General features: G+C 41.6%; 1 protein-coding gene across 1 annotated transcript; it reads left to right on the top strand.

Moving 5' to 3' along the window:
* Positions 1 to 12042: 12042 nt before the first annotated feature.
* On the top strand, positions 12043 to 121786 carry LOC120575643 (polypeptide N-acetylgalactosaminyltransferase 10-like). The gene is made up of 14 exons (XM_039826458.1): positions 12043 to 12291; positions 56871 to 56973; positions 60654 to 60792; positions 68082 to 68248; positions 94313 to 94498; positions 99507 to 99690; positions 103671 to 103788; positions 109927 to 110034; positions 115522 to 115743; positions 117667 to 117783; positions 119319 to 119468; positions 120325 to 120555; positions 121128 to 121277; positions 121388 to 121786. The coding sequence occupies exons 1-12, from the start codon at positions 12133 to 12135 to the stop codon at positions 120490 to 120492; spliced, it is 1821 nt and encodes a 606-aa protein (XP_039682392.1). The 5' UTR covers positions 12043 to 12132; the 3' UTR covers positions 120493 to 120555; positions 121128 to 121277; positions 121388 to 121786.
* The last annotated feature ends 8242 nt before the right edge of the window (positions 121787 to 130028 follow it).

The following is a 130028-nucleotide window of genomic DNA, read 5'->3' as shown; positions in this document are numbered from 1 at the left end:
AAGTGGTCAGATAGCAAGACTTCAAACGTGTGTTGAGGATATAAAATCCTGGATGACCCACAACTTCCTGATGTTAAACTCAGACAAAACGGAAGTTATTGTGATAGGACCAACGCACTGCCGAACTTCGTTTTCGAAAGATATAGCTACTCTGGATGGTATTGCCCTGGCCTCCAGCACTGCGGTCAGAAATTTGGGAGTTATTTTTGATCAGGATATATCGTTCAACGCCCAATTAAAACAAACCTCAACAATAGCCTTTTTCCATCTTCGTAACATTGCCAAAATCAGAATGATGCTGAAAAACTAGTCCATGCATTCGTTACTTCTAGACTAGATTACTGCAATTCCTTATTATCAGGTTGCCCAAATAAGTCCCTTAAGGCTCTCCAGCTGATCCAGAATGCTGCAGCACGTGTTCTGACGAGAACTAAGAGAAGAGATCATATTTCTCCTGTATTAGCTTCTCTGCACTGGCTTCCTGTGAAGTCTAGGATCGAATTTAAAATCCTCCTCCTGACTTACAAAGCTCTAAATGGTCAAGCACCATCATACCTAGAAGAGCTCTTAGTACCTTATTGTCCCACTAGGGCACTGCGCTCCCGGAATGCGGGGCTACTCGTGGTTCCTAGAGTCTCTGGAAGTAGACTGGGGGCCAGGGCCTTCAGCTATCAGGCTCCGCTTCTGTGGAACCAGCTTCCAGTCTGGGTTCGAGGGGCAGACACCGTCGCCACATTCAAGAGTAAACTGAAAACTCTCCTCTTTGATAAAGCTTATAGTTAGGGAGTGAGGAGTTGCAGCGTCCACCTAACCCGGCCCACCTGCTTCTCCTCGTAGTTAGTTATGCTATTACAATTCTAGACTGCAGGGGATGCTGTTTCCTATGACACACTGAGCTGCTCTCTCTTCTCTACTTGTTACTTCTGTATGCATCCTGTCCCAGAATTGCTTGTTACTAATCTAGCTCTGGGGAGTTTACTCCCCAGAGCTAGATTAGGTTTTGGAAATTACAGAGTGTGGTCAAGACCTACTCTATCTGTAAAGTGTCTCGAGATAACTTTTGTTATGATTTGATACTATAAATAAAATTGAATTGAAAATTGAATTGAATTATTGTCTGTATTTTGTGGTGTCTTTGTAAAGCTGCGGAATGGATAGAGTCCAAAACAAATTATCTTATCTTAGCTTATCTTATCTTATTTGTTGTGCCCCTCTTTATAAGAAAGCGTCATCTGGAAGAACAGATGTGACCATGAAACTTGAAAAACCTTTAAAAAAAAGCAGGCAGACACTCATGCCCGCACACACACACACACACACACACACACACACACACACACACAACACACACACACACACACACACACAATTATTATATGATCAACTAACAAATATTAGATTATTCATTATCTGGACAATGATCACGACCTGTGTTGCTATAATGAAATCAAAATAAAGAAGAAAAAAATGCCATAAAAGATCTTTGTTTTCCAGGAAGGACAAAAACCCACCAGAACTCTGTCAAACATGGCCTACTCACCTAAAATATATCTTAGCCTTTAAAACATGAATGCCATATTTCACATGAAATAGGCAGTTTTTAAGTATCAAAACATCAAATAGGTTTTATTAGTGTTATCCAAAGAGACATGATTTTTGGACATGCACCAGTGCACCAGTGACCGAAAAAGCAAAATATCCACTTTTTTAAGAGAGAATTACTAAACTCTCCAGATGTTTTGTGGTCCTCCATAATCTTCTTTGTGATGTAATATCCTGTTACATGACTATGCAAATGCATCGTGGATAATGTATGCATTTGAATGTCTGTTACCCAGGAAGGACATTGGGGGAATCCAAAAGTGTGGACAAAAGTATTTCTTAGGTAAAATAGTAAATAAGCTCAGTATTGGTATTATATTTGTAGGTATAATTGCAAACATCCACACAATTATGCCCAAGTAGAATTTAATTTATTAATTGTTTTGACATTTTGTCACATTTCTATACTTAGATTTTAAGTTGGGACATTACGCAGAATGGACAGTTTGTTTTCTTTGGAGCTCAGTGGCTCTTTAAATGTTAATTTCTTGCAATAAATACTTATACAAGTGAGTAAAGAGGGGAGAGTCAAGCAATATAATGTACGGTTTTAAAATGTACATTTATTTTTAACATTATGAATATGCTTTACAAAGCCCCAACAATTCTAATAATTCCCCCAAGAGCAAGCAGTGCGACAGTGGCGAGGAAAAACTCCCTATTAGGAAGAAACCTTGGACAGACCCAGGCTCTTGGTAGGCGGTGTCTGACGGTGCCGGTTGGGGATGTGATGATCAGTGGAAATAATAGTCACATTAAAGATAATGGAACAGTGACTTCAAATGGTAGTTGTAGTAGTTCATGTTATATCAGTCATATATCAAACAAAATTCCCGGTTACATGACGACTGGTCACATAAGAATTAAGTTTAGCGGTCTTCATAGTTAAATTTAGCCCAGAAAAAAGGTGACTGTGAGCCGGGTACAGAGCACAATGAGGTTACGTCGTTCCAGTGGCCGTTGCAGTTGAGTTTAGCCGACAAAAGGTCATAGTCATGCTGCGACAACAGTTAAGTTTAGGCACCAAAACAAGTAGTTAAGGGTTCAGGGTTAGGGTCACGTGTTTTCTGGGTGAAAGTTCTGTGTTTTCCCCCTGCTCGAAAAGTGCTGTGTTTCAGGACCCGTGTTTCACCCCGACCTCCTCCCTTCGTGGAGCTTGGGTACTGGCCATTTTCCGACGCTCCATTGTTCCGACCTCTCAATAACCCAAAAAATTCCCTTTGGTCCAACAGCCCACTAGTCAGACGTCCTTTTGTTTCGAAAAAATAAACCCTCTGCTCCGACATCCCATTTTTCCGATTATATAGGGCTAGGGTTATGATTAGGGTTAGGGACAATTATTTATAATATTTCTTTAGGACTTTTTTAGAAGTTTCATGTTTGAAACAGCCAACGATGAGGTGTCTTCTCACTGATCAAGTTAGTTTCACAATGGTTATTGCAAGGATATGCCTCATTCCTATTCATTATCATTGCAGACTAATAGAAATATAAATCCATATCCAACCCAAAACTAACTTTACCCTGTTGGACTTACATTTTTATTTCAGTTTTTCAAAGATAGGCTAAACATTTAAATGTGCTAGAGAAAAATAATTTCGCTTGTTATTTTTGATTCAGATTTTAAGTTATGGGAGGTGATCCAGAAAAGCCTATATGGTTGGAACAATGGGATGTCGGAGCAGAGGAATTATTTTTTTACGAAACAAAGGGACGCTGGACTAGTGGGCAGTAGGCAGTAGGACTAAAGGGAATTTTTTGAGTTATTGAGAGGTCGGAACAATGGAGCGTTGGAGAAATGACATGGCACCGTGGACCTTTGCGCTCTTATGCAGCAGCAGTCATTGTGATGCATACAGTAATAAATACGTATAATACATACAAATTACAGTGTCTTACTGCCTAGATGCGTTCTGAACAGTTGAGAATGGGACAGTGTTTGCAGGTTGAGCAGTGAGGCTGGAAAGCAACTGACATCACCTGGAGAAGCAATTTTTAGAGTTACTGGTATTGATCAACACCCTTATCAAATCCCCACAGATAGTATATCTTATAGTCATTTTATGCTACAGGGCAGACAGAATCTTGCTTGATTCTCCACAGGGGGAATTTCAGTTTCTCACAAACAGAAAGGTGAGATAGTCTGGCTAAAGCTGCTGGGGCAGAAATAATTGCCCACATTTATCTGTTTTGTCTCCAGGAAAACAGTGCCAGCAGTAATGCTCAGCTACTCACAGTTTAACTCAATTAAAAACACATTGTCAGGAACAGAAATAGTATGTACATGGTGCAAGGTAAGGGCCATATCATATACCGTTAATTAGGTGTTACAATGCTCTCACACACACACACACACACACACACACACACACACACACACACACACACACACACACACACACACACACACACACACACACACACACACCTATTGTAGAAAACTGTTTGTGGGCTTGTACTAATGATGTAAACAGCATCTAAATCTATTTTTGTGTTTTACATTTTTGCTGCAACTCTGCCAGTAAACACGTCTGAATGTTTGTAGTGATGCAAATACCAAAAGGAGCTTCTTTTTCACTCTCTAAGTACATGCCAGCTTTCACTCACAGACCTTCATTCACACAGAGCAAACAGAATGAAAGAACACTAAGGTGTATATATAGACACACCAGTGATTAGCCCCAATGCAAAACATCTGTGCATCCCTGAATCCCGTGTCAATATCCTTAGGGTAATGCAACCTAATAGGATGTATGGACTACAAAATTGTAAAATAATGGTTACAGCGAGCACGACGAAGACACCAGAACCACACTTCCAAATATGGAGACAATTGCAATACACAGTTAACTAAAGACCAGACAATATGCATTGTATCCTTTTTTGTAATCTTATTTTCTAATAATTCCCTATCCCAATTTACACATCCAGACTCTAGATAATGGAGATGAAACAGGATGCCACTGATTGCGAATTGATCCTTGAAAACATGCTGGTGCCACCCGCCAACACTGTCTTAAGACTCAAATGTCATCCAGCTGTGTGACCAACAAGTCATCCAACAGTATAGGTTGTTTATTCTTAACCTCTGATACCACCCACAGGATCATTTTCCGTCCTCATATCTAAATCAGAGAAGGTAACAGTCGCGGTTTTAAACAGATTGTGTGGGTACCAAAACTAATTAGATAAGAAAAAGATTAAAATCTCAAATCAGATGTTACTTTACTTCCAGTAACGCACATCACACGGACCGTGACATAGCTCTGTTTGTTCTGTAAAGTAAAAAAATAAATAAATCAGCGTCTACTTTTGTTTTCAAACAGGACATAAACTTCAGTCTCTTGGCTGAAAGTTGTGTGCTTGTTTGTCCCATCCACCACCCCAACCTGCTTCCGTACACAGAATTAGGCGCTCTTATACCTTGTCACCGTAACACCTGGGAGTACTACTTAAGGGGCCTGGAGTTTTAACCCAAACCATGATCTTTTTTTCTAATTTTAACTAGTCGTTTAAAGTGCCTAAACTTACCTGTCGTCGCCACATAATCCCTACCTTTTGTCGGCAAAATTTAGCTGTAAAGACCTTTTAACTGTCATGTGATTGGTTGTACCATAGTCTCGCATTGCCATACCTTCATACACAGCGCTGTGGAGGAGGGTCTGGCTAGTCCAAACAGCATTCTGGGATGGGAGAAAAACGTGCTCTGGTTTATTGGCATTTCTTTAAACCAATCACCATCGTCTTGGGCGGTGCTAAGCGCCGGACGGTGCAACGGTGCCTCTGCAAAATAGGCTCGATAAGGAACTTGTTTTGGTAGAACATGTGTACGTTCAAAAGTAGTTTTAGTCGTGAAATAGAAAACTCAGATTGGACAGATAGTCTAGCTAGCTGTCTGGATTTAACCTGCAGAGATCTGAGGAGCAGTTAACCTTCGTCCTCAGAAATCCACCAGAGTTTAAAATTACAACACAAAGAAAGAGGAAAGGTGACGGACATCCGGCCGAAAATCAGGGACATCCAGCTGAATTTCCGGTGGCACCTGAACAATCCCGGAAGTGGAACATTGTCGATATAGACTGCAGCTGTACCATGATCGGACGGCGGTCGCGTCGGCGGTGTCATACAAACCTGTTCATGAAAACGCGTCGCCCAAAATATAATTCGGTTTGGATCGCTCAGTTCATTTTTGACTTTTCACTTGGCATTTGTAAACTTTTTTTCACTCACTTCACAGCTGCCACTGAGCGTTAATGCTGACCTCCTCTTCTTGACCTCAAACTGGCCCGTGACTCACTATTGTTTCAAGTGGCAGACGAGTTGCCTCTTCCCTGTAACCTAACACACAAGACGAACAAATCCTCATTTCTAAACCAGTCAAGCATCTCCCTAATCCCTTCTAACCCTTGTATCTGACAGGCTCGCACATACAGAGTAGAAAGAATGAGTGTGGGGTCGACTGAAGATTAGCATCATTGTTTAACAGAGTGGACTTGAACCCGGGATGTGTTGGGAGTCTCTCACTCTGCTAATCCTGCTCTTTCTGTTCCTGATCTGGACACTCAGAGGAAGAGAGAGAGAGAGAGAGAGAGAAAACAGCTCTTTCCTCTCTTGTTTTCTCCATCTGTACCAGCCTGAGTTGTGACAATTCAATCTGTTCGGCGTCTTCCTCGCATGAATTATGCATGAACCCTGCAACCTCTGAATGTGGCGGGGATTTGCGCTTTACAGCCCCTCCTGCTCGTGTCGCGGGCTCATTGTGGATTTGAAAGAGGTTGGGGAAGAAAAGAAAATTCCAGGTAATTCTGAGAGCATCAAAGCAGAGCAATCGGCAGTATTAATATCCTCTGATGGCAGATTCCTGATTGACTCTTCTGCGTTTGAAAGCCATTAGCGGAGCCCATTCCAAAGCGGCCGCGCCGTGACTCCCCTGATAAGCAATTACTGAAGCATCGTTCTGTCTGAATGAAAAACTCTGCTCACACAGGTCAAATAAACAGACTCGTTAGAGGAACACAATGAAATACTGACATATGAAAAAATAAATATGACAGCACATTTTGTAAGGTACATTATAATTTATGTGTGTGTGTGTGTGTGTGTGTGTGTGTGTGTGTGTGAGTGTGTGTGAGAGTTTGCCCACGAGTGAATGAAAGGCTCTATTTTAAGGCGCCAAAATTATGCTTATTAAGGAAATACATTGCACACTTGTGCATGAGTCATCATAAAGCAGAATGTGGCCTCATTTCAGTACATTTAGAATTATGTGAAGTAATAAATAGTGTTTTTTCTATCCTTTGGAAATATGTCTGTCTATGATGAATAATGAAGTGAACCACTGCTACACACTGTAGTCGGGTAGGTGGCGGTAGTGCACTTGTGTTGCTGGTTTACAAGAGAATTTTTTTTTTTTTTTACAGTTTAACCCCTTTGTCTCGGTGTGCCAGTTTATTTTTGGATGCCCGGTCTTTTGGTTCCTCAATGGTTTTTGGTACCATTTTTGCCTCCTTTTTGTTTGATTAAATCCTTCAGCTCACCACTGCCCTGTTGTGGGTCCACCTTTTCCCTAATCGTAACAATAAATTGCCCAAAAGTAACAAGGATGTTTGGATGTACGTTGTTTGAAAATTGTATCAAATGAATGATTTCTTTCATTGAATGTTGAGTGTTTTATTCAATTTTTTTTGCATTTTAATTTTTTTTTTAAATGGTTTCAAAACAGTATCCTGATTAAACTTTAACATAAACCAGTCTGTGATGCAGTCAGCATCCTCTGATCTTAACTAGTAGTCCCTCAAAATGAGATTGAGAATGAGGTTTATTGACTTTAAATTAAAAAATTGTGACAAAAATGTTTTTAAAAAGCTACAAAAACGTCAGGAAAAAGCAATTTTGACCCGGAAGGACAACAAGTATAAGGTCGACGGGAAACAACACAAGGGTTAAGTCTCTTTTAAAAACTCACTTTTTTAGGCATTCCATTAATGTTACTATTTGTTTGTTTGTCTTATTTTTTCTTAGCAATTTGCCCATTTAAAAATGAATGTAACGCCCCTTTCACTTGTTTTTCAAAAGCGCTTTATAAATAAAGGTGTTATTATTATGCAGGTGTTTAGTTTTTGATTCAGTTATTGGTGCATGTGGGAGAATATATATACTGTACTGGTAGTAGGGCACTGGCCCACTGAGACCATGAGCGGTGTGTTGCTCAAGGGCACTGCAGCTGTGCAGACATGTGCAGGTGTTGAAGTCGATGATGACGTTATTTGGTGAAAAAAACATTTTCTCTGCCGAGCACCCGCTTTGCTTCTTCTGCGCGGCTTTCAGCTGGAATAACATTTAGCAAAAGCTCGGATTCAGAGTCTAGAGTCAAGCACGGCTGGTGTTAATTATGTAAGAAGAGTGGAGCACAGTGACAATGCACTTAATTGCAGTAATTGTATTCACTGTCTCCGTCTGCAAGTGCAGCCTTGAGAGTAATTGCAGAAGAAAAAGGAGGCAGTGGAGGGGGGGGGGGTCGAGAAAGATTTTACAAAAATGATCAGATTCTATTGAGACACAAAAAGGAAAGGAGTGAACACATGTATAACGAGACGGTGGGATGCAGACAGTGACACACACTGGAAAGCAGCACGATAAACAGTAACACAGTGAGAAACATCAACTGATATCCAAGGCAGTTTTTCAATTTATGACGAAATTCAACGTTTCAAGGCAGCGCTGCCTGGAAGGCACTAGGATTAGGCAATGGTTAGGGTTAGGGTTAGGTGCCTTGAAGTCGAAGTTGGGCGCTTAAAACACCATCGAGCCGCATTGTCAGATCAGCGCTGCGGAGGAGGGTCTGGCTAGTCCACACAGCATTCCGGGATGGGAGAAAAACCTGCTCTGGTTTATTGGCATTTCTTTAAACCAATCACAATCGTCATGGGCGGCCCTAAGTGCCTTGGGGAGCAACAGTGCCTCTAAATAGCCTCGGGAAGGAACTTGTTTTGGTGGAACATGTGTACATTTAAAGGTTGTTTTAGTCGTGCAGCAGAAAACTCAGATTGGACAGATAGTCTAGCTAGCTGTCTGGATTTACCCTGCAGAGATCTGAGGAGCAGTTAACCATAGTCCTCACAAATCCACCGGAGTTTAGAACGCCAACACAAAGAACGTGGAAGGTAACGGACATCCAGCCGAGAAGAAGGACATCCGGCAGAATTTCCAGCGGCACCGGAGCAATCCCAGATGTGGAACATCGTGGCTATAGTCTAATTCCTGCATGATACAGGACTGTACGTAAAGGAAGTATACGCTTAGCAGCATCTACACTCCCGGAATCCTAGAAGAAGATGAAGAAGAAGAAGAAGAAGAAGGCAAATCTGAGTCAGCCCTAACTGTAAGCTTTAACAAAGAGGAGAGTTTTAAGCTGACTCTCAAATGTAAAGACGGTGTCTGCCTCCTGAGCTGTTGCATTGCCAATTCATATTCCCAGATTTTTCTTCCTTTTTGTTGCCAAATGATGTTGATCAGCCATATTTTGTATGAGTCTAGAGCCCGAATATTTACTTACCGGCTTTGTTTTCTTAGGCCTACCTTTATCTAACTGGTATATAAAGATGTTAACACAGCGGGACATAAGTGACAGTTTTTCAGGTTAAGCAAACAATAAATTATAAAAACATAGATTGTCAAACACAAGTCAACTTTCAAAATGATGACCTGCATCAAGCTTGATAGAGAGATTCAGAAAACCACAGGAAGTTAGGTGATTCAACCTTCAAAACAAAAGCATCAATTGCGTTATTTGCCAGAGAGGGGGAACAGGAAATATGTCAGCAGCAGGGGCGATTCTAGGATCAGCCCTTTAGGGGGGCTCAGCCCCTAATGAGAATGTGACATTGATACAGTGCCTTGTTAGTGTTAACCCCCCCTGCTAAATCAGTAATTTCATTTTCTGATAATCGCTGAGCTAGCTACTGAACAATGTCAGCTAACATTTTTTTGACACTTTTAACACTATGATGGAACTAAACCTGACACAATATAAGTCACAGTTATAATTTTTAGGGGGGCTTAGATGAAATTTAGATACAATAAGTATAATAAAATCTAAGTTCTGCCTTCAGAGGAGTGCCACAGTTGAGATAGGATTGGAGCTGTGCAGAAACCGAAATAATTGTATCAACCCTTCAAAATTGTAAGATAGAAAGACTTCCCACAGCCTAATTACACACATAATCATGCACAGGAGTGTGTTCACACTGTATAATTTTGGGGTATTGTCTGTCACAGCATCAAGCCACAGTTTTGGGTTCTATCCGACATTTTGGTCATAGCCGTGCTCACAAGCTGCTGGCTGTGTTGTGTGTTCTTTCATTATGTAGTTGTACATCTATGACGTCCAGAAGTCTACATGAATTTAGCTTGTAACTTTACTTCAGATTTACTTTGATTTACAGTGGTTGTGGTGAGTCATATATATCTTTGGTGGTGAGTAATGTATTCTCAAACTAAGGTAGCTATTAGCTGTGCACACTGAGTATTGACATGCATTGATTTGTATCTTTTTTTTTAAAGATTGCTTTAATTGACGTTTCTTGAAAAAATATGGAGGAAAAAAATATAAAAATCAACACACAAAATACAGACGAAACAAACAAGCATATTCGCATACACGCGTGCATTCGCACACACACACACACACACACACACACACACACACACGGGGAGAAGTTACTAGTATGCCCATTTCATCTCAAACCAAAACCTTAAGATGTCCAGTAGTATGCATACAAAAACCAAACAAAGACCTGCATAGACAAAATCCGTGTATAATTACATGCATAACTAAAAGTAGAATCAAATTGGGTCCAGATATTGCAAAAAGGGGCCCCGGGATTCTTCCCATTCACGCTGATGTTTTCAATACTTAGTCTGCAGTTTCTCCAGGTGGGTCACTGAAACAAGTTCATGTAGCCAGTTTATGAAACATGGTGGATTTGATGTTTTCCAATCCTTAACAATTATCAGAATTTTTTTGCCAGAACCACATGCATTTGTTTGTATCTTTGGTCTTATATTTAAGGATTTCTTTTTTTGTTTTACGTTTTATTTGACCGCCTGCTTCTTATAACCCAGATGAACACTGGTGGACTGTGAAAACACCAAGATTATTTGCTTTGCATTCAGGCAACAAAATACAACATTTTATTTAACAAAATGTGGAATTAACTATGATGTGATATTATGAATGCAAAGAAAGGAAAAACTAACTGTTGGACATTTTATATGCACATGTGTATGTCATTTCATAAGCATGTTGTGAATTGTTAATTGTGGAATTGGAAAAGGCAGGCTTTTAAAAAATGTCAAATTTCTCTCCTGGTGTTTTACAATTTACCACAGACGCAGTTTTACAGGGAACATAAAAACTCAAAACGTATTTCTTTAAAGTGGCTTTGAATACATAGTAGCGGTGTGATATTTTCCCTCTCCTGCACCTGTTTTTATGTAACCTTTTCTGATTTTACTGTATTCTATGTTTTATTCTTTTTATGGTATGTTAGGTTGTCCTTGATGTAAAGCACTTTGGATACCTGCAGGTTGCTGTAAAGGGCGGTATAAATCAATGTTCATTGATTGATTGATAATGACTATTTTTTGCCTGTTTAGGTTTTTGAATTGCACACACACTCTTTAACCTCCTCCCCTCTGGCTGGCGCTACAGATCCCTGCGCAAAAAAACAACCAGACATAAGAACAGCTTCTTTCCCACCGCCATCACTCTACTGAACTGCGGATAAGTGGGGTCAGCCCCACTTTGGCCACTCACTCACTTTTCTACACATTAAAAACGTATCATTCCACTATGCATCTTGCACACTACTTTGCACTATTACATTTTGCACTTTACATTCCCACTCCATGTGTACTTCTCTTGATATTATGTCTTATTTGGATATTTGTATTTTTGTATATTCTGTTGATATTTCCCTTTATGTATATTGTTGTCTCTATTGTACATTATGTGTCTATATTCTATCTGTCTACTGAATGTTTACTACCACATGTCTATTTGTTGAATGTATAGAGAGTTAACACTTACCGAAGTCAAATTCATTGTGTATGTAAGTATACTTGGCCAATAAAACTGATTCTGATTCTGATTTAGAAAAGTCAGAGCAATGGTCTATTGTCTATATTGTTACTATTTTGTTCAATGGTCTGGATGGGTGCTGATGAAGAAGAGGTGGGGGGGAGGGGTTGTTCATGTCGCGAGTTGTATGTTTTGTATGTTGTTAAAAATAAAACTCATTAATCACAAAAAAAGAAAAGTCAGAGCAACTTATGAGTGTGAGGGCTTTTATTATGAAAGTCATGACCGGACGTGGCGTCCGTTGGGGGGTATTTCAGCTAGCTTGAAAGCAGTCCCCCCCCTCCCCGCCAGTCAGTCAGAGTGAAAGTTGTCTCCGCTCGGAAAAGCCTGGAAGTCGGGGGTTTCGCTAGTTTCCACCGCCGCTGCTTCACACGCTTTCTCCCGGAGAGATGAGGCGGAAGGAGAAGAGGCTGCTGCAGTTCGCCGGGCTGCTCATAGCGGCTCTTCTTTTCCTCCCCAACGTCGGGCTGTGGTCTTTGTACCGGGACCGAGTGTTCGACAACTCGCCCGACACAGTGGACGGTCCGGGCGGCATCCTCCGGATACAGGTCAGGAAAAGCTTGGTTAATACACACCTCACGGAGTGTTTGCTCTGCTATCTTCACAGAGCTTTTGAGTGTTTTTTTGTTTTGTTTCTTTACTTGTCTCCTCGTTTTCTACTCAATTAAAAAAAAAACTGCTCTGCCAAAGACTATCTGGAACAAATGCGTGCGAATTCAGAAGTGACAGTCATTTAAGATGTATTTATTGTATTAGGACAATGCACGCTAATTGAGATCTCTGTAAATGCGCTATAGTGTTAGCAAGACGGCTAATTTGTCAACGGTAGTCCTAGTTTACCTACAATGCATGTCTTTATGGTGTGAGAAAAACCGGAGCACCCCGGAGGAAAACCCACACAAAAGACAGTGAGAACATGCAAACTCCACTGGTAAAGGCCCCCTGCCCGGACTGGGGGAATCGAACTCTGCTGTGCCAACTTGCTGTGGGGGCAGAAGTGCTAACCACTGAGGCACCGTACCGTGCCGCCTAAAATCAGAACAGAAATCCGTTCGGAAAGATAGAGAATGTCGCCGACTGTATCTGCGTTGACGATGCAGAGTCCGGACCATGGAGAGCGCCTGGGCACCTCTATGGCTGCTCGGGTTCAGCACCATGGAGAGCGCCGAGACTTTAGGTTGAACCGGGGGAAATAAAAGGGGCTCCTTGGTTCTGTAAAACTGCGGTATAAAACTGCTGTGATAAAGCTTGGAAAATGTCCAATTATCCAGTCATAGGCGTAATTTACAGGGGTTACAGCCCCCCAATAATTAAAACTGTCCAGCGCAACCCCCAAAAACCCTATTATAATTTCCTTTACATAAATAAAGACATTTGCACTATAGCTTGATGCAGGAAAGGCAAACAATTGTTGCAGAAAAATTCAGGAAATGAAGTGTTTGTTATGCCGAAAATTTCAATTATGCTCAAAAGTGGAGATCTCAAAACATCCCCCCACTCCCCCCCAATGTTGAACCAAAAGTTACACCCTTTTGTGGACACATTTTGAGGTTTTATTGGTTGTCCTGTGATGTCATTCTGGGCTGAATCTTTTTTTTGAGATTTCCCGGAGCCCCTTAAAGACATTTACAGAGGCAGAGAGGTTAGGCGCTCTCCTCCTGTAAAATCAGTTGTGCTGTTAGTTGTTGGTTGTAAGTTATCTCGGCTCCAAACATGGTGATTTGCTTTCGGAGAATTTTAGCAATGGCATTTTTCGTTTTTTTCCTCCCTTTTGTGATAAGCAACTGTAGAAGGTCTCATTTAGTGATCATGTGTCTAATAGATGTCACTGCCCTTCATCATCACCGTCTGTAGCTGTTGCCATGGGAAACAACTAAGCTTGCCGTTGGTTGTTTGCACTATTTATCAAGAATAATGAGAAGCAGCCACATAATTATCATTCATGGCTCAAGTGTGATGGAACAAGTTTGTTGGGTAACCAATATTTACAAGAGGTAGATCTGTCCCCCTCATCTGAATGTATAAGACAACCACAAAAAGGTAAAAAAATAATAGTTATAGTTTTGAATATGCAGAAAGTGTAACTATACAAGAGAATAATTATACTAAATAATACTTAAAGACATTGCGCCATGAATGAATGCTGGAAAGGCACACATTTTTGCATAATAATTCACCAGAATGCAGGAAATGAAGTGTTTGACGTGTACAATTTTCTGGGGAGGATCCCCCAGTTCCCCCCAGTTACAATGTGCCCCCCCCCCCATGTTAAAATGATACCTACGCCCTTGTGAGAAGGTGTTACCGTTTACTGTTCTCCTCTTTTCTTTTGAGATGGGTTTGTGAAAACAGTCCTCACTGTCAACGTGAAAATCAATAATGCAGGTTTGTTTTACCCTTTCAATTGATTTATATAAAATTTGCAGTGGAGTCCTCAGTCATTTATCCCTGAGAATGTCTTTGCGCTGTGGTGTTATAAATTGTAAAAGGTTTATGTTTAGTTATTTTGTTTTAAACTTACTCTGGGGGTGCTTTTCGATGTGGAACAAATCTCATTTGATATCATCCTGAGAGGACATTTAGCACAGATTGCCTTTATTATCCCTCCTGATTTCAACAACATAAAGACTAATTATAGAATACATCTTCATTTCGGAGTTGTTTGGGAATAGTGTTTTTCATGTGGTGGCTCACTGTCCCCGGTGTCTGAATGGGCGAATAAGAGGCACATTGCAAATTGCTTGGGATGAAAGCTTGTGTCTGAACTGTTTTATAGCATGGATTTGTGACGATTTTGGAACGTGGTGACAAAAGATCTCGTCCTGCCACTAGGGGGCATCAGATCTGACAAATATATTCCGATTACAAGAACGCGTTTTGTCGTTTTTATTCCGAGAACTGTGTCCGAGAAAGTGTCATAATTGGTTTTCAGAGGACCTGTTTAAAAAACAGTCTCGTCACTCAGGTCTCTGTTCTCGTGAACCATTCGTACATATAGCTCCGAAACGTAAAGCACTGTAATTCGTACTGTGTGTATTCCAAGTATTTATTGCTGTCCATAACACATTGGCTGCTGCTGACCGTGCCACTTTTAGTTTTTCATCGTTTTGGTTGTCTTTTTCAACACTTTCGTCACTTTTCCCAATGTTTTTGTCACTTTTTTCAACCTTCTTTTATCATTTTTTTCTCCAATTGCTATAAAACACCCAAATTCAATGAAGGTAGTGAACTGATCCTTTATTTTACTTGTGAAGAGCGTTGTACAGAACCATCCATGTTATTTTCTTTCACAATTTGGTTGAAAGAAACTCCAAAATTTCTGATATAGAAACTTTTTGAAAACGGGTCAAATCTGACCAGAGGACAACACGAGGGTTAACCCAAACCATGATCTATTTTTCTAATCATAACTAGTTGTTTTGGTGCCTAAACTTAACTGTCATCGCAGCATGATGCTCACCTTTCCTCGGTTAAACTCAACTGCTGAAGCAACCGTCCCCTCACTGAGCTCTGTACCCGGCTCACAGTCACCTTTTCTCGGCTAAACGTAACTGCGAAGACCAGTATTTTCATAGGATTTCATATGAATTGTTGCACATAACTTTTTGTACAATATCATGAGAACCAGTTCATGAGAATGCGTCACACAGGGCTGCGTTGCCTCTGGGCAAATTTGACTTCTTTGTGTCATGTATAGTACAATGGCTGCAAAGTAGGCGGGTGAGTGAAACAAGATCATTCATTCATTCATTCATTCAACCTTTTTCAACCCTCATTTTCAATGTCATCGAGTCAGATTACAAACAACACAAATATAGAAAGACATTAAAACATTCTGAATTGGAAAATGATTTGATAAATGAATTAGGATAATAAGGATGCAAAAGAAAGTACAACAATGTAAAGCAGATACTAGGCAAGGCAAGGCAACTTTATTTGTATAGCACATTTCAGCAACAAGGTAATTCAAAGTGCTTTACATGAAACATTAAAAAACAGTTACAAAACAATTAAAAACAATTTCAAAGCATTAAAAGACAAAAGATAAAATGTAAAGAGCAATTAGAAAACAATTTAAAACAATTTAAAATCATTAAAAGACAAGAATAAAATGTACAGTGCAGTATAAGAATTTTAAAGAAAGAGCAGTTAAAAATAGGTTATTTAAAGAAAGGCAACATTAAAAAGATAGGTCTTCAGCCTGGATTTAAAAGAAGTGAGAGTAGCGGTGGACCTGCAGTTTTCTGGGAGTTTGTTCCAGATATGTGGAGCATAAAAACTGAACGCTGCTTCCCCCTGTTTAGTTCTGACTCTGGGGACAACAAGTAGACCTGTCCCAGATGACCTGAGAGGTCTGGGTGGGTCATAGTGTAGTAGCAGATCAGAAATTTATTTTGGCCCTAAACCATTTAGTGATTTATAAACCAGCAAAAGTATTTTGAAATCAAGTCTTTGAGGCACTGGAAGCCAGTGTAGAGACCGCAGTACTGGAGTGATGTGATCCACTTTCTTGGTCTTAGTGAGGACTCGGGCAGCAGCATTCTGAATCAGCTGCAGCTGTCTGATTGATTTTTTAGGGAGACCTGTAAAGACACCGTTACAGTAGTCAAGTGTACTGAAGATAAAAGCATGGACAAGTTTTTCCAAATCCTGCTGAGACATAAGTCATTTAACCCTTGATATATTTTAAGGTGATAATAGGCTGATTTTGTAATTGTCTTAATGTGGCTTTTAAAATTCAGGTCTGAGTCCATGACTACACCAAGATTTCTGGCTTTGTCTGTTGTTTTTAACATTTTCGTTTGAAGCTGAGTGCTGACCTTTAATCGTTCCTCTTTTGCTCCAAAAACAACCACCTCAGTTTTTTCTTCATTTAATTTAAGAAATGTTATGGCACATCCAGTCGTTAATTTGTTCAATGCACATATTCAGTTGTTGTATTGGGCTATAATTCCCTGACGATAAGGTTATGTAAATTTGTGTGTCATCCGCATAACTATGGTAACTTATTTTGTTGTTTTCCATAATCTGAGCCAGTGGAAGCATGTAGATGTTGAACAGAAGAGGCCCCAGAACTGAGCCTTGGGGAACTCCGCACGTCATATTTGTATGCTCAGATGTATAATTACCTATAGACACAAAGTAGTCCTTATTCTTTAAATAGGATTCAAACCACTTTAGTACTGAGCCAGAAAGACCAACCCAGTTTTCCAATCGGTCAAGTAATATGTCGTGGTCGACTGTATCAAATGCAGCACTGAGATCAAGTAATACTAAGACTGAAACTTTGCCACTATCTGTGTTTAAGTGGATGTCATTAAAAACTTTAACGAGAGCCGTCTCAGTGCTGTGGTGTGGTCGAAAACCCGACTGGAAGGCATCAAAACTGTTGTTTAGTGATAAGAAAAGGTTGAGTTGTTGAAAAAACGCTTTTTATATGATTTTGCTTAAAAATGGAAGGTTTGATATCGGCCTATAGTTGCTCATTAGTGACGTGTCTAGATTGTTCATTTTTAGGATTGGCTTGATGACTGCAGTTTTTAGGGCCTGTGGAAAGATACCTGAGAGTAGAGATGTGTTTACAATCTGTAGAAGATCAGAAGCCAAACAATTCGAAACATTTTTGAAAACACCTGTTGGTAGAATATCAAGGCAACAGGAGGAGGTTTTCAGGTGTTGTATAATGTCTTCCAGGTTGTTATGGTTGATCGTATGAAATTGTGTCATATTTGATTTTGTTTTGTGTGAACACTGTGACAACACATATCCTGTACTGGAAGCACTGACTGTTTGTCTAATTTTCTGAATTTTGTCTGTGAAGAAGGAGGCAAAGTTATTGCAAGCCTTGGTAGACAATAGTTCAGATGCTACTGGTACTGGAGGATTTGTTAATCTATCGACAGTAGCAAACAAAGCACGTGAATTATTATGGTTTCTGGCGATAATGTCAGAGAAAAAGGACCGCCTTGCATTCCTTAGTTCCAAATTATAAATGCGAAGTCTCTCTTATAGATGTTATAGTGGACCTGGAGATTAGATTTTCGCCAACTGCGTTCAGCTTTTCGACACTCTCTTTTTTCTGTTCTCACCACTATAAAATTTCTCCATGGAGATTTTTTCTTACCAGAGACAGCTTTGACCTTAGTGGGAGCAATAGCATCAATAACATTTGTAATTTTACAGTTAAAATTATCTACAAGCTCAGTGACTGAGACCCCTGAGAGGGTGGGTGTGGAGGAGAAAAGCTGAATGAATGATTTACTGGTGTTTTCAGTGATATACCGTTTTCTGATTAACTTTGTTTGAAAACTTTTGGGCACCGAGATAGTGCCGTAAAGAAAACACAGGAATGATCAGAGAGAGCAACATCAGTCACCACAACCTTGGAAATGTTTAGACCCTTGGAGATAATCAAGTCCAGTGTGTGCCCCTTATTGTGCGTGGGCTGTGTCACATGCTGAGTCAGTCATAGCTCTCAAAAACACAACACAGTTCTTTGGTCCCTCGGTCCTGGGGTTGTCAACATGAATGTTAAAATCACCAGCAATAATTACACGGTCAAAGTTAATACAGATTGTAGACAGCAGTTCATTAAAATCGTCAAAGAAGTTTGCACAGTATTTAGGTGGCCTGTAGATATTTATAAGTATAGCTTGAGGGGAGGATCTTAGCTGAAGAGCCACATATTCAAAAGAAGCAAAATTTCCATAAGATAATTGCGTACATTGGAATGAGTCATTAAACAAAATGGCGACTCCACCTCCTTTCTTATTCACTCTATTCTCATTCATACAACTGAAGTTAGGGGGGGCTGACTCAATGAGAACAGCAGCACTGTTATTATGGTCCAACCAGGTTTCAGTTAAAAACATGAAATCAAGATTGTGCTTAATAATAAAATCATTGATTTAAAATGATTTTCCTGCCAAAAACCTGACGTTTAGTAGGGCTAGTGTTAGTGTGCTTTCATTTTTTGTGACTGACTGTGGCTGACGAGGAATGGATGCTAAGTTTGCAAAGTTTGCTGTTAAGTGCTTATTCGTTATTCTTTTTCTATTACCTATCACAACATAAATTGTGGAAGAATCTAATATGCAGGGCCCAGGCTTGTCTTGGAAAGAGTCATGAGTGCTACTAGGCATGCAGCCTGGACCCGGCCCATATCAGTTAACGCTTGCTGCATTTTGCATACACGCATTCTTATCAGTTTGGGGAGAAGGAGTTAGCTGCTGCTCTTGAGGGGGCAGAGGTGCCTGGCATTTTACTTTTGGCCGGGGGCGAATGATGGGAGAAGGAAGGGGGGCATACTTAGTTCCAGCATTCACCAGCTGCTTCATCTGGTCAGTGAACTCCAACATGGGGATGGGGGAAAGAGGGGAGAGCGACGCATCCTCAAAGGCGTCCTCAAAGGCGTAGTGGTTGTTAAAGGAGTTTGAGTAGTGTTGGACGGGTGAGAATGGGGGTTGAGATTTCTCATCTCCGCTCTTTGGTCTCCTATGGAATGGGGAGGGCGATGGGTCCTCGTCGGGGTTGATAAGGGGGTTTGAGGAGTGTTGGACAGGTGAAAGGGGGGGTTGAGATTTCTTTTCTCCGCTCTGTGGTCTCCCATGGTCAAATCTTTGCTCAGGTGGGGGCTGTGGTGGATCACTGCCGCACTTTGTTGTGTCGTCCTCTTGTTTTGTTTGTGTTGATTTATCTTGTCTCGTGCCCTTGGCCGAGGGAGTAGATGTGTGGCGCAGAAAGTAAAGTAGGCTAGAGGTTAACAGCTTTACTCCTGGCTTGTTAAGGAAGAGTCCGTCTGCTTTAAAAAGATGTCTGCGGTCCCAGAAAATGTTAAAATTGTCAATGAACTGCAGAGAATGGTCGGTACATGCAGTTGAAAGCCATCTGTTCGGTGCCAGCTGTCTGCTGAATCTCTCAGCTCCTCTTCTGACTGGCGGTATAGGGCCACTGATAAACACCTTTGCATTTATGGAGCTGACTGTGTTCAGCAGATCCATAAACTCACGATTCAGCACTTCAGACTCTTGCTTTACAACATCATTTGACCCTATGTGCAGTATAATGTTCTTAATAGTTGGGTGTGCTGCTACGATATCTGGGATTCTTTGCACTAAGTCAGACACCATGTCTTTGGGATAACAGAGTATTTTGGTGTTTTTACTGCTTTTGATATCTTTTACAGCAGAGTCACCCACAATCAGAGTTTGGCGCCCAGTCGTTAGCTTTCTCTGTAGTTTTTTAATTTTAGAATTGCTCTCAGTCCTAAAGTGGTGTCATTTCCACAAGATCTGTTCACTTCCATGTTTACTTCCAACCGGTAAATTTTGGTTTCCAGAACTGCAATCTTCTGAAGGAGTTTGTAGTAGTCCTCCATGGAGAAGGGAGGCATCTTGCTGCTAATTAGCTTTAGCTACAGTCACTTTGACAGGCTTGAGCTATTTGTAGGCCACGCTCACGCAGAATAATTTTGAAGAATGGCAATAGCCTACTATGCCTATAAAAAATGTATAGTCCAGTGATTTATAAGTATCCAGAGCCGTTGCTCATAGTTTCTCTCAGAGGGAAAGCAAGATTATCAGCAGAAATATGCAAGCAGAGGCAGGAGCAAGCAGCAAAGCGTCTGCACAAAGCAGATACTAGAGGAACTTTGCAGGTTTTAAACCAGATTTCTAGATCGTCCAAGAGGCACGAGTTTAAGAAAGTGCTGTAATTTGTTCCGGGAGTCAGTGGCACTAAAACTAAAAGCAGTTGTTCCAAGTTGAGAGCGAGCTCCTGGGGCATGATGTAAAAGCCAGTCAGCAAAGCAGGTCTGATAATGTCCCTCTGAGTGACAGAGAAGTTCTGTGAGCTAGTATGGTAGTTTTCCAATAAGAGCCGTGATACATCACACTTGATACAATTTGTTTGATGCTTGCCTTTTTTTAGGCACATTTGTATTTTTCAGTGCTAAGTTTAAAACTTTGGTTACACTTTACTTGAAGGTATCTACATAAGAGTGACATGACACTGTCATGAACGTGTCATAAACATTATAAACAAGTCATTAACCTTTATGACATAACGTTTCTTTTAGTAAGTGTCATTCGGTTTTTGTCATGACAAGTTATGGTTAGGGTTAGGGTTCATGTGTCAATGACAGTGTCATGTCACTCTTATGTAGATACTTTCAAGTAAAGTGTTACCAAAACGTCTATATATTGGCGTTGTCATAGGACTTGTATGTTTGACTCCCGCGTGATGTTAATGTGCCATCATTTCAGTGTAACGTTCTGCTCTAGCATGCATTAGGTCAAAAGCAGGGAAACCAGTCTCACATCAGGCAGCGCTAACATTTGTCTGATTTTAGCCTCTAAATTAAACAAGATGTACTACAGCGAGATGCAAAATGACAAAAAAATAGACCCAAAATGCCACAAAAAGATGCAAAATTATTACATTACATGTCATTTAGCTGACGCTATTATCCAAAGTGACATACAATTGCTATATATCAGAGGTCGCACGCCTCAGGAGCAACTAGTGGTTAAGTGTCTTGCTCAGGGACACATTGGTTGATGTATCGCACTGGGAATCGAATCCAGATCTCCCACACCAAAGGCATGTGCTATATCCACTGTTCCATCACCACCAAATGACAAAACAATAATGCAGAAAGACTACAAGGAGACGCAAAATCACCTTAAAGAGACTCAAAATTACTACAAAGAGACGCAAAACGACTAAAATTATATATATATATAAAAATATTTTTTTTTATATACACAAATCAACTCATATTTCTTAGTTAAAATTTTGGGAGTGTTTGCATATATTGTATGTGTATGTATAGATGTATGATTAGAAGTGTATAGGGATGCAGATGTATGTGTATATGCTTATACGTGGATATATTTCCTTACTTTTTTATTTATTTTTTTCGCTATTATTATCAGCACTAGGTGGACTACATAGATATGTACATACATATCCCAAATTTTTTTACAAATATGACAATGGTACTGCTTTGTACGGTAATGGATTGTTAATTAAGTGAAGGAATTACAATAAAAGTAGTTAAATAAAATTTGATGCAAAATGATTACAAGTAGACCCAAAACGACCACAAAGAAAAGTAAAAACGACAAAAAATTGATGCACAAGAAACTCTTTTACACCGCTGTAAAACTGGCTGCAAGCATTCATCTTTCTGTCCTGTTTTTTTTTTTTTTCTCGCAAACTTTTAATACCCAAAAGTGAATGGAACAAAGGACAAATGAGGAAAAGGGAAGGAACAATATGTGTGTTTTGTGTTCTGTGTTTGAGTGCTCCCTGTGGGCTGTTATGGCTCCACTGAAGTAGATAAAAATCAATACCCTTATCCCATTCAGCCTTTTCCCACATACGTCTTGTTAGAGACATTTGTAGCGGATATTTCATTCCCCTTGTTGGTTTCTGTCTGCTTCACTTGTGGACGACACAGTGCTTAAACCAAATATAAACCCAGTGAGCTGCAGTCTCATTCATGCACTCCCCATGTATTAGATAAAATAGAATATTAATGAACAACATTCATACATATAGTTTTTTTTTTAAAGGCTTATTAAACCAGAGAGGAGGCGGCGTCCTCGTTTATTCGGGTGCACTTTTTTCACAACTAGTTTCAGTCTGCTGTTTACCCTGGAGCATTTGAGTTCGAGGAAGTTGGATTTTGTGATTATTTCTCGCTCCTTTGAGAAAAAAGTACCGCTTGGATTCACGGCAGGTGCAATGGATCACAACGGCGACACCCAGTCATGCCGAACAGGTGTCAAAAAGTGTCCAGACATCTAGGACTCTTAATCCACTTTGACCCACAACCCAGATACTCATAGTTGAATCGACTTAATTAGCTTTGTGTCAACTCATTTGGCAATGGCTTAAATGTAACGGACATTCATTAATATAAAATAGTCGCGCACTTACCGAATTCAACACTTTTTAGGCACCGTCCGAATTGCCTCTACAGTATCGAGTATCAAAAAATGCCTCGTCATTCAATACCCAATATCAGTACCCAAGGAGTCAATCTCATCAGCGTCAGTGAGCCAATCAGCATGCTTCTTTATTTTCTTTTTTTATATTTTATTAACTTTTGCCATAGGTGTTTTACAAATAATTACAAAAACCCACAAACCTTACATAACCCAAATGAGTGTAAGAGACATGTAACATACAGTATACAAAGACTATTTGAAATACATAAACAGAGCTTGTGAACACAATAAAACACAATAAAACATATAAAGACAGTATTTGACTAAACGCTACAGGGGACAGTGTACAATGGGGGTGGGGGAGGTGCGTGTGTGAGCATGAATAGGCACGTCTGTGTGTGTCTGTGCGTATGATGAGTGTTTTTGTGATTATAGTATGAAATGTTGTGAGTCGTGGTACTGTGTTAAAGATATGAGAGGGAGTGTATATGAAGCTTTGAGTATGTTGGATTAGGTGAGGCTCACCAGAAGGAAGGGAGAGAGAAAAAAAGGAGGGGTATTTGTCTAATCACTCAGCATGCTTCTTTTTTTTTTATTATTATTTTTTGGGCATTTTAGGCCTTTATTTATATAAGACAGCTGAATATATGAAAGGGGGGGGACAGAGAGAGAGGGGGAATGACATGCAGCAAAGGGCCACAGGTTGGAGTTGAACCAGCGACCCCTTTGTCGAGGAGTAAACCTCCACATATGGGCGCGCGCTCCACCAGGTGTGCTACCCAGGCGCCCACGCAGCATGCTTCTACCAAGATCTAATAATGATTGTGATTGGCTGTCTAACGTCTATCATTTAGGAACCGGTATCGAAGTCACGGTATTGATAATCAGTACCGGTATTGAAAGTTTATGAACGATACCCAGCCCTACGGCGCACTGTAACTTTAAGTGAGATATTACTTTGGATGAACTGGCCCTTTAAGAGTACTTCCACACTGACTTCCACAAGGCAGCAGATTGCTGCTATTATGTTTCTCTGCACTTTAAGAATGGGTGCTGCTTTCCTAATGTGGCTCCTTGCTCCTTCATGCACGTCTCTTCCTTATGTCCTAACTCCTCCTAACAGGGGTAATAGGTATTGAATAAAGTAAAGTATTTACTTGAACGAGGCATCCTCGATCAGTCCAGCCTCATTTTAAGCAGACTGGAGTTAACCGTGAGGTACGACATCTCTACTGACCTATAATGTGCAGGAATAATTAAGTACTGGCTGTCTCTCGAGTATTGATTAGAGATCTAGTCACTGTTCTGGAACAGTCGGCAGCATTCCTTTTACTGTCCCATCAGCTCAGACCAATCACGGAACAGATTCACTTTTAAGGGTTGCTGCCATCTGTTTAGTCTCGCATTGCCAGCTCTATCTCCACGGCGATCTGACTACATCACAGATACATTCTGGGATAGGATATGAGGGAAAGATGGTTCGTGGTTGTTTGCATTTCTTTAAACCAAACCACAACTACCCACCCTAGAAGACATTTACAGGGCTCAATGTTTGCGTCGGGCCAAAAGCATCACACAGGACTCCTCCCACCCAGCCAGACTTATGAACAGTTTTTACCCATGTGCCATAAAAGAACTGAACACTAACAAATAATGGTGCGATAGCAGTCTTTCTGCAAATACAAATGTGAAATATCTGACTTATTTTTTTTATTATTGTATTTACTACATTTATTGTTTTTATTCTGTGTCTTTTGCCTTTATAAGGGTACTTTCATTTTATTTGTGTACCACTGAGGGTGAGTTGAGGAAAGCACAGCTGCTGTCCAATGACAATAAAACGCATTCTCTTCTATTCAATCACAATCGTCTTGGGCGGTCCTAAGCTCCGGACGCAGCGACGGTGGGGAGAAATTTCGTTTTGGTGGAACATTCCCACCGGCAAAAGAAAAACGCCACATACAATAATAAATGAAGTTAACTCTTTACACAATATAGTAACGTGTGAACAGTAGCTGGATACATGTTTAAACCTCATTTGCCATTACTATAGTAATAGCTGTAAACATATTCTTTGTAAATCTTTGCAATGATTTCCTGAAATAACAAAGCAAGCCTGCCTTGTTGCACGAGCCAAATTGTCAATTCAAAACTTGCTAGCTCAAAGTTTTTTGTCGTTCTTCCGAAAGCGAAAAGAATTTGAGAACGGCAACGCGCAGAGAGTGGAAGGTGAGGGGCAAAGCCTGCGGCATGTCAGGCTTTATCCTGGAAATGTACTTCTGTTGATCACGACTACCATCCGGTAACCAATGACTCTCTCCAAGCTCCTCTGAAGCGTCCCCCTCCCCCCCCTCGTTCCTAGTCTCATGTGAGATGCATTCAAGGATTTGGAACATCCTGGATGATAGTGAACCTCAATTGATGTGCGGGGCAGGCTGGAGGACCAAGCAGCGAGGAGGGAGGAAGAATAATTAGCTGAATGAAAAGCACTCATTGTAGAGCATGTTGGACACAAGCGGTCTGTGATTAAGTTGTGGCAAGAAGCGTGAAATGGTTGAATGTTTCAGCCCAAACAAAGCCAAGCAGCGGCACGTTGGGTATTCTGTGTTTTGAAGTTTGAGTTTCCATTTAATGATTAGATTGTAGTTGTTTGGTTTTTCCAAATCTTAGAGGAAAAGACTTGCCTTGTTGTAACTCTCCCTACAGTGTAAAGCAGCAGTGTGGCTAAACCTTTCAGCAGCACGCTGACAGCTCTTTGTGTTAAACCGATTGATTCGTGCATCTTAACCATACTGAGCATTGATCGCTGGCGAGGAAAGGACCGCACAGTGTGACTCCTGCCCAGTGGAGCTGAGTGAGTCTGCTCTCGATGAGGAGATGCTGGGAGGAGGGTTTAGACGAGTCGATGTAAGCCACATCTGTGGTTTAGTAGCCCCATGTCGAAGAGAGTCCAGCTCAGAAGCAACAAGCGGAGACGAGTCACTCATCTGTAGTCTGAATTTTGCTGACAGAGAGCATTCACACAGAGGGGGAGAGGAGACTGCATGGTTGCCACTGCTACCGCCTATCTTGTGACTTAGAGCTTCATTTGTAGCTCTAAAAACATGTCACTGACGAAGCGATACAGATTGTTGTGGCCTTCATCACATCAAGCTGATTCTGCTAATTCATTTTCTGCCACTTGTTGTGCGAACTTCAGTTTCCCTGGTAAAGTCACACGCTTTGTTGACCCAACCATCCACCCAAAACTCTTTTAGACATTTTTCAACAGTACAATGACACTCTACTGTTGTCATGATATAATTGTGTGTATGATTGAGTTAGGGTTGCATTATGTGAAGAAATATAAACTTCCTCTTGTGCGGTAAAAAAAATTGGTAGCACTTCATTTCTGAGACTGTCCCAAAAGACCCCCCCCACCCCGAAAGACGACTTCATAGAGAACCGAAGTCACGGCCTTCTACTTCCGGTCCATGGGACCTATCTTTCGAAAAAATATTAACGGTAGTGAACGGGGAGATGCAAATAATTTTTCGATCCCGTTTGAATTGAGCCATGGATTACAAATATGATGTTCGTCAATTTCAAATATTCATTTTTCAACCGAAGAAAGTCGAAAGTTGTCAATTTACGTCACCTAGCTTGATGCTCAACTTGCTCGCTAGCTAGCTTGCTAGACATGTAACGTTGTGTTTTATCCAGTGAGTGAGTGAGTTTTCAGCAGAGAAGCAAAATAACAAGCGAGATCCTCTGCTCATTTGAGTAACGTTACAACCCCGGTACGATACACACAGACATCGTAGCTTCAGCGAGACGTCATCCATGAGACTTTGAAGTGTGTAGTCTTTCTAATTACGTATTTTCACCGTCTTATACTTCAACAGTTTAACAAAAAATTTAGACTTTCTTGACTTGTGAAATTATCTATTAAACTGATGAACATCATACAGTACAGGCCAAAAGTTTGGACACACCTTCTCATTCAATGCGTTTCCTTTTTATTTTCATGACTATTTACATTGTAGATTCTCACTGAAGGCATCAAAACTATGAATGAACACATATGGAATTATGTACTTAACAAGAAAGTGTGAAATAACTGAAAACATGTCTTATATTTTAGATTCTTCAAAGTAGCCACCCTTTGCTGTTTTTGAGTTTTTTACCTTTACGGAAAAAACGGAACTATGTCACATGCGTAACTGGAAAAGAAGTAACATCACAGATGTGTTTAAAACTGCGACCACTACGTTCACCGGTTTCAATATGAGGACGGGAAATGCTCCTGTGGGTTGTATTTCCTGCCATCACTAGGGGTGCTATTTTATGATACGCTTCTGTGGGTCTATTTAGAGGGTAGGAAGAAACAAAATATGTCGTTGTATGGTTTTGTGGACACTGCTACCTCGCCTTCACACTTGATGGCCACCGTACAGTATTCCTGTGCTGTTGTTCCCCTGCCTTCCTCTCCCTCAGACATGACAACAAGGAGCTTATTTGAACAGCTCAGATGGGTTTGGACTGGAGCCAGTGGAGGCGGTGATCCCAGCAGAACCAACACAGCTGCAAATTACCCCTGAACCCCCCAGCGGGCCAATCCCACCATGCTTATGGCTCCGCATGGTTTTTGTCTGTTCCTTTGTTGGCAAGTCAAAATCCTTTGCAAGGTCGCTTAAAATGCTTTAATGCCTCTCCCTTCTTAAGGGTCCCAACATTTCTACCCCTATAGTCTCTGGCAACACAGATATTTTCAGTTTCATGTGCCAATGTTTTAAAATGTGCATCTATGAAACATCAGAATGCATCCCAGTACAATAGATGAGAATGACATTTTGTGTGTCCCACTTAAAGTATTGTAAAATGCCTTCTAAAAAACTCCACAGTAATGTGTATTTACACTGATAACATCTCCGTTTTTGTGCATAATCCACAGATATCACTCTCAGCAGTTTTAAATAGAAAGTAGTCACAATGAAAACTCATTGTAGCAGCAAGCACTGGATATGGTTGCAAGCGTTGGCTACTCATGCAAATATTCAAAGTTCATTTCCTCTTGCCCATTCCTAATATACAAAAAACGCCTGTAGCATTGAGTTTGATCAGCCAGTTCAGCCTTAATATATGTACCTAAAAACAGAATTTTATTGGTTTAAACGATGCGTTCAAATTCAGATATCTGCATGTTTCCCAGATGTATCCCCCAACCGTTTTTATTAATATCCTTTAAGCTGTTTGGGAGACTCTCTGCAGCCGGCTGTTGGCAGGTGATAGCAGGACTGCTTTGAGCTGGTGCTGTTTGTGTGCAGTTGTACAGTTAACCCCCCATAGTGTGTTAGTGAGGTCCTTTCTTTTTATTTGTGCACATACACAGCTGACTGTATATCGCTTCTCTTGGTGTGTGTTCTTCTGTGTGTTTGTTCACTATGTGTTTGTGTGTGTGTACACGCACATATGCACAGATACTGCAAGCTGAAAAGAACAGTGGGGTGCTGCTGAGTGAGAAAGTCCATTATATGGTCAGAAATATGTAGACACCCTAACATTACACCCATATGGACGTCAATGTGCTGCCACATCAGCCTCCTCTCCTGGTTTCTGGCTTTCCGCAATATGTTAAAACCTGGCCACTGGATTTGCTCCCATTTATTTTCATTATAAATTGTACAAATTATTTTATATCCTATTTTTGTGTAAAAACCAACAAACAATCCACCTTTTCATTTGTCATGACTGGACTAAGAGAAAGGTGCTTGATGTGACATTTTCTCCCTGAACACACCTGTTTGCAGAATGCTGTGTTCCGTTTCTGTCTTCATCCTTTGCTTGATCTTTACCTTGATTTAGGAGCGAGAGCCCACAGCCTACATTTGGATTTATGCCTATGGAAACAGGCGGTGGTCCAGACATTTTGAAAGAAAAGTGTTCACATCAAGTGAAGTCAATTTTATTAATGTAGCGCCAAATCGCAACACAAATTATCTCATGACCAATTAATGTAGAGCAGGTCTAGACAACACTCTTTAACTTACAGAGAGCCAACATTCCCCCATGAGCAAGCATTGGCAACAGCTGCGAGGAAAAAAACTCCACTTTAACCAGAAGAAACCTTAAACAGAACCAGGCACTAATAATATTTGCAGTGGTCAAGCAGAACCACTGGAACAAGCGCAACCACTATCCAGGTGCAGCCATGATCCACAGCAACCAGTGTGATGAGAAAGCAAGGCTTGCGTCCGAAATTGCATGCTCTGCACTACATACTCAACATAGATAGATAGATAGATAGATAGATAGATAGATAGATAGATAGATAGATAGATAGATAGATAGATAGCTTTTATCATTACACTCATGGTCCATTTAAAAAAAAAAAACACACAATCAATACTACTACTAATACTACAATACTAGTATACTATCTTTCAACATACTTTTGGGTAAACAGTAGTAACAGTAGTGTGTATCTTTTCGAACCCACTAAGCTGTAATTTTCAACGTCACTTCCTGAGAGCCTCCTTGCCATTAAAGAAGCATAACCACGTTAACCCCTGCCGATCTGTGCTTTAGATGCATTGCGAGATAATACTTTAAAATGACTATAAGAAGTGAATATCTAGACCCAAGGTTGTTTAAATATGTAGAAATGTTAATAAGAGCTCCTTGGTTTCTGTCCGTTTGTCCTTTATGAACTTTGTTGTTACTACCGCATTGCATTGTGGGATATTTATGCTGGCGTAGTGTCCAGTATTGCATACTGTAATATTATACCGGAAATAGTATGCAATTCGCATACTATTGGTTTCAAACTAAGGCTTCGGACATACTAAAAAATCTCACATACTGTTTTAGCTACTAAATAACATGGTAGTATAGAATTTTGGATGCAGCCAAGGACTCTGGGGAAGAAGCTAAGTTAGTAACATGCATTAATGGGACATGAATGCACACAGATGAAAAGAGGAGAGGGGAGGTCAGTGTTTCATAGGAAGTCCCCCCGCAGTCTAAACCTATAGCAGTATAACTAAGGGCTAGTCCAAGGCAAACCAAAAAGAGAGAGAGTTTTAACCTCATTCTTAAGCCCAGTTCAGACCGAAGTTGTCAAACTACTTGCAACGCACCGGTCTGCAACGTTCTGAAACCTGCCAGTTCACACCAATGCGATGAGATGAGATGATGTATCATCTGCATACAAACACTCTTTTTATTAAGATTTTTTTGGGGGAGGCAGTTTAGGCCTCTATTTTCATAGGACAGATGAAGACAAGAAAGGGGAGAGAGAGGGGGAATGACATGCAAGCAAAGGGCCGCAGGTCGGAGTCGAACCCGCGGCCGCTGCATCGATGAGTGAACCTCTATGTATGGGCGCATGCTCTACCTGGTGAGCCACCCAGCCGTCCCACTCTTTGTACTTCTGTCTAACTTTCAGGCTTTATTGTAACTGGATATATCATGTGTATATTTTGTATATATCAAGTAACTCTGCATTATGGGAGCACAGTGTTCCAGTTTGAGCTTTGCCAGTGCCTGATAATTAACAACTTTGTAGGTGAGGAGTTTAATTTTAACACAGGGAGCCAGTGCAGAGAAGCTAGTACGGGAGGATTGTGATCTTTTTTTTGTTGTACATAGGCCTGTCACGATAACAAATTTTGCTGGACGATAAATTGTCCCAGAAATTATTGCGATAAACGATAATATTGTCATCGAGAGACCATTTGCATCTAATATAATGATAATGTCCAAATAATAGGCCTAATACTAATAATACTACTACTACTACTACTACTACTACTACAGGTACACCTTTTCAAAGATCAATACACTTTTATTTCTAAAGAATATTTAACACTGGAACTGGAAGACATTTTAAATATCCACAATATGTCTTTGATCTCCTTTGGTATGTCGTCTTTCACGCTGATATAGGCTACAGTTGTGGAATTGCCGTTTGTGACACGTAAGTTCTCAGACTAGAGACTCTGTACTATATTTTACAATTATTTAACACTAAATATTACATTTAAATAATATATAATAAAAAAATAAAATCTAAATGTATGGCTAGCTGCCACGTGGCGAGTAAATGTACCAAAATAGTTCTGTTTTTCAGCCTTCATTTTGGCGAAGGTGCGGCTTCTACTCCTCTGCAGGTCGGAGCTTCGTGGGGGCGGGCCGACACACACAGACACACACACACACACACACACACACACACACACACACACACACACACACACACACACACACACACACTTTCCACACTCCGTGTCCGCGGACAGCTGTAGGCTTGTACCGTTAATGTTCGGTGCATTGTCGGACACATGGAGCCACTTTCCTGAAACCGCTTGCGAGACTGAAGAGTCCACAGCGGCGTGTATGTCCGAGCCCGTCTCCACAGTCTCCACCTGCAGGTTGTCAGCTGTGTGGTTTGGAATGAAACGGAGAAAACGGGACGCCGAGTAACACGGTGGATATCGCTCATATACTTTCTTTTTTTGACGGCGCCTTAACTGCAAAGTGCTGCAGGAAACCCTGCTCCAACTCTCTCGCTCTCTCCGCCTGGAGTAGCCTACCGCCCACACAAAGACCATGCGCCTGACAAGAGGGTTCACTCCTCGTTACGCTAAGGAACCGAGAGTGGTCCTCCAGTCTCTTTGGTAGAGAGAGAGAGGGAGAAACGAGGAAAATAAACAAGCATGCAAACGGAAATTATCGCGGCCGGAAAAATTATCGAGTTCATTTTTTCTTATCATGCGATAACTCGATTTATTGACTATCGCGACAGGCCTAGTTGTACACATTGTACACGTGCTGCAGCATTCTGGATTAACTGGAGAGTCTTAAGGGATTTATTGGGGCAGTCAGATAATAAGTACTTACAATATTCCAGCCTAGATGTAACAAATGCATGGACTAGTTTCTCTGCATCTTTTCATCACAATCCATCAATATCTGAGCTGAAAGTCTGAGGCGGCAGGAGGCAGAGGACGCCAGGAGTCCTGGCCTCTCTCTGGTCCTATTGGTGCTCTCTCCCTCGCAGCGGGGCTCTGGATAATGACTCCTTTTGGGAGATAATGGACTGTGCAGTGGCCTCGCTGAGCTGCTCTTTGAGAGGGTTTGGAGTGCCTCGCTGCAGGGGCCTCCGCCTGGAGGTCCTCTGCCTCTAGCAGATGTCTGGGTCAGGCAGCACACAGAGTAGACGCCCAGAGGCATTTGCATGTGTATCCAAACAGGGCTGACACCTTATCTCATTTTTCAATGGTGTCTCTCACGACTCAAGTGGGAGGATAATAATAAAATGTATTTCTATAGCACTTAACTTTTCTTAACAAGGTTATAAAAGTGCTTTCCAGAAAACACAGCAGATAAAAACCAAGCACAACACAACCAACAACAATGAAGTAAAAAAGAGAAACAAAGGTATCACAAACTACAAAACACCTGAGAAAATGAATAAATATTCATAAATATTCAAAAATATTAAAAAATATACACCCTAAGAAATATCTGTGTATTAACAGTTGTGACTATATTTTAATAGAAATCGTCCATGGAACGTGATTCACTGTTGTATTTTAGTTTTTTTTACATTTCAAATGGCTTAATTTGTTAATTTACCTCGTTTTCGTGGCAATTTTCGACATTTTGGGTGTCTTTTCCGAAGTTTTTGTTGCCTTTTGTTTTTATTTTGGGTGTTTTTCCGACGTTCTTGTTGCTTATTTTGACCTTTCTGACACGTTTCTCGACATTTTTTAAGTTTTTTGGAACGTTTTCAGAAGCTTACTAACTGAGCAGCTTTGTACGATTGAACTTTATAAAGGCCTAACAGAAAATGTTCTGCATTTTTACTGTAGCTACACACTCTTTTTATTAACGGGGCAAAGTCTGGGGAAATGAGCTGCCAGTACCTTTTCTGTTATTTTACAGATTTATTTCTTAGAGGGTTTATATATACTAGGGGTGTAACGATATTGATTCAATTCTTAACGATCTAATATTAGCGATCCAAAGTAAAAACATCGATACGTGTTGTCTTATTTATTTTGTAATTCCCACTTTGCATTTGTGTTTTTATTAAAATGTCTGGAAGAGCTTAGTAATGAAAATGTCAAATAAAATTTTAGTTGCGTTATGTAAATCTATATAAAAATATAACTGATTGTGTTAAATGGGCTTATGTATCGTCTCGTATCGGCCACAGGCCCTTTAATTGAATCAAATCGAAATCGTGGAGGACTTTGTGATATCAGTAAATATTGTATGGTCCAAAGAATCGATATAATAACATATCGTGATAAAACACATTATTTACACCCCTAAAATAAACTATACATACACACACACAAACACACACACACACACACATACAAGTACATGCACATAACACATATGCACAAAATATAATGTTGCTGTCTGCTGCAACATTTTCTGCCAGTGTTATCATGTGAATGGACAGATAAAGGGCTCATTCATCTCTCTAGCCTTTCCTGTCATGTAACCGAAGCAGGATTAAGTCAGTTAATTCATGCAGAAGTTTGATGTTTCTTGGAAGAGGTAATGGGGGGGGGGGATTTGTGAGCCTCCAGCACAGATTGAATTGCATGCGAAGTGGCTGAAGGTGGAGGAGGAGGAGGAGCAGGAGGGGGACGGTGAGGCGGGGTCGAAAGTGGATCTGTCTGTGATCTGGCACACCTGGAAGGGGAAGAAAAAAAGAACAGAACAACTTCCTTTTCTCACGCCGGGCTTCTGTCAGCTCACAGCAGAAGGAGAGGAAGTGGGACGTATTGACCCGAGGTGTGAATGAATGAGAAACTCTGTTCTTATCAGACTCACTGCTGGTAATACCAGCTTTTCCCCCTATGCCAAACAAAGGCAGTCCAATACTACGCCTCTATCTCTCCTTGTTCACTCCTCAGCTTTGTTCAGCACAGCAGACCTGAAAGCAGTGGAAAACAAGCGAAGCGTTGTCTGTTCAAAAGTGGGTGCTGGAAATAAGAAAGTTAACGTCGCCTTGAGACCAACTTTTGGGGAGGATATTGGATTTGAGCAATCAGCTGCTATAACAAAGGTAGTCTATATCCTCGACGTTCCACTTCCGGGATTGGTCCGTTGCTGCTGGAAATACATATTGTGAAATTCACTCTTTTCAGCCAAATGTCCGTCCCCTTCCTCTTCTGTCAGCTCACAGCAGGATGAGAGGAAGCGGGAAGTATTGACCCGAAGGTGTTCTGATTCGCCCTCCTCAGAGAATGAATGGGAAATCTTCCTCAGATCTCTGCAGGGTAAATCCAGACAGCTAGCTAGACTATCTGTCCAATCTGAGTTTTCTGTTGCACGACTAAAACTACTTTTGAACGTACACACGTTCCACCAAAACAAGTTCCTTCCCGAGGCTATTTTGCAGCGGCACCATGGCTCCGTCTGGCGCTTAACACCCCCTAAGACGATTGTGATTGGTTTAAAGAAATGCCAATGAACCAGAGCACGTTTTTCTCCCATCCCAGAATGTTGCGTGGACTGTGGAGATTTTATCTTTCTATGGCACAGTGCATGTTGTGCATGTACATTTTGTCCCCACCGGGGATACAAATAATTGAGCAGAGGCAGGGATATGTAGACCAGAGAAGGGGAAATCCCACGCACCCCCCCAGCAAATCACACCCTGCTGGGGATAATGAATGTCATTACTGCATTTAATATAAACTGATTCAAAATGGTAAGGCATCATTAATACTTGTTGAAGAAGTCCCACACACTGCCCATTACGCATGCAAATACTTTATTTCACAACGTTCCGGTCACACAAACCTTTCTCAGGTGAATTATTATTATTAATAATAATAATAATAATAATAATAATAAGTTAACCTTTGCCTTTTCCTACGCACCATCCCCCGAAAAGAGGTGTGCAAAAGTGCTTTTAAATTAAGGCGTTATTAATGCCATGCCTGACTCATACAAGACAATGATACTATGCATCTGCTCTTTTTGACAAATTAAAGTACACATTTGTACAGTGTGGTGATGTAATGCTAATTTCTGCTCAGAATTTTTGTTTTGTGCATACACTCGTTCCCGCAGCCATTTCCAACACATAAAAACCAAAAGAAACACTAGACGTAGGCTACAAACACACTTGCCTTAAAAAAAAGCAAACAACAGTTAAAAAACGCAATTAAAAGAACATTGTAACACACGTTAGTGGAGTGCGGCTGCTGAGCTGCTGCCTTGCGCCACCATTGTCCAAAGTGAAATTAGAATGACAATGAGATTTATTGCCAAAGTAAGTTTCCATTTGCAAGGAATTTGCCTTGGTGTGTTTGGTGCATAAAACAAACACATACAAATGGAATAAACAATAGTGCAAAGTCCTGCAACAGTGAAGCACACAAATATAGAATAGAAACACACATTAAGTCATTAGTTGGTTGGAAGTAGGGCTGCACGATATGAGGAAAATATGCGATACGCGATAACGTTGTTGAATATCGCGATAACCATATTACTTGCGATAAATAATGTATGTTAGAAATATTAAAGACATTAAAGTGTGCTACAAACTGCTTGTTGAATAAAACAAAAATTAAAGGAAATCATTTCCCACATTCTTTTATTGAACATATTGAACAGTGAAGTGAATATAAAAGGCAGCACTTAAAAAAAGAATGACAATTACGTTTCAAAGTGCCGTTTTCTACTGATAAAAGAATCTCCGAGTGTCTTTTGCGATATGTCGCAGCCTTTCGCGATGTGTTTATTTCGTCAGATAATGCTGCGATGACAATAACAAAACGACATAATGTGCAGCCCTACCTGGAAGTTTGCTTATACCTTTGGGAATGCTACTCGATGCTGTATACTTGTATATAAAATCTTTCATGGTATGGCTCCCCCTCCGCTCAATAAATTCATTCAACAAAATCTTAACTCATCCACCAGAGCATCTACAAGAGGGGATTGTAAAATACCACCTACAAAAAGTAGTTTTGGACAGTCAGCTTTTTCCTTTCGAGCGGCCCATACATGGAATACCATACCCACAGAACTAAGGAACATCACATCTATCAAATCCTTCTCCAAATCCATAAGATATTGGTTATTGACTAATCAAATATGCTGCTATAATACAGAATAATGTAAACAAAATAGTGTCTCTGCGTGTGCTTATGTCTTGTTGATGTGTTCTAATGTGTGTCTATGCACTTTTACCTGTGTCTACTGTGTATGATACTTGTGTTGTGTTTTTCCCATGCCATCAACCTGCCAGTTGTCATATTCTGGAATAGTGGTTGTGTCATTTTTACTTGTCTATGCCTATGTCTTTCTAGTTTTATGTTATTTATTTGTTGTATTGTTGTAGTGTACCTATTGTTTTAAGCCATCAACCTGCTAGGGACTGCAGATGAAATTTAGCCTGTATGGCTAAATCTGGCACGTTTACATGTTGGACTCTGTACTCATGTTGATTAATGTGCGTTGTCCCTTTTTAAATAAAGAAATCTAAATCTAAAGTAATACAGCATAACAGCCGTTTTCTGTTTTCAAACCGAGACGATGCAAAGCATTTGGAGGCTGAACAGCAAAAGCCACGTGTGTTAAAACCCCGTCGTTCTAACCTCTTAGGTGTAACTTTTCCTCTGCAAACGATTCCACTGTGCTTTAAGAGAAAGTTTTGAAGGTACAAGTGAGACCTCACAGGTCACTGGCATTTTCTTCTGATTTAGCTGTCACTTATTTCTCAGGAGAAAAAGGTTTTCCTTTGTGCCTTGATACAATCACCGAGGATACAAAGCCGCTGCCACAAAGCATGATGAGGTAACTCTCTGCAGAAACGCTGATGCCTCAGAGGTTAGCTTGGCATTTCCGTTCATTGTGGTGCCACTTTCACTTTGGTTTTTAAGGTGTTGAAGACCTTTTCAAGTCTGGTCAGGTGCGACGTGTAAGCCATTTTTACAGAAACCAGTGGGAGATGGCACAAAAACAGTCAGCACATATGTCAAGAATATGAATAATGTAGAACAATAAAGGGTAAGAATTATAAAATGTAATGCAGTACAGAGTATCCAAGGGTTGTTTCAAATGAGAGAGCGCAAACATCACGTAAAGGGTAACTACCGTTTTTTTCAATCTTTTTGGTCCAGTATTGGGAAACTACCATTTTTTTCAATCTTTTTGGTCCAGTATTGGGCAAAACAAGCTATATTGTAAGTTAGTAGAGCAATTGTGTATCTGGTATTTACGTTCACCAAAGTGCTCGTTTTGCCACTGACAGTCTCAGATTAATATTCTAAGTGTCTGACAACATTATTGAAAGGATTTAAACATTAAACATCTGCGAAACTGCATTTGCTAAACCCACCAGACTCCATGTAAATAAACAGTAATTTTTGCATCGTAAAATACACTTCATTCAAAGTCGACAGAAACAAAATAAAACTATGAAACGCCGTTTTGGGTCGTCTTTCCACTTTTCCAACCATCACAACTCACAAATAAAAACACATAGTTTACAAATTTACATGAGAAAATACGTTGGCTCTATACACGCTAAAAGTATTGTTTTTTTAAATGGAGTCTGGTGGGTTTAGCGTTAGCGACTTCAGAGCTGTTTCTGGTTGAACAGAAAGGTCTCAAAGAGGTTTTAAAGGTCTATCTCTGTATGGATCCTTTCCATAATGTTGTCAGACACTTAGAATATTAATCTGAGCCTTTCAGCAGCAAATAAAGCAGTGGACCAAATTGATGATGCACATTTGCCCCATAGGGATACATTGCAGCCCAGTCTGTGGCTGCCGGTTACAGCGTTCACGCTTAATACTGGACCAATTTCAAAGATTGTTGTTCCCATCAGTCACTTACACACAAACACGAAGGAAAAAAAGAGTTCAGGTTGAAAAAGTGTCGATTTTCAGGACGACAAGTACATGGTTGAATGGAAGATAACACAAGGGTTAACACACAAATCCATGAAAAAATCCTTTCAAGTGGAACTCATAATATTTATCCCCAACCTGGGGCAGATTCTTTTTAAGCAGCAAACATGAGATGAATAGACCATTAAAAGGCTACATTAATTAGTTAATTAGTGATTACTCATGCGGCTGAAATAGTCCACTTCCCCCCCCCCTCTCTCTCTCTCTGCTGTACGCTGAATGTTTTGCTTGATAAAGTATTAATTTCCATTGCGGCCTGTCACTAATCGGACACAGTGCTTTGTAATTAATGATTGAATAGTTGATGGAGCTCAAACATGGGCTGCGTGGTTTCTGGTGTAGCTCCTGTAAAGCCCTATTAGCGAGTTTACGCCCAACCTTGAAAAAGGAAGAAGCAGTGGTGGGAGAAGTATTCAGATCCTTTACTTAAGTTAAAGTACTAATTCCACACCGTAAAAATACTCGGTTACAAGTGAAAGCCCTGCATTAACCCTTGCGTTGTCTTCGGGTCAAATTTGACCCATTTTCAAAAAGTTTCTGTATCAGAAATTTGGGTTGTCTTTCAACCAAATTGTCACAAAAAATAAATAACGTGGATGGTTCCATACAACGCTCCTCACAGGTACAATAAATGATCAGTTCACTACTTTCATTGAATCTGGGTGTTTTATTCAATTATATTAGCCTGAGAAGCCAGACCCACATCAAGATGTTGGGTCTGGGAACTCACCATTGGCAGGGCTCAATCCGAGGGGCGGGATAAACGATTCCCTCCGCACGCAACAGGATAGTGCTACAACCAACCAGAGCAACGCTAGTTGATAGATTAAGCTTTAGCTGTATCCGATCGGCAAAACTCCGAACACATCTTCCTTTTTAAAGAATGACTTCAGTGCCGTTCTTTGTTCTTTTCTCAAAGAAAAGCTGAACTCCAAGTCTTCCAGGGTCGCGGCCAAAGCCGAATTCCAAAGACTGCTGTTCGCCAGCAGCAGCAGCCATCTTCTTTGTTTTCAAGTAGCAGGGAATTCACGTGGAACCGTCGCGACTCTGCCGTCATTATGTATTATAAGCCCGCCCACCATCTCTATACACAATGTGATTGGCCCGGCTAGAGTTTGGCTAATGGAGAGTTGCTAGACGACCCTGGCTGCAAATTACATTTGCTGCCCTAGGGTGCGTCTAGATTTCTAGGCTACAATTATATAGCATCTAAAAAAGAACTAATACAAGAACGTTGAAAAAAGGGTCTCCGTTTTCCAAAATAACCATGTATGTGTAAACGGGGTATGAGAGATGAAAAACACACTGGGACACGTTTGCAGATCCAGTTTCAAGGACTTGTTTCCTCCACACGTAAAATACTACTAGTACTGCAGTTACCAAATGTAAAGCCACTGCGTGAGTGCGGTGAACAGAAAACCAGGTGAAGAAAACAAATATACTGTTATCACTTCCACCCACACCACCTACAATACCAGTGCATAATATAATAAATCAATGGAAATAATATAAATGAGACCCTAAAGAATAATACAAGAGAAACATGTGGCTCCTACAGGCAGCATGAAGCCTTGCTCCTGTGATGACGGCCATTAGGGAGGTAGCAGCAGAGTGCTCAGCAGGGGGTCAGAGAGAAGCAACACAAAGAGCAGAGTAATGATTACCGTCTTCGCTGTTTCTTTCTTTTCCTTTCTGCGCAATGAGAATGTCACTTACAGCGGCTATATGAAGGCGGGTGTCGGTGATGTGGCTGATACTTCACAATACGCACAGCGGTGTGGATTCACTCCTTTTATTCTGAGTCCTACGCCACCTGCCTCGCCAGTTGAATTGGATCTTTTTCAAGTGCTGGAGTGGATGATAAAGGGTCAGGCAACCCTGGGGGGTGTTTGTTTAGTGAGGGAGCTGCAGGTGAGGCAGTGGAGACAGAAGAAATGATGGTTAGGTTTCGCTAAAAAGGTTTGCTTGTATCTTTTTGAACAAGAGATGGAAACCCTGATTTCTGTACGGCAGGGGTCTTCAACCTTTTTTTGGCCAAGGACCCCTTAGCTGAAAGAGAGTTGGAGTTGGAGTGCCCCCCCCCCCCCTCCAGGTTAATACAATTCTGACCGAGTAGCAAGATATGAATTCAATTGGGATTCTGTGAGAATTCACAGATCCAGTTTCTCTTTTTTAATCTACCCCCTTAACGTTACCGCCATCAAGCCGCAATGATTTGCCGCCAACGAATACCGCCGAATCTGTCGAGTCGTCTTGTTGTGGTGCGTCAAGTGCAACGTATATTCCCATCCAATTAGATTGAATTTGGTATTGATGACGCGAAAAATAATAACGGTAACTAAAGTAATGAGCCAATTTAGTAAAATGTAAGGAGTAGAAAGTACCGATATTCGTGTTAAATGTAAGGAGTAAAAGTAAAATGTCGGCACAAAAATAGATAGTAAAGTAAAAATATCTGAAAAATCTGAGTACAGTAATGAAATATAGTACATATAGTATATGGTGTATGGGCTCAGCTTTAGTGATATGGTGACAAGCTCAGACATCCAGAGGGAGCTCGGAGTACAGTCATGGCTCCTTTTCTTCAAAGGGGGGCAGTAAAGATGATTCAGCATCTGATCCAACCCGGTTTCACGCCAGTTCGTGAAATGATGACGTTATTTTGATTTATTGATTTGTGTACAGGTCACGATTTTCTCGTTTATTTTGTGTACAGGTCACAATTTTCTAACGTGACCATTTCACGAACTGCCATGACACTGGGCTGCTCTGTGGCATGCAACAACGGGGACATGAAACGCCACACACCGGCCACAACAACGGGGAAAGGTTGTAGTTAGGAAAATAATAACGGGGAAATGAACTGTCACACGCAGGAGACACCGGCAACAACGGGATGGTTGTGGTTAGGAAGAGAATAATGCGGAAAGGAACTGCAACACGAGGGACGCGATCCTAGGTCTCCGGGGTTAAAGTCCAGTGTCGTTTGACCTATCCACCACCCCGACCAACCTCCCTACGCAGATTTTCGCCTTATCAATACTACTCGCTACCGTAATCATTCTGTGATCACAAAATATGCTTCCCATTGAAATACATTACTTTAAAATTCGTAATCACCACATGAAAATAATGACATTAATGTGTTCAGTACACAAATAAATAGATTCAATAATGTGACCATTTCACGAACTGCCATGAGACTGGGCTGTCTGATCAGGACGCCTCCCATTGGAGGTTTTGCAGGCATGTTTAACTGGTAAAAGGCCCCCCGGGTGGACCCAGAACACGCTGGAGAGATAATGTATACGTCTCGTAGGCCGTGGGAACGCCTCTGGATTCTCCAAGAGCTGGAAAACCATGATGGTGGCTCTGAAAAGAACTTGTAGTTTGTTTTTTATTCTGAGGGACGGGTTAACCCTTAACCCTAGCAAAAAATATGAAACAACACTACAACTGTGCTGTGGTACGTTCAAACAGTAATATACTATTGCTTATATTGCTTGTTTTCGTATGGATTAGGGCTGCAGCTATCGATTATTTTAGTAATCGAATATTCTACCGATTATTCCATCGATTAATCGGATAAGAAATACTTAGTAAGAAATACTTAGTAAACAGCAATAGTAAATATTTATTATTGCTGTTTACTAAAAAAAAGGAAACCTGTCGCTTGTATATATACAAAAGACTGGTTTCCTTCTTTAGAAAAAGCAAAAAAAAAAAATTATTTTATTTTTTATTGCCAAATTCCAAGACCCTTAAAAAGAAATACATTACAATAGTACATTTTTGGTGGCCCAAATGTTAATATTTTTCACCCAATTCCCCTTATTGCCTCTGGCTCTTTGCACTGGATATGCAAAAGAGCTGTTCACTGACCAGAGGGTTTACAGCAGAGCTACTCAACTACACTGTTCTGGGGGACACATTTTCAGAAGCCTAATACACAGTGAGGAGCATAGCTATATCTATGGTGAGGAGAAAGAATAAAGAATGCATGATGACGTCATTCACGTGCATATTAAGTAGCCATGCTGGGGGGAGGAGCCGGTTTGTCTCCGGCAGCAGCTACATTTCCAAAGATTAGAAGCAAACTAATAACAAGTTACACTACAAACCGACAGCTTTCGTTTTAGCTTGTTAAAACATCGCTAATAGCAGAGTAGCATGTTGTAGGCTAGTTGTGTAAAACATCGCTATTAGCAGAATAGCATGCTGCAGGCTAGTTGTGTAAACAGCGCGGTGGACGAGAGCAGCAGACGTTAGCTACTTTGTGTCGGGTTGGCTCCGTGGAATGGATGAGTACACTGGAGGTTTGTTACAGAGGTGATGTAGCAGCATGTTTGCAGCTTAAAATGATCCCAAACTTTCTGTCGTTTTCTCTTGCCTGTCTCTCCCTTTTAGACCCTCGCTATTTTTGTCTTCCTTCATTTGTAATATGGGCCGTCAGTCTTGTGTCCGCAGAAGCGCAAACCTCTTGTGCGCTAGTAATAATCCTCCGTGCGGAAACACAGTGAGCCGTACAACCTTAATTACATTGATTTAACGAAGCTTCGAGGCAAAGAATTTTGCTTCGAGGATTTTTTGTAATCGAATTATTCGAGTTATTCGAAGAATCGTTGCAGCCCTAGTATGGATTTATTGTACTCCAGTTTTTATTCTTCGACTCTAGTTTGGTTTTGGCTGTAACCTCAGGAGAACATGTCCTCTCTTTAGCTGTGCTCTGGTGTGATGCAGCAAATTCAAACTGAAATGAGTTGAATGAAAATGGCGGGGAGGTAATGTGATGTTCCACTAGAATGCCGGTTTAAGGCTGTTTCATTTTCTGCATGTTAGTGTTGAGTGATTAAGACAGCTTTTCTTACAGTGAGATTCTTCTGGTTGCTTGTTCTATGCATAATAACATATTGCCAGACCTTCCTCCACAAGGCTGCAAAGGAAGGTCTGGTTAGTCCACACAGCATTCCGGGATGGGAGAAAAAAACGTGCTCTGGTTTATCGGCATTTCTTCAAACCAATCGCAATCGTCTTGGGCGGTGCTAAGCGCCGGACGGAACAACGGCTCCTCTGCAAAATAGCCCCGGGACGCGTGTACGTTCAAAAGTTGTTTTAGTCGTGCAGCAGAAAACTCAGATTGGACAGATAGTCTAGCTTGGTCTCTGGATTTACCCTGCAGAGATCTGAGGCTCTGTGAGAAAAAAACACTTATACCAGCAACATTTCTGTCAATGCTGGATTATGGTGATATTTTATAAATGCATGCAACTAAATCTTCTCTGAAAATGCTGGACTCAGTATACCATGCAGCACTAAGATTTGTAACTAATTCTAGTTTTCGTACTCATCACTGTAGCTTGTATAAGAGTGTTGGTTGGCCTTCTTTACAGAATCATCTTAAATTAGACTACCTACCAAAATTAGGATAAAGGACTATTTGAGTACTAAATGCACATGTGTCTGTTACTGAGCGCTGCTGGTGATTATGTTGAGATGATGTTAAATTGCCAAATGTCTTTTTCTGTTTGATGTTGTCTGTTTTTCACTGTTATATGTAATATGAAACTATTATACTGCTGTCTTGGCCAGGACTCCTTTGAAAAAAAGATTCTGAATCTCAATGGGATTATTTCCTGGTAAAATAAAGGTTCATAAATAAATAAAAAGAAAGGAGCAGTTAACCATAGTCCTCATAAGTCCACCGGAGTTTAGAACGTCAACACAAAGGAAGAGGAAGGTAACGGGACATCTGGCCGAAAATGAGGGACATCAGGCGGATCTTCCAGCGGCACCGGAACAATCCACTAAATGAATCGACATCGATATAAACTATGTTTAGGGATAAGATTGTGGTTTGGATTAAAACACTACAGAGGAACGAACACGAATTTCCTGGGTAAAGAAATTAAAATGATATCATTACTAGATTAGATTTCTCGAGAACTTCTGGCCGTAGCTGTAGCCCTTCTTGCCACAATCTGTCAGCTCCTGGCGTGACACACAGAGGAAATGTGATGCATTGCTGAATCTGCCTCTGTGATCATCTCTATCCTTCCTTTCAGCTCGCATAATGAGCTAGGTGGCTGCTTCAGTTCAATGACCTCCTCATACAAATCGTTACAACATCAATCAGAATAATTAGCCACTGATTATTCTCAAAAGGGGTGGCAGTGAACAATGGAAATGCTGATTTTTCTACAATTAATTATACTAAATGGCTGTGGTTTTAAAGTTCTGTTGTTCAAATGCCTGCTCTGGCGCGTTCATTCCGGCCAGTCCGTCAGTCAAAACTGTCTGTCAAACCACTCGCTTCACTGCCTGCCGCTTAAACTCAGCTATAGCTAAAAAGCATTTTCATGTGTTTTGCATGTAATTACATTTTCATCACGCTTAAAAGTACACTGTGTAGGAATTTCTCTCATCTAGCAGTTAAATTGTATTTTGCATTCAAACGAATAGCAACTACGGTAGCCGTTATGTACCAAGAAGCTATGACAACATGTCTTCCAATTTTCACTTTTTTTGGCGACGAGGATTCCTTCTCCTGTGGTTCGGCATAAATCTGATCCTCCATTATGAACTAAAGGGCAGTGCAGGCTTTCAAATTTGCCGGTGCAGTGACAAGCGCCTCTCACTGATCTCCTTCTCCGTTTCAGCTGGTTTCAGTCACGTGACGCTGGCTCTGAACGAAAACGCGTTGTGGATTAGCTAGACAGGTCGGCTAGTGCTTTATGTCTAGGGTTGGGTACCGAAACTCGGTGCCAATAGGGAACCGGTGCCGACGTAAACGGTAGTAACGAGACCGAATAAGAACGAAAATTTCGGTGCCTCATTTCGGTGCTTGACTTTACACTACACCTGACAGCATGTAACGTTAGCCTACCTTTAGCTAGCAGCTGGATTAAACACCGGTAAAATGCTGACAGCTAACGTTAAACAGTGTAAAGTGTGACTGTATTTCACTGTGGAGGACTTCAACAGCGGGATGTAACAGTCTGCTCTGCAGCGCAGCAGCAGCTGCCGTTGTCGCAATTCATAGATATACAGTATGATTATATGGTCGGAATGAAACAACACAGACGGTGCGTTCACTTGCAGCTGCAGTTGTCGGAATTAAACAACACAGACGGTGCGTTCACTTGCAGCTGCCGTTGTCGGAATTAAACAACACAGACAGTGCATTCACTTAAAACAGGTAGCCTCGTGGTGCATTCACAGTAATTGTAAAATACCCTTTTCCCATCTGGGGTTCAACAGCAATTTACTGGTGAAATAACTTATTGTTATAGTTATTACATTATTATTAAATCTTTAATTTTGACCATGTCCTTAGCAATAAACAAGTCACTGACTGTTGTTTACTACCCTTATTTTTTTTCTTATTTTTTTTTTTACTTTATTGAAAAGTACCGATTCAGGCACCGTTTAGGCACCGGAACCGTTTTAAAAGTATCGATTTAGCACCGGAACCGAAAAAAAACCAAACGATACCCAACCCTATTTATGTCCCTCTCATGGATTATAGTTTTTCAAAATGGCGGAACGACATGGAACCCTCATTTGACTTCCCCGTCCGATGTAAATACAGATAAGAAATTCTTCGCTTACAAGGTTAAGTCAGATCATTGGCAGAGTTCATTTTACACCAATGAGGACATATTTATGAATGAAGACATTAATTTTAGCTAATAAAATACTTAAAACACTACACAGTGTACCTTTTAAAGCCAGGGTTGTTAATGTAAGCACACATGCACGAGCCCCACTACGCCGCTGCCTCAGAGCAAAGCGGAGACAGGGCCGACATTTTAATTCATACAGAATGTTTGAAACAAACCTGACTGCCGTTCGCAATGCAGCGACAACGTGCATTGGGCTGCATCAGGTGGGCGTTTTTATAGGAATACAGCAGCTACGGATGACAGATATTTTGTCGCTCCTTCTTCGGAGCCCAGAAATTATTGTATTGCTGTCGGGAAAGTGAAAAGAGTTCTCGCGAGAGCACAATTTGAATTTGCTCACGAGTAACTATGGCATTGAGTAATGATGCTCATTAACTATGCCCCTTGTGGCCGAGCGGCACCAATCACATCGGTGTATCTGATGTAGGCGGGCCAGAGGCGAGCTAAACAGATGACGACAGTTTAATCTACCAGTTAGCTCCGCTGGTAGCTAAGCGTCTGGGGCTCTGGATACGTCACCCCGTGTATTTTTGTGATTGGTCGTAGTGTTATCCAATTGCGTGTAGTGAGATTTTTAAATGCATGCTTGGTGCCGCCCCTCGAGTTGGGCTATTTTCATTACTCAGTGCCAGACCCTTAATCTTTCGGATTTGGGTCTGGATTTCCAGGCTATAATTCTCCATTGCATCATGGTACATTCTCACTTGCACTGCTGTCATATTTGTTTAAGATTTGTTTAATGCTCTTTTGCACTACTCCATCTGCACAAACTGTATATAGACTTTAGTTTACTTACTTTACTTGGGCTATTGTGTTGTATTGCGTTACTGCCATACTACTACTACAAAAATTTAAAAATAATCCATTCAAATGTGTTTTTGCATATTGATGACTTTAGTACCTTATGTTTGGTTCATTGGCATGCTCCACCTCCGTGTGGACAGTTAAAATGTTGACAAGTCTCCCATAGGGCAAGGTGGGGCAGTGTAACACTATGGAACCATTTTTGGGAATGTCAGTGTTTCCATCAGTCATAAATTAAAATGTAGGCTACTTGGAATCCGTGATTTGGATAGACAAATGGATATTTTCAATAAATATCCTCCTGAACAAACTGTCCCCATCACTCTGGCTGTCTGGGTATAAAGACCATTTCAAACTAAATATTAAAAAAGTGTATATTGGAAATAGTTATCAACCCGGCCTTTGAATAAATTGTATTCAGTTGGTTGCATTATGTGGATGCAGTCTTATTCTCATTACTGAGTCCAATTGTATCTATATTTAGCTTGAATACTTGAATACATATGTACTTCCATCGGGTCAAAAAGCAACGCTTGGTCAGGTGCCTTTGGTGTTTGTTATTGACGCAAAAAGTCTCCTTAAGCATCATATTTAGACGCACTTGGCCAGGACTCTTGGCCTGACTCTTTGACGCTCTGGATCGAGACTATTGGCATCACTTTTTTGACGCTCTGGGTCTGGACTATTGGTGTCCCTTTTGGACACTCTCGGGACTCGCGTCTAGCCCTTTGGCGTCATATTTAGACGTGCTTGGTCGGGACTTTTGGCATCAGTTTTTGACGCTCTGGGACGGGACAATTAATTTTGAACCCTGACAGTAGGTACTATATACAATAAGAACGTAGTATGGAATACTGACTCAGGGTTTGATTTGTGTATCCACCACGTTGGCTGACTCTGAAATGCAAACTGGAAGCAGCTGCTATCTGCACTTTACACTCACATAAACACACACTCCCTTTGCACACACAGTGGCTGATTGACTGTACTGTGGTATCAGCTAGCAGTCGGGTTAATAGTGTTCCATGCAGTCAGACGTGTCATTTGTAATAACAACATTTCACTAATTGCATCCTCCCATGGAGCCAATTGATTCATCATTGTGCTGTGATCCTAATATATCTCGAGTCACTGAAAGTAATTTGTGTAGCAGAGAGAATTTCATAAATGGCTGCTTTTCCATTTTAACGCCGAGTAGAGAGTAATAGCTTATGGTGATGAGGATGTGTACTGTACGTGTGTAACAGCAGTCAAAAGGAATATCATTTTCTAGGTGTGATACAAATAAAGAACAGATTTTTTTGTCGCTTTGTGTAAACCCCCAGCTGTCAGCAGCACACTTAGGAAGAAAAATGAAACGTGTGCAGATTTTGGCTGATGGTCCGGAGGAAGATAACATCTGTTTCTCTACAGAAGTGTGTGTTTGTCACACAAAAGGAGCTGTATATACTGCACTGCAATTCATTTTTTTGATATACTTTATTTTTTATTATATATGAACACAGAACAAAAGAGAGCTAGAACATGACAATAACTACAGTTCTGCCAGGTCCATTAAGTCAAGAACACACATGACAATAAAAATGATTTAGGAAATTTTTATTGAATAATTGCATTTCAGCTAATAAATTCTGAATAAAATTTTGGCGGTATGGCTCTGTTCAGGGAGTCCTCTGACCTTTCATGAGCACCATGAAATAGCAGAGAGTCAGAGGACAGCAGCAGCATTAGGGAACGCTCACACAGTTTATGACTGTGTGAGCTGAACTATTCCCCCCCAAACAAACCACACCTGGCAATCCTCTTGGGAAATGAAAACAAGAGGATGGAATTAAAAATTATTGGAATCTTTAGGAATAAATTTAAGAATTAATTTGGAAATACGGTTGTGATCAGATGAGTCCCCTGACCATTCATGAGCACCATGAATTAGCAGAAGTCAAGGGACAGCAGCATTAGGGGATGCCCCCTGACCATTCATGAGCACCATGAATTAGCAGAAAGTCAGGGGACAGCAGCAGCATTAGGGGACGCTCACACAAATTAGGAGATTAGTAGATGAGGCACAATTGTTTATTAAGACAAACCAATCAGGGACCTAAGCTCATAGCTTTCTGAGCATCAAGAATAGCTCAAACATCAGGACGAAGGTAACGTTCATAAGCGGCAGAAGACCAGCGCCCCATGGCTTTAAGGGTTAAATGCCGCCGCTGTAGTTGCTGCACCAATGCGTAGAGAATGAGCAGTATAACGGTCCGGAGGCAGTCCACAGAACTGGCAGAGGAGGCGCAGGTGAGAAGCAAACCAGGCTCGCGACATTGGTTTCCCCTCCTTCGTGACAAACAGCGGCTCTTGTGGACCAGCACCAGGACGGCACCTCAAGTAGGCCAGCATGGAAATCGGAGGACAAAAGACCGTGTTAGACTCAGAAATATATACGACAACACCTTCACCATTTCTAGCAGTTTTAGAGTGTTTCAGAAACAATGTGAAATGGTGATCATTAAGTGAAACATCAGAAATTGTCAGATTGTGATTTGGATCAAAGGAACATGTGCGTGAAGAAATCTCACCACCCCTTAGAAAACCAAGAAAAGCTGTGAGAACGACCGTCTCTAACAACTGATCGGTGTAAGGCCCAAAACACCCATTCCGTAATTGAGATATGAGTTGTTTAACCAAAGGTAAAGTAAAAGGGGAACATTTATCATTGCCTCGTGGTGACTGTCTTTTGAGGCCGTTCAGCCAAAGGCGAATGGATGAGTTTTCCAAAATACTGGAGGCAGATGGATCCAGGCAGCGCAGATGGAATTGAATGCCAGCGACCGTACTTTTGATGGAAGAAGGCTGCAGGTTTCGATCCTCAAAGCAGTGAACTATAAAAGCACTAATATACGATACATTGACAGGCAGAGCAGCTACAGATAAAGAAGCACAAAAGGTGATGAAATAGGACCAAGCCGAGTCATACGATTTTAATGTAGAGCTAGCCAAACCCCCCCGCATGTACTGCGCAGCAGAGCGCACATAAGATTGGAGAGGGTTATTCAATTGGTCTGGCTGAAAGGAGGGCATTCCAGGCTCGATTGGGCTGCAGCTGGACACAGGAGATGGAATTTCTGAAAATTAAATCGAGACAAAGAATCGGCCACTTGATTATTCAAACCAGGGATATGCTCAGCACGAAAATGATAATTCCCCAAAATTGACAGCCATGTGAGACTTCTCAGGAACCTATTTATGAAAGGGACAGATGAGCGCCTCTTATTAATTATATTAACACTAGCTTCGTTGTCGCAGAAAAACTGAATTTTCTTCCTAGCCCAATGTTTACCACAGAGAATGCATGCCACAACAATAGGATACAGCTCTAGTAGGGCTGTTGAGGAATCACCGGCAGGTAAGGAGAGCAATTCATTTGGCCAGGCACACGCAAACCATTCGTTTTTTGAAAACCCCCCCAAACCCTACGGAAGGCGCAGCATCCGTATACAGATTAAGAGCCACAGACGATTCCATAAAATCATTAAGAAAAAAGGAAAAGCCATTCCATTTATCTAGGAGCAAAGACCAAAATCGCAGCTCAGATCTACAGCCAGCATCCAAGGTAACAAGGTCAGAGAGAGCTTTTGCAGATTTGGAGAGATCAAGGAGCCTGGAAATAAACGACCTGCCTTGAGGAATTACCCTCATCGCGAAATTAAGGTGGCCTAAAAGAGAGAGCAAGTCCCGTTTGGAAAAGGACCTAGAATTCTGAGCGACGGTCATAACTTGCCGAATGCGGGATCATTTCTCAAGGGGCATACGGACGGAATCGAGAGTAATGCCCAAAAATTCGATAACTTTAACGGGACCCACGGTCTTTTCCTCCGAGAGAGGAACGCCTAAATCAAAAAAGGTGCGTTTAAGAGCCGAGATAGAAGAATCCGATTTCGCGGATGGAAAGTCCACCAGGAGAAAATCCTCTAAAAGATGGACGAATGATAATCTGTCGTTAAGAAGAATCCAGCACAAGGCCTCCGACAAGGTATCAAATATTTTTGGACTACTGCGACAGCCAAAAGCGAGTCTAACCGAGAAATACAGTTTTTCCCGCCATCGAACGCCAAACAAATGCCACAGGGAAGGATGCAAGGGCATGACTTTAAAAGCATCGGAAATATCCGCCTTTGCAAGCCAAGCTCCACGTCCTGCCTTTTTAATGAAATTGATAGCGTCATCGACAGTGCAGTCACTGTTCCATTATTAATGTGACTACTATCGCCACTGTTCATCACACCCCCAACCGGCTCGTCAGACACCGCCTACCAAGAGCCTGGGTCTGTCCGAGGTTTCTTCCCAAGAGGGAGTTTTTCCTCGCCACTGTCGCACTGCTTGCTCTTGAGGGAATTACTGGAATTGTTGGAATTGTTGGGTCTTTGTAAAATATAGAGTGTGGTCTAGACCTACTCTATCTGTAAAGTGTCTCGAGATAACTTATGTTATGATTTGATACTATAAATAAAATTGAATTGAATTGAATTGAATTGCTATAAAACAGGGAAAAAGGGGCTAAAGGAATAAGGCTATTGACGCTGTCAGCCAAGCCATTGTGGGGAGCAGAAAGGTCGATGATTAAACGTTTCTTACCCGAATACTTTCGAGTTGCGATCCCTATAGGACTTAACCGAAAAACAGGAAAAGGAGACCTATCGAATGGACCTATCATAAAACCCTTTTGAACCTCCTTCTCCAGCAAGGCATCCACAATTTCTGGCTCCTGGGACGCAGACAACAGGTTCTTACAGCAGAACGACACAGCAGGCAAATGCAGCAAAGAAACCATGAACAAGACCAGTCAATAAATAATCCACGAAACAGCGGTTCGGATGCTTCCTCAATGCCAGTCCCAGCCTGGGGACGTTGATGGGAGATGATGGTTTTATTTCTTTCGCTCCGCTTTCAGGAAGCGGGTTCTCCTCGGGCATACAGACTTGGGATGGGCATCCCCACAGTAGCTGGGAGCCAGAATTACGGCTCGGGCCAGGATGGGACATAGAAGGGGCAGGCCTAGATTTAGAGCAAAGGGTAGTAGAGTGCGAGAGAGAGCCACAGATGGAGCAGGACAGGATTTGGTGCCGCGTGAAGTGTCGACTTATGAGCGCGAGGTCGACCACAGACCAGTCCAGTCTTTGGTTGAAGCGCTGTATGAACATGGCTGCCTTTGCAGAAAAAGACTTGTGATATTCATAAAACAAGACCCCACCATAAGAGAGAGCCAGGTCGGAAATAATGGCCAAATAAGTATCGAGTTCGGCTCTGTGCGCCGGTTGAACTTCACAAATTACATCTCTATACACATCAAATGCAACGCAGAACTCAGGAAAAGTCAGAGTTTTAGACAGTCTCGGGTCCCCATCCTTTAACTCGACAGATACATCGCCACAGTCCACAACACGCCACTCACACAGCTCAGAACCCAGCAGGAGTTTAACAAGATTAATGTCATTACCTGCCAAAATCTGCCCCCTCAGCTGATGAGAGATGGCAGCAGCCGGCGGGAAAAAAGGCGAGCCCGAGGACAGAGCATGGATGTATTAAGAGAACAGAGGTACAGCGGTAGCCAGTGTCCGTCGAGGAACGAACTCCGGGTTGCTGTCATCACGCAGAGGCCGGCGCAGGTGAGGCAGGTCGGAGACGGCGGAGGCAGCCGAAGCAGAGGTGGACGCCGAAGGAGCGGAGACCGGGGTTGAGGAAGGTCTGACAGTGGAGGAGTCTTCCAGCGCAGATAACCTGGCAGCCATATCATGGAGGGAAGATTGGACGGCGCCAGAAGCACCGGGTCGCCCGCTGGAGAAGCGCCAAGGCCCGGACGAACAAGGCCGCCGCCCCATTTTTGCGCAACAGGCCTGGCGGCCGGCTCGGGGTTTTTACGCTCCTGAGCGTGCTTTTTCCCGGAGGACTGGGGAGGAGGCACCGGCAGGACGTCGACCGCCGGAACGATCAGAGAGTCACAGAGGAGGACAAATAAATCTTCGTGAGAAGCGCCACTCGGAGGCTGAATATCATTCGTAAACAAGGTCTCTAGTATCCTGGCCACGGGCCAATCGCCAATGCAGGGAGGAGACGTGGATTTACTCGCCAACCGCCGAGAGCTTCGACGGACGGCAGCGTTGTCACCCGGGCAGGCATCCTGCCCCAGGTCCGGCTGGACCGGTCGGGTGTCATCGGAGGAGTCAAGTTGCCAGGAATCCTCCTCGACAGTGGCGGAAGTCATGGCGAACAGCAGGGTGAGTAGGACCAGATGAGCGGGGCCAAACAACAGCATGAGCGGTTTAACAAGCGGACAGAAACAAACGGCAGAGAAGCGAGCAGCAAGCAGGTAGGAGCAAACTGAATCTGCTTTAAATAGGGCGCCCTGTTTGAGTGTAGCCATTAAGCAGCGAGGGGTGTTGACCAGCTGATGCGCTACTCCAGATCAGCTGATGCAGCTCAGCTGGAGCGGATCAGCTGATGAGACCGTGTTGTTGGCCAATAGCGTTAGCAGCGTCTTGACTACCTGGCCTGCCAGAACTGACGCTGACGCTCAAATAGGTGCAAATAGGAAAATAGGATAAGCATAGGTAGCTACAGTACACAATGCATATAGATACAGCCTGACAGACAATTACAGAGGAATAGAATAAAGAGTCCTTGGGCCCTAATTTAACAATCTAATCGCATGGCGTGAAGCGCCTGGCAGTGCGTTTATTGACGTGTCCAAATACACTTTTACTAGTTTGGGTTGTACTTAGTGTCTTCTTTATTTCAGAGGTGTGTTTTGGGCGTAACATGCAATAAACCAATCAGAGTGCTATCTCCCATTCCCTTTAAAAGCCAGGCGTGTTGGACCTTGGCGCATTGCTGTTATGATGGAGGATTTGCACCGTAATATTTTTATTTGTAATCTTCTGCATGTGTGTGTGCTGCTGTGCTTCCCTGTGTGTGTAACAAGCATAGTGTGCGCGCGCTGTGCACGAGCCTAGGAGCATTTTACTAATGCTCTGTTAAAATAACAATGAAATGCTGCGTTATTGACTTTGACCAGGTTTTTGTTGGTCAATGGCGCGATCACTTCCCGCTGCCTCAAGATAGCAATACGCAAAGAATTCACCTGAACACACCTCCCTGTAAGACCAGCACGCCCATGGGCGCAAAGATGGGCGCAGGAGCATTTGTTATTGAAATGACATGGGTGCTGGACGGGAAATTGACAACTGCGTCGGTCTTAAACTAGAAAAGACACTTGTGTCGGGCTTTGCGCTGCGCCGTGCTGCGTCGGGTGCAAGATAGGGCCCTTGTTTGTAGCGATCCCATTTTTCCCAGTATTCCTCTACTTTCGAAGCTGCAGCATTAAAGTCAATTTCTCCATTTCGCCGATAGAGTTTATAATGTTTATTAAATGTCTCATGGCAGGAGGATTTCTCCGAAGACAGAATTTGGTAGTTGCATTTTTACTTGCAACCATGAAAATCTTCAGGAGATACTGTACGCATCTCTTTTACTGAGTTTTCCAAGATGGAAAAGGGCAAAAGATAAGTCTCACTTATCTCCAAAAAGGACCAATTCATTTTTTTAAACGGATTCTTATGGATCCCTCAAAATTATATTTAGTCACACAAGATTTCTTCCAGTGTTTTTTTATTTTTTATTGTTTGATATCAAAGGCAATACTTTTTCTTCCTCCTTTACAGCGGTGAAATGTAACTAAGTCCATTTCCTCCAGTACTGTACTTGTTGAGGTGTTTGTACTTTACTTGAGTCTTTTCTTTTCATGCTACTTTCTACTTCTACTCCACTACATCTCAGAGAGAAATATTGTACTTTTTACTCCAATACATTCATCTGTTACAACTTTAGTTACTAGTTACTTTACACATTAAAGGGGAACTATGCATTTTTTTTGCTTAATTTACCTTAACTGAACAGCTTCGGAGTCATGGAATGGTTATATGACTTTTTTTCGTCTCGCTCCCCCCTAGCGCCTTTGGGCGGAAAAACCACCCTTGCAACTTTTGGCCAGCGGGCCGGCGGCCTCAGCGTCAGGAAGTATCGCATGATATCAGGTCTCACCATGTAACGAATTGAGCACTATAGAGAAACCTGTAGGGGGGGCTCTATAGTGAAACCTGTAGGGGGAGCTCTATAGAGAAACCTGTTGGGGGGGCTCTTTAGAGAAACCTGTAGGGGGGCTCTATTGAGAAACCTGTAGGGGGGCTCTATAGTGAAACCTGTAGGGGGAGCTCTATAGAGAAACCTGTAGGGGGGGCTCTTTAGAGAAACCTGTAGGGGGGGCTCTATAGAGAAACCTGTAGGGGGAGCTCTATAGAGAAACCTGTAGGGGGGGCTCTATAGAGAAACCTGTAGCGGGAGCTCTATAGAGAAACCTGTAGGGGGGGCTCTATAGAGAAACCTGTAGTGGGAGCTCTATAGAGAAACGTGTAGGGGGGCTCTATAGAGAAACCTGTAGGGGGGGGCTCTATAGAGAAACTTGGAGCTCTATAGAGAAACCTGCCAGCAAAAAGTGAGAAAACCGCAAAGAAATGGCCACAACTGCATAGTGCCCCTTTAAGATTTCTGCACACAAAACACATGTACAGTGCCTTGCGAAAGTATTCGGCCCCCTTGAACGTTTCGACCTTTTGCCACATTTCAGGCCTCAAACATAAAGATATAAAACTGTAATTTTTTGTGAAGAATCAACAACAAGTGGGACACAATCATGAAGTGGAACGAAATTTATTGGATATTTCAAACCTTTTAAACAAATAAAAACTGAATATTATTGGCGCAAAATTATTCAGCCCCCTTAAGTTAATACTTTGGAGGCGCCACCTTTTGCTGCGTACATAGCTGTAGGTCGCTTGGGGTATGTCTCTATCAGTTTTGCACATCGAGACTGACATTTTTGCCCATTCCTCCTGTGCAAAACAGCTCGACGCTCAGTGAGGTTGGATGGAAGCGCGTTTGTGAACAGCAGTTTTCAGTTCTTTCCACAGATTCTCGATTGAATTCAGGTCTGGACTTTGACTTGGCCATTCTAACACCTGGATATGTTTATTTGTGAACCATTCCATTGTAGATTTTGCTTTATGTTTTGGATCATTGTCTTGTTGGAAGACAAATCTCCGTCCCAGTCTCGGTCTTTTGCAGACTCCATCAGGTTTTCTTCCAGAATGGTCCTGTGTTTTGCTCCATCCATCTTCCCATCAATTTTAACCATCTTCCCTGTCCCTGCTGAAGAAAAAGCAGGCCCAAACCATGATGCTGCCACCACCATGTTTGACAGTGGGGATGGTGTGTTCAGGGTGATGAGCTGTGTTGCTTTTACGCCAAACATAACGTTTTGCATTGTTGCCAAAAAGTTCGATTTTGGTTTCATCTGACCACAGCACCTTCTTCCACATGTTTGGTGTGTCGTCTCCCAGGTGGCTTTTGGCAAACTTTAAACGACACTTTTTATGGATATCTTTAAGAAATGGCTTTCTTCTTGCCACTCTTCCATAAAGGCCAGATTTGTGCAGTATACGACTGATTGTTGTCCTATGGACAGAGTCTCCCACCTCAGCTGTAGATCTCTGCAGTTCATCCAGAGTGATCATGGGCCCTCTTGGCTGCATCTCTGATCAGTCTTCTCATTGTATGAGCTGAAAGTTTAGAGGGACGGCCGGGTCTTCGTAGATTTGTAGTGGTCTGATACTCTTTCCATTTCAATATTATCGCTTGCACAGTGCTCCTTGGGATGTTTAAATCTTGGGAAATCTTTTTGTATCCAACCGGCCTTAAACTTCTCCACAACAGTATCTCGGACCTGCCTGGTGTGTTCCTTGTTCTTCATGATGCTCTCTGCGCTTTACACGGACCTCTGAGACTATCACAGAGCAGGTGCATTTATATCGAGACTTGATTACACACAGCTGGATTCTATTTATCATCATTAGTCATTTAGGTCAACATTGGATCATTCAGAGATCCCCTCACTGAACTTCTGGAGAGAGTTTGCTGCACTGAAAGTAAAGGGGCTGAATAATTTTGCACGCCCACTTTTTCAGTTTTTTATTTGTTAAAAAAGTTTGAAATAGCCAATGAATTTCGTTCCACTTCATAATTGGGACCCACTTGTTGTTGATTCTTCACAAAAAATTACAGTTTTATATCTTTATGTTTGAGGCCTGAAATGTGGCAAAAGGTCGAAAAGTTCAAGGGGGCCGAATACTTTCGCAAGGCACTGTAGTTTATAAGATCTGATGTCTGATTCTAAAGTAAACTACCCAACAATATAACGCACTACAAGTCCAGCTGACATGATTAGACCATTAAACACACAACTGGTTGGATCCTTTACTCTTTCTACAATGGGAGGATTTTTCTGCATTGAGTACTTTTGCTTTTAATGCTTTAACTACATATTCCTGATGATACTTACCTACTTTTACTTAAGTAGTATTTTCAATACAGGACTTTTACTTGCTACAGAGTATTTTTACTGTGTGGTATTAGTATTTTTCCTAAAGTAAAGGATCTGAATACTTCTTCCGCCACTGCTCCTTTACCACCACTTGAATTCTTTCATAAACGGTGCCCACTCGCTTTTGGAATTCCCAGATAACAAGATGAAGAGCCTTTGTGTGATTCGGCTACATGTTTTTGATACATTTCCCATATACGCTGACAGTCTTAGCAGCTGAAAATACGTGATGGAAGTCTCAATGCTCTGTATGTGTTCTCCTTGCAGGGGTTGAACCAGAGGAGGAAAGTCGCTCAGGTGGGACTGGACGGCGTGCGGCGGACGGACTGGCACGACTACGAAGCAATGCGGAGAGATGCTGCTCGCTCAGGTGGGTCCCAACACACACACACACACACCACACACACACACACACACACACACAACACACACACACACACACTTTTTTTGGACCATTTAATACGTTTTTTTGGATGTTTTTGACGTTTTTAGCTAGCAAGCAAGGTGACTTACATTGTGCGAGACAAGAGATATAGTTTACTGACACACGCACACGCACACGCACACACACACACACAAACACACACACACACACACACACACACACACACACACACACTCTTAGAACTGCTGGGTTAAAAATAACCCACAAATGTGGACCGACCCAGCACTGGGTTATGGCTTTGACCCAGCATGTTGGGTTATATTTTATACCTGCACGCACACACGCACGCACACCCACACACACACACACACATTTCAACAATTTATTTAAGTCCACTTGAAGGGAATCATTTACAGGGACACAAATATTATAGATGCAGTTTAATACATATACAAAATCATGGGCCATTGGCATGCAGCCGGTCTTCATAACATTAAGCATATCGCTTCGTTCTTAGGGCTATAAGTAACAGCATCTTTGCCATATATGGGGGCTGCCTATGATAGCAGACAGAGCACAGTACTTTGCTAGCCGTTAAGCCCTTACACACACACAACACACACACACACACACACACACACACACACACTGCATCATCTTTTTTTCGTAATTCCTACCAAGAGGATTTCTCTCTCTCAGAAGCAGTGCGAATCAATGCTGCGAGTGTAGTTCCGAGTTCATAATTAAACACAGTTAATCTTCTACAATAAGCATTGATTCAGCCTCAGGCCTTGAGTGGGAAACACACCTCTGCCTTTTTTTTTTTTTTACAAATATAACTGATTTAACTGGCTTCTTTATGGTATTAAGTGGTACTTAAGAAGCAAATGAGCAAATGTTCTGAGAGTAGCAAGTGGTTTAGGACTGAAAGATCATGCAGTAGATTCCGAGGACAAAACATGGGGACATGAGGACAAAACGTATATATGAGAACCATGGAGAGAGGCACATTGAGAGGAGCTATTTCGGGTTGCCCTGATTCCGTAAGTAAATGTCCCATTCATTTTCTCTGTATGATAGGTGACTCACAGTTTAAGCATTTCCACAGCTTTTATGGGCAACTCCTGGTTGAGTCATCAGTTGAAAAGATACACAACCGTACAGCTGTAAACAACTGGCTAAGGTTAAAGCTTTGCGTGCAACCTCCGCAGAAGTGTAAATCACACTTTAGTTAGCTCCACAGTTAGCTCACACTCACTGGGGGCGGCCTGGTTTCTGCGGGCACAGAAGTGCTCAACGTTATCTGTCTTGACTGAGACCCCGCAGCATGGCTCTTCCTGCCCGTCGTCCGCCATGCGCGTGTACTCTAAAATCCCGTTTGGTTGCGCGACGTTTCTGGTTTGAGGATTCACGACTCTGGTTGTTTGTGTATGGAATCTGTGAGCGTGTGGTGTGCTGTTCCGGCTAAGTCATTGCTCTCCACACACTATTGGAACAAAACTGTTCTATGTATCATTACATGCCATAATGTGTGGGGACTCTCTCCTTTCAACATCTGTTAAGATTTTTTTTTTACTTCTAGTGTGGGCCAGGTGAGACCCATGAACATCATATTTTCAAAAGAAAAAACAAACCTGTAACTCAGTCAAAACAAATTGTATACAGCAAGATAATAACAAACATAATTTAAGTGATCTATGTAATTATTATGCAGGGGAAAGCACACGTTTATCTCTGAAGTGAGCCATTAATGCGAGGAGTTATTTTCCACAGTTATTATTATCTTGAGGACTGCAGACAGGTCATTTCTGCCTAATGAAACAAGGCAGCTCGCTATCATTTAATGCTCTCCTCTGACTGTAGATCAGCCTCAATGCATGCGTCCTTGTGTGTGTGTGTGTGTGAGTGTGTGTGTGTGTGTGTGGGGAGTGCATTGATGAGTGGCTAATAATAAAACATGCAGCACTCCTGAAACAAGCTCAGGTATCATAATGTTAGCGTGTGGGAATGGGTTGTTGAAGAGTGATTAAGTGATTACACGCTTGTGTGTGTACATGTCTTACGACTAAGCTGAGTGCAGTATAGTAAATGTCCAGAATGTACTTAGCGTAGGTAGAGCTGTAACAATTCCAAATGTTGCCGTACAGTTAATTGTCTCAGAAATAATTGCGATTAATTGTCCCTTTTGGTCAAATTCAAAAAGTATTTATTAAAGTGCCCATATTATGAAAAAAACACTTTTTCTGGGATTTGGGGTGTTCTTTTGTGTCTCTGGTGCTTCGACACACATACAAACTTTGAAAAAAATCCATCCATGGTGTTCTGAGTGAGATACGGTTTCTGAATGTGTCCTGCCTTCAGTCTCCTGGTGAGCTGGTCAAAATCGGCTCGGACTGTGACGTCACAGTCCGAAATGAGCTGGCTAACCGCAACCGTTAGCTCGTAGCGGTTAGCATTAGCATGCTAACGCTAATGCTAACACTAGCATGGTACCTCGTTCTCAATAGCAAAGCACTGCTACAACACACACAAGTTCACCATAATCTACAAAAGAACTACTTACATGTCGCCCTCATTTAGAAGTCTCCCAGCTAATCCTGCCTTGTAACTGACCAAAGTTGGAGAAACAGGCTTTCTTTTACTGTCTCTAGAGTTAGCTAGCTGACATGATCTACATCTGAGCTACTGAGCATGTGCGAGTGCAATCAAAGTACAGAAGAAGAAGAAGAAAAGAGGTCTCACTCTGTAGCTAAAACAGAAACCAGGTGAAAAGAGGATCTGCAGCAGTGAGAGAGAGCTGTGCAGTACAACAAAAATATGGTGTTTTTTGAAAATTAAACCATGTAAACCTTTTCTGGTACAACCTTAAAATACAATTATGAACCTGAAAATGAGTATAATATGGGCGCTTTAATGTATTTTATGCATTTAAACCTACATTGTGTAATTTTTTGAGTTGATTCTTGGCAAAAACCCCTTTGTTCTTTCACAAATATGTGCTCATTCATGTGTAATTATTTCCACCAGCTAATCAAAGTATTCTGGTAAGCGTAGAATCTGACATTCAGAATACATACGAGCGAGTCGCTCAAATGACGTCAGCCATGTAGCGCCTCCACCTTTAAAATACATTAGCCAAAGAGGGACATACCTCCGCATGTCGCGTTTTTAAAAGTCAGTGGCACCGTGACGATTGCCAGGGGGAGATTACTCGCCAGGGAAGCGAAAAAAAGAATTTACCTCGATCTTCTGTAGCCTAGCTGCATCTCACGCCTACAGGCTCGGGGGGTCAGCCGTATCCTTCTCACCTTTTTTTACCCCTGACGTGTTTTCATGCCTGAAAAAAACTCACTCGAGTTTCTGCTCGGGAAAGTCGCCGGACGCCACAATCTTCTGAACATAGTCCTACTGAGAAATCCAGAGAGAGTTGTGTGGAGCTGATAGTCTTCATTAGCTTTGTAGCAACTCCTATGGCAATGGCTTGAATGTAACGGACGTCCGCTAATATTAACAAAGTTACGCACTAAAGCTTTAAAAAACATGGTCTGTGCCTGAAGGAGAGTTAGGTTTCTTCACTGACCTGTAGGTGTGTGTGTGTGTGTGTGTGTGTGTGTGTGTGTGTGTGTGTGTGTGTGTGTGTGTGTGTGTGTGTGTGTGTGTTGTAGGTAACGGTGAACAGGGGAAAGCGTTTCCTCTGACAGAAACTGACCGGGTGGACCAGGCCTACAGGGAGAACGGCTTCAACATTTACATCAGTGACCAGATCTCCCTGAACCGCTCCCTCCCAGACATCCGCCATGCCAAGTGAGTCTTCTGTGTGTGTGTGTGTGTGTGTGTGTGTGTGTGTGTGTGTGTGTGTGTGTGAGAGTGTGTGTGTGAGAGTGAGAGTGAGAGACAGCAGAGCCTCTGGCAGTCATGACAGGAGGCACGACTGTCAGCCTCAAATGTATCCTCACACTGTGTGTGTGTGTGTGTGTGTGTGTGCCTCCCAGTGAATGTATTAAAGCACTCCTTAATGCTGAAAAAAAAATCACAATCATGGCTATAGCCCTATTCACACCGGACTAGTATAACCCCGGGACCTCTACTAATTTGCATTAATTGCGGATGTCTTATGTGATCTTAATCCCGTGTGAATCGGCCATGTCTCTAAATTGTCCAGTAAAATTTCCACTGCAATTGACCTACTATATTTCATCAAACGCAGAGGTTGTGTGATAATATCAGTCCCATACAAATCAGCATCACTGTCGCAGTTGAATAGAACTTAGTGTTTTTTCTCTAGCTTTGTGGAGGACTTAAGTGTGAATATATGGCAAGGGGTCCTCCCTCAAGAAAATGTGACGTTTTTTAATAAAAAAAATAAAAATAAAAAAAAAACACTTTCCCCATCCATTTCGTGTCTCTTTGTGGGATTTTGCGTCTCTTAGTAGTCATGTCCCTTTTTGGTCAATTTTGTTATCTTTGGGTTGTTTTGGGTCTCTGTGGTCATTTGGTGTCTCTTTGTAGTCGGTTTGTGTCCCTTTGTGGGAGTTTTGCGTCTCTTTTTCACATCGTTTTGGACCTTTTATTATCACTGTATCTTTGTCTAAAATGTTGGAAAAGCTACAGCAGATTATAAATAAATGGCACTCAAAAAGCTTAAAGACAAAACTTGCTAAAGAAGTCCACTAGAGACAAACTGCAATTATTATTATTATTATCATTATAAGTTTTATTATTAGATCTTAAAAAAGTAATTTAGTCACATTCATTTGGCTTAGGTGCCGCCCAAAATGGCTCAAGTGTTGCACCTACACCTTATAATGACAGGGAAATACCTGGCTTATAATTAAACCTGTTCTGGTGTGATATAATGTAGATGTGTTGTGTTTGCATTGCTTGATATAGTGCATACAGCAAAAGCACAAGTAACTTTGTTACCTTATTCAGTGAAATGTGGAAGTTTATTAAAGTCCCTGACATCCAACGGTGTATTCATCTCCATTGGAACAGCAGGTCTTGGAGTGGTATTGGTCATAAATTACAGCTGGGGAGGTGAAAAAAAAGAAGAAAGATATGTTTTGAAAGTCAGACTCCCATGAACCGTGTTCTCCCTTTCAATCCCACAATGGTACTGCGGAAGGCCTTTAATCACACTGCTTCTTTTATCCTGACAAGGGCTATCATCTGACTCTTGACCCTTACTTTTCTTTCATGTGGAAAGCTGCTTTGAACGCTTACTCTCTGCCAGTTTCCCCACAAAGACTTATTTCTTATTGGCGTTTATAAAAGCAAGTCTTCCTTGGCCTTTTACGTCTCTTTCTGCGACTCGTCTGTGCTGATGAGTACTCTAAAATAAATGCAACACCTCAAATCAACCACACATTTTAGTTTTTTGTACGGACCTGCAATTTACTTGTAAAGCTACTGAATGCTAGCCTAGAAATCTAGACGCACCCTAGTGGCAGGAAATTTAATTTGCAGCCAGGGGGGTCTAGGCACTCTCCGTTGGCTTGCGAGCTGGAAAAACCAAACTCTGGTCAGGCCAATCACATCGTGTATAGAGTTGGTGGGCGGGGCTTATGGCTGCTGCTGCTGCTGGGAACAGTGGTCTTCTGGAAGACTTGGAGTTCAGCTTTTCTTTGAGAAAAGAACAAAGAACGGCACTTAACTCATTCTTAAAAATGGAAGATGTGCTCGGAGTTTTGCCGATCGGATACGGCAAAATTTAATCTATCAACTAGCTCCGCTACCTTCTTTGTTGCTCTGCCTGGTTGTAGCGCTATCCTATTACGTGCAGAGGGAATTTGAAAGACAACCATTTATCCCGCCCCTCGGATTGAGCCCTGTCAATGGTGAGTTCCCAGACCCAACATCTGGATGTGGTTCTGGCTTGTCAGGCTAACTGAATGCTTGAACAAATGTGAATCTTAGTTTTATGACATGGTACGCAACTTAAGATTCTCATCAAATCCACTCATACCCATTTTGAATAATCCATACATGCAGATGACACCGCTGTTCTGCAGTAGCCTGGCTCTGCCCTCCTACGTACTTTGTCTGGGTTTGCGGTATATTCTCGGGTTTTCTCCGGTCAAATCTTTACCGGTCCAATCATCGAACAGAGGGAGTGGCTGAGAACGATGACGTTGAGGTCGTGCGCTAGTTTGAGTTGTAGTTCCGTAATGGTGGCGGAGAAAGATTTGAAACAGTCTTTGCTGAGTTGTGTTGGGGGCCATGATGTTGTGGCCCTCCTTCGGGAACGGTTTGATTTTCCAGCTCGCTCCGTTAGTGGTGAAGGAGTTGGCTAAGGCGAACGCTAGCGATGCTAAGCCGACGTCACGACCAAACGTTAACGATTGGTTATGGCAGAGTGGCTCTGGGCAGATCCAATAGTTTTAAACTTCAACAGAGTACCCGCCTTCAAGGAAGTTAACACTTGTCAATGGAGAGAGGCCAGACTCTCTGGACTAATGAAATGTACCAGAGTCTGGTAGGACCAGCATAATGTACCAGAGTCTTGTAGGACCAGGCTAGTTCTGAAGGCTTTTTTAAGGCAAGTACAAGTCAAGTCTCAAGTCCTTTGGGTCTAATATTGCAAGTCAAATTGCAAGTCTTTCAGGCCTTCAAATGCTGATCATCACAATGACACAGCATTTCAATATTTACATATTATTATGTAAATATTATTTTTACATAACCTAACTTTCTTTGCCGAGACAACGGTTGACAGCCCGGGAGAGGGACAGTCTGGTCAGCTATCTGCCGGTGTCCGCTGTCTTCCCGGCGGGTAGTGAGCAGAGGGACCACAGGCTCCATTTGGTTCTGCGGCTGTTGTTTGTATCCGCTTTCCCTTTTAGAATGACAACTAGATTACCGCCGCCTGCCTGGTATGGAGAGTTATTTCCTGTCACACAGGCACAGAACATACGTGGTACTTGGCCGTTGGCTGTACTCTCTGCGGTGTATTCCAGTGCTAATTTTTGGCCCAGACAAAAAGGTGATGTGGGCCCTAGTTCCTCGCTGTCGGCTTGGTGTGTCAAGGCCTTAAGTGGTTGTAATTGAAATATTAGCATGTAAATTGTGTTAAGGACTGATGTAGCCCCCCTGTGCCTCCAGACTCCACACTCTCTCTCTCCTGTGACCAATCCCACCCTTCCTTCACCCAGTCTGCCCTTCTTGGTGATTGGCATGTCGTCGGTGCCTCACAGGCAGCCAGTCCCAGACCTGCGACTGACACATTCGATTTCTGCACGCTGACAAGTTTTAATTGAAGCATGCACACGCACGCACGCACACACACACACACACACACACACACACATACACACACACACACACACACACACACACACACACACACACACACACACACACACACACAACACACACACACACACACCCTCCATCCCCTGTGGAATTGGACAGGGTTTGTTAAGAGTCACCAGCCGGCTGCCTGCCTATCACTCCGCCTGCCTGTCTCCCAGTGTTCATATTTGAATGAATAACACGCAGGCTGATGTTCAACACAGACATTGATCGTGGGACCCAGTTCGCTGCACACTTTCTCTCTCTCCCTCTATCATCAGCAAGGGGCCACAGCTCTTTTTTCCATGATTAGCTCCTATGCAGGGGTCCCGCCGCTTGCTGAGATGATCATACAGGTGATTGCTGTAACCTCATCGGAGCGCACATTAACTGCTACAGCAACTGATAACAGCTGTATGTGCTGCAAATAATAAAGTTAAAGCTGTCTCTGATGCAGGACGAACATATCAGCGGCATCGCTGCAGCGCCTGCACTGAGCTCCATTCCGGATTCATTATTAAAAGTTGCTTTTATGTAGCTTTTATTTCTTATTACATTGTGGGTCTCGTCATTCTTACCTTGCACGACAGCTGGATTGTCGCGATATCACGAAATCCTGCAAGAATCGCGGGATCACATATCACACAAAAATCCATCTTGTCAGGCTTCAAGTAATGTGTTTGTGTCCGAACAGCTGCGGACCGAACCAATCACTGTCCTGCGAGGAGTAGTCTGGATCAACTCAAGTACATTTCCAGGATAAAGCCTGACATTGCATGCCAGATTGTTTTGTAAAATTTAAATTGTGCAACAAGGCAGGTCTGCTTGGTTCTTTCTGGGAATGATTGTAAAGATTAACAAAGAATATGTTTAGGGCATTTCCTCTCTAACTGGGACGTTTTGGGACCGATTGGTGGGATTGTTGTGGACAAAGTACACACGGAGATACACTGGTAAGAACTAATGAGGTTTAACCATGTATCCAGCTAATTTAAATAGCTCACGTTACTGTATTGTGTGAATATTTATAATTTGTACTAGTGTAGAAGTTTGGTATGATTTCGGGCAATATTAGTGGGGTAACTTACGAGATACATCACTGGATCCATTAGCCCCTGCGCTAAGCTATTCAGCTGATAATGCTACTCTACGCTAACTCTCCCAATGTTCGACCCAGGTGAAAAAAGCTTCTGGGGGGGTGTTTGGCTCGAGGTCATGGTGCAAAGGACCCTAGGGTGAAATTACACCGAACCATTACTTTAACTTCATTTATTTAGTATGTGGTGTTTTCTTTTGTGGGAAATGTTCCACCAAAACAAGTTCCTTCCAGAGGCTATTTTGCAGAGTCACCGTCGCTGCGTCTGGAGCTTAGCGCTGCCCAAGATAATTTTGATTGGTTTAAAGAAATGCAAACAACCCAATGCGAGACTAGGTGAGCAGCTACTGGAAGTTTCAGGCATGGTATAGGTGTGTGTAACAGCTGCGACTGTTCGTTCAAAACAACAATGGCGAACGTGATCACCTGCCAGTTTTTTTTTTGAAAGTGCCTGCCCTTTTCCAAACAGTTTCCAATAGAGACGGTCCGATAACATTTTTTGCTTCCCGATACCAAATCCGATACCTGAACTTTTGCATATCTGCTTATACCGATCCGATACCAGTGTGTCATATATTTTATGATGTTTTAACAGCTGTATACTACTATCCCTGTATGGATGTGATATGATTGCTATCATTATCGTCGGCCTGGCAACAACACAAACAATGAACACTATAGAACTTTCTTTTATTAACCAGTTTGACAGTCCGTCATTATGCAAAAAAGAACCTAAATAAACAGATTTTCTTACCGATACCAGCATTTTTGGCAGATACTGGTATCAGAACATCTCTAGTTTCCAATGACTCTGCTTCTCAGATGTGTTAACAAACCATCTGGTTATTGTCGTTCAGGAGCAAAGGTACAAGTAGTGTGATGTTGTCATAGTGCCTCAATGTCCACATAGGGAAGACAAAGCGCCAGACTTTCTTTCTCTCTCTCTGTCTTTCTCTGAGAGGCGAGCGAATACAAGTTTCACTGTAATAGTAAATGCTAGGAAAGAGATTTAATAGTGGATTTCAGCGAGCCGAGTATAGAACTGCTGTCTTCCAGCCTGCTCAAACACATTCTTTTGATCACTGAATCTATATGTCACCTCTGTGACCCGAGATCTGCTGAGGAGGCGAGTGTTTAACCAGGGGAACGATTGCTGGATGAGGGATGTGAATGAGATGCTGTTGTGCCTTTCCACAATTATTCGGAAGAAGGAACAACAAGGACAGAGTTCTAAAATGGCCACCGTACAAGTATTGAGTGTTATTTGTCTGTCAGGGCTGCACGATATGAGGACAATATGCGATAACATTGTTGAATATCGCGAAAATTATATTATTTGCGATAAATAATCAGATGTTAAAGTCTACTCAGTTCTGCATTTCTGCTGCTTTCAGTATTCTGCTAAAATACAACACATTGCTTGTTAAATTCAAAACAAATGAAAGGGAAATCATTTCCAACAATGAACAATTTGAACACCGAATTGACCATAAAATGCACCACTAAAAAAACCCAAAAACAAATCACAGTTACATTTTAAAGGGCAGTCTTCGAATTATATTTTTTTCAACTAAACACAAAAAATCTCCATCGCGATGTGTCGCAGCCATTCGCTATGTGTTTATTGTGCCACTTGATAGATAGATGGACTTTATTATTCCCAAACTGGGACACTACTCTGTTAAAGCATCAGGTTACAGGGACATACACACATACTTACTAAATATACTAGAAATAGTAAATAAGATATAAAATAATTAAGATCAAATAAGTAAGGGATAATGTAGAATGAGGCGGTTTGTTATAGCGAATACAACCCCGACAGGGTAATCAGGTCTTGAATCAGCCTGAGGGGGTTGTATTCGCTATAACAACTGCCTCACTCTACATTATCCCATTTATTCCAGGGCTACTTACCGAATAAATCAATAATTTGACACAAAATATTGATTTTAAAAGGAGTTTATTGATTTAAATACGATTGTATTGCTTCCGCTAAAGAAAATAGTCCGTTCCGTCTCTACAGTTGGAATCGTGCGTCGATAGCAACATAAACTCTGTAGCTGTTTAATACAACCCTCCGTTTGTCACTAAACACCAAAGTATCTCCCCCCGCCTGGAGCGAATACATTTCTGGCAAAAGCCACCAGTCTGGGCACGCATTTTATCACCCTTACGGGCTGTGGTAGTAGCCGTATATTTTATGGGTGATGCCGTGCTATCGCTAGTTATTGGTGGACAAATTCATTCACCTAGCTGCTGTGTTAATCACTGCAGGAATTGACACATTAGCTGAAGCATTGTAGTGAGCTAGCAGGCTATTGGCTGCTCTAATTCACATTAAACTGAACATTTCCGTTGACAATGAAGTAAGACACGGTGAATGGGACTTCTTTGGGAATATTTTTGACGTTGACGTTTATGTCTTCATTCATCTGGTTTCCTTTTTGCACAGCCGCTGCAGTTGACCAACCTGTAACGTTAAACATGTTGCAATGTAACGTTAACTAATTAGCGTTGTTGTCCCCGGCTGAAGTTCCTGCGTAGCGATCATAGATTGTATATGAAGTTGTTGCGATAGGCGCTCACCAGATCTGCTGTCATTGCTTGAATTGGAGGACAGAAGTTGATCCATGTTTCCCCACTTTTTGCTGACGATAAGATAGCAATATATCGTGCAGTCCTAATTTTTTTATTTCTTTTGTAGCTGCAAACAGAAGCTGTACACGGAGAAGCTGCCCAACACCAGCATCATCATCCCGTTCCACAACGAGGGCTGGTCGTCGCTGCTGAGGACCGTCCACAGTGTGCTCAACCGCTCCCCCCCACAGCTCATCGCCGAGGTCATCCTGGTCGACGACTTCAGCGACAAAGGTACAGACGACACACACACATAATAATAATATAATATCGTGATATGACAAGTTTTGTCTTTTCCTGGTTTTTAAAGGCCGCAATACATTGTGATGACATTTTCTAAACTTCCTAAACCAGACTTTCTAGCTGTTTAATAATTTGCCTTTATTCACTTAGTCATTATATCCACATTATTGGTGATTATTTATCAAAACTCTCATTGTGTTAATAATATATTTCTGTGTCAACGCTACAATATCGCCGCAATATCAACATTTATGTATTTGGTCAAAAATATTAGATTTTTTTCCAGATCACCCAGCTCTACTGAGAACACACACACTTGCACAGATAACACACCTCCTCAGACATGTGCAAGAAAATATAGATTTGCGCGATTGATTCGCGTAAAATTCTACATTGTGTACTGGAGTTTTGAACGGTCATGTCATAGTTGATTGCTTGGTTATGGCTGAATCTTTCAATACTACATGTGGTGAGTCTTGGGGCGGCTTGTTTCTCGATGGGAGAGTTGTCTCTTGCTGTTTAACCGCAAGGTTGGCGGTTCAATCCCAGGCTCCCCCGGCCACATGTCAAAGTGTCTCTGAGCAAGACACTGAACTCCAAGTTGCTCCCCGAATGCTTTTAGCTGTCCACTGCTCCTAATGCTTAGGATGGGTTAAAATGCAGAAATAAAATGTCACTAAATTGTAAGGTGTGTGTGTGTGACGATTAAGAATGTTTGTTTTTCTTCAAAGTTAGTTTGATTCCATACTTTTGCCTGAATATTGTATGTTGTGTAGTATTTTAGTATGTTTTTTTTATGAGGCACATGATCAAAATTAGTTTTAAAAAATTGCCTATGAGATGCTAAAATCTTAAAGCACAATGAGGTCGAATACGCTGACTGACGTGGTATCTAAAAGTGGTATCTTATAGTTAACTGAAAGGACCTGCTGGACCCAGAAGCCTCCATGTGTAGCACTGGCGTGCTTGTCTAGTTTCTGGTCAGTTGTTTTATTTTCTGGAAAGGGAGGAACTATGTGTATGATAATGCTGAGAGGTTAGCATAATCTGCCTCCATCAGAGTTAAAAAGTCAAGGGATCGCAAGGAAGAATCAAATCAAATAGCAGAAAAGCAGAGTTATTGATCAGCACTAAAGACACAATAACTACTGGGCCAGGGGCTGAGAAATCTGGCTTTTGTAGCTTTTGTACACTTCTGAAGCTCCTCGTCCAAGAGGGTTTCAAAAACATTCTCAGTCTGTCTGTGACCTCTCGGCAAAAAGCCAACCTATATTGTTCAAGCCCCGTTTCTGAGATATGAGCATAGACAACATCCACAAAGACCAAACTAAACCCGGCAGCTAGAAACCAGACAGATTTCTTAGATGATAACTGAATAAAACTGAATTTGTTCGTGTTTCTCTATAGCTCTTTGTGTGTGTGTGTGTGTGTGTGTGTGTGTGTGTGCACCTGTCAGTGTGTTATTTTATTTTTCACTCTCCCTTCCCCAGCCCTCTCTTAAGAAAGTGTTTAATTCCTTGTTAATTAGTGCTCACTGGTACGGCCCCTCGTCGAAGGATGTGTTTACCTCTCGTCTCCATGGTAATGAGATGTTGTTCCGCTGCCTCAGACTCATTTCGAGGTTAACACCCATCAGCGCTCAGCGACCAAACCATCCGGCAGTGGAAACAAAAATTGCAAAGTAATGCTACAATTTTGAACAAATGGTTTGAGAAAGAGTTATATTCTAAATATTCAATATAGCAATGCAAGTAATCCCACTCTATCTCATGAATAAGATACTTAGCCATGTGACTTTACCTTATAAGACATTAGAGCAGTTATGTGACCGTCAAAAAACCTCAGTGGCAAAGGGGCTGGATACAAAAAAAACTCAATACGATTGCAATACAAAGAGTACTTGCACACTGGAATTACATATTTTTATTGTATTATGATTATTTGACCAAGTTCAGGTCTTCCACAGTCAATTTAAATAAAAAAAAAACATGAATATGAACAATCACGGACAAAGTCTTGAGCAAGTGTCCAATCAATAGTTCACAAAAGATACCATCCAATTATCATCATATCAACATCATCTAATAAACTTTTCTTTAGTTACCTTACATGGCAGTGTGAGAATCGCGGGACCCCATATCACACAAAAATCCATCTCGTCAGGCTTTAAAGGTATAGTCAGTTATGTCAATATATTTTTCGTCAAATTCAGCAAATATCTCCTCACTGTCAACTAGCTCTCGTTTTGTGTGTGCGCTGATAAACGAAAATCTGGTGTTAATACACAGCCCTGGCTGTGTAAATGGAAAACAAACAGAAAGGCACAGACCAAAAAACACTATTCCAGCCAATGGGCAACAGGCGGTGACAGTTGATTGTAGGGTGGGAGGCAGCATGTGAATGTGCAGGCTAGCCAGTAGTTATCTGTCTGTGAATCTGAGGGGGCGGGGCTTCTGAAGGGGGGGCTGTATTTCTCAGGCAGTTGAGTTCAAATATATACAGTCTTTGCGCAGCATCGCTTACTGCACCTTTTTAAATGGCAGCGAACCGAACCATTCATCGTCCGGTGAGGCCATGGTTTAGGTGTGTGTGACGGCCGGGATTGTTCATTCAAAAATGGCAGGCGTAATAGATGGTTCATCCAATCACTTGCCAGTTTTTCTTTTTTTTGCCTGTTTTGGAAAGTGCCTGCCCTTTCCAAAACAGTTTCCAGTGACGGCTTCTCATATGGTTCTGTGTTAACAAACCATTCGGCATGTCCGGTTAATTCTTTAGCACTTTTAATCAAAATGAATCTTGACAATCATCCAATAAAGTAAACCTTTGCATTAGGATTCAGAAAAAGACAATAGGGAACCTTTTCTTCCTACACTGACCCTTCCCCCTCTGCCCTCACACGTCCGCGTGGGTGGGAAGTAAAAGAACAACTTAGCTGTGTGAAAATAGCCTGGAACCTGGGACGGGTTTGGGCCCTCTGTCGTCAGGATGGATGGGAGAACATTACACAGCTGCAGGGAAGGGATTTAACCTCTGCAGGCCGTCTGCTTCCAACACTCCTCTCGCTCCCACTGCCACAGTCCGTTGATAAGAAATGACTGGGGCTGTAATGAAGGCTTTAAAGACACAAGGACGAAGTGAACTTCAATCTGTTCTGGTCTCTGGCTGAATGGCTGCTGTCACAATGTAGGCGAGAGCAATCTTGGGCCGTTTCTGTGCAGAGTACCACAAATCAATGCTCAGCATTGAATAATAAATTCGGGAGCAAGTGCATTATGGACGAGGGAAGAAAAAGGGATTAATTATAAAGTGTGGTTTTAGACTTCCAGTGTGGTGCTTAATTTAGGTTTCACACATTCATTTAAAGAGTAGTCATTTTCTGTAAGAATGTGGGAAAAGCAGGAAGATAAGTCAGGGTTTTTCCTGCCGAATTTTCTCAGATCTAATGACTGTAGTCGTTCCCCAGTGGACTTCTCTAGCCACTTTGAGTGTTATTTATTATCTGCTATAGATAATATAGACAGATATGGTAATAATAATGGTCCAAAATTATGTGAAATTGCATTTTTTTTTACTGAAAAATGTAACATTTTCTTGAGGGATGACCCTAAACCCCCATCAAATATTTGCACCTAAATCTTCCACAAACCTAGGGAAAACACTGTGTGTCTGTGTGTTTGAATTTGTGTGTCTCGCTGTGGTTTACTTTACCTAGAATTCAGTCCTTAAAGATGTTTTGACAATTTGAAAGTGTTAGTGTTAGCATCAGAGTGGAAACACAACCAATAATACAAATAAAAAAATGGATCTTAGTCAAAATATCAAAACAAATAATTTAAGACGAATCCCTGAAAAACAAATCACTTTAAGCTCCTTGCTTAAAACATGAGAAATTCAGTGTCAACAAAAGGCTACCCAAACTACATCTACCAGAGCAATGTGTTTTTGAAACCGTAAATAATTTAGATACCGAACTGCATGTTGACTTGTTTGAAATGGAAAGAGGAGAGCATGCAGCAACTACGGTACACCCACACAGGTGATTTGACTTATTCTGTCGGATTAGACTTCATCTCAGGTCTGTTTGGGCGTGTACAGACTGTGTTTGATTGACATCTCTGTGACTGTCTCGTTAGCTTTTTGGCACCTGTTAGGGTGGGACAAATGACTCCTTTATCATTTAAAATGTGTGCAAGGAATCCAGTGACCTTACATCCCAGGATAGTTTTGCCCCACTTTCAAACTGAGCAGAATTGAAATGGCAAGTCTAAGTGGAGCAATTGATACAATTCAACAAATGTCCAGCTGGTTTTGGACAACAAGCACAAAGTGTTGGTAATCGGACAAAGTTAAAACCCGAGACAAATGTGTCAGAAATAAATGTATCTGTTTTTGTTATGGCTGTCTTAACTAGGGCTAGGACGAAATATTGATACGGCAATATGTCGTTGTTCTACCATACAACAATCGATACGCTGGCGCCAAAGTATCGATATTTGAATGAATAAAATAAGGGGCTCTAAATAGATTTCCCTACTCCGAGTGTTGCTACTTCATGGCTCCTCGAGGTGGCGCTCAACACACTAAGGAGGGAAACTTGAACTTGTAACTAGCCAAAGAGGAGAGTGAAGTCGCTCGCTTAACTCACTTAAGTTGCTCTATAGTTTTTTGGGACCTGCAGTGAATAAAGAGAGTAAACCCGCACTTGACCTTTTGATGGGCATTTTGTATTCATAGGTAGACCAACATCGTGATCATTATATGATTGTCTAGCAATATATTGATTATCGCAGAATTGCTGTATCGTGATATTATCTGTATCATGAGCCATGTATCGTGTATCGTATCGTCAGGTACCCTGTGATTCCCACCCACTAGTCTTAACATTTAACTTAACATAACTGTTGGCCCTGTTGTACAATGCTGTATAGAAAATCCCTCTTTACTGAGAGTTGAACTCAAAGGTGATTATTCTCCCGTGGTTCGAGATCTAATTCTTATTCACAAAATGGAATGAATCTGTGTGAGTCATTAACGCCCCGGCCCACCCTGACAAAGGCACTTCTCCTTTCATAACACACCCAGACGGGAAGAAACCATCCCAATCTTTTCTGCTGACACTGAGTTACCTCGCTCTGCTTCACAGCTTCTACAGGGCCTACAGGCATACTAATGCGCCGTTATATTTATAACTTCATTAAGCGCAAGGACTGCTTGTAACAGTTATCCTGCGGCAAATTAACTCATGCTGAGGCGGTTTTTACATTGTGAGGTTTGCCTGTAAGGTGAGTAAGATTACACATGTTGTAATTATAGAAATGACCCCCAGTTTTATTAATGTGGTCGTTCAAAGATCCTTCCAGTGTTGCTGAAAGTTAGCACATTTTCCATATCAGCCCTACTCTCTCCCTTATCAACCTGCTGTGGATGTTTGCAGGCTGTTCTCATGAACCATCCGTACAAACAGCTATGAAAAGTAAAGCACTGTAGTTCGTAAGCATTCCACATATTTTTTTGCTGTATGCCCCACATCGACTGCTGCTGGAAAAGAACACTGTGGGCCGCGTAGGTAGGTGAATAGGGTGGATCCAAAACTTATCTGATGTCGTCGAATGACGCTCACTTTTTGTTGCTTAAACTTAACCGCAATGTCCTTAGAAACAACGGGCAGCTTGCCGTGCTCTGTACCTGGATAAAAGTTACCTTTTATCGGGTAAACTTAATTACCGACGGCCGCTAATACGGCAGCATCTCATGGAGCTCTGTAGACGCCGTCACGTGACCAGCCGGCGGTCACATAATTACGTAAGGTATCATATATACAAAAATGGTGTGCATACATTTCCGTACGATATCGTACAAACCCATTATTGAGAATGTGTTGATGTTTGAAGCTGTTTTACATAGCTAAAATAAAACAGACGTTCTTCTCAGTCCCATTCATGTCACTTCTATGACGTTTTAATCCTAAACTTCAGATTTGTTTATATAGCGCTCAGTTAGCCAACAGATGAAGTAATAATGAAAATAATTCTGTTGTGGCTTGATGGTGTCGAGAAAAATACTTTAAAGAAGGATCTTGAGAGACAGAAAGGGGCTATGAAATGTCTATTTAAACAAAAGTGATGAGACATTTCTCTGCAGAAAAATACCTCCCCAATCCAGTGATGTAATGTAACAAAGTTCAAATACTTAGGTACTGTAGTTAAAGGTGCCGTAGGTAGAATTCGGAAGATCCAGGACTTAGCCAAAAAATGTTAACATCAACAACTTCTCAGTCCCTCCCCCCTTTCTGCTAAAGCCCAAAATGGTCTCCTAAGCCCATCTCCCCACAAGGGAGAATGAATGCGTGTGCATGAGCAGTGATTGACATGCAGTAAGACACCCCCCCCTGGCCATGATTGGTGCATCTGAACAGGGACCTGTGGATTTTTGCAAATCGTACTACAGGCTGTAGGTGGTGCCAGAGGAGCCGGATTTTTTACTAAATGACCTGCTTCATGTAGTTCTACTGGAACATAGGGTCAGTTTCAGCAAATATGACCGAAAGTTAGTTTTATAAGTCTTACCTACTGCACCTTTTAAGTAGAATTTTCACTTATCTGTACTTTACTTTGTTATTTATATTTCAGGAAACTTTTACTCTTACTCCATGACATATCCTGAATAAAATGTATACTTTTACTCCGATACATTTCCTCTAAGCATCTTCGTTACTCGTTACTTGCAAGAAATGTTTTCGTACGTTGGAGTGAAAGATTCTTTCTCACAACGAAATTAAAATTCAGTTTTTCTCTTTGTTGAGGGATGTTGTGGAAACACTGAATATTAAGCTTCACTATAAGGAAGACACAATCAAATTATTAATCAAAGTTTTTGTTTTGACTTTTACTTATAGTAAATAGTTATAGTAAAGTGCATTTAATATCATAAAATTACTTTTGATACTTAAGCGTCGTAAATATCACATACTATAAGACTTTCACTGAAGTAATATTCTAGATGGTGAATTTAACTTGTATCAAAGTCATTTTCTGGTAAGATACTTGTACTTTTACTCAAGTATTGCTTTCAGGTATTTGTACAAGACTGCCCCACTCTACTCCGCAGCCGCTTATTATACCTTCATCTCACATGTTCTCCATTAAACATCCTGACCATCACTATTGCCAAATATGGAAATCCCCGTGCTTCCTCCCATTCTATCCTTAAAGGAATATGCTACTTTTGTTTGTTGAAATAGGACTTATCGCGGTCTACACTGGCTGTAGATAGGTGGGCCAGCGCATTTTTTGTCTCAGTGCAAGTAATTAGTTTTTTTTTTTCTTTTGTCGGCTCACTTTTACTCACAACATGCTAACTGGCAACATAGGATTCCATTCACTACGCTAAGCTAACTAGCGGCGGTGTTGCACCGGACTAAAACAGTGCATGCACAAAAAATGCATTGGCCCACCTATCTACAGCTAGGGGAGACCGTGATAAGCCCTATTTCAACAAACGGTGGCGTATCCCTTTAACAGCACATAAACTGAAAGTCCCTGAAAAAACCTGTTGCATAAGTTTCAGAAAAAACTGTTTTCGTAACCCACCCTTTAAAGTAAGTTGCCCACAGAGTCATGATACTTTCACTCTGAAAACAGATAATTCAAAGACAATAATTCAAAAATAACTTAATGTCAGTCAGAAGATTTTCATGCAGCAAAACTTATTCAAGTGTTTATTGCAGCCCTGCTTTAAACTTCGACTCCGGTCAACAGAGTTGCTCTCAGAGTAAACAGTGTCTTTTCAGACATTTTTTATGAAGTTTTTCAACCTTCAGTTGAGGCTCAAGAGGCTCTCGGTGGTTCATGCCTTATCCTGTGAGGTATAGCTGTACATTTACCTTTCAGTCAATGCCAAAAGGTCTCTGCAATCACCATATGGATGCTGCAGTCGATCTCTGAGGAGAACCGCCAAGCCTGCTATCCTTTATCTTTGCAGTCTTGCACCAGAAGCCAAGGTTGTGAAGGTTTACATTCCTCCTCCCATCGCTCAGTAAGTTCCACCAGAATGTTTTTTCTTATCTTCTGAGCACAAGACTTTGTAGTTTCATAGAGTTGTGGATCACGTCAGCAAAACTCCATTGCATCTGAACAAATGTTCTACTTTCATTTTGCCCCTCCTGCTTTTATAATCTGGCTAACGGAGACTGAAAAACGCTCGTATAAGTTGTTTGTTCAAGCAACTATGGCTATGTTCAGACTGCAGGCAAACGTGACCCACAGCCCAAGTCACATGGCATCCAATCTTTTCCAGTTCTGATTTGGGCCACTTTTATATGTGGTTCAAATCTGTTACAGTTTAGATATTATAAATATGCTACCTGAGTCTGGACAGTCAGATTGGAATACATGCAACTTTGACGTCAATCTAGAGAAACCATCGTCACAATTCTAGGCCGAGAACAGCAAGCCCCCAGGATCAGTGGCAGGCTTTAATGCAAACGTGGGCATAGCGGCCAACGGTGGACAACGGTAGCGAGTAGTACGAAAGACTATAAATCCGCGTAGGGAGGTTGGTTGGGGTAGTGGATGGGTCAAACAACACAGGACTTTCACCCATGAGACAGGGGTTCGTGTCCCGTTCTACGTGTCACTAAACAAATTATTTTGTAACCCCACCCACCATCTTATCCTAAACCGAACTGCCCCGTTCTTGTGCCGCATGTCATAGTCTCTGTTGCCCCCATGAGGAATTCTAAGTAATGACAACACGTCAGTTGACACAAGCCTTCCATAATCGCACATGCACCCCCACCCCTCCTCCACAGAGTTGCTAGTAGCCACAGAGGACATGGAGGATTAAAAAAACATGATGGACTCTTCACTAGATTTTTTGCCGGACGACACCATGCTGAGAAATACAGGGAGAGTTGTGTGGAGCTGATAGCCTTAATTAGCTTTGTATTTACTCATTTGGCAATGACTTGAATGTAACGGACGTTCACTAATATTAAAAAGTTACACACTAAAGCTTTAACGTACGTCCCGACCCAGAGCGTCAAATAGTGACGCCAAGAGTCCCGACCAAGCGCGTTTAAATATGACACTAAAGGAGACGTTTTGCATCACTAACAAACACCAAAAGCACCTGACCAAGCATTGCTTATTGACGCGATGGGAGTGAGAATGTGTTGCCCTGGTAACCCTAACCCTGGTATAGTCACTCAGCCACTTGCCAACGTTTTCCGATCAACAGATTTCTAAAGCATTAAACCAAACGTCCAAGCAGCTCTCAGGAGACATGCACTCCATGTTTAGCTGCTGTCTGTTTCACAGTAAGCCACAGATGTCAAATGCTATTTGTCAGGTGGCAGTGTCAGGTGGCATCTGGAGAGGTAGGTACCATAGCTACAAGAGCCCCAGAGGTATGCTGGGAAAACTAGCTGTGGAAGTAACCTCTTGTCCTTTCATTCATGAAACTGTGCCAGTAACCTCTTGTCCTTTCATTCATGAAACCTATGAATGAAAAGACATGAAAGGACATGAAAAAAACCTATCTATTAACACCTGGGGCTCCTTTTTTGAATGAATGAATGAACGGTTTGATTTCGAACAACAAAAAAAATACCATGTGCAGTCATTGAAAATAAGTTATTTGTTATGTTCTTCACAGAAAATGAGCCAAGGCCAATGAGTTTGAGTTAGAATAAATAATAAATAGCATAATTTTTCTTTTAGCAAAAATTGAAAATGGGTCCCACAGACCCGAACACCATGCAAGGGTTAAGTCAGGGGGTTAAGGTTAAGGGTTAATGTCCATCCATTATATTTAACAAGCACAATTAGCTTCTAAATAGATCAGAACAAAACTGAAACAAGTTATTTTTGGGGGCTTTTCCCTTTGACAGTGGATAGACCAGAAAGGGGGAGAGAGATGGGGGATGACACGCAGCAAAGAGGAGTGGGTCGGATTCGAAGCCGCGCCGCTGCAGGACTCAGGCAACATGGGGCGGACGCTCTTACTGGGTGAGCTAGAGGTCTGTGTGTAATGTGTAAAATAACATTGTAATTTCCCTTACGGGTTTAATAAAGTATAAATTAATTATTATAAATCTAACTGATGAACTTTTACAAGCTCTTTGCCTTTTTTCCTCATGTACCAATTCCATTTAGTTTAGAGCAGGTGAAGGAATACATTAAGATAAGCCTTATTCCAGAATGTGGTTTGCTTATGCTTTACTTTTTTTCTCACTCAACTAATCAAGGAGAGTGTACGGGGGTGATAAAGTTCCATGATTATCCTTTATCTTGCATCAATTCCATTTCCTGATTCCATTTCCTGTCCTTGCTTGTGATTAGATTCTCAAACCAGTTTCTTTTATAGTTAGTTGAGGACTAGAGATTGTGTCATTAGGCTTATTCGGTGCTATCAAGAGTTGGAATGGGGCTTTTCTCGCCTTTTCAAATTACCAAAATGTAGGCCTAACTGTTTTCCACTTAGAAGAAGATTTCCATGAAACTACCCCCTGCAAATAATAAAACCCCCTTCACTACACCGTCTCCCTACCTTCAGGTTTTTTTTTTTTATTCACATTTCCTTTGATTAGAGGTTTCAGTTGAGGGCAGTTCACCATGACAAATCCATCACCAAATCCACCTTTTTTTAACCTTCAAAACATCTCCAGACTCTGGTTATCACTCTCTGACTCCATGGCAGAATCCCCCATTCATGCTTTTATTACCACCCCTTTGGACTACTGCAATGGAGTCTTGTCTGGGATCCCCAGAAAATCCCTAGACATGCTCCAGTATGTCCAAACAGTGGCACTGGCAGCCGTAGTCTTGTGCGCATTTAATGATAACGATATGTAAATGCATACAGGAGCAGCAGCTCTGTTCTGCTCTCTGCTCTGTTCACAGTAATACTTTTCCAATTAATGATATGTTATTTCACCATCAACCCATCCACTATTAATCACAATGTCCATTTTTATAATGGACATTGTTTAATTTATATGGACGCTGAGTATCGCTAAACCCACGGACGGAGCTAACATCTAGTTTGTATCATGTGTTAACATGGACATCAATATTGCGGTTATGTGGCTTATCCCATTTTTGGTCATATTTGGGATATGGTGTTTAGCCTACGTGGCACACAGAGAAATCATGTTATTCATATATCCGTACAGGCTCGGTGACCGCTGTCTGCTCTGAGCGCATCCACCTCTCTCTCTCCCTTATGAAACCCTTTAGTAAAATATTTTCATGATGTTGTTATGATTACATTATGATATGATAAAATGATGGTAGGAGCACACTCTCATACACATTAAATATGATAAGAACTGCTGATTTCTGGCGCAGTAAACCACTTCAGTGGGCGGGCGTTTTTTGTGCGTATTATGAAATAGAATCTCATCCACCTTCACTGGCTCCCAATCAAGTCCTGCATCAAATATAAAATCCTCCTTCTCACCTACAAATCCCTCCAAGCCCTGGCCCCACATTATCTCTCCCACCTCCTCCATCCATCAGCCTGTTCTCATAAACCATTCGTTCAAAAAGCTACGAAAAGTTAAGCAGTGTAATTTGTAAGCATTCCACTTCTTTTGTTGTTGCTGTATTCACTACATTGACGGTCGCTGTATAAGTTCGCTTCCTGGGGAAAACTAAAGCCTTTCACCCAAGAAATGCGTGTTCATTAGGAGTGTTTTAATCCAAACCACAATCTTTTGCCTAATCTGAAACGTTGAAACGACCAGCAGCTCACGTTGCTTTGTACCCGGCTCAAAGTCACCTATTTTCAGGTAACTGAACCACCAACTACCGCTGAGACAACGGAGGTCTGTAGCTGGCGTCACGAAGCTCTGTAGCGGCTTAAACAACTAGCAACTGCTGCTCGGCGTCATGGAGCTCGTAGCCAGCCGACGTCACGTGACCAACTGGCGTCACATGACCAGCCGGCAGTCTCCTAATTTTGTAGGGTATCATACGTTTTGGTGTGCATGCATTTTTGTACGATATCATATGGACCTGTTCATGAGAATGCGTTGCATCCATACACCCCACCCCGAAACCTGCGGTCCTGAGATGCTGGCTTGCTCTCCATTTCCCACACCAGACTCTGAACCTTTGGAGACAGAGTCTTTAGTGTTGCAGCCCCATCCCTCTGGAACGGTAGATGCTAGATCGGATCCATTAGACATGTCGATGTCGCAGGACGTGCCTCGTGGCCTGCCGTATTCTGCTTTATTCCACCTCTAATTGGCTTACCCTGGTATTCTTACCCTAACCCTAACCAATCACCACTCCCCATGCCTAACCCTAACTACGTCATTGGAGAGTGACCATCACCGTTCAGTCTCAGCCTCTCTGTTTATCCCTGGCTCTGCCTCTCTCTGTTACCACATCTGACCAGCAGGCAGCTCTGATTTACAGTCAGCAGCTCGAGCGTGACACTGAGCTACAGACAGTGAGCGAGTGTTGCTATTAGAGCTGACAACAGCTCTTTCATATCTCCTCATTTCTTCGCCCCCTCCACTATGAAGCCCTAGAAATGGTAAAGTATTTTAATTTAAACCTCATACAGAAACCTGTTGAAAAGATTTTCCATAACATGCCATTTTCAGATTTGATATCACAGTATGAGTATAGTGTGCTGCCAAGACTCAAATAGCACCTTTCTCTATTTCATCCACTTTGCAAACTGGGAGAAAAACCTGAACTCGAAGTCAGAGATAAACCTTGCATGCAAAGTAAATTTATTTAAAGTCAGAGATAAACCTTTGCCATTGGCTTCATAAACGCTATACACTGAATCGGTCCATCTGTCATTTAGTAATTCCCTCCAAAAGACCAGCAGAAAAAGTTTGGCTAGAATCGCATTTGATTTGTCAATAAGTGACTTAAGTTATCTGCACTCTTCTCATTGAAGCTATCTGTACTCTTGGAACCAATTACTCTACTAATTTAACAAGGTTTTGGTTAGACTCTAAAAATGAAAGGAACCTCTCGGGCATGCACATACTGAATGCACTCTCCAGATTTGATCATATAGAGTTACTAAACGACCAATGCTTTTCTTCTACTTCTTTTTTAAATTAATATCCTATGAAGTGTTTTAAGCGGATTAACACTTAACCTTAACCTTAATATCATCAAATTAGAAAAGGTATTGAGTCAAAAGTATAGCCATATATGATTATGTCGCATAACTCTACTAATGTCATTATAAGAATAGAGTAATAACCCATTGCTTTCTCTCTGTTTAAAGACAGACACACTGGGTAAATGGTCGTGTGTGTGCATGCCTGTGTATGTGACGGCTTAGCATTGGTGGATGAGCATGAGCAATGAATTCTGCTGGTGGAGCAATTTCACGGATTTATGGCCACACGGGGCAGGGAAAGTAACTGTAACTTGTCACTTACAGAAACAGAAAAAAATAGAAAGCTGCCTCCCTCCTCTCCACATCAGGGAAGAGAAGTAGAAGATGTAGAATTTGAGGACAAGGAACACCGTATGTAAGAGTGAGTGCATACTCATATTGTCAATAGGGCTGGGCAATATATCGATATTATATCGTCATCGTATTGAATTTTGGATAGGTAAAATCATGAAATGACACAAGTGTAAGTAAGCGATGTCATTATCTAATTTCACCAAGCTGTTTTATTATTTGCCTTTAACCACTTAGTCATTATATCCACATTATTTATTGTTTATCTAAAATCCCGTTGTGTAAATTTTATGTGAAAGCACCAAAAGTCAACCCTACAATATCGCATAGATGTATTTGGTCAAAAATGTCATGATATTTGATTTTCTCCGTATCGCCCAGCTCTATTTTCAAACCTCACCTCTGCTCCCAATCCCTACTGCTGCTGACCTGGAACCAATCCAGTGTGAATACTCCACCAAAAACCAATGTCTATGTATCAAATACTCACCCACTCTTGAAATGGGGCAACAGCTGTAGTCAGCTTAGATTTCCAGCAGTTACAATGTCTTCCAATTGGGACCCATTTTTAAAGGGAAAGAGTACCAAAACATCCATAGAAACGTGTCACTCCCTTTGTTCAGTAAGTTGCAAATGGCCATTGTTTTCCCTTGCTAATTATGCTACGTTTGGCACAGCTACGAAGCTCTGCCATGTACTGTAAGCAGTCTTGTAGTCAAGACCACCAAAACCGAGACCAAGTCATCACCAAGACCAGAGTGTATTGAGACCAAGACAAGACCAAGACTTTGAGGGATTGAGGCAGAGTCAAGACCAGACCAGTGCGAGTCCCACACTGCATAGTCTATATCGGCAACATTTCATTTTCGGGATTGTTCCAGTGCCACCGGAAATTCGGCCGGATTTCCGTCACCTTCCTCTTTCTTTGTGTTGGCGTTCTAAACTCTGGTGGATTTCTGAGGACTATGGTTAACTGCTCCTCAGATCTCTGCAGGGTAAATCCAGACAGCTAGCTAGACTATCTATCTTTTCTGTTGCACGACTAAAACCTTTGAACGTACACATGTTCCACCAAAACAAGTTCCTTCCCGAGGCTATTATTATATATATAAGCACAGTTGCTCCGTCCGGCGCTTAGCAATTTACTGATATCCCTGCAGTTGTGGTCTTAACCGATGCGAAATCAAGACTTCTCTTTATCCGAGACAAGACCTTCAAAAAGTCTAATCTCCAGTACTACAACACTGACTGTAACTACATAGCCATATGGTCTATTTAGTGAAAAGGCCAAATACTCAGCTTCCATTTGCCACTATAATGCAGTTTGATGTCTAAATGTGTTGTTTGCAACCAATAGAAGAAAACATAGTTGCGTGTAGGTAAACAGTTAACCATGCCAGTGACAAGCTGTGTACAGTATAGCCATATTTGGAAAAACATGAGTATTTGGAACATACTGAGTATACGAATAGAAAGGAGAAGTGAATTTTGTTGCAGAGGAAGTTTCCCTGCTTTCACATTGAAACCGGGTTGCTGTTGGAATCAATTCTTATGAATACAGCTGCTGTTCTCCGAGAAGGAAAACACGATGCCACCAAAATTCTAATTTTTATAATCCTGTTAAAACATTTTCATACTGAAAATATCTGCAAATTATGTTACACTAAATTCAACCACATTTGTAGTACGCTGTTGTTAATTAGTTTTCCTTCAGACACACCACCACCACATTTTTTATACCGCATAAGCACTTACTTTGGGACTGTTTTTAGTTTATTAATGAAGTCAAGTTGATGAAAAAAACATTGTTTCCAGCTATAGGTGCTAGGAAACGTTGTACATATTCACACCTTGACACCTGGGAACAGGCCAGTACCACCACAGCCTGAGTCTGCTGGCACAGCTTTGTTCACGAGGCTGACAGGATTTAATGATGCAGGGAAAGGTGTTAGTCATTCATTTCCCTTGGCCATGTCACAGTGGGGTTTCAAGGTTGTGAAGTGCGTTTGTTTGTGTGTTTAATCTAGTCATGACTATTCTCTGAAAACTATGGAGCAATAGCAATTCCGAAGCCTTTTTAATAAGTCTGTGTTAACTTTTCTCCTACCGGTGCTGCCAAGTTCTTGAATACATAACATTTCATTTACTAATTGTTGTCTTTACTCTTGCATGTTTCATGCAGCAATATTAGGGGATCATACTGGTGTCTTTTGCATTCTTTATCAAATTTACCACCGCACTTGATTTGAAAAGTCTGCAGCAGTTGGTATTGGTCTCTGGTAGTGTTGTAGTCGAGTCACCAACTATGGAGCGCGAGTCAAGGCTCGAGTCCCCAGTGTTTGAGTCTGAGTCGAGTCAGAGTCAAGTCACCATGCCGAAGAGTCCAAATTCATGTCTTTTTTTTTATTATCAATTTTGCAATTCCGTCCATGATTCTCATATCACAGAAACTATTGGGCTCTACATTAATGCTGCCATCAGTCTGGCCCTCGTCGAAAAAAGACACTTGCCATGGTGCTAAACAACTTTTCTGGGGGTAACCCTGCTCTGCATCTTTCAAATGTGAACATGTAGAAGGGGGCGTGCGCACATCATGAACTACAGTCGCAGGAGGAGGACACACGCCCTGCCCCTGCATGAAACAGTTACATATATATATATATCAATACCTTATATCAAATTGATATGAACTATTACACATAAATGCAGTCAGAAACTTCATCCAATTTCCGAGTTGTAATTTATGAATGCTTGAGATCCATTTCATAAATTCTCGAGTCTGAGTCCAAGTCATCAATGCGCATTTCCAAGTCGAGTCAAGAGTACCCCCATCACTGGTCAGTGGTGCGTTTACATGCTGTTGGAAACTCCAAAGTCTTTGTTCCATTCTTCTGGCCACTGTTATGTTTCTCTTCTCTTTGTTCTATTTATTTAAAATGTATAAAGCACATGACTCATAAAACAGGACTAGACCACTGAAGGATTTCATTCACACTGTACTTAAGATAACATTTTCTTAAATCCCATTACATGCAGAATAAGTTAAGAATAAATCTATTTGGAAAAGTTATTTCTGCATGAGGCCCAATGTTCCCTTGGAATACACATACATGTCATTATCTCCCAAGGTTTTTTAATATATAAGCCTTTTCCCCTTTTATAGTGAACAAGTGACAACTGTACTCTCTATGGGCTTGTTTATATAACATTGGCAACCATTTTTAGTAATTGATTATTACTGCAACAGTACTGTACACTGATCAAACAGTTGCTTGAGTGGAAAGCACCACAGTTAAACCAATACTGTGTCAAATGTTCAAACTTCTTTGACAATGGTGTTAGATTTAGGTGAAAACTCTTAATTCAGAGGCTGTAAAAGAACACTTTGTTCCATTATTTTGTTGCATTTGTCAGTAACATATAATTGTATTTAGAATGAAAAAGACTTGTGTCTTTTAATCACAGCCAGTAACAGAGCCTGTACTTACTCAGTGGGGCCATGGTGGCACACTGCGCAGCTACCCTATGATGGAAATCTGCCATTGGCAGATTGATCACCCAATTACTTTACTATTTTCTGCTCTCCGATGGGATCAGTTGAGCAAATGGCTGTGATACTTCAAATCAAATAAGGAGTTGCCTGTACGCTGCTCTTATGCAGAGTGACTTTTGATGTATTTCCATTCAGATGTGGAAGCGGTTTGGCGGTCAGACAGCACGGCTCCCAGCAGGCATCAACACAGCCTACCAACCTGCAGCCACCATGGGGTCTACTGCTAATTGTGCAGAAATATGCCTCACGTTGTGGAGGCAAAAAGATTAACGTTATGTTCAGAAGGAAAATTATTGTAACTTCTGCCAGTGCTGCCAACCACAGCTACTTGTGGATTGCATCCAGAGACATTTCTGCGTCTGCTCTTATTTGCTCTTACGATGAGAATAAAGTAGAGAAAAAGCAAGAGCCATTTAAACAATGAAAAACAGAAAATGAAACCGCTACAACGATGCTACTGTCTCATGGTCAGAATGACCATGACATCAAGGAGACAGTAATGTTGCTGTTTACTGCCATGCAGTTACTCTCTGAGTGCTGAGATGTGTTTGTCAGATGTCTGCAATGCCTCAGACAATTTTTCCTGTGAGTGTCTGTATTGATCTTAGTTTAAGAGGCTTCAAAATGGCATTTCTTGTGTTGTATCCATGTGGGTTTAACTTTTAAAAAGTCCTTCATGAGCTCATTCTTTTATGTACTGGTTTACTGTTTTTTTTTATTTATTTATTCTGTTAGGTTCATGCTGTGGGGACAAACATTACATTGTGAAATTCTGTATGTACAATTGGAACTTTTGGCTTGATTGTGGCCCTCAAGGAAAGGTAATGAAAACCAAAACCATTTGGATACATCCTCTGGAGACCAAGAATATAAGAATATAGAAGAATATAGAATATAATATATAAAGGAGAAAATGTTGACCTGGTGGTGGTAGATGACAGGTAGGCAGTCGCCTCATCATGAATATTCATTCATCATGATATTCATGATTCATTCATCACTTCCATACCAATCTGACCAAGATTAGAGCTGGGCGATATGGATAAAATCAAACATCAAATTTTTGTTTACCAAATACATCGATAAGGATATTGCGACGATATTGTAGGGTTGACTATTGGTGCTTTCACAAAAAATGTACCCAATGATATTTCTGATAAACAATCATCAGTAATGTGGATGCAATAACCAGCCCGGTCTCATGGCAGTTTGTGTAAATGTGACGTTATTTTAATCTATTCATACGTGTTCACGGAGACGTTTTTGTCGTTTTTTACGTGGTGGACAACACGAAAATGTGAAGTAATGTATTTCAATGGGAAGCATATTTTGTGGCCACAGCACGAAAATGGTAGGGAGTAATATAAAAAGCCGCGTAGGGACGTTGGTCGGGGTGGTGGATGGGTAAAACAACACAGGACTTTCACCCGGGCGAGCTGGAATCGCGTCCCGCATGTGGCGCTTTGTTTCCCGGGGATGGCCTCACTGCGTGTGGCGTTTTGTCCCGCGTGTTACTGTTGCGCGTCTCCCGGCGTTTAAGGCGCCCTTTCCCCGTAAGGTCCCAACCTCCGCCATCCCGTTATTGTGGCGCGTCCCCAGCGGGCCGCCTCGCGGGCACCTCCCGGCTTATGGAGCTTCCTTTTCGGCCGCCTCCAGGCGTCCTTTCCCCGAGAAAACAACATGATATTTACACGTAAAAAACGAGAAAAACGTCTCTGTGAACACGTATCAATAGATTAAGAATAACGTTGACATTTACACGAACTGCCGTGAGACCGGGTTGCAATAACAGCTTGAATAGTCTGGTAAATTCAGATAATTACATCACTTTACTGTAATGTAGCCTTTAAAACCAGGAGAAGACAACACTTGTGTCATATTACGATATCCAAAATTTAAGACAATATCTAGTCTCATATATCGGCATCGATATAATATCGATATATTGCCCACCCCTAACCAAGATACAGAAACTTGCATGGAGTAAAGTGTTTGTGATTGATGGATGAACTGACCTATTGCCCGACTGACATCACTATCCTTTGGCCATGCCCATTAACAGGCGAACACTGTAGGCTCTGCTAGGGGCTTGCGTTAAAATAAACAATAAACAAGTCCTTAATGGACTGACTTCATTTTATTAATAATTAAGTTACATTGGCTGCCATAGAAAGCTGCTGTCAGCAGTGTAGAGCTACTTCAAAGAGTCTTATCAACACCAGAATCCTAACCATCTGCATGATGGAAGGGTGGAGAGAGGATGGAGGGGTGGAGAGAGGATCCGGCATCGATGAGGAGATAGGCGACGATTTGTTCGATGTGGGACAGGAAGCGACGGAGGCGAATACGAAGGGAGAGAGAGAGGCAGCAATGCAGAAAGACTGAACAAAATTTGGCTTGTTTACTCATTCATATCAGTGCGTGTGTGTGTGTGTGTGTGCGTTGTGTGTGTGTGTGTGTGTGTGATTGAGGCTGTAGGGAGATAATGAGGTAATGCTGCTCAGTGAAGTGTTACAGAGAGACAAGGTAGAGAGTGATATGAAGAGGCTGAGAGGGAGACAAGATGACAGAGGACAAAAGAAGCTAATTAAGTGTTGCCATTTTGAGATGTTGAGCCATCGGGGGGAGCTGATCAATTCAAACGTCTTTCTAAAGAGGAGAGGACCAGATGATTCACGTTCTGTGAGGACAAAGTAAACACCTCATGTAGCTTCAACGATGTATTTTTTGTCATCTGCATTTATCAGTGAATTAGGCTTGAATAAAAACACTCAATTTGCAGGTTCAACCCTTCACTCTAACAGTAGTAGGAAGAAGGTATAACCTGATAGCAAGTAAAGGATCAAAACCGATATGGGCATTTTTTAAGGGTTCGGGGATCATCAGTCACCTTACTCTGATCATATATGTCAGCTGAGCACAATTTGCGGCATTTTATAAGTGAGTTTTACAAGAATGCTAGCTACACAAGTTAAGTAACACTAGGTAACTTTTCCCGCTTCGGTCCCACCACAGGTTGGAAGTGGAATTGTCCATTACATTATGTCCAGTTCATTTGAACTACAGATCCACTACCCAATCTGGCAAACTTGCATGATGTAATGTAATGGACAATTCCGCTTCCAACCTGTAGGGGGACCGAAGTGGGAAAAGTTACCTAGTGTTGCTTTAAATGTATTAAGCTGGAGACATCTTTTAGTTACTTTGTTTACTCGTTATTTTTTGTAAAGGAAAACCGTGTGCAGCTCTATTATCTAGGCAAATGCAATTATCGGTAAAAGCAGATATTTAATGTTTTAAAAAACAGATTGGGATCGGTGGCAAAAAAAGCTCATCGGGACATCCCTAGTCAAAAGTAAACTGTAAAAAAAAAATATTTCTTCCTCTACAGTTCATTGTTTTTTCTCTGTTTTGCTCATGCATATTTATTTGATGTGCAGTTTTAGAAAGAGTTTATATATAGATAACCGCAAACAATAGGGATTTAATCATCTTTTATGGTCTGAACTCTGGAGTATGATGTGCACTAAGACTGTAGCATAGCTAAAATCTATCAGTGAAACTGTAATAGAGCCAATATTATGAGATATTCAGGGTCAGCATGGTTTTAGGTCTTACGTTTGATACTTTCCAGGTACGTGGCACAACTTGTGCGTTCAGCACACATCAGATCAGCTCAGTAGAAACCTCAAGAACCCTTTTCTTTTAACGATGGAAGCAAAAATTCAAACTGGGGCAGGAAGAAAATTGACAGAGTGGGATGGAGTTCACAAGGGCATTGGAATATGTTGCTGAGAAGATAAAGGACCAGCTCCAGTCATTGGTGGCGTGCCAGAGCATTTTGGGATTAATCCACCACCCTGGGAACAGAGCTCAGAGCCATACTGGATCCACTGTGTCTCAACGCTAATTCAATTTCTTAAAAATGCATTAGGAGGGATTTTGCTAGTGGTATTTGTGGTGGAAATGTATGTGTGGGCACCTATGTCATTGTGTGTGAGTTTGTGTTCATTTTATGCAGCAAGCCCACAGTGCCTCATAGATTTGGATTATGGATTTAACACTGACACATCTGCAAGTCCCCCTTTCTCTAAAGTAAAAAAAAAAATAATAATCACCAGAGGCATTTTAGCATGATTTAAACCATGACCAACAGGGGACCTCCAAAATGTCCTCTGTTGGCCAGAAGTCCCCTTTTGTTTAGGTTGATAAGACACACACACACACACACACACACACACACACACACACACACACACACACACACACACACACACACACACACACACATACAAACACACAAAAAAAGCAAAACTTAAGAACCTAATCACACATTTAATATTGCATTTTTAAATTGGATTTTTTTTTTTGCAACTGGAAACCAAAAGAGTGTTGTCTTGTATAACATGGTAAGAGGGGCATTTTGCATAGACATGATTTAATCATGATTTAAAGCATGACCAACAGGGGACTTCCAAAATGTCCTCTGTTGGCGAGAAGACCCTTGTTGGTTAATGTGTAACAATGCTGAAGTCTACTGTTGGATAGGTTGGTAAGAGGCGCACACACACACACACACACACACACACACACACACACACACACACACACACACACACACACACACACACACAAGACTGAAGAACATCATTCACACATTAAGTATTGCATTCAAATTGTATTTTTTTAACTGGAAACCAAAGAGAGTGTTTCCTACAAAAAAGTGGCATTGGAAAGAAATGAAGTCACATTAGCTCACTAGCTGATTTTTTTATTTACAGTAAAAAGGATATATTACAAGTCCACACAAGTAGAACATGCTAAGAGGGCCTTTTTGCAGTTAAGTTGTATGTGTTGTAGTGAAAGTCCAGAATTGACTAACTACTCTTTACTTTAAACACTCCAGACACCAGGTGTGATTTCAGTTCATGGGACATGCATCAAAGTGAGACAGGCCCAAGCTAAAAAAACACATTTTATCAATGACATGTTAAATGCACACAGACACTTTGACAAGAGCCTGAGGCGCTAATTCATGTTTGAGTACGGCCCCATGCGAGCAGATGAAAGAAGGCTGGGCAGCCACAGCACCGTCCACAGGAGAAATAAGTGAGCGACACGCTGCAGGGAGGTATAGCAAAACAGAAAGAGATGGATGGCATGCTGGAAGTTCAGGTCTGTGCTGAATAAATGCCCTGGATTCTTATCGCCAACCCGGTGTGAGAAGAGCGATTCATCCCTCTGCTCTGCATTGTGAAATGACCCCGACATCCACAACGCCTCAGCCCTCCAATCTCCTCCGCTTCACATTTTAATAAAGACTAATGTGTTTGCCGACATCAGCGTGCTCTCATTAGCGTGATTAATTGCCTCCTTGCTTTTGGTAAACAGTATGAGCAGTTTTCCAAGTTATTCAGCCAAAATTAACCAATCATAATTAAATGCTCCGATCTTTCTCCCTCACCTCTCCCCACACAAGCTCTCCTCACACGCGGGGCGAACATTTGTTGATTAATGTTGCCTCGCTTCCTGTCATTTGCAGGATGATGTAAGCGTCACTTTGTGTAGGGTGAGCGTTTATGAAGAGCCAGAGTCAGGCTCGTAATGGTCAGGTTTTAATGGGTTTATTGCACGAGCGTACAGGGAGGACGGCTCGCCTTTTCGGCGCAGTTTGGCGCCGACCTCACGGACCCCTTTCGCCCTTGTTGCAATGTCACTCTTTACAGCATGTAGGTCAGCTGCTGTGCAACACAATAAACAAAGCAACAACAAATAAAGATGGCTGACCTTCACAGGATGCAGAGAGTATGTAAAGGAGAGACAAAGCATCACATAAATCTGAAAATTGGGGATGAAGAGATGAGGGATTGGATTTGGGATTTGTATCTGATGGGGCGACATAGAGGAAGACGGTAAGAGATAAAAAAACAAAAAGCGAATGATGGCTTTAAACAGCATCACAAACACTAAACCTAAAAGTTGAGGTTGGATTGATTATTTGCAGAACTGATTGCTGTATTGAGGCCTTGTGTAGTGTCCAACACTAAACCTGCTACATTTACATTGCTACGTTTTGGTGACGTGTAGCATTCTGTCGCCTCCATTCCACAATACAATGTTAGAGTAGCTGTATATTAATAAGCGCATATTTAAAAAGTCCTGCTCATGCCATCACGGGGTCAGCCCTATGTTCCCACAGCCCAATGTTCCCACATTTTTAAGAATTCTTTTTTTTCACTGAAAATTAGGCCCTATGTTCCCAAAGCCCTATGTTCCCACATTTATAAGATTTTTCCTAAAATTAGGCCCCCAATTGGGGTTAGGGTTAGGGGGATAAAATCTGCTACAAATTTATGAAAAAGGAAATGTGGGAACATAGGGCCTAATTTTAAAAAGAAATCTTTGCCGTCTCACACTAAGACATTACAATCCCAAACAAATGTCCCTGTCCACAAATCAACACACAAACAGCGTTTTTTAAAAGCCTTCACCCTTACCAGAGTTTTCTAAAAGCTGTTAACAAAGTCCTAAAACATAGTTTTTGTGTGGACGAAAGGCCAAAAAGCATAGAAAAGCTTTTTTTTTTTTTTTTAAATACCCGTGTTTGTGTGTTCTAGGTCTAAGATCAGTTTCCAACAGATGAAGTTAAAGGTCAACTTCTCATCTTCTCAGAGTCTCGCTCTCTGGTCTTGTCGACAGGCAGCGCTGTGGCTTTTTGTAAAGAATCTGTCAAAGTTATATTTCATGTTTTCACTGCTTCAGGAATGATTTCTTTTCAAACCACTGGGAGCAGGCAGGGCTCATACTGTCATCCTCAAAAATGAGATTTTAGTGTAAGAAAATCTAACTTTTACGTGTGCTTGAAAATGTCAAAATCCCACAGGCTTCAGAAAACTGAAGAAAAGTCATTTCCCATTCATCTGTGTGAGGGAGGTTTGTTATGTAAAGGCATTGAGGGACCTGTACAACTTTTGTTGAAAGTTTAAAAAGTTTCCCATCCCAAATGTGTCCTTCACTGCTACTGCAGTAAGCATCCATCTATTTTCTAAACTGCTTATCTTGTGCAGGGTTGCAGAGGGCTGGAGCCTATCCCAAACTGCCAGCATGCAGTGGGGAAAAGGCAAAGTACACCCTGGACAGGTTTCGTGTCTATCACAGGGTACTGCTGTTACAGTACCACTGCACTGCAACCTATGCTGTAAATACAGCTAAACACACACACACACACACACCACACACACACACACACACACACGTTAAAGGGAAGTTATTTTAACACAGTTATATATAGAAGCAGAAAAAAAGAGTTTTTAGCTTTTTTAAACGACCAAACTTCAAACGTCAAAGATCAGACCTGGTCAGGCTGTTCTCATGAGCCATTCGTACACATAGCTACCAAAAGTAAAGCATAATGTACAGTAATGTGTATGTATTTCACATATTTTTTGCTGTATGCACCACATTGACTGCTGCTGTATAAAAAAAAAAGCTGTTAGGGTCATAAAATACAGAGCTTTCAAGCCGGGGAAGCAGAGTTTGCTTCTCGGGGGAAAAGTTTTCCTAAACTTAACTGTCGTTGCTGCATGACGCCAGAGATGGGGACTCGAGTCTAAGACTTTGACTCGAGTCGCACTTAAGCCGCACAAACAGTGACTTCAGACTTGAATCGGCCCAAAAGACTTCAGACTTGACGCTGACTCGAGCTTCGAGACTCGTCAACAACCTGTTTTCATGCAATTATTGTTTTTTTAAATCTAAATTCATTCATGTATTTTTCTTTTATTGGCGCATATACATTGGGGAAACGAATGACGAGCTGCATGTCCCCTGCCCTCTGCCATAATGTGCAACGTAACGCATGCGCTGTGCCTATGTGCGCACACTCAAATATCAAAAAATGCATTGACGATGGCGACACCAAGTCCTCCCAGAGTTGTGCCTTTTGTCATTAGTTTTGCTTTAAATAACTTTGTAATCAGTGGCAGTAAGCTAACAGCTACATGCAAGGTGTGTGGCACCAAGATAAATGATGCCGGATCAACAACGTCAAACTTCATCAGGCATCTCAAAACGCACCCAGATAGGTCAGTCACCTGCAAATGTGAAAGAGACGTTACATTTAACATATATCGTCACAGGTAACAAGCTAACCATCGCAAAGTGTTGTGCTAATGCTGGGAACAGGCACATTGTATCTTTATAGTTGTATCCATATGATGTGACAGACTTAGATTAATATTTCACCAGGTCAGAGGGCTAGAGGGATGTGTTAAGTAGAACCCATATGTAAGTTATCTTACAACTGAATTTGATACTGTACTGTATGGATGGTAGCTACAGGACATGCTTTGAATTCATAAGATTTAACAATACAGTGTTAGGGACAGATCATATGGCCAGAGACTTGAGACTTGACTTGAACTTGCACCTCAAAGACTTGAGACTTGACTTGGACTTCCAAAAAATGACTTGTGAACATCACTGCATGACGCTCACTTTTTGTCAGCTAAACTCAACTGTAATGTCCGAAACAGGAGGGGCTAGGAGGGGAGGCATGAGGCGGCACTGCCCCCCCTGAAGTATTATTGCCCCCCACCCTCTCAATCCATTGGGCTAGAGTGCTGTCAATCTAGTAGATTGTGATTTCAGAATCTGTGACTTGGCTGCATCGTCTGCCAATTTTTCCAGCCCTTGTCACATGACCAATCAATGTTTCCATGATGACTATACAAAATTCTGATACCATGGAACCAGCAATGGAATTTTTTTAGCCTATGGAAATGTATTGTATTTGGATATACAATTTGTTTAAAATGAAAACAATGGAAATTAATAATGAATGCGATATGTGTGGTTTGTTTAGCAGCATTGTGTTGTTATATCCTATCTAATATTTCCTATATTTCTAAATAGTTTCCTATATTTCTAAGCAGTCACCACCCGGGGCCACCCCTGATTATTGGTCCCCTTGTGCCACCCAACATAATCGCCCCTGGAAATTGTGACGCTTTGAATCCCCCCCTTCCTATCCCCTCCTTCCTCCCCTGCCCTCTGTACAGAGCACCTAAAGGTGGCGCTGGAGGAGTATATGATGCGGATGCCGAAGGTTCGCATCCTGAGGACCAAGAAGAGGGAGGGGCTGATCAGGACTCGTCTGCTGGGAGCGGGCGCCGCTAAAGGAGAAGTCATCACCTTCCTGGACTCCCACTGTGAGGCCAACGTCAACTGGCTGCCTCCACTGCTGGGTGAGCAACACAAAAATTATTAGCTACATCAAAACTCCTGTTAAGACACATAACAATGTAAAGCTCAACCCAGCTGAACTGCCTATTTCACTGGCTAGTATCTCTGTATTCACAGCAGTTTGAAAAAGAAGATATCACTCGGGGCCTTTTATGATTTGCTAAATTCTTTATTCTTTATTCCTTAAACTGCCAGACTCATATCAGCATGGCTTGTACAGCTTTGAACCGGCTGAAGCCTTTACAGGTCTCCACAACTCTCACCGTCACTTTTATATGTACACTGTCTAATGAAAATACAGAGGGGCAGTTTGACTTACATGTTACAGCCTCAGATAAAGAAATGACTGAAATTCATTACCCACAATGTTACAGTTAGCGTTAGCTACATTATTGGTAGATAGATTGACTGTAGCTAACAAATAGTTGCTAACGCCGCCTTCCCACTGGCACTTGAAATCAGCTCCGGAATACGGATGACCAACTGACACAATTTTTTTTGCACCGCACTCGTTCAGACCCCATTCGCATGCGGTCTGCGAATCTCCATAGAAAATTAATGACTTCCGGTCGTTTCACAGCCGTATCGGAGCTGATTTGAAGTGCCAGTGGGAAGGCTTGAGCCTTTCTTAAGCTAACTTATGCTACATTGTCACACAGGGGTATTAAATAGTTTGATTCATGGAAATGAACAAAGCGACAGAGAATGGCAGTTTTAAAACCTAGTTTCAGTTAATAAAAGTTAAGCCTAATGTCTTCTTCTTTGTGTGCCTCTTACATACCAACACATTCTCACTCCCAGCACGTCAACAAGCAACGCTTGGTCAGGTGCCTTTGGTGTTTGTTACTGACGCAAAAAGTCTTCTTTAGCTTCCAGCCCTTTGGCATCATTTTTCGACGCACTTGGTTGGGACTCTTGGCATCACTTTTTAACGCGCTGCGTTGGGACGTACTTTTAACTGACATGCAGGACAAGACGGGACAGTTAGGTTTAGGAAAAGATCATGGGTAGGGGGGTATGGGTTACAAAATGTATGTTTCGGTGACAAGAACGGGACATGAACCCCGGTCTCCTGGGTGAAAGTCCTGTGTTGTCTTTCATAATACTCGCTACCGTTGTCGCTCATAGTACTACGTCATCTTACAGCGCCGCGGTCCAGCTGCTGCTCTGCCCGGTGAGTTCCATACAGACGCTTAAGTTTGATTTATGGGTCGGTATCTGACACTGAGGACCACTGACCAAGCGTACAAGTTGGGAGTGAGAACGGGTTGTAACATACATTGCCTAACGAAAACCACGAAGAGTAACCACTTCCACCTGCAACAGAATTTCCTGTATACAGATGACCATCATGGTTGTCCCATACACCATCTTTGCTGCTGCCAGTTTCTTCTCAAAATATGCTCACTTTTCCAAAGAATTTGCACGTAAAAAATCTTTCAAAAAATGTTTTTTTTTTTTACTTTCCTAAAATGTCCCCACTTTTGCAAAAAGCCTTAATTTTACCACATACAGTGCCTTGCGAAAGTATTCGGCCCCCTTGAACGTTTCGACCTTTTGCCACATTTCAGGCCTCAAACATAAAGATATAAAACTGTAATTTTTTGTGAAGAATCAACAACAAGTGGGTCCCAATTATGAAGTGGAACAAAATTCATTGGCTATTTCAAACTTTTTTAACAAATAAAAAACTGAAAAGGTGGGCGTGCATCAGGCGAGTATCAGACCACTACAAATCTACGAAGACCCGGCCGTCCCTCTAAACTTTCAGCTCATACAAGGAGAAGACTGATCAGAGATGCAGCCAAGAGGCCCATGATCACTCTGGATGAACTGCAGAGATCTACAGCTGAGGTGGGAGACTCTGTCCATAGGACAACAATCAGTCGTATACTGCACAAATCTGGCCTTTATGGAAGAGTGGCAAGAAGAAAGCCATTTCTTAACGATATCCATAAAAAGTGTCGTTTAAAGTTTGCCAAAAGCCACCTGGGAGACACACCAAACATGTGGAAGAAGGTGCTGTGGTCAGATGAAACCAAAATCGAACTTTTTGGCAACAATGCAAAACGTTATGTTTGGCGTAAAAGCAACACAGCTCATCACCCTGAACACACCATCCCCACTGTCAAACATGGTGGTGGCAGCATCATGGTTTGGGCCTGCTTTTCTTCAGCAGGGACAGGGAAGATGGTTAAAATTGATGGGAAGATGGATGGAGCAAAACACAGGACCATTCTGGAAGAAAACCTGATGGAGTCTGCAAAAGACCTGAGACTGGGACGGAGATTTGTCTTCCAACAAGACAATGATCCAAAACATAAAGCAAAATCTACAATGGAATGGTTCACAAATAAACATATCCAGGTGTTAGAATGGCCAAGTCAAAGTCCAGACCTGAATCCAATCGAGAATCTGTGGAAAGAACGGAAAACTGCTGTTCACAAACGCTCTCCATCCAACCTCACTGAGCTCGAGCTGTTTTGCAAGGAGGAATGGGCAAAAATGTCAGTCTCTCGATGTGCAAAACTGATAGAGACATACCCCAAGCGACTTACAGCTGTAATCGCAGCAAAGGTGGCGCTACAAAGTATTAACTTAAGGGGGCTGAATAATTTTGCGCCCAATATTTCAGTTTTTTATTTGTTTAAAAGGTTTGAAATATCCAATAAATTTCGTTCCACTTCATGATTGTGTCCCACTTGTTGTTGATTCTTCACAAAAAATTACAGTTTTATATCTTTATGTTTGAGGCCTGAAATGTGGCAAAAGGTCGAAAAGTTCAAGGGGGCCGAATACTTTCGCAAGGCACTGTATCCCCTCTCTTTAAAATAATGTCCTCAATCTCAAGGTCCCCTCACAGATTGAAGTAACACAGCACACACACTCACACGCCACCCCTACTGTGAGAATAAGCGCTTCCTCTCCTGGCTGATGGACTTGCTCACAAACGGTCTCCCTTTCTCAATTACCCTTTTTCCATTAAGGACCCTTGTTCGGCTCTGTTTTCCCAGCATGGCGTCTTCCCAGATGGAAGCATTTTAACAACAAACTTTATGACCCACGTTACCTCTCTGTCAAGCTCTCCACACAATATTTGGGAATTGAATGTGTGTCTGCCAGTGTGTAACATACGCAGGCAGTCATCTTGTTTTTACAGTGCAATGTCACACTTGGAATATTATTAATTGAGCGAAGGTAAGGAAGATGTGACAAAATAATGAGTAAAATTTAGTTTTACATGCATGTTTGCATCATCTTTGGCATTGAAATGACAGCAATATAATAATCTGTAATGATCTATAATGTCCATTTTAAAAGAGGAAGTGGGAAAAAGCCAAACATAGAGGACATAGGTCGTTTATTTCTACCCTCTACATTTTTTTTTTATTTCTTTCTTTTAGAAATGAACGTTCCTAGAGGTGGCAGGAAATGTGACTCATTTTTCGTCCTTATATCTTAACCAGAGAACGTAAAGGTCACAGTTTTAAGCACATCTTTAAGGTTTTAAAACATTCACCGTTTGGTTAGTTTTAGGTACAAAAACGGATTGGTTAAGTTTAGAAAAAGATTGTGGTTTGTGTTTAAAATCATCTGCTGCGTTACATGACGCAGAGTGTGACGCAGTTCCATTTGTTCTGTAAAGTTGAAAAAATAAATCGCAATTTTCTTTTATTTTCAAACAGGACATGAATCCTGATTTCCTGAGTGAAAGTCCTGCTTCACTCCTTTCAAAATGACTATGGCCACTAGAGGGCGCCGCAACTATAAATGTTAATATGAGCCATAATTGCTGCTTGAACAAACGACTTATGTGGGTGTTTTTCGGGGGGAGAAAATGAATCACTCACCTACGTTACACACCTACAGTACAGTACTTCATCGAAATGTCGTCAAAGAAACGGCAAGTCTGCACCCTCACTCATGACTTACCTTGAATATGGTTTTAGTTTGTGTCACAGATGAGCTTGGAAACCAGGCTAGACTCGCTGTAAGAAGTGATTCCAAGAAATTTAAAGCTGTTCTTTTTGAAGAATATATTCAGAGTGGGCACACAGGATGTAGTGGCATATGAGATGAGAAAAAGCTATGTTCTAAAAGTCAAAGTGAAGGACTTCTATGTGGCCAAAACATCAGGCATTTTTTTTTAAAGTCATAGTATAAAACCCCAAGTGGCCCTTCCAGGATTTCCATGGTACAGGAAGGTTAATGGTATGTGTTATTTAACAGTTTTTTCAGTTGTAGCCTCTTGTTATCCTCATGTGTATGATATAATTCCCTTCGTAAGCCAGTTGGTAGCTATAGCATTTTTTTGACCCAGTCACATTTGCGTAAAAAGTAAATCCTATAGCCATTATTTCGTCTGTTAGACGTCTATATGTAGTGGTTCAACGGACATCTAATTGATGGCTAGGCTTTATTTGGGCTGTGGTTAGACGTCTACTAAACTTTCACTGACAGACGAAATTTAGCCATGTTTTTGCCTAGACGTCAGGTTTAGGTAGAAACGGCTATCAAACTTCTTTTAAACGCAATTGCTTGCTGGTCAGTTCTGGTTACACTGTTGTTGTTGTAGATGTGGTGTTGAGGCAGCAATCAGTGCCACAGATCAATACATATTTTCATCTTCAACCCCTACAGAAAAACCGGAGTGGAAATGTTTTTGGCTATGAGCAGTAGAGAGTTGCTCATCCCTCGTCAGACCTTATTTCTCTGAGCCAACACACTGGCAAGTCTGTCTCAGAGACGGTCGATCTGCGTCTGACGTGTCGAGAGCTCGGTGGGAAAAGGGGCATAGTGCATGCACGCATATATGCACACTGTCTTTCTTCCTGAGCACCCACTGACTTCCTCCTTTACCACTGTAGATGAAGACACACAAAACACACACACCAATAGACAAACAAACTCAACTCCTAAGTCCGTAACAATAAAGCCTTGTTTGTGTTTGAAAAGCCATTGGATTTGAACTGATCAAACGTCACCCATCTGTCTGCCTGTGTCCCTCAGACCGAATAGTCCAGAACAGGAAGACCATCGTGTGTCCGATGATCGACGTGATCGACCACGACAACTTTGGCTACGACACGCAGGCGGGGGACGCCATGCGAGGGGCGTTTGACTGGGAGATGTACTACAAACGGATACCCATCCCTCCGGAGCTGCAGGGCGACGATCCCAGTGAGCCCTTTGAGTGAGTGACAACACACTCTACTTAGATTAAATCATATTGTCTATCAGTGATCGGTCTCTTTGATTGCATTATGCTCCGATAGCTTTATGCTTCGTCTCCACTAAGTAAGGACAAACAAGCTTGAAACTGTAAATGTGTTGCTTTGACTGAATGCATCTAGTATGTTTTCATTTTTAAGCGGCATTTTGGGACAAAAACGATCTCTGTCCAACAAGAGTTTTGGCTCCAGAACTAATCTCCGTTCACATTAACACATCTGACAACACATCAGATGACTATTCACACACACTGGGCATGAGCGTGTATATGTTTAAAATACAGAAAATACTTTGTAGAAAGAACAACAATGGTGAAAAGTACAGTAAGAGGATTATGAGGGATTTATTAGCTTGAAGTGACTACGAGGTGGAACTGTTACTGAAAGGTATGTAAGCCTACCTAACCAATAAGACTGACTGATGTGCGTCCTCCTTACCAAAGGTCTCCATTTGTGCCCGTCCAGACTACAAAGCAACCCCAGAGTTTTCAAACCAAAATGAGGGCACTGGTGTTTCCAAATGTCTCTGTTTTAGGGGCTCGGAAATGATGTAGTAGTGTGGACTCGAGGCGTAAATGTAGCAAAAGAAATTTGTTTTTAAACCAAAAGGTATTAGTGTAGATGTAGCCTCGGAGCGAACCAACTGGAGGTTACTGAGCTTGTAGTCTATATCCACAACGTTCCACTTCCGGGATTGCTCCAGTGTTGCCGGAAATTCCACGGATGCACCTCACTTTCTTTTTGTTGAAATTTTAAACTCTGGTGGATTTGTGAGGACTATGGTTAACTGCTCCTCAGATCTCTGCAGGGTAAATCCAGACAGCTAGCTAGACTATCTGTCCAATCGGAGTTTTCTGTTACACGACTAAAACTACTTTTGAATGTACAAGTTCCACCAAAACAAGTTCCTTCCCGAGGCTGTTTTGCAGAGGCGCCATTGCTCCGTGCGGCGCTTAGCGCTACCCAAGACGATTGTGATTGGTTTAAAGAAATACCAATAAACCAGAGCACGTTTTTCTCCCATCCCGGAATGCTGTGTGGGCTAGCCAGACCTTCCTCCGCGGCGCTGTGGAATGCTGGCCTGGCAATGCGAGACTAGGAGCTTGCAACACCCCTCCACATACAGAATACATACACCCCACTACCTCGCTTAGCCTGATGTTTCAGGGGTGTGTAAGAGGTGGGGTACGGCTGAAAGCCCGTGTTTCATTACCATTTTACTTTTCTACTGAGAGCCCTGCAGAGGGTAAATCTATGTGCTCGTACAGCAGGCAGTACAGTGGAAGTCAAACACTGCCTAAGCAGCCACTTCACCGGTGCACTGCAGTGCTCCGTATCTGTGGACACTGTGTCAACACATGAATTAAACATTGCGCTCAGTGGCTTTCCTACTTACAGCCACACTGTTGTACCACAGCACACAGGTGCCGAATGCCTTTTTTCCTTTACCTATACGTCTAATCTGCGTTGCTTCATCGGCAACAGCAGAGCATCTTTATGCTGCAGACTGCGGGTGGGGATCACAGGGTACCTTTCAATACCTGAGACATGGCTCATGATACCGCTAAAATCACAACACAGCAATTCTGCAATAATCAATATGTTGCTAGACAATCCTATAATGATACTTTAGAATATCGGTCTAACTATGGATAGAAAATGTCCGTAAAAAGGTTAAGGGCAGGTTTTCTCTCTTTATTCACTGCAAGTCCAAACTGTTAGAAAACAGCACACTTCTGCTCCACAAGTTTTTCAGTCTGGGAATTAAAATGACATAGGTGTAATTTACAGAAAAGACACAAACCTTGCTATAGAGGAACTATGGGTCCAAACATTGGACTTAAATGAGTCTTTTCTTTTCATGCCACTTTCTACTTCTACTCCGCTACATTTCAGAGAGAAATATTGTACTTTTTACTCCACTACATTCATCTGTTACAGCTTTAGTTACTAGTTACTTTAGTTACTCCGCTACATTCATCTGTTCCAGCTTTAGTTACTAGTTACTTTAGTTACTCCGCTACATTCATCTGTTACAGCTTTAGTTACTAGTTACTTTAGTTACTCCACTACATTCACCTGTTACAGCTTTAGTTACTAGTTACTTTAGTTACTCCACTACATTCATCTGTTACAGCTTTAGTTACTAGTTACTTTAGTTACTCCACTACATTCACCTGTTACAGCTTTAGTTACTAGTTACTTTAGTTACTCCGCTACATTCATCTGTTCCAGCTTTAGTTACTAGTTACTTTAGTTACTAGTTACTTTAGTTACTAGTTACTTTAGTACTCCACTACATTCACCTGTTACAGCTTTAGTTACTAGTTACTTTAGTTACTCCACTACATTCATTTGTTCCAGCTTTAGTTACTAGTTACTTTAGTTACTCCACTACATTCACCTGTTACAGCTTTAGTTACTAGTTACTTTAGTTACTCCACTACATTCATTTGTTCCAGCTTTAGTTACTAGTTACTTTAGTTACTCCACTACATTCATCTGTTCCAGCTTTAGTTACTAGTTACTTTAGTTACTCCACTACATTCACCTGTTACAGCTTTAGTTACTAGTTACTTTAGTTACTCCGCTACATTCATCTGTTACAGCTTTAGTTACTAGTTACTTTAGTTACTCCACTACATTCATCTGTTCCAGCTTTAGTTACTAGTTACTTTAGTTACTCCACTACATTCATTTGTTCCAGCTTTAGTTACTAGTTACTTTAGTTACTCCACTACATTCATCTGTTACAGCTTTAGTTACTAGTTACTTTAGTTACTCCATTACATTCATCTGACATGATTCTTTAAATAACCTATTTTTAACTGCTCTTTCTTTAAAAGTCTTATACTGCACTGTACATTTTATTCTTGTCTTTTAATGATTTTAAATAGTTTGTAATTGTTTTCTAATTGCTCTTTACATTTATTTTTTTTGTCTTTTAATGCTTTGAAATTGTTTTTAATTGTTTTCTGTAAAGCACTTTGAATTGCCTTGTTGCTGAAATGTGCTATACAAATAAAGCTGCCTTGCCTTGCCTTGACAGCTTTAGTTACTAGTTACTTTACACATTAAGATTTTTGCACTCAAAACACATGTAGTTTATAACATCTGATGTTTAATAATAAACCAAACTACCCTACAGCTGAAATGATTATAATAATAATAATTGTAATAAGACTTTTTCTGCATTTAGTACTTTTGCTTTTAATACTTTAACTACATTTTCCTGATGATACTCACATACCTAAACTACTATTACCTCCAAAGTAAAAAAGAAAATGAATGCAGGACTTTTACTTTTAACAGAGTGTTTTTTACAGTGTGGTATTAGTACTTATTGTAAGTGAAGGATCTGAATACTTCTTCCACCGGTGCAGAGGTGTTTTGTAATCACTGCGAGATTCAGTTCAGCCTTGTCACCCTCGGAGGAGGAAAAACTGCAGAAAGCCGGCTGTTATCGCCACGGGACTCGTATCTGAGCTCAGTGCTCACGAGGCACAGGAAGCCCCGGTGTGTTTCTCGCCGCTGACAGCAGCTACAGTCGCTGCCCTGCTTAGCTTTAATTGATCCTCCTCAGGGATGCCTTTGGCGAGAGCAAACTACCTGCTGGCTGCCTGCCCCCGACTTCTACCTGATGAAAAAGCTCGTAACTATGACAGCCTGGTGTCAGCGTCTATTACAATAATAATACAGTTCTCTATCAAATTACTTCATAGTTATTTTGTGGAAGGAAAATGTACATTGTATAAAAATAGACTATTTCTATTTCTCTACATGTTATTACTACATTTTTATGACATTTTTTTTTTTTCTTTGCTGGTGAGGAGAAAGGAAAGTGATGATGCCCCTCTGCATGTAACTGTAAAGTGTTTAGGGTCATACTGTACAAAACTTGCTGCAAATACTAAGTGTGTATTGTATTGTGTGCGTCCTGCAGGTCTCCAGTGATGGCAGGTGGACTGTTCGCCGTGGACAGGAAGTGGTTCTGGGAGCTGGGAGGATATGACACGGGTCTGGAGATCTGGGGAGGAGAGCAGTACGAGATCTCCTTCAAGGTAAAAACGATCAAATCGCAAATTCACCGGGTGCACGTGAAGTTTTCACTTTTCGTCATCAAGCAATGCCATTGTCCTCTTTTCGTTTTTGTTTTTTTGTCACATCTATAATCACTTAGGACTTTATTTGTTTCCCTAACCTTACTCAATTAGTTTTTAGTGGGGCCTAAACCTAACCAACCAAGAAAAGAACGCTATTTTTATGTAGTTTTAATTAATGCCTTTGCTCGGGTCCGATTGTTCCCACCAAGTCACAGAATGATTCGGGGCAGGTAGAACGGCTCGATAGTAACACATTCTGACGGGTCACACGAGCCCTGGGTATCCTGCTCTGTCTTTGAGAAAATGAAAGCTCAGATGGGCCGATCTGGAATCTTCTCCTTATGAGGTCATAAGGAGCAAGGTTACCTCCTCTTTCTCTGCTTTGCCCGCCCAGAGAATTTGGCCCACCCATGAGACAGAGACATCATGGCTTTCAAACGAGCAAAGTGGCAGTTGGTCAAGGCCACACACACAAACACCCCCCCTCTCCTCCTCAACAGCTACAGACACAGAAATGGCACATCCTAAAGAAAGCTCATTGTGGGACTGGCTCTAGTGGCTGTGATTCTGCGTAAAGGCTGAATTTCGGGAAAGAGACTTCAGATACAGTATTAGGGGACCACTAAGGTCTATATAAAAGAGACTTCAGATACAGTATTAGGGGAAAACTAAGGTCTATATAAAAGAGACTTCAGATACAGTATTAGGGGACCACTAAGGTCTATATAAAAGAGACTTCAGATACAGTATTAGGGGACCACTAAGGTCTATATAAAAGAGACTTCAGATACAGTATTAGGGGAAAACTAAGGCCTATATAAAAGAGACTTCAGATACAGTATTAGGGGACCACTAAGGTCTATATAAAAGAGACTTCAGATACAGTATTAGGGGACCACTAAGGTCTATATAAAAGAGACTTCAGATACAGTATTAGGGGACCACTAAGGTCTATATAAAAGAGACTTCAGATACAGTATTAGGGGACCACTAAGGCCTATATAAAAGAGACTTCAGATACAGTATTAGGGGACCACTAAGGCCTATATAAAAGAGACTTCAGATACAGTATTAGGGGACCACTAAGGCCTATATAAAAGAGACTTCAGATACAGTATTAGGGGACCACTAAGGCCTATATAAAAGAGACTTCAGATACAGTATTAGGGGACCACTAAGGCCTATATAAAAGCACCCAAAGAACACCATGTCATGGAACCTTTTAATGAAGAACAACTAAAAGCTAACCGGGAAAATGACAGACAACAGGCAAGAATCCGAGTCAGTATTAGTAAAGAAAAGATCTTTGCGACAGCAGGCGTGGTAAAAACACTGCTGCTTTTGTGGTGGTGATGGCGCAGTGGATATGACACATACCTTTGGTGTGGCAGACCAGGGTTCAATTCCCACACCATTCATCAACAAATGTGTCCCTGAGCAAGACTCTTAATGTGACCTCTGACATATGGCAATATATAGCAATTGTAAGTCGCTTTGGATAAAAGCGTCAGCTAAATGACATGTCCGAAGTGGCCGCTAGAATCAACACAAACTGACAGTAACTTTAATCCCTGAACCTGAGGCTCCCACAGCTTGACCACTGCACGCTGTGATGCAGAAGTATAATCCACCCTGAAATGTAAAGAATAACTCAGCGCTTGCATGTTTTTTAAACCCTGAGCAACAGATGAGGATTTCTAACATTTAGCACTGCCAGTATGAAAAAAAACACCAGCCGTGACCCAGGGCTCAGCCTGATGTGAAAAGCTCTTATGTTTTTTAATACTGTTTTGAAGCTTATTTAAGTAATTACTGAGATAATATCCCATACCAAGGTTATTATTTGGCCCAAGATTATACTATTAAGTTTTGCTCTCGGCCCATGCCTAGCTGTGCCTCTACTTTGTGCCCACAGATATTCAATTTGGTTTCCCTTTTTAGTAAGATCTCCATTAGCTGATACCGAGCGGACAGCCTAGTCTCCTGAGGTGAGAAGATTAACAAGCTCTCATACTAATCCTTCCAACCAAACTGCTGCTCCTATGTGAAACACAATCACTTTCATTTGCTTGCTACAGTTAATCTAAAGCTCCATCCTGGTCACGCTGGTATGGGAACATCAAGCATTTCCAGCTCACAAACTGAAGAAATTTCGGCACACAGAGCACAGAGGCGATATGACCTTTTTTTTTTTTTTTATATCGCTCCGGCAGATTGGAGTTTCAGTTATGCAAACATTTCTCCGAGACAGAGCTGCTCTGGGGGCAGAAATAATTATAAACCTCCGTGGATGGAGCCAAGAAAACTAGTTATTCAGAGTGAAAGTTTGTTAACTGGAAAACAAGTTGGCAGAGGAAAACTTTTTCTGAAAGCATACGTTAAAAAATAAAATGACGATGTTTTTTCAGGTTCATTCCATTCAGATTGGTGTTGGGAGCCAGTACTAACCTTGAAGTATTTCAATTCCTGGTTCATATTGTCTTATTGCTGCCACTGACACTCAGTGTATATACGGAACGGTTTGTTTCATTTGTTCAAAGACACCAGTAGAGACACAAGTTTTTAGTTGCACTTTTAGGCAATGCTGGATTTTGTCTTGCAGCAATATGTTTGATCCATGCAGCTGAAAGTGAACGTTGTTGTTCTGCAGTTTCCATCAGCTGAGCTGTGTACACTCGTGTGATCTGAGTAGATTCACTGGTGGTGGAACTTCAACCCGTTCTCACTCCCAAACCCCTAACTAAGTGGTTTTACGTTAGAAACAAAAGTGACGCCAAATCGGCCCCGACGCACCGCGTCAAAAGGTGACGCCATTTCCAACGAGCGCGTCAAGAAATGGGTCCAAAGCGCCATCTGTCCAAGCGTAGACTTTTTTTCTACGTGCTGGGAGTGAGAATGTGTTTTTAAAACACCTGTATATACACTGAAGTCAACCTGAAGTCGGGTCATGGCAGGTGGACAGGAAGGTGACCACCGCCTCTCCAACCGTATTGAACTTTGCGTTGTCCATGCCTACACCTGGAAATCATTCTACGTATATGTAAAAAATCATGTAGATTTCATGTTCCATTATTCCTGTCCGTGTTCTTGAACTCCCAGCAGCTCCAGCCTGCTTCTATCCTTCAAATAGCATACATCCTATTTACATATTAAAGGATTTTACTCCTGAGAAACAATTTGGAAGCCATTCACCTCGTCCTTCTCATACCTAACTGGTTTGTTTCCATGTTTAAATCTAGACTTTCATTTCCCTACTTCACATTTTGCTATTGTCTTAAAAACAAAACCCTTTTTCCATCTCTCCGGCTGTCTCTTAAGTCTTTCTTTCATCGCCATCCTCTTCATTGCCTCCCTTTCTTTCTCAAGATTTATTTTCAGCATTGCAAGCCAAGAGGGAGAATCATCACTGTTGTCTTCATTATAGTCGGAGGATTAAAACGAGGAGCCACTGCTGGATATGTCTGTTATGCGAGATAGACAAGTGAAAGGAAAAGAAGCAAGATAAAATTACTTTCAATTTTTTTTACTTGAGCCAATCACATTAGGTGCATTAAAAGATATTAAAGTCTCATTGTATGATTTCAATATTTCAAAAAGAAAGCATGCATTGTTTTCCTGAACAGCGTTAGCGGTTAGTTTTTGCATTTGCCATTGTTTCTCCTGTACAAGCTGAATTACTGGTTACTAAACACTGTCATAAGATTCTATACAAAAGACTCATCCCAGCGGCTCAGTCTTTCTTTAGTCTCGCATTGACAGCTCCATCTCCCCAGCGCTGTGGAGTAAGGTCTGTCTACTGCTCTGGGTTCTTTCACAAATATGTGCTCATCCATGTGTAATTACTTCCACCAACTAATCAAAGTATTAGATGCCAAAGTTGCCTGCTTTCTTCTCGACAGGTAATTCAGTTGCTTGGCTAACTATAGCATGGTTGAGCATAACGCTAGAACGACGTCTAGGATACTTTTCCTCCCGTCAATGATGAAAACAAATTGTCTAACTTGTAACATAAACGTAATCATATGTGTCGTGATTGACCTCCGTCGCATCAGCTGATCTCTGACTCTGCTCACGGAGAAAAATATGTAGCCTACGCTGTAAACATTGCCTTACACTATTAATCTCGTACAATATACAGAATAACGATAGCACTGATACTTTACTAACATTAGCTTGCATTCCTTTGGGAACCTGATAGCTGATGTTTGCAATGAAACTGTCACTGCCCGATGTGAGTCAAGCGCAGATTTAATTAAATTCACTACACTATTGTGTACTAGGTCCTAAATCATTTTAAACAGGTCTTCAATTTTCCTGCGTCCATGTAACGCAGAGTCTAAGGCTCATTGAAATGTCTTTTTTTTTTTATTCCGTGGTGTTGTAGTTCTTTCTTTCGCTCGTCCAAATACAATTTGCTGTAAATGTACAGATTATTATTACTCCATGTCACTTTTATTCGATTGGAATACATTTATTTACTTTGCAAGTACTTTATGATGTTATATAGGTCTTACATTTCATTCATAAAGGTCTTAAAAAGTCTTGAATTTGACTTGGTAAAACCTGCAGAAACCCTGTCTCTGATCTGACCCTGCAACTCAGGTGAAGTCAGGTCACCATCATATCATAATTTGGTATTTGGGCTGTTTTCTCTTTGCTCTCCTGCCATTTCATCTTTATTGCCTCTCACTCTGAATTCACTCGTCTCTCTCCTCTTGGTCTCCGAGGATTTATAAGCCTGTTAGAACCACTGTACGTCATGCCGCTTTCTTCTTAGCCATCAGTCTCCTGCGCTTCTCCTTGATCGTCTCCTTCCTTCACCTCCCTTCTACCTTTCCACAACTTTCTAAAAACTTTCTTTCACTTGAATATTCTGCACTATGCATATTTATTTACATTTTTCACTCTGTCACCTCCTACTGTGCAATATACCCAAGGGCATAGCGGACACGGGGTAGTGGGGCGGACATGTACCCCGCATTTTCCATGTCGGTGCCCTCTGTCCTCTACACTTCCAACTAGGGGTGTTGAAATTAATTATTGCATCGATGCATCGCGATGCTGACCTAGACAATTCTGCATCAATGCAGTGACAGACAATAATGGATTATTGCCTACCTGTTGATTTTCCGGTCGCTGCTTTTTTTTTTTTTGCCTTCTGTGTTCAGATGCCGCTACATTCAGGAAGTGTCTTTTTTTATAAGCAGATGCAATAAAAAGGGGAGTTCACATATATCTGACAGCTTAAATTTGTTGATGAAAACCATGTGTTGAATCATGAGACCAGTGAAAAGTCACACCCCTACTTAACATGTCTGAGTTTATTTGAATGCAATATAAGTAGATGAATGTGCACATTACTCAGGTTGTGTCAGTTGATTTAGAGACTCATAGATATAGGCAATAATAAAGTAATATATGATAAAAAATATATACAAAAAAATATAAGGAGGAAAATTCATTAAATGTAATATTTAAGATCAATGTATATGATGGAATAGTGGCATTAGAATGTACCAGATGCCACCAAATTTGGGCTGTTACGGCCAAACATTTCTCCGAGGGAGGGCATGCCCCCAGACCTCCCTACACTACCCCAAAATGTCGGTGTTTGCATCAGTCATAAATGAAATGTAGGCTATTTGGAATCTGCAATTTGGTGAGACAACTGGGAGAAAATCTTTTCAATAAAAATCATCATCCAGAACAATCTGTAGGGGGACAGATTGTTCTGTTTGTAATTTCACTTCTGAAATTACATCTTCGCCCCGAAAATACCCTTTGTTATTAATCTGCACCTTATCTCATCTGTATATTTGTATTTTTTTCCTTGTCTGTATATATTAGAAGTGTTTATAGTGTACATATTAATATTGTTACTCTTATATATATCTATATATTTTTTATATTATTTCTTATTCAGTTGTGATTGAATTGTTGAGCTGCGGGATCAAAAAAAGTCTCTTATCTTCTTTTATCTTTCTGTCTTTTAATGCTAAGATGGACAAAGCTTCTATATACGATGCAGCTCCGCCTGATGAAAGAGCTTTCTCTCTCTCTCTCTCTCTCTCTCTCTCTCTCTCTCTCTCTCTGCAGGTGTGGATGTGTGGTGGTCGGATGGAGGACATCCCTTGCTCCAGGGTGGGACACATCTACAGGAAGTACGTCCCCTACAAAGTCCCTGGTGGAATCAGTTTGGCCAAGGTAATTCTTCGCACTGTACTGTATGCCTCCACGGGTCACGACAACATACAACACAGCAGATCGGTCACAGATTTTCCGCGGTCTCATACAGGGCTTCAGTGGAAGTACAGTGCTGTTAGATCAACTCTATACATCTGAGTCACAAAACAACAACAGATTACATTACATAGGAAGTAAGTAGGACTAATCTTTAAGATTGACAGCAGGGATAATTAATGCCTAATGGAAAACAGATCATATGCTTTATAACCATGTGAGCTCAAGTAGGAATAGCCACAGGGTACACCTGCTGTCTCTGCCCACCGAGCTCAGGCTGTTCTCATGAACCAAGTCATGGTTGTTGGTTTTCCTTGTTTTATTTTGTCAATTCATTCCCCGTGTGTTACTGTTTCCCTGTTATTTGTTCAAGGTTATGTGTTACCCGTGTTCTTTCTGTGTTCCCTGTTTGTTTTCCTAGTTCCATCCTTCTGCAGGTTTTCATGCTTCAGTTTCCTGTTTTATTTTGTAGTGTCTGTTTCTCCTGTGTCATGTCTTGTTTGACTTCCTGCCTTGTGTGTTTTCCCACCTTTGCGATTTTCTGCCCCGCCCTGATGTGTTCCAGCTGTTCATCAGCCCTCATGTCACCTGTCCCTCGTTACTACCCTCATTACCTTGTGCAGTGTTGGGAAGGATACTTTCAAAACGTATTTTGTTACAGAATACAGAATACATGCCCACAAATGTAATTTGTAACGTATTCCGTTACGTTACTCAATCTGAGTAACGTATTCTGAATACTTGGATTACTTCAGGATTACTTCCACATTGAATTGCGTTTTATAAGTGTAGGAATGCAGCTATCACATCCAGCTTACTAAACAGGCCTATAATGGTGTGTTCTTTTTATTCCAACTAGCTGAATGTGTACCTGAACAAGCAGATAGATTATTGTATTGGTAGTCCCGAACTGCATACTACAAAAATCTAACCGCAGTCTTGCTACCACGAGCTAATTTTAGCTAACGTTAGCTAGCATGTAAAACGGGGCTAGTCAGTCTTTAAACGGCTCTGGAGCTAGTAAATCAGCATGTAGGAGAATGTAAAGTCGCACGTCAACGTTAAAATACCAAGGTGACCAGTAAAACTACAGCGCAGACGACTACCCTTGGCTAATTAAAAAAATAGCTTACTTTAAGATGCTTCTTCAGGTTGGAGGTGGAGTAATTTGGACGCTGAAAGGAGGTTGGTTGCTGGCAAGCAGAGGTTGCACTGCACAGTTTTATTTCATTCTCCCTGTTCGTTCTTTAATGTGAAATGCTGTTTGAATTTCCAAGATAGAAACTTATTCCTGCCCTGGCTCTTTCGTGCCGGTTCCGACTCCATTGTGACTGATCACGCAAAAAGCTATTTTTTTCGATTTCATATCGGGGCTTCTGGAAAATGCATAGAGTTGCCTTAATTTAGTCAGAGTGAATAAACTCGTGAAACAGAGAAGTATCGTCATGTAATCCATTGATTTCAACAATGTAACTGTATTCTAAATACCAACGATTTAAATTGTAACTGTAACAGAATACAGTTACTCATAATTTGTATTCTGAATACGTAACGCCGTTACATGTATTCCGTTACTCCCCAACACTGACCTTGTGTATGGACCTTTTTCACGGCAGACATTTTGACTTGTCATAGTAGGAAAAGCACAGCTGAACTTGATCACCTTAACGATGGCTCAATTCCATCAAGTGTCCCAGTAAGCTATTTCAGTGAGTCAGCATGCCCAATACCAGGGCCTCTCCTAAGTGGAATGCAGCCATCAGTAATGGTTTTGAATACACCTGTGCTTTTCCTACTATGACATGTCAACATGTCTGCTGAGAAAAAAGTCTATTTAGTCTCTCTGCTCTCTTTTTCTGGTGTCCGATTGTCTGTCTTTTTCTGCAGCTAACCCTCTGTCTTTCCATGTGTAGTTTATTCCTAGGGATTTGGTTATTCTTGTTTTTTTAGTTTTCCTAGTGTATTTTTTTTTTTAGATCTCTTTTCCATTTTCTTTACCTGGACACCTTTTGTTGTAACAGTTTTTAATTTAATAAACCTTTTGAAACCTCTACCATCTGCATTTTGGGTCCAAACCTGCACAAAACCCCGACAGAACCATTCATACGTGTAGCTATGAAAAGTAATGCCCTGTAATTTGTATGCGTATCACCTATTCCATGAAAACACAGGGCTTTCAAGCGGGGCAGGGAGTTCACGTTCCAGGGAAAACACAAAACGTTCACCCTGCAAACGTGTGTTTGCGTCCCCGGAGTAGGGGGTAACCTTTTCATCTTTAAGTTTGTTGATGACACTATCAGGTACATTTCGTTGCGTTTTCAGGACGATGAATACCTCGTCCTCGGCAACCATTCTGACTGGTATTCAGATTGGCATGCTCACGAGAAAAGAATCTCATGCTCACCAGAAAGTTTCTCGTGTGCACGAGAAATACAATAACCCCCCCCATGTCCCTTTAGGAGATCCATAGTTACTGGATTTAAAAGTGGAAAAAATATTGTAAAAATGAATACCACAGACATCGGGATATTCTGACTTTTAGTGCCTTGTATTGGCCAAGCTCCAAAAAACATTGGATCTGGCACTTCCGATAATGCCTTTTCAAAAAAAATCCACATTTTCCAATCTCAAGGCCTCAAGTTTGTTAAGCAGCTCTGTTAAAGAAAGTGTAGTCTCCAAGCCCAAGCCTGATGGCATTCAACAGTTTCACAGGCTGACTGGTAGTCGTAATAACACTGTTTCTTCTAAGCTGGAGGACTGGCTCATTTGAATATTTCCCATTCATCAGGTCTGAATGTTGCAATTCCATTGTCAGGTTTTCTGTGGCTTTTGAATGGCACAGACTGCAAAGCTCGTTCACAGCAACAATACAGTATCTCGCATGTTTATAATAGTCCAATTATATTAGCAGTTCTTCTTTATTGCATCTCTTTTTATTTGTTCGTGTGTCTCTTTAAAAAGCTCTTATCAGTAAGATTAAACAAACAATAAATGAAGCAAAATCCAATTACTGTTGCAATATTAAAAAGGCCATCTAATAACCCCCCCCCCCACACACACACACACACACACACACGCATACACACTATAAGAAGAACTTGTGTCCTTTAAGTGCAGCAAACAGTGAAACTAAAACATGGTCTAACTGAATACATTTAGACACATAAACACTACACGTATGCAAACACATACTAGGGGTGGGAATCAAAGGGTACCTCACGATACTGATAAAAACGCCTGTGAAAAGGTTGAGTGCAGGTTTTTTCTCTTTGTTCACTGCAAGTCCAAACTGTTAGGAAACAGCACCTTTCTGCAGCACAAGCTTTTCAGTCTGGAAATTAAAATGACAACTATATAGCAACTATGGGTCCAGACTTTGGACTTAAACGTGGCTGAGGCATCTGTTATTTTCCTCAAACTGCTGTCCGCCATCCTGTTGAAAACCTCTTCCTCTTCAGCTAGTTAACTTCTGTTCAAGTTTATCTCATTCATGTGTTGAGCGCTACCTCGAGGAGTCATGAAGTAGCCAAGCTGGGAGTAGGGAAATCTATTTAGTGAGTGTATTTTATTTATTAAAATATTGATATTTGGCACCAATGCATCGTTCTTGTATCGCACAAAGAAGGTCCCACCCCTACTGCAGACAGACAAACGGCCCAATTGGCCTACAACCGGCCCTCGTTGTCTCTTGTCTATTGTGGAAAAACAAAAGTGACAAAAACATTCTCAAAAGCGACAAAAATATCGAATTAGGCGATTAATTTTTTGAAAAAAGCTCCACCTTAAGGAGCCATGAAGTAGTGACACTGGGAGCAGGGTAATCTATTTAGAGCGCCTTTTTTTATTCATTAAAATATGGATATTTGTCACCAGCGTTTCGATTATTGGATTGCCCGAAGGACAACTATATATTGCCGTATCGATATTTTGTCCCACCCCTAACACATGCTGTACACACAAACACATCGCCCTAGTGTGAGCTCGTCATTAAGTGGTGCTTTTCCGTTTGAACGTCTTCTACTAAGTACTTTCCTCTTTGTCCTCCGTGCACGAGCGAACTTTACGGTTCAGCATCTACTGACACAAGACCATCAGAGACGAGAGGCAGCAGTGTGCCGTGTATCCACTATCTCCAACATATAGCCTTTGCATGTGTGAGTGTGAAGAATGAGCTTGAGTTTATTTGTCCTTTGTATGCTTCAAAGTACCTACACACATAGAATGAGAAATTGTCTAAAAGTGCTTTCTGGGCCCTAGCCTAACATCATTCATTATGTATGCCTCGCTCTGCCACAGTATGCGTCAGTATGAACAGAGAGAGAACATTTTATATAAAAGGTACTAAAGAAGAACTTGAACAAATTTGAAATTTGCATTATGCGGGTCACCCCTGTTTGTTTAGGCTTAGTATTTATCGTTCTTCAAACTTTTTGTTTAGGCCTAGTGTTCATCGTTTGATTTTTAGAGCTATGATTCTCCAACCGAAACTACATTCATGGAAACCTACAGTTAAGGTTGGCTTGAATTCAGTTGGCACAAAATGAATTTCAATGGTAAAAAAGGTTTTAAAAGCTGCAGCACAGTAGCAAGATGATGAGCTTATTCCAAGGCTAGTCTCGGATTGCCAGACCTTACTCCACAGATGCATTCTGGGATAGGAGAAAAAAAAAAACGCTCTGGGTTGTTTGGTTTCATTTTAAACCAATCACAATCGTCTTGGGCGGCGCTAAGCTCCGAACGTGGCTCAGCAAGATGGTCTCGGGAAGGAACTTGTTTTGGTGGAACATTTGCACCCCGCAAAAGAAAACGTCACGTAAAATATTAGATGACGTTAACTGTGAGCTATTTAAAATAGCTGGATACATGGTTAAATGTAATTTGCTCTTACTAGTGTATCTCTGTGTGTACTACCACCCACCAATCGGTCCTAAAACATCAGTTAAAGAGGAAGTAACGTAAACATATTCTTTGTAAATCTTTGCAATCATTCCCTGAAAGAACCAAGCAGGCCTGCCTTGTTGCAGCATCCATATTTTCTTCAAAACTTAATTTTTCAGCGTGTAGCTTGCTAGCTCAAAGTTTGTGGTTGTTTCCCGCGTCGAAGGGATTTTGACAACTGCAGCACACAGAGAGTGGAAGGTGAGGGACAAAGCCTTCCGTTGATCCGGACTATCCAAGGCTACTATTCCAATAAATGGATGCCATTGTCGGAGCAGACTCCCTGAGAATAATCTACAGTACTAACAGCAGACTGTGTAAACATTTATGTTCACAAAACAGTCCAATGTGGTTCCACAAGATCATCCTCACTGCCAGGGTATGTGGGATTGGGGGTTTATTTGAGGGAGGCTCTGAGACATTCTGGCAGAGTTTAGATGCCTGCTTAGAAATGTGGGCTGTTCAGTGTATGAATTTAAATTCACCCGGCTCACTCTCTCCTTTTGAATTCAGAACCTGAAGCGTGTGGCGGAGGTGTGGATGGACGAATACGCCGAATATGTCTACCAGCGCCGGCCCGAGTACCGCCACCTGTCAGCGGGCGACATGACGGCCCAGAAGGAGCTGAGGAACCGCCTCAACTGCAAGAACTTCAAGTGGTTCATGAGGGAGGTGGCCTGGGATCTGCCCAAACACTACCCAATGGTGGAGCCCCCTGCTGCCGCGTGGGGAGAGGTGAGGATTAGTTTATGAAACTGCTTTGATAAGTGTGGTCCAAGACAGAAAACATACAGAGCAATATACACAGATTTGGACATGTTTATGTGCACCCATGCATGCACGCACAACTATAAGCCAACAGAGCACAAAGGTAGTATCTTAACATATTATCTAAACATACTCTTACATGGATGGATGGATGGATGGATGGATGGATCTACCATGACCATGCTTTTTGAGCTTATCATTGATTTATTCAGAATCAAGGCATGGATCTACTATATTTATAAATCTATAAACCACTTTCTTCAGTATACCTTTATGTGTATACACAGGGGTGGAGCGGGGGCGTGGTTTCTGGGGCTCCAGCCCTGAATGTTTTTTCAAAAGCCCCAAATCCTTTAGGCTGACTGTACTGTCTTTTAAAAGCCATAGCAGGCTCCCATGGGCATCCATGTCATGCTCCAAAGTTGGGCTTAAATTTATCGAGGCAAAAACTGACATGGCCATTTTCAAAGGGGTCCCTTGACCTCTGACCTCCAGATATCTAAATGAAAATGGGTTCTCTGGGTACCCACGATTTTCCCCTTTACAGACATGCTCCGTTTTCGAAATGATGTACAGATTATAAGGCATTCTATTATCAAATGGCTTGAAAAATAGTACAAATGGCTGCCATAAATGGGAAAACATTCTCCCAGTGAAGCCATGCCCCCCACCAATGTTTACAACATGTAGCTTCGCCCCTTTATACATATTGTTAAAATTATTGTATTGTTCATACAAGAGTAAGACTCTGCAGATCTACTAGTCCTACCAAGGTGGGTGGAGGCAGGAAAACAATCTCTACTGATGATTCTGCAGTATGTATTGCTGTGAATGAAGATTGGATTGGGCTGTAGAGTGATCTGTATGTAGCACACACACACTTTATTGTGCTATAAAGAAAAATGAAATAGCAGGTGGATTTTTCCAAACTTGAATGAGGGGTGTGCATCGAACTGGAGATAGCAAAATTCCCAGTGGTAACAGTGATGAAACATTTTTGCAATAACACAGGATGTTTGCCTTCTCCTCCTGCATGCTATCATCAGAGCATCATGGGTGCACACCCAGGGGCCAAACATGCCTTTGGGTCCTTCCAAGTGTAAAAAAAAAAAACGGCAAACCAGCAACAAAGACTCCTCTGGAATGTAGGTACATGTTCAGTTGTGTATTGAAAAAGTAAGTGTGATCAAATCCTTTTTACACAAGGACATTGGTAAGAGTGGCTATATACTGAAATAGGATTATTATACGCCGACCCAAGGTCAGTATTACCCACATGTCATTTTATAAGAAACGTCTGATGAAATACAGTGGCAAGCAGAGCCACAGCACACATAAATCAAGGTTTCAGACTTAAAGGCAGGGTTGGTAATGTTGAAAAGCTAGCAAGATTGGGAAAAAGAATCCCCTCGGGGCTCCGTCTGACCCCTCCCCATGTTCTTGGGGCTACGCCCACACACAGACGTGCACTGGCATCGCTGGTTCGCAGCTTCAGAGCGGAGAAAGGAGCGCAATTTTACTTCATGTCTCATTCCCCGATAAGGGGGGCGACGCGCATTGGCATCAGGCTCGTACACAGGAGGGGTAGAGTACGCGCAGCGGGCAACAAGGCATTTCATTGGTTCTTTCCAAGCGGCCCACGAGGCAATGATTGGTGGGCGTTTTTTACAGGATTACAGCAGCTACAGATGACAGATTTTTTAAGATAATTTTCCAGATCCCATAAGTTATTTATTGCTGTCGGGATGTAAAGACCATTTCAAACAATATATATAAAGTGCATATTGGAAATAGTTATCAACCCTGCCCTTAAATTAAAAACACAGGGGCCCTGCAGTAGTCCCTGCTTTTGTGTCTCCATCTCAATGTCTTCTTTTGTGTGTTTTGCAGATACGGAACGTGGGCAGCGGGATGTGTATGGAGATCAAACACTTTGTGTCAGGGAGCCCCATCCGCCTGGAAAGCTGTGTGAAAGGGCGGGGCGAGGTGGCCTGGAGTCATGGACAGGTGAGGGGCATTCAACACTTGACATTCAAATATCTCATGAGGTCTCAGTTTCCTGACCTGGGAGGATTTTGTACAACAGTTCCTTTATGCTGCATGAAGTGCTAAAAAGGACCATGACACATGAACAGCAGGGGTTAATGGTTAGACTTACCCATCGGCCAGTTCTTTCAGAACTGAACAGAGGCACAGGCCTGTGTGTCTTTTGTATTTGTATTTCTATTTGGGTATATTTAGCTGTACTAACATGGCTCTTGAGACGGCAATGTCGACTGTTCTGTTGGCGTAGTTAAGGCTTCATTTAAAATAAAAACTTTTGACCAAATGCCTTGCTATGAAATTTTATACAGGCATCCATAGCCCAATCCCCATCCATTTACACCCCAAAAAAAAGCCAAATACAATTTTAAATGAAGTGAACTGTTCACACAGTAACAGTAATGTGAGCTATTTAAATTAGCTGATACATGATTAAACCTCATTAGCTCTTACCAGTGTATCTCCGTGTGTACTTCGTCCACAGCAATCCCACCAATCGGTCCAAAAACGTCCCAGTTAGAGAGGAAATGCCCTAAACATATTCTTTCTAAATCTTAACAATCGTTCTCTGAAAGAACTAAGCAGGCCTGCCTTTTTGCACAATGCAAATTTTCTTCAAAATCTGACATTTTGTAGCTCGAAGTTTGTTGTGAACAGAGTTTGAGAACGGAAACACACAAGAGCGGAAGATGAGGAATCATTCAACAATTCAAGCAATCATTCTGGAAATGTACTTCCCCTGGTCAAGACTATGTTGTTGTTAATGATAGCATAGTCTATATCGACGACAATTAATTTAGGGGGATTGCTCCCATGAAGATCTGAGTTCCCTTATTTTTGGCTGGATGTCCCTCAACTTCCACTTTCTTTGTGTTGGCATTCTGAACTTGTGTGGATTTATGAGGACTATGGTTAAGTGCTCCTCAGATCTCTGCAGGGTAAATCCAGACAGCTAACTGGACTATCCTTCCCCAGGCTATTATGCAGAGGTAGCGTTATTGCGTCTGGCGCCTAGCGCCGCCCGAGACGATTGTGATTGGTTTAAAGAAATGCCAATAAACCAGGAGCATGTTTTTCTCCCATCCAGGAGTGCTGTGTGGACTAGCCAGACCCTCCTCCGAGGCGCTGTGGAGGAAGGTCTGGCAATGCGAGACTATTGTTAGCATGCCAATATGCAAACAGGCTAACATGCTAAACATTACTGTACATGGGCGATATAACATTAATGTTAACATGGTAATATTTGCATAGTTGCTGCGTGCAGTAGGTCATGCAAATTCGGCTTGTGTATGCTAAGCAAATATACATATGATTGAGTCAAAATTCTTCCTTGACAACCTTTACAACATATGACACGCTCTCTCATACATTCATCTCAGATAAGGAAAACTGCACAAAGAAAGACTGTAGTAGGGAAAAAAATGCTAGAAACCTCAGGAAGAGCAATGGAGGATGAAAGCGGTGGGATGTTTGTTACAGCTGAGATGTGTTCCCTGCAGGTGTTAACATTTGGTTGGAGGGAGGATATTCGGGTGGGTGACCCCGTGCACACAAGGAAGGTCTGCTTCGACGCCGTGTCACACAGCAGCCCCGTCACCCTGTACGACTGCCACGGCATGAAGGGGAACCAGCTGTGGCGCTACAGAGAGGTACGGCAGAGTAAAGTGGAGAGTTTGGAGTTTAATATTTGTAGAAAATGGTTGTATTTACCGCTGTATCCTCTTTTCAACATTCCAATCTGAGCTGCTGTTGTGATGTCTTTGGTTAGCTAAGTATCATTTAAGTCAATTAATAGTCCCAACATAATGGTGACCACCTGTTTATGATTTAATGGACTTTATGTGAGAGAAAATTGCCCCTGTTCCTGTTTCTTGAAAGCTACTATGCGATGTGATTCTTTCAGTTTATTCTTCTGGCTCCTTTTGTTTGTAGAACAGTGGGACGATCCTGGGAGTCTGTTGCTTTCAGCCCGTTCATGTCAGCGCCCTCTGCTCAGATCTGTGGGACAGATTTGTGTCCCACAGCATCTTTTTTTTTATACTACCAATGGGCGTGCAAAAGTCAGACATTTTCAAAACACCCAGCGGCTTTAAAGCTACCCTAGTCAATATTTGTGGACACAGTGAAACATTTAAAGAATGTTTTAAAGAGTGAACTTTTTCCATAAGGAGTTGGTTGAGATCAAACCAGAGCTAAAAGGAAGGGGGAACGTCAGGAGTGAAGTGGACGTTTTGCACAGACTTAATTTTAGCTAAATCTTGGCCCTATGTCATTGCCCCTGGGGCATTTTTGTCAAATTCAAGTGTTGGAAGAGTGGTATATAATTTTTTAACATAACAAATCACAGTGGAACTAGTTGTATTTATTTGCAAGAATGTAATGCAAAGTATGTTATTTAATAGGTCACCAAAATGCCCCCAAAGTCACATCAAGAAGGAAATAAATACCTTCTGAAGAGGTTGAGGACTTAATAGAGCTCTTCTTTAAAACTCCTCTTTCCTGCAGGATTATAGTTTGTACCACCCCGTCAGTAACAGCTGCATCGACAGCAGCCCTAGCGAGCGGCGAGTCTTCATGAACATGTGCGACGCGTCTTCGGCCAGCCAGCAGTGGCTGTTTGAGAGAACCAACGCCACCGTGCTGGAGCACTTCAACCGGGGGGGCGCCAACTGAGGCGCTGAGATGAGGCGTCTTTTAAAAGGAAAAGACCATGAAGCAACGATCAACTTTGATCAGGTGATTGATGGTTGTTTTACAACAAAATTATGCTTTTTTTATAGGGCTGCAGGATATGAAGAAAATATGCGACATGTAACGTTGAATATCACAATAACGATATTGCTTGCGATAAATAAACAGATATAAAGGTGTACTCAGTTCTGCTGCTTTTAGTATTCTGCTAAATTACAACAAACTGCTTGTTGAACTTAAAACAAATGAAAGAAAATAATTTCCACAATTCTTTTATTGAAGAAATTGAACATTGAATTGAATTGAATATAAAAATCACCACTAAATAAAGTGACCGTTACATCTTAATGACCAGTTTTCTACTGCTGATCTCTTTCAACTAACATAGAAAATCTTGCAGCCTTTTCGCAATAATTGAGTTGATAATAAAAAATAACGGTGTATTGCTACTTTTTTATTATTAAAGTCAACTTTCTGTGTGATTTGTTGACAATAATACAAACAGAATTACACCATGTATCGAATGACAAGGCATTTTTCGGTACCCAGTGCACTATTTCTGTGATAGAGAACGGTTTTGAACACAGCTAATCGTGCGTCTGCTTCACTTTTTTCAGATAAGAATGGAAGCTACAAGTGAGTAATGTGCTGCTTCAGAAACATTCCCCGTGGTACAGCAGTGATCCGGTGTGCCGGTTGAGAGCAGAACAGCTGGTCGGACCACACACAACATCACCACCTCGTACAAGCTTGGGATGAGCAAGAAGGTAAAAGAAAGACACGTCAGTCAATCTACAGTCAATTAAAGATCACACAGTTAAAAATACTGAAAAAATCTGATATTTCATTCATTATCTCTATTCTGTCCTTCCTTCAGGGTGGGAAAAACAACGGAGAAACCTGATTGTCCTCTGGAATTACAGGAAACACGGAGCTCTTACAGAATTTCCAAGAGACAAAAACACAAACTCGAACTCTGCTGGAGAATTTGATTGTTGTCTATTCGTTTGCCTCTTTAATTATTGCCTTAACGATTCCAACAATGGGAAATATCTGCTGCCTATGTTTTCACCCAATGAACCAAAACCGCATATGGTGACATATATGTGGGACTTTTGTAAGTAAAAAAAACAAGCAAAACAAAAACAGATGAATTGCAAGAATGTTTTTTTTATAGAAGCAACACAATCTTGTACAGACTCATCTTTAAAGTGCAATTCTTTTTTTCTACTGAGCCATGAAGCAACAAAATTACATCATGTCCATTCTATCGCAAGATGATTTTTGTTTTCATTTAAAGCTTATTTTTTTAATATCTAGACAATTTGCAGGTACCGTACTGCTCACACAGGTTCATGAAACCGATTCCTTAGACGCTGAGAGAAAAATATACCTGGAGAACACACTTTATATCAAATCAACACCTCTTCAGCTGGGATATATTTCAATTGGGAGAGACTTCATTTAAGATTGAGAAGTTTGGTTAACATGGTGCACAATAAGTTGAAACGTTAGTCTTTGGTGATTAGACTCCATGGCAACTTTAAATGTGCAATATGTAATATTGACAGTGTTTAAAATAGTTACTGCAGTACAAATTCAAAATACTGGAGAGAGTCATCTCCCCCGCCCCCCTCCTCCCCAAACTTGAAGTTTGTGTGTTTTAGTTTTCACATAATAAGGTTGGGTAATAGTGGGGCAGCATAGCTCAATAAATTGTAAAAAAGAATTTCATTTTGTGATAAAAGCACCAAAATTGGCAAATGTGTTAATAGATACATTGGGACCAATATTATCAAGTAAAATTACTCTAAAGTCTTGACTCAGGGCGCCTGGGAAGCTCACCTGGTAGAGCGGGCGCCCATATATAGGGGTTTACTCCTCAATGCAGCTGCCGCAGGTTCGACTCCACCCTGCGGCCCTTTGCTGCACATCATTCCCCCTCTCTCTCCCCTTTCATGTCTTCAGCTGTTCTATATATAAAGGCCTAAAATGGCCAAAAAATTATCTTTAATGAAAAAAGTCTTGACTCATTGTAATAAGCATTTGCTAAATGAAAACCTTGAAAACATCTAATTAAAATGAAAAGGTCATCAGAGCTGAAGATATCCACGGTGAATACATTTACGTGATATTGAAACCAAGATTGCTAATAAATGTTCTTATCTTACACGCTTCAAACACACAGTGTGCCCACTCTGGAGCAGCGTGCACTTGGACCGCTCAGGTCCTTGACTCAGCACCTGTATATGAGCAAAGACGTTTCATTGGAAATCTGATAAAACCCCAGGTCACACAAACTCATCATCTGTTCTCCGTCCGGGGAGGAAATCTGCACAGCACGCTCACGTTTCCCTAAAAAGAACAGCAGCTGCCCATGCCCGAAGATCATTTTCCACTTTCACTTATTTTTACTGACAGAGTGAGTCATCCACCTGACTGGCAATTCCAACAATGTCCAACCATTGTCTTCTTTGCACACTATTGCTCTCTAGTCACTAGATGTTCCACATAAGTCCTCTGGTAGTAAGATTTTTGCCTTAACATGGAAGAGAAGGAAAACTATGAGCTTTGTTACATCATTTCGAGAATACACATGCATGCAGCTTCAGACTTCCATACATAGTACAAATGCTAACAAATGTGATTACCTCAATAGAAAAGCTTTCAAACTCAAACTTTCGTGGCTGTAGTAATTATTAAGTTGGTTTATTTTTCTTTTAAAACATAACAGATCTCTTGTGACTAGGGCTGCAGCTGCCAGCTATTTTAATTTTTAATGCAACTGCCTAATATTTTCCCATTTGACCTCCAAATATTGATATCTAATTTTGGCCAAAGTGTAAAAATATTTAAAAAGATAAAACAAAGAAATAAAACTGGGGCACCTGGGTAGCTCACCTGGTTGAGGGTGTGCCCCAAGAGGCTCAGACCTTGCCGGGGGTTTGTTTTTAACCTGAGGCCCTTGCATGTCATTCCCCCTCTCTGTACCCTTTAATATCAATTCAACTGTCCTATTTAAAATAAAAAGGCCTAAAATGCCCAAAATATACCCTTTAAAAAAATTAAATTATTTTTATGCTTCAGCACAAGTCTTACTGCTCCTTTAATCATTGTGCCTTCTGCCTGGCCTGGAATTGAATCCCATCAGATCCCATCCTGCCTTGGCTTTTGGAATTCGCATCTCAAAAAGTAAAATAAAAAAAATCATAGACTGTTTTGACTTCTCACTTCTGAAAGAATGAAGATAAACACGAAGGAAACTGTCATCTGCCGTGCACGTGTTTTGATGATCGCTGAGATCTACGTTGGCCCTCTCACACAATTCATTTCCGCTTAGTGAGACGTCAACATAATCTCGGTTATTTATGACTTTTTGAGCTGTGAATTCCATAAGCCGAGGCGGGATGGGATCTGATTGGATTCAATTCCAGGCCAGGCAGAAGGCACAATGATTAAAAGGAGCAGTAAGACTTGCGCTGAAGCATAAAAAAAAAGGAGTTGAAAGAATCAAGACAAACATGAAGGGAACTGTCATCTGCAGTGCATGTGTTTTGATGATCACTGAAATCCTCAGTGGGCTTTTCCACACAATTAATTCAAGCTTAATGATGGTAGACAGACTCTCACTGGTCGTGTTGCTCTCAAGTGAAATGTGTTTAAAGTCACACACGTTTTGATTAAATGGAATATTTGTATCCTCTTTCTGCAACATCACGGTGAGCGCTTTGGAAAAGAAGTGTGATTGAAACTTTGACATCTCAAGCTCTCAACAAATGCAGAGCCAATCAGAAGTGGATGGCAGGTACTCTTGACAATTACTGACTCTGGAGCTGTATGCTTAATGCACTGTGTCGAGTCAATTTAAAAAAAGGGGGAAGAGACCCACTGTCACTTAAATTCCATTTCTAACACATAGCTGATAGTTCATATTATGACCCGGTAAATTGCTTTTGATGATGTGCAATGTGAACATCAGGCAGCATGAAATGGAAAGATAGATGTGAGCCGGGGCTGCACGATATGAGGAAAATGTGCGGTCAATATCGCGATATTACTTGCGTTGAATAAACAGATGTTAAAAAGTGTACTCAGTTCTGCATTTCGGCTGCTGTCAGTATTCTGCAAACGGATGGCATGTCGAATTTTAAACAAGTGAAAGGAAATCATTTTCCAACATTCTTTCACTGAACAAATTCAATGAAACATTGAAGTGAACGTAAAAGGCAGCATTAAAAAAATAATGACAAGTTACATTTTCAAGTGCAGTTTCCACAGATACTCTCTCGGGAGTGTCTTAAGCAATAGGTCGCAGCCTTTCGCGATGTGTACATTGCGCCAGATATTGCGACGGCCATAATGAAAGGATATATTGTTGTGACGGCCCAGAGCCTGTTGTCCTGTGCCTGTATACTGGGGCACGTTCAACCTCAAAACGATATGGACCGCTTTGCTACGGATTCCTGGCTGTACGGCATGTTTCCCCGGAACAGTGCGACACATTGTGCAACGGCTTTGAGATGTGTTTTATCTCGTTTGGTGGGCGTGTCTCTCGTTGATTGGCTGTGTCGCAGGTGATACCCAATTAGCAGAGACGTGTCTGTAAACCCGTAGTAATAAAAAGGCAGAGCGCTTGCGAACACAACAGGGCATAACGCACCCGTTTCAGTTTTTAATAAAGCGCATTGCTACGTTTTGTCAGGACTGAACGTGGCCCTGTTGTCTTGTCTTGTGCACTTGCAGGTCTGTGGCTGAGGTGCTAACGACATGACTGGCAGCACCTGGCCAGTCCTCCCAGTCTACATAACCAGTGTGCAGCATAGACCTTTTTCACAGCAGACATGTTGACATGTCATAGTAGGACAAGCACAAGTGTGTTCAAAACAATTAATGATGGCTGCATTCCACTTAGGAGAGGTCCTGGTATTAAACCATTACTGATGGCTGTATTCCACTTAGGAGAGGCCCTGGTATTAAACCATTACTGATGGCTGCATTCCACTTAGGAGAGGTCCTGGTATTAAACCATTAATGATGGCTGCATTCCACTTAGGAGAGGTCCTGGTATTAAACCATTAATGATGGCTGCATTCCACTTAGGAGAGACCCTGGTATTAAACAATTACTAATGGCTGCATTCCACTTAAGAGAGGTCCTGGTATTAAACCATTACTAATGGCTGCATTCCACTTAGGAGAGGTCCTGGTATTAAACCATTAATGATGGCTGCATTCCACTTAGGAGAGGTCCTGGTATTGTTCATGCTGACTCACTGAAATATCTTACTGGGACACTTGATGGAACTGAGCAATCGTTAAGGTGATCAAGTTCAGCTGTGCTTTTCCTACTACAACAAGTCAAAAATGTCTGCTGGGAAAAAGGTCCATTCCCTTCAGCCAGCAGCAGCATGAGCTCATCTTTGTTCAGTTACTGCCTTTGTTAGCCATTAACTGACAACATGCACCACACATTGTTCACTGCATCCACACACCCCCATACCCCGCTGATCCAGACAACCACACCTCGCCGTCTTTCTGTTTGCACTTTCATTTAATAAATGGCATGTTGTTAATACTACGTTTGCTGTGGATCTCCATCTTTTGTTGTGGCCTGTGAGCCGGTCGGAAGAATTGTGCAGCCCTAATGTGAGCTGGAGAGAAAAACACTAATTGAATCCTGAGCTGACTGAAAAATGAAAACTATTTTTTTTCCTTCTTTTGTGTCAACAAGTATATTTGCAGAAATAGGTCAGGATGAAAAGTACCGTTAATAGCATGAGCAAAGTCACTGTTTGAAAACGACAACATTTTTCCATCATACCGTTGCTGCGGTATGAGTCGTCAAGGACAGAAAGTGCAGTTTAGAAATCCCTCTTTGACAATGTGTTTGACAATAAAATACACTGCTCAATGGAGAAAAAAAGGTTTTTTACCCAGACATTTCAAAATATACAAAATTAAATGCTGCATTTGCAATATCGTGAAACCGTGATATTTTTGCTGAAGGTTACCATACCGTCAGAATCTTATAATGGCCCATGCCTAGTATTAACCAGGCTAATTGTAGTATTATTATATATAGTCACATGTGGGAGATAAGACTGCAAGAGTCCTTTTTAAATGATATATGAAACAACTACTAGTGAAAGTGCAGTTTCTCTCTCCGGGGGAAATGCTTGCTGCTAGTCTGACTAATAACCAAACGCTGCTCCTGCCTTCTGATTGGCTCAGTCCGTGGAGCCAGGAGAGATGTGACAGGCCCACTCTGCTCATGACCTATCAGCTGAATAATTACAGCTAACCTCCTTCTCCAAAGGGCTTTGGTGCTATAAACGGCCCCGCTGTCACACACTAATGGGAAATCACGGCCCTGGCAGTGTCGCAGTGGCAGGCTCGAGTCGCCGGGGACCTGGGTGGACGTATTGGGGTCAAATCCTTTAACACGCCTCGCTGTTACAAGAACAAAAATCAGATTGGAGCTGTTCTACAAAAAGTGTCTTCATGACGTGGCTCCATGTCTGCGCAGATTCAAGTCGGGATGTTCTTTTTTTTTTTTTTTTCTCTCTACATTGACAAAGAACTTCTATGCACGTCACATGATTTCATTCTGCATGAAACATGTGACACTGCAACGCATTCTCATGAACAGGTTCGTACGATATCGTACGGAAATGTATGCACACCAATTTGTTTAATATCCTACGAAAATAGGCGGTCGCGTGATGCCGGCTACAGCGCTCTGTGAGCTGTCGCTCGTATCAGCGGCAGTTTCTAGTTGAGTTCAGCCGAGAAAACGTTAACGGGGAGCCGGTTATAGAGCAGCGTGAGATGGCGGTCCTTTCAGGGACGGACGTCCTGTTCACAACAAAGAGAAAGTTTGTGATTTGCATGAATTGAATGACTGCTGTTATGCTTCACCTTCCTTCACTTGATGGGCATTGCATGTATGTCTATCAGAGTCAGTGTGGATTAATACATTTGCAGAAATCTGTTCTCTGAGACGGACGGGTGACTACAACAATGCATTCTTGAGAACGGGTCCGTATGATCTAGTATAAATATGACCCCTGAATGTTATTCAAACAGGCTTTAAGTTTGTCTGATTTTATGTACCTATATTTTCCTGTGATATGTTTTTTATTTATTGTATTACATTTTATTGTAAAGCACTTTGCGATTTTTTCTGTGAAAAGTGCTATATAAACAGGGTGCGATTTGCCACAGGGGATGCGTGGGATTTCCCCCTTTTCTAGTCTACATATCCCTGTCTCTGCTGAATTATTTCTTTTTTTTTATCCCCGATGGGGACTAAATGTATCCCCCCTCCTCAAAGTGATCAATGCTACTTCACCAATAGACCATATATTATATACCTAAAATAGAACTAAGTAAAGCGCTGTGGCGTGAAAACAGAGTCGCAGTTGCTGGTTGTGTTAGGGTTAGTAGTATGGTTGTATCTAGCCGATACAGAGCTCCGGGACGCCAGCTACCAGCAGCAGTTGTTTCGCCCCCCAGATGGTGACGGTCCTTTCAGGGGCGTTGGTAGGCAGTTCAGTTTAGCTGCCAAAAGTTAACTGTGAGCCGGGTACAGGGCACTGCGAACTGCCGGTCCTTTCAGCGGACATTACAGTTAGGTAAGAAAAAGTGAGCACCACGCGGCTACGACAGTTAAATTTAGACACCAAAACAACTAGCTAAGTTTAGGAAAAAGATTGTTGTTTGGATTAAAACGCTGCCGGGAAGGAACACGTTTCCTGGGTAAAATTGTTTTGTTTTCTCCGGCAAGCGAACATCGCTGCCCAGCTTGACAGCGCTGTGTTTTATGACCCAGCCATCCACCCCGACCTCCTCCCGACACGGTAGGGTTGGGACTCGTTTTGATCTAACCATTCAGATTCAAATTCAGATTCTTACCCTTCGAATCTGGTTTTTATCGATTCTCGATTCCCACTTTTGAGGGGTGGAGTTAAACCCACATTATTTCACAGATAAGAGCAAAATTGTATTTTGATTCAATGGTGATATACAGTTTTACTGGGATTTTCAAAGTAAAATAAGCACCGTTTTAAAGCACCGCTTGCTGCAACATGGCTGTCCGTGGCTGCAACACAACAAGCACCTGGAAGTACAGTAGCGGCTAGGGAGACCAAAACTTGCTAAATGTTAAATTTGGAATCGATGATCGGATTCGAAACAAGTCCAATAAAGAAACGATTCCATTGGATTTGGAATTTTGGAAACAATTCCTAGTTGGAACCGGTTTTCAATGCCCAATCCTACTATATGGTCCACAGTGTTCTTTTATAGCAGCAGTCAATGTGGTGCATACAATAACAAATCCGTGGAATGCATCCGAGTTAGTTGCTTTACTTTTCGTAGCTATATGTAAGAATGGTTGAGAACAACCTGGACACTGACAGCCAGACAGCAGCCTGAGACACAGCACAAAAAATCCTGCGGACTTTGAACAGCAGCTTATATTGGCTTTCTAGCTTTTCCTCATCTAATGTAAAAGCGTGAACACATCTTGCAGAACGAGCTACCAAAGGAACGTTCATCAGGGAAAAAGTGCAGGCTAGATTGCTAATTAGCTCATCAACTTGCATTTTGAACAGCTAAAAATGAATTCAGATGTGATATTTATTCCTTTCTCTACACTGCTAACGACACTGTCTGTCTTCACTGAAGATATTTTACCATCATAATTGCTTTGCATTGAATCTCGGTGCCACTGCCGCTAAGCTATCAAACACAGACGCCAGCCCGCCCACTCACAGGCTTGAAGGCTAAAGGAGTGATATTTCTCCAAATACCCTTTTTCACCCTCCTGTGTTCTGTCTTGTTATTATAGTTCCAGCATGAACTATAATTAGTTTATCTTCACAAATGCTTCATGACAGTAAACTTACTTGTAGCTGAATTTTGAAGACCCTTATCTCTAGGGAAACCCAACACAATTAAGACGATATGAAGCTCTGTTGTTGGGTTTTAAAAATTGAAGCATGTTTGCGAGCTGTATAGCATGTCGTGGACAGCTACACAACTAATTGGTGCTTAATACTAAACACTCCTAAAAACTACAGATGCTTGAGAGGTCAGAGATAGCCTGCCACTTTTGAAATTGTATGCATAAACATAAGGAGTTATACTGATCCCTGATCCATCCAAAAGCAGTTGAAGACTGTTATAAAAACAGGCTTTTAGTGCCTGCCACTGCTGAATTATTAGTATCCCCGGTCTCCGTGGACTAAATGTGATCATCTACTTCACCAATAGACCATTTATGATATACCTAAAATAGAAGTATTTTAAACTAAGTTAAGCGCTGCAACGTGAACACATAGTGCCATATAATGATAAAAATCCGAGCGGCAGTTGCTGGTTGTATTTAGCCGCTACAGAGCTCCGGGACACCAGCTACCAGCGGCAGTTGTTAAGCCGCCAATAGGTGACAGTGAGCCGGCTACAGGCACCGCCAGATGACGTCCTTTCAGGGGCCGTGGTAGTGGAGTTTATCCA

This window comes from Perca fluviatilis, chromosome 16 (assembly GCF_010015445.1).
Source record: "Perca fluviatilis chromosome 16, GENO_Pfluv_1.0, whole genome shotgun sequence".
Lineage (NCBI taxonomy): Eukaryota > Metazoa > Chordata > Actinopteri > Perciformes > Percidae > Perca > Perca fluviatilis.
This window is presented reverse-complemented; position numbering and strand designations above follow the sequence as displayed.

Bases quoted from the DNA above. Each gene is read 5' to 3' on its own strand.
- LOC120575643 (XM_039826458.1), top strand. From the start codon at position 12,133: ATGAGGCGGAAGGAGAAGAGGCTGCTGCAGTTCGCCGGGCTGCTCATA. The intron at 115,744-117,666 runs GTGAGGATTAGT...TGTGTTTTGCAG, and splicing joins CTGCTGCCGCGTGGGGAGAG to ATACGGAACGTGGGCAGCGG. The intron at 119,469-120,324 runs GTACGGCAGAGT...TCTTTCCTGCAG, and splicing joins AGCTGTGGCGCTACAGAGAG to GATTATAGTTTGTACCACCC.